The sequence below is a fragment of the Accipiter gentilis genome, chromosome 7 (assembly GCF_929443795.1).
Source record: "Accipiter gentilis chromosome 7, bAccGen1.1, whole genome shotgun sequence".
NCBI classification, from domain to species: domain Eukaryota; kingdom Metazoa; phylum Chordata; class Aves; order Accipitriformes; family Accipitridae; genus Astur; species Astur gentilis.
Genome location: NC_064886.1, coordinates 29,293,450 through 29,437,628, shown reverse-complemented (window position 1 = coordinate 29,437,628; position 144,179 = coordinate 29,293,450). Strand labels below are relative to the sequence as shown.

The window sequence follows — 144,179 nt, the reverse complement described above, 5'->3', positions numbered from 1 at the left end:
AGGTTATTGTGAAATTTGCTGAAAGCTACTCAGAAGGTTTCTAATTTTAAGAAAGGAGCATTAATATCTTAGAGGAGCAATGTAAAAATTGAGCCTACACAGTTAATTCTGCTGTTATAGGACAATTTAGAAGATTAAATTAATGTACAGCAGACTGTGTGAGCAATCTGTTGGATTAGACAGTTTCACAACTCATAGAGAGTTTAGAAATGTCCGTGAAAATGCACAAGTTCTTAAACTTTTTTATTAAATAAAGATAATAAAACCTGATCTAACCTGTGATGTTCCTTCAACTGTAAATGGACAAATACCAATGTGCTAGGATAATCTTTTCGTTACTTTCTGAATAGGCAACATTTTTCATGGTTTGTGTGTAATTAAAGATGAAACTTCTAGACTGCCCTCCCTCTGGGTATGTTTACATGGCATAATGAAATGTTGCATATAAATAACAAAGTTGGATCTAATTGTATGAACTGAGATATTAAGAGTAATGCTGCCATATTTACATACTGTTTCACATATGTTAATCCCTGTTTCTCAGCATCATTTATTTACGTGTATGGAGTATACTACACTTAATGCATTGTTTGTTGGTTGGTTTTTTTCTTTTTTCTTTTAAGCTACTTTATTTAGAATTGTCTTAGGATGTCATTTTATAGACTTGCAATATGTAGTGTGGAGCTGTATAGTATAAAAAAATCATAATTTACAGATAAATCTACTTAGAAATGTAGATCTGTGAGAAATACGCCATTAGGTGGCAAAAGGAAAAGCATACCCAGCAAAAAAGAAGGTGTGTAACATCAAAACATGTTCTTCTGACAATGCCAATAGTTTCTTGACCATTAAATTTAATATTTAGTCCTGTGAGCACCACAGAACTGTTTTCTCTATATTTGATTTGATAATCTTTAATATAATTTCTCCTTGCCTAGGCCAGCCTTTGGGAGATTTCAGTGATTCAGTGTTTTGGGTTGTCAGGCATATGTCTCAGAAATTGGTGGGAAAAGTATATTATTCAATGCATGCACAATGTCCTTAATAATACTATTACTTTTTAACAGAATTTAAAATATCTGTATAAACTGTAGTCTTGCTGCCACATTTAGAGGTAGGTCTTCCCAAAGGCATACTCCATTATCTCTTCAACTGAAGTAAATTTTGAGTCTGTCTCAGTTCCTGTTCTCACGCACACCTGGAGAATTCCACTCAGCTATAATTTAACTGGGAAAAAAAATCTCATATAATTATTGGAAAATCACGTTTTGTTCATTTTTATCTGTAATAGCTCTGTTGATGAAAGAAAAGTGACTATCAAAGTAAGAGGCTGCTTAAGAATGAAGCAATACAAAAGCTCATCAACAATAGAATTCAGTGATAGACCCTGAGGCAATTTCCAAGCTATTAGAACTGCCTGTGGAGAGTGCCAAGCTGCAGTAGTTACAAAAATATCTTTCACGATTTGATGTTTTTCTGGCCTCTCTCCTTATTTTAAGGAGATATTGCGTAGTTACTAAAAGGCAATAAACAGTATATTTAGCGTGAAATTTTAACTAAATATATTGTAACAACACTAACAATCAAGTAGTAATGCTACCATAGTGTGTTCATTTCTCTACACTAATTTTTAGTAGGTGTTCAAATTTTAAGCATAAATAGAAGTACAACTGAGGTGAAAAAAGGCTAAGATGGAAAAAATGCTTATTGCACATCAGTGGTTTATTATGATTTGAAATATTTGCAGACTGAAAGATTATTTAAAAAAACAAACAAACAAAACAAAACAAAAACAACAGAAGCACTAACCTGAGATTGCACAATGATGATGATGATGACAAAAATAACACAATTCTATTTATTATGAAGGAAGCAGTTCTAATTCCTTCTATGCAATGAAGCAAACTGAGATTCATTTTTTCTTATGCATTCTAAAAAACTGAGTTATGTTCACATATTCTAAACACCCATGTTTAGAACAGTTCCTTTTTTTTTTTTTTTTTTTTAACAGTACACAAAGAAAGTAATCAAATTTGGGGCATACTGTACTAAGTGTGATACAGATACAAAAAGAAAACAGTCTCTGCTTTGCCCTTAGTGAAATACTTCCCATCTCATTTTAAGAAGATACTACAAGTGAATTTAACAAGCTATAGAAGGGCATTAATGTGAAATGAAATACATATTCAATAACAACATGTCGTGGTGTAACCTCAGCCAGTAACTAAGCACCACACAGCTGCTCACTCACTTCCCCCAAACCCAGTGGCATGGGGGAGAAAACTGGAAAAAAAGAAAAAAAAAAAAAGAAAAAAAAAGTAAGACTCATAGGTTGAGATCAGAACAGTATAATAGAACAGAAAGGAAAAAATTAATAATTATAATAGTAATAAAATGACAATAATAATAAAAGAATTAGAATATACAAAACAAGTGATGTAAATGCAATTGCTTACCACCTGCCGACTGGTGCCCAGTTAGTTCCTGAGCGGCAATCTCTCCCAGCCCCATTCCCACCAGTTTATATACTGGGCATGACGTCCCATGGTATGGAATACCCCGTTGGCCCATTTGGGTCAGCTGCCCTGGCTGTGTCCCTTCCCAGCTTCCTGTACCCCTCCAGCCTTCTTGCTGGCCGGGCATGAGAAGCTGAAAAATCCTTGACTTAGTCTGAACATAATTGGCAACAACTGAAAACATCAGTGTGTTATCAACATTCTTCTCATACTGAACCCAAAAACAGAGCACTACCAGCTACTAGGAAGAAGATTAACTCTATCCCAGACAAAACCAGGACACAATGTCATATAGATTAGCTACATGTATAAGTTTGTGTTGTACAAGAGCTCTTTGCAAAGTACTGACCTCTACTGCTCTCCTTTTTGTTGCTGTGCCTTGGCATGCTTACAAAATGCTGTCTAAATATAAGTAGGATACAATGTGGCTCAAGAGAATTTAAGTCTTGAGCTATGTGTTATAAACAGTGGCTAGAATAAGAAAATTACAGGTAACAATGTAATTTAATAACTACATTGACCTGTAAATAATTTGTTTTACCTGGATGGTGTAAGGTAATGTCAAATATTTTGATGCAGCACTTATGGAAGGAGAGCTCAAAACAACAAATAATGCCACAAAGTCAGGAAGCTCACAAGGATATCTGTTGTAACTGCAAAGCAGAATAATGCACAGTTGAATAACAGCATATGTTTGGCATTTTCATTAGTTAAATTTTTAACCCTGAAATGAAAGCAAAAATGAACATTCAGTTTTATATAAAACATTTTTTAACATAAGCGGAAGTTTCATGTCAAATGCTGCAGTGCTGATTTTTAATCATAAGCTTCCTGAATGTTTTCACACAAAATACTGTGGAAGCACCATTTACTGAAGCAGGCGTGTTGGTTACAAACTTACAAAGAATCAGTTTAGATTGCCACATTTTTTTAAGGGAAGTGCTAAATTCTGAAGAGAATCTGGCAGGTCACGCGTTCTTACTACTATGCTCCCATGTGATGAAGATACTTGGATTGGTATGTGCTGCTTCGGGAATATATTTTCTAAAAGATGCTGTTTCCAGCAAAACCCTATCAGTTTGAGAAGCACTCTTCTTGGGCATACTTTTTCTTTTCTCTTTTTACTGAACGCAAATGCACATGTGAAAGGACTAATATTTAATATGGTAATAAACCTGTTGTTTACTAAGTCTGGCAGATTGGTGGGTAAACTTTACTTCAGTACACACGTTGGAAGATAAATTCTATGCAAGCATGGAAATTGAAGCTAAACTCTGTTCAAAAGTAGAAAAGAGAATTACGTATGTAACTTATTTCTGTCTCCATATACAGATGAGGCAAGAGGATAGCCAAGGAACTCTGGAGGTAAGTTGAAGAAGAATGATCCTGTCTTGCAGAAACTGTGATAGGCATCTATAAATTTCACTTATATTGACAAAAGTGTATGTGATATCTTCACTGTATTTGGATAGGATCCACAGTCCTCAAAGGGGCAGAGTATGTACAAATTTGAGATTTTACGAGTATAAAGGGACTACAACTAAATGTAATCATGCGGTGTAGGGCCCTTTCATTGTTCCTGAGAATCAAATATCTGCATGGATGTGAACTACCCTATTTAACATTTCTGTTGGACAGTGAGAGAGCCTCTGGTCTGCACGGCATTCCTTGAATATACTGATATCTCACTGTTTAGAAACCTGTTAGATCAATATGTTTTAATTAGCCTAATGAACCACTGGTTACCAGTTTAACCTGCAGTGCATTCTCTACTCCCTTATATGCTGGGTTCTGGACAAATCTTCTTACTCTCTTTGAGACAGCTTCCCTGAGGATACGTGTAGCAATACCTGTTGCTTTAAAAACCCACTAATAAGAGTCATTGAACCTTATCTCTTTAAAAGGGTTCTAGAGATTGCTTAAAAAAGGTAAAGTATGTGCTGTGTTTAAATATTGGCACAATGAGATTGGATTTAATGATGTTTGTTAAATTCTTTTGAGGGTCTGTAGTGGAAACTGGTAGCATTCCTGTGGCTGCTTATTTCTAAATATAAAAAGCTCTGGGATCTTTGCTGCTTGTGTAGCATGGTAACTTTGATGGAAACATTCTTTTATCACTCTGTCAAGGTTTTGTCAAACTCAGTGGGGATATCAGCCTACAGGATCCACAATCAGCTGAATTTAAAGGTAGTGTTGCCTATCTAAATTAGAGGAAAAATGAAACAATGTCAATTGTATTTGTCTTACTGGTTGATAGAGTCATCTTTTCTGTCATAAGCATGAATTATACTAAGACCTTGCACAGAGGAGACTATATGAGATAACAGTGGTGATCTGCTGATTTTCATTCTTGTTAGTTCATGGATAGTTCTCAGAAAAAAACTGCAACACAATAGAAACACAATGTACTAATTCTATGTGCCAGTAAAATCCCCAGGTGTAAACCACAGCTGATAATTTGGTAATGATACTGCCTCATGCAGGTGATTTGAACTGAAACTTTGCAATGCGTGTACAGTGACAGCTCTCAGATGCTTTGTGCTGTATAATTTTGCCTGAATGTCCCAAGAATGCAGAACTCTATATTCTTTCAGCCTCTGCTTTGCTTTTTCTCATCAACTGAGTTCTGCCTTCAAGTTGGAGAAAATGGAGACTATGGCTTTATCTCTTACTTTTAAAATATTTTGCACCCTCAGAAACCTACAAGAAAGTAGTCCCTCTATTTCTGGAGCAGGGCGACAATAATTTTATCTAAGTTTGGCATAGTAGTAAAAAGTTAGGACAGCCTTCTGGCTTGCAGTTTCAACAAATACCCATTTTAGGAGTCTAGCCTAGGACACCCTTAAAAGCCTATTTGAGGGAGTAGCTACCAGTATTTGAATTGGTTCCCTTCAGGTTATCTCAGGTCACTAGTCAGTTGAAAACTGTGGCCACACTTGCTATTTCTGTACCTACTTTCTCCTTAGGGTCCTCCCTGAAGGTTTTAGCATAGAAAAAAGTTACTAATACATTTTTTGTATTCAGAATCTCCTGACATGTTTCAGTGCTCATAATGCATTAGTAACAAAATAATGCAAGATCCTCAACCTTGCAAAATCTCTCTTACATTATTTTGTGTCCTTCCATTGATGATGTATTATCGATACTGAAGTATGACAAAACATACAAGAAAAACAATGAAAATGCTTTAATTGATAGTCAGAAGGGAAGAGAGGCTTGAAGAATAGCAATGCATCTAACAAAGTACATGCCCTTCAAAAAACCCCTGGGTTCTCTGGAGTCGTGGTTGAATGTGAGAAAATATCTTTGAATTTTCTAAATTCTTGCATTAGTGGATGCTCTCTGTCATGTGCTATAGCAGTGAATTTCCAGCCACTTCAATTTGCCATTCCTGCTAACCTGGCCTATTTCTGGAGCTTTGTTGCTAGCTGTAGGACTCTGGGTGAACAGGCAGCAGTGGTTATACTCTGCACAGATGAAGAGACTTGGCTACGTTTGCAAAAAAATGGTTTAACCAAAGCCTGAATGCAGCCATTTATACAAAAAGCAGAGAATAATTGACAGCTTGCCATGCTGGATGTGCTTGCTATTTGAGATACTTGGTTCTACAGTTCTCAGCTTCTGATAAGCCTTTACAAAATAATCTGCAGAATTGAAGTTTAAGAATAAAATACAAAAGCGTACATTATAAATTTCTTTAGGTCAAACAAAAACCATAATTCAAATCACTTAAAATATCTTGAAGGAATAGTACATCAACTTACTTGAAAAAAACAAAAATAATAGCTGTGATAGCAACTGCAATTAGCAGAAAAGGAGAAATGAGCTATTTTGACTAGAATAAAGAAGACTTGAAACTGCTGCAAAAAATTCTCAGCATGAAATGGAAGGCTCACATCCAATACATCCATATTATTAGAAAAAAAGGTTCATTAGCCTGCCAGTGGGATTTGTATCAAAGAAACTCATTGGACTCTAAGATCTGTGGATAAAGGGAAGGAGCAGAATCAGATGGTAGTCTTTGTCTTTTACTGTAGTTAGAGTTTATGTAGTAATGCATACAATATAATCTTGGCTAAGATTAAAATTATAGGAATAGCAAACAATTTTATTACAGCTTTTACAATATCAGCATTTATAAAGCAGCTTTTGAAAGTAAAATAAATTTCATAAAGTCTTTCTGTTGTTTTCATAAGTAAAGGAAAAAAAACCAAAACAAATGCATGAGAGTCAGGATATCAAGGATTTGATGATTTCATTGCAAAACCTACTGCCTCCACTCAGCTCTGATTTATACAGGAATAATAGCGACTTAAAGCAGATTAGAGGTGCTGTTATAGGCTTAGGTTACACAGAATGATAGTTTTTACTTAGAGACCTTGTCAGAGGGTTTTAGACATTTTGTGAAAACTAACCAATTGAGAGGGTCTTATAGGTAGTACTTGTCGTGGTTTAAGCCCAGCCAGCAACTAAGCACCACGCAGCTGCTCACTCACTCCCCCCCATCCAGTGGGATGGGGGAGAAAATCGGGGGGGGGGGGGGAAAGTAAAACTCCTGGGTTGAGATAAGAACGGTTTAATAGAACAGAAAAGAAGAAGCTGATAATGATAACACTAATAAAATGACAACAGTAGTAATAAAAGGATTGGAATGTACAAATGATGTGCAGGGCAATTGCTCAGCACCCGCCGACCGACACCCAGCCAGTCCCCGAGTGGCGATTCCCTGCCCCCCGCTTCCCAGTTCCTAAACTATATGTGACGTCCCATGGTATGGAATACACCATTGGCCAGTTTGGGTCAGGTGCCCTGGTTGTGTCCGGTGCCAACTTCTTGTGCCCTGGCTGGGCATGAGAAGCTGAAAAATCCTTGACTATAGTCTAAACAGTACTGAGCAACAACTGAAAACATCAGTGTTATCAACATTCTTCACACACTGAACTCAAAACATAGCACTGTACCAGCTACTAGGAAGACAGTTAACTCTATCCCAGCTGAAACCAGGACATACTTTTTGTAATATAATAGAAAATCTGATGCAAAAGACTGAGATTCATATAATCTGCTTCAGGTACCTATAATGTAGATCTCTGCATCCAAGCCTGTTATCTAAGCTCCCTTTACAATCAGTGGAAATAAGTACACGCTTGTAGAGGACTGTTCATCTGACATGTTTCAGGCATTTTCTCTCAGGATGGGATGAATCCTGATGGGATGAATGGGAATTTCACTTAAGTTGCTGGTTTTCTCCTCCAGTTGTTAAGGAAGTCTAGATAAATAAGTATTCTTTACTAACTGCAAAGAACAAGGTAGTTGCTTTACCTTATAAAATACATTATAAGATAATGTAGAAGGAGCCTTTAATGTTGCCTTTGTAAAATATAAACCCTTTAATGATGCTTAGTACTACCATGGTCACCATGCTGATTCCATAGACTAATAGATAAAAGTATGTTCTAGGATTGTCAGATACTTTCCAGCACAACAGTTTTTGTTTCGTTAGCCAAAATGTTGTAGTTCTCCTTTAAAAAATACAGAAACAGAACCATGATCTCAATCTTTGCTGATCTTCACTGATACAATGATAGATAGGAATGGACAAAGGCAGGGCAGCTGAAATAGAAGGCAGCTCTTCTACACTGCTTTATCTCTCCCCCCCTGCCCCCCTTCTTTTTTCTTTTTTTTTTTAAATTGGAAAACGAGTCTGAGGAAGACTGATGTTGTATAAAGTGGTTTGAGGACATCTTATGCATAGAAAAAGCCTTGGATCTATAGGTGTTATACAAGGCACTCTTGTATAACACAGAAGCCACATTTTTATTGTATTGAGTTATGAAACATTTGTAATATTTTTACTGATTTATTAGTTAAGTACTCTCTATAAATTTTTACAGTATTTAGTTTCACCATCTAAAACTGCATTTTGACCCAAATCATACTCCCTTCTTCTTTTAATACCTCACTTTGCATTTGAGGTAACTGTCAACTTTTTTTTTTATGCTTTCATACTTTTTTTTTAGGTGTCTGGGTAGCTTGGAAGTTTGTAGAATTTCCTCCACTAAACACAGTGAAGTTTTTTCACAGGCTGTATAAAGTTAAGTTACAGAGGATAATTGTCTTGAGTTTTTAAAGATGTGTTTGAGCTCCTTGTTATTGTAACTAGATTCAGATGGCTGTGATGTATTTCTTGTTGCTATGTCTCTTGCTCTAGAAAGAATATATTTAAAGTTCTATGTGCCCCCTATGCATCTGTCAAGTTATATAGATTGATGGAGTGGTTTGGGTTGGAAGGGACCTTTAAAGGTTATCTAGTCCACCCGCCCTGCAATGAGCAGGGACATCTTCAACTACATCAGGTTGCTCAGAGCCCCGTCCAACCTGACCTTGAATGTTTCCAGGGATGGGACATCTACCACCTCTCTGGGCAAACTGTTCCAGTGCTTTACCACCGTCATAAAAAAAAATTTCTTCCTTATATTTGTCTGAATCTACCCTCTTTCAGTTAAAAACCATTACCCCTTTTTCTATCGCAACAGGCCACACCAAAATGTCTGTCCCCATCTTTCTTATATACTCCCTTTAAGTATTGAAAGGCCACAATAAGGTCTCCCCAGAGCCTTCTCTTCCCCAGGCTAAACAACCCCAACTCTCTCAGCCTTTCCTCATAGGAGAGGTGTTCCATTCCTCTGATGATTTTTGTGGTCGTCCTCTGGACCCACTCCAACAGGTCCATGTCTTTCTTGTGTTGAGGACTCCAGAGCTGGACATGGTACTCCTGGTGGCGAGCAGAGGGGGAGAATTTCCTCCCTCAACCTGCTGGCCATGCTTCTTTTTATGCAGCCCAGGATATGATAGAAATACCTTGAGTTAAGAATTTTGCATAGTCAAAGCTTTAGGTGTTTTCTAAAACCCACACTTGTTAAATTCAAACTATTTACAGTAAAGATAGAAGTCAGAATTCTTAATTGGATTATTTGGAAAAAGGGGGGGAAATGTTGCAAAGTGCATGAAATATTTCTTAAAACTAGTGGTTTATAATGCTAATTTTGGTTTGATCAATGTAGTGACTATAGTAACAACACTGGTTATTGTGAAATGAGGTTGATGACAATAGAAGAGGGATGTGCAATTACTGAGATGGAGATAAGATTACTAAAAGGTTAATCTGTAGTAGGATTCAAGAAGAGCAGGGTTGTATGTCATAATTGTCTAATAGTCAATATATTATAAATATGCTAAATTTGACCTTTATTGCTCATATACTTCAGATATATTTACAACTATCCCTCTAAGAATCAGAAATCAACTAGAATATTACTTATATTCCTGTGCATGTACCTCTGAGCCTTGCTGTACCCAGGAACACAGCCACCAGTTACTGAAGGCTGAAGAGTCCACCATCAGCGTACAGAAGGAGTACCATGAAACACAAAGTGAAACCTAGAAATGGAAAATAAGACCACATTGAGGGAGTAGAAGTAATTTAACACATGAAATTTATTTAATGTGCTGGGTAGCTTCTCAGCAAAGACATTATTACTTAATCCTTACTTGTTTTTCATTCTTCATATATGTGGAGCTTCTGTTTACAAAAATGGGAATGGAGAGTTGTGCTGGTTTTGGCTGGGATAGAGTTAATTTTCTTCATAGTAGCTAGTATGGGGCTATGTTTTGCATTTGTGCTAAAAGCAGTGTTGATAATGCCAAGATGTTTTTGTTACTGCTGAGCAGTGCTTACACAAAGCCAAGGCCTTTGCTGCTTCTCACCCCACCCCACCAGTGAGTAGGCTGGGGATGCACAACAAGTTGGGAGGGAACACAGCTGGGACAGCTGACCCCAACTGACCAAAGGGATATTCCAGACTGTAGGACGTCATGCTCGGCATGAAGAAGAAGAAGAAGGAAGGGGGAAGAAGAAGGAAGGGAGGGATATTCGGAGTGATGGCATCTGTCTTCCCAAGTAACCCTTATGCATGATGGAGCCCTGCTTTCCTGGAGATGGCTGAACACCTGCCTGCTGATGGAAAGCGGTGAATGAATTCCTTGTTTTGCTTTGCTTGCGTAGGTGGCTTTTACTTTACCTATTAAACTGTCTTTATCTCAGCCCATGAGATAACTCACTTTTAGCCTTCTGATTCACTCCCCCATCCCACTGTGAGGGAGGTGAGTGAGCAGCTGTGTGGTGCTTAGTTGCTAGCTAGGGTTAAACCATGACAAAAGTATAATCTTTTTTACTTAGTGACATTAATGTAAATTCTGCCCAGATAAAATTTGAATAAGAACATCAAAACTTAGTTCATATACAGGGGGATATCTAGCTTGATGTTTATCAGAAGCATGCCAAAGGGCAGATTCATATTAAAGAAAATTATTCCTGTGCGTATGCATCTCATGCATGTTCTGTGACTTTTCATTAAATTAATGACTGAAAGAAGATGTTTTGTGTGTTTATAAAGAGGAACCACTGGACACTGCATAAAGAATCTGAACCTTTTAAAAAGAACTGGCATTCAAACAGTTAGCAAAAACACACTGGGCATAAATCGAACAAGGATTCTAAAAATTTATAATACACGTGTAAAAATTTCAGTGGATTTCAGTCCTTTCTTTAGAGATTGATCAACACAATAGAACTTTATTGATAAAGGTATAAAACAACAACAAAAATCTAATAATTCTAGATTGTAGTTGCCAGTAAACCTAATCTTGTTTTTTAAATAGCCTAGAAATGTCCCCACCGTATGTAAGTTCAGCTGACCAAGATGTTCCAGATTTTGATAAGTCTAAAATCCTAGCGAGAGCCAAGTGTTAGCTGCTTTATGTTCATGCCAGCTATACACAGTTCCTTTTTTTTTCCCTTTCAATGATTTTCTCTACTAAAGTATTTCTTGTTGAAGAGGAAAAAAAGCAATCCGCATTTTTAGTTTATAGATCTTTCAAAAGTTTATTAAGCTTTATTTTTTGGAAAATACATTCTTTAATGTAGTGCATTTGTCGCATTTCAGTAAAGTTAAAGCAGGGATATTTAGCTGAAACAAAGAATAACTCAGCTTGATACTGTGTACCTTAGTTTTGAATGAAAGGAGGAGAACTCCTGTTTCTCCTTTTCTTGAATAAGTTGGTTTATAGGAGCTGCAATGCAAATTTCTTTCTAGGACTAGATGTGGTCATTTTTGTCCTACTGTCAGCCAATGTTAAACATGTTTTAGTCCAATAACCAGACAAAAGAACCTTTGTGTTAGTTATTTCATGGGAACATTCTGTCAAATGTACTTATTCATATGCTTTTGCTAGATGCTGCTGTATGGCAAGTACTCCTTCCAGTTTTGTAGCAGTTATTGAATGACTAACAATTTGTGATAAATTATATGTACTTACTAAGAGTGATGAGTAGCTTTTAGGTCTGCATACAAAAGTGTATTGATATTCCATTTTCCCCTTCTCATCATTGACAGAACAAAATGTCAATAGAAAGAAATGCAAAACCCAAATTTTGTTCCATGAAAAAGTAGTTATAAATCCATTTCCCCTTCCCACCTTTTTTTTTTTTTTTTCCTGAATTGAACTAGGAGGGCAGAATTTTTATAGATTAAAAAGTGATTTATCATCTGTGAAATGTGTGTTCAAGGTATAAAGAAAATGGCTGTGGGATGATGGGAGTGAACTGAAGAGGATGAGTAGGAGGACCCAAGGGTGATGGTTCTTTGTACCATATGCAGTAAATCTGTAGAACTTGCTGTGGATGCTTTACATGGTTTCAAAGGTAGACTGAACAAGTTCATGAGGGGGAAATCTATTGAATATTACTAAATATTCAGAAATTACAATTAGTTCAGGAATTACATAATATGGCATTTAAATAGTTAAACTCAATCCCACTATCTGTGTCATTAATGGAAATGTTAAAATAGTATTCATCCTAGGTAAAGACTTGTACAGTGTTTTTGCCAAGGGAGGAGTGAAGCAGATGAAGTAGAAGTATGGTTCTGCCTGTCCATTGAGGCTGTAGGAATTTCAGAGTCCAGGATTGTGTTGGGTGCAAAGGAGGAATCAGGTCAAGCTAGTATAAAAGGTCAAAAGAAAACAGCTGTCAGCGAAGACAACTAGCTTAAGCCTTTGCTTAAATTGTTCTGGAATGATCACTGGGCAGAACCCACACAGGTGATGCAACTAGTAAATATTTTCTCTCATTTCTTGTTTTACCTTGTTGATACAAGATAATTAGTTAGCTTGCCAAACAAACATAAAAAAGGTTTTTTTTATTTAATGATTTGCCTTTCAAAACAGTTGGGTGCTTAGACATTTATATATCAGCTAATTGTTTTTTATGGCCAGTCCTTTTATTTCCTGAAAGGTACTTGCTCTTAACAAACAAACCAGGTTTCCAGTCCTTAAGGCCACGAAGAAAAGTCAAAATCAAAAGAAACAAATGTAAAGCCATGGAGGTTTGTCTTTTTTTGAGATAGGACGGACAGAACTCATAAGCTCTGTTCATCTCAATAGATACTAAGTGTGAAGTTAAAAATTACTTTTCAGTGTCAACATTGTCTTGTTACTGATCTTCGTAGTGGATTTGCCACCAAAATATGTCTCTCTACTCTCGAAAATGTAATCACTTTGTATTTACATATTATTCCCTTTTTTCTACCCCTAGTGCACCTACAGCAATCTTCAGATACATTGGTCATTTTCTATTCTATTTCTAAGAAGAAAGCAGTGTCCCTTTGATGCTTATTTGCTTATATAGTTTGAAGAATTTTTACTATTTTGTTAAAATATATATACATCTCTTATACCACAATATTCATAAGTGAAAAAAACCACCCCTCTGTTTACCTCCTGTAGTTGATGCATTACTGACAGTATTGTTTTTCTCCTTTAAGGCTGCTTTTATGCAGTGTTCAAAAATATGCATTCCAGCATGTGCATTAACTGCTGGTAGGGGATCATCCAACAAATAAGTATCTCTTTTGGCATAAGCAACATGCACAATGATGATCCTTTATTTCTGATCATCAGAAAGGTAGAGACCTCTTTCATCTAAGAGGAAGAGAGAACTACATAAGTTAGAGGACAGACACCTACACAAAACACAGTATTATAGAAAATAGCTCTTCATTCATAATTACAATTGATCCATGATTTACATTGAATGTGTTCTTAATCAGATGAGGATCTACTTATCTAATATAGTTTTAGCCTTCCATGGAGCAACACTATTGAATGACACACAACTTTTGTGAGGCTTGATTCTGTGACTCAGTCTTTGTTAGTGTTGCAGTTGCTGGCTTGCACACATTCATAAAAGAGCACTGTCACCTGTCTCCTGATCTTTGATAATTTTGATAATACTCTGGTTATGAGAAAGTATTCTCTCACAGAGATAGGCATAATGTGATAAACATGTCCCTGAACCTTAACAGAATTTGTAGCAAATTTAGACTTCAATTTCATGTCTTTCATTACTTCAGCTATCGCATCTTTTAAGTCCAAGAGTCACTGAAATGAAAATTTTTGACAGAACAAGACATAGCTCTTTAATGCAGTGAATTCTGAAAAAAGGAGTGTTGCTGTCTAAAGCTACTAAAGGGCTATCATAACAGGAGGGGAAAAAAAAAGGTAGTATGGAATCTTGTGTACAGTAGTAACTTGCATTTAAAATTTCTTCAAAGCATTCTACAAAATGGCTATTGCTCAGGCAAACTGCTACATATTTACTAAAATTCTGCATATTGTTCTTGACCTGTTTCAGCTGAATCGCATTAAGATTTAGTTTTCAGAATGGGTAAGTCTATCAGTACTTTTCAGAGATGATCATCAGGTGGTAAAAGGGGCAGAAACAAATTGGGTAGAAAAGTGGTTCATGATGTCAGCTGCCCCCCCAGGTTTAACATTTTTCTGGCTATAGTACAGCATTTGATCCCAAATCTTTCTGAAGAATTTAATCCTGTCTCTCCCAAATCTGAAATAAGAATTGCAGCTATCAGCTGTTTAACCACAATGCACACCTGAAGAAATTAGTATATGAGCTTCAATGGGGAGTCAAGGGGTATAAATTTATAAAGCTTCTGTTTAAATATATCTTTCTGATAGCTATTTCTCTAGCCAAGGAAGAGAAAAAGACTTCTCAGAACAGGTCAGGTCAGTGAGTAACTGATCTGTTATAAGCTGGCATGGAGATGTCTCCACTTCTGAAGTTTGGAAGTGGGTCATTCTCATTCCAAGATTTTTGAAAGAAGAAGATGAAATCTTAAGGTGAGCAAAGTGACTGTGTAACAAGGTGCTCCAATTGCATCGCTTTTGTGACTGATCACATTAGCATTTGCTCTGATTATTAGGAACAACTATATAATTTGAAATGCATGCCTCTGGAGTAGTTGAATTAGTTTAATCAGTTATAGTACAATTTTCTTCTGTAAAACTCTTCATCTGCATTTTGAATCCCTAAATGCAGATCAGGGATTAGCCACTTTAAAAAAATTTTTTACTAACTTCAAAACACTTGAGAATGTTTGTTCTTACATGCATGATCAGGAAAAAAAAAAAAAAAGGCAAAATTCAGTAGTTAATTCACCATTTGGAAATAACTGACTTAAACATTCAGTACAGATGCTTAGCAGTTGTAATATTGTATAGCTTTATTCAGTTTGCCCTTGCTGAGACACTGTCCCTTGTTAATGGACTATAAATGACTCATAGACAGTAACCACACTGAAATGGCAGAAGAGAATACCATCATTCTCCTTAGTCTGCTAACAAGTTTCTTGTTATAAAGACACTCAGTGAACTTCTCTATATTTCATTGTTTTACCATCTTGATTTCTTAATCTGATAGGATGTGGATGAACTTTATTGACAAGAGAATAGGAAAAGTATTACAAGATGGTAAAACTTGTAGCTTTTTATATGCAGTATTACCTCTAACAGGCATAGATACTGAATAGGTTATTTGAGGTTCTTAGAGGCAAACCCATATAAGGAAAATGTATCACAAGATGATGTGCACTTAGGAGAATACATGCAATACACAAAAGGCATGTTGAATCCTAAGGCCTACTAATATGGCAAGATGTCTGACAAGCTAGAGTCAGTTATGTCTGAAATAGGCTCTGATACAATTGAACATGTGCTGCTGTGCAGAATTTTTGAGAAATTTAAGTGTATAAAAGAAATCCTGGGATACAAAGTGAGTGACTTTGTTTAAAGCCTTTTCTTCTGGGTAACAGTTCTTAGGGTTAATTGTATTAATAAATTTGCTATAGGAAGATTGCTTCTACAATACAGTTTTGGGTTTTCTTCACTTAAAAAAATATAAGCGTTTTAAAATCTAGTCTTTCTCCTTTATTCTTTCTCCCTTTTTCTTAAATGGCAGTATAATTGCTTACATTTTAGTATGAATTGTAATACTTACTTCAGTCACATCTCCATGAGGAAGAATTTCCATACCTGACTCCAGGCTGCATACATTGAGTGCATAATTGTATCTGAAAATAAGAATTCAGCATTTCTTATTTTTCATCATCTGAATAAAATCTCATGCATTTTTATTAATTGTGGCATCTGTGCTCTGAAACAGTGCTTTAAACCATATGGATATATGACTAAAATTCAGTCCTTCATCTAGCTCACATGTCTTCTGTCTGTAAAATTGCAGCTTTTTCATGCTGTGAGACCTGTGGTATTCTCTTTAGTTCTTCTATGATATTTTGTTATGAGAAGAAATAAATTATTGCACTTCCTAGCTTACATTTTAGACAAGAAGCACTGGATCTATTTGAAATTTTGAGCACTTACAAACCAACAAGTTATGGTCTTGACATAAGATTTTACTGAGGATATACAATGCACGGGGTTTTTTCCTGTAATAGGCCAGTTTACCTTAACAATCAAGAGTACAAATTTACCAGATTGGTTATTTGCCTGTTCCATCACATTTTCACAGACACTGTTACCTTTGCTAGTTATCTTAAGCCAATATGGGTATGGTAGCCCATTCTACAAATGCCCCTTTATTTTGTTGCATATGGCATGCTCAATTTTTATTCCAAGGTGAATCCCTCTTCACTACTTTCTCTCATATTTTTAATTTTTTAAGTACATGTATATGAATATTCTGTTCTCTCTGTGTATATACTAGTTCTGCTTTATAAATTAATAACCTAAAAATGAGAAAAGTGTTAATATCATCCTTTCCTGCATATTCCCCATTATATACCTTTCTTTATCATTCCACTGAGTATTTGGCACTCAATCGCATTTCAGTGTAAGTGTTCACATTCACAAGTGAATACAAATTAATACAGACTGATCTTGTGACCAGAATTTTGAGGCATTATATTTACTCCTTAAGAACCATACATTCAATACTTGCTATCTTCCTATAATTTACGAGAAGTCAATTCCAACAAGACTGAGTTGCTCCTTATCTATCAACATTTCAAGATTAATGGGGAATATAATTTCAAGGTTATTAGGGAATTTGGAGTGAGTTTAGAAAAATGCATGAAAAGTTATTTGGAGAGTAAGGGAATAATTTATAAGAAAACATAAAGTGAGTTAAATACGCATGCCTTAGTTAAAGAAACACCTATGTTGTTCGTAAAGGTCTACAGATATTTAACAGATATAAACAGCAAGGTGAATGTGAGTGGAATTATTTGGAATTATTAAGGGGCTGTCAGTTATCTGACTAGAATAAGGAAATGAAGTGGGGTTTTTGGTTGGGTTTGTTTGTTTGTTTGTTTCAAATGTCATCTGAAAATTTTTGGGCCAGCATGTGTAACCTTTAGCATGCTCCAAGACCAGGGTCATGAAATAAAAATAAATCTCTGAAGAATCATGGCAGTTTGAGACTTTTATCACATTTCATCATCTATCATGGTTTTTAAGACAGAGTTTTGATTTTAAAATGGTTGGAATTATGAGTATAATTAGTTTAAGTGCTTGGAACGTTTGAATATGAATCAAGTGCGAAATAACATGTTAGGAAAAAACATGCATTGGGAAAGCATTAGCATAAATGAGTTTGGTGTTTTGTGGTTTTGGGGGTTTTTTGGGTTTTGGTTTTTTGTTGGGTTTTTTTTTGTACTCTAGGAATAAAATTGTAAAAAGCCCCCAGTGATTTAGAAAACTAAATTTAGAGGAATGGAACTGTGAAGAAAAATCTGTAGTACCTGAATCTCCAGATCTGTTACTGTTGGCTTTTCACATAGTAGGAGATTCTTTCCTACTGGTGCAGAGAACTTTTGTTGCTCTGGGATGGAGCAAAAAAATATTACCCTCTTGAGATAATTTCTGATACTTTGTTCTCTTTGCCTCTTATTAGGAGAGAAAACTCTGAAGAGCAACTTATAAAGATCCTTCCCAATAAAAGTGTTTTAGAAACTACAATAATGCATATTGTTTCTGTGAACTCTTGATATTGGAAAGAAAGCCACAATTGCAATTGTGTTTGCTACTTTGCAATCACAATTTTCTATGCCTTAGGTGGTTGTTGCAAAAGCTATTTCCCAATAGTACATTATGGTCAATTTAATGCATGTTAAAGTCTCATCCTTTATTTGCATACACTTAGCAGTTACTGAAATTGCTTCTTGTTTAAATTCAGTTGTGAATTTAGACATCTTCATCTGTAATCAAGCTGTAAAAATCTTGTTAAAACATTTCCTTAGTACTAAAATATCTGACAAAAAATTAACCTAAGTGGAGATAATTGAACATGAGTGTTACAAAGTAGAACTGTTACAAACCACGTGCCACACTTTTTAAAGTGATATTTGTTATCTCTTTTTATGTGGTTTTTTTCAAGCATATATGCTTCCTCATTCCCTACTGAATATTCATTTGTTCCTGTGACTTCTATTACATTTTATTTCTTATTATAGTGTTCTGTTGCTCACTAAGAACATTAGTCAGGTTTCCCTTTTTATACTCATCGCTGTATGCTAGCAAACGAACATGGGAAAAAAGCTTTTTTTTAAAAAAAAAACAACCTTGTTTAACAAAATAGCTCCATGTTAATAACGGTTTGAGTAGGAATATATATAAAATATATTAGATATATAGAGATTATATGATATATTAGAGTTATATATATACTTTACAAACATACAGAAAGAGTAGAACTTCTGAAATACAGAGTGATTCTTTGCACATTAAATTCTTCTATGTGTTTCAGAAATTCCTTAGGATTTTACCCTGCATCTTATTTTTAACTGAAGGGACTGTCTAGATAATTGATGTAACTGACTACAACAGCTTTTATGACCCAGATGACTTTGTTGTGAAGAACCTCATCGACATCATCTTTGTTGACATCCTAAAAATAGCTGACATGGGATTAATTGCTTTGACAGACCTGTGGGCATTTAATAAATAGTCTGGCAAATAATCATATTCAAATCATGTGATACAGCCTGTCTTTTAATACTGTGCAAAGTTTTGAGTCATAGAACAGGATTCCTTTGGTTTAGCTGATGTAGTCATTGTGGATCAAGTGGAAGCTTTAGAAATGCTGCAAAGTACATGTAAATGCTTAGGTGAGCAAAAGAACGTTTGATTAACAAAACGTGTTAGTGCCTCCTTTCTTAGTAAAAAATGAAGGAGATATATTCATATTAACTAACAGAGAAGTTCCATTCTACTGCAAGAAGCTTTATAAACTATTAATAAATGTCTTCTTTAAATGAAAAAAATTTAAGCATCAGAGTATAGCTTAATATCTTAATAAATTTTTTTTTTGCTCCTACATAAAACTTTTGCAGTGATGTGAGGCTAAAGAATTGTTTTCTTCTGACCATTGTACCCAATATCTGGCCCACATATTTTCTTCAAATTACCCACTCCAAAGTGGATGCGAAGAAGTGGATTTAAGTGGAAATCTGCTGGTTTACTCCTTACAGAATTGTCCCTAGTTGTAGTAGCTGAGTATTAAAACATTTTTCACTTCAGTAAGAAAAGGCCATTTATTTCTTGGAAAGGCGTTTTTGTTTAGATTCTTTCACATGGTGTAGGGAGGAATAGATCCATGAAAGGACTGGGAAGGAGAGCGATCACTGAACTCTGGGAAATGCAGGTACTGAAGTTTTGTTCCTGGCAGAGGAGGCATGCCATGGCTTTGCCTTTTCTTGCTCATTAATCAATAACACTGGCTGATGCTATCAAGCAACTAAGTTATGTTTGGTGCACGCTGTATCTTTCCAAGAAAACACCAGGCAGTTATCCTCTATCCACAATGCATATATTTTTGTGTGGTGTTTTTATGTAGTTGTAAGTTTGTGCTATGCATAATCATTCTTCTAAAACCTATAACGTCTAGTCATTAGGAGCAAATTTGCTGTTTGTACTTGGTGAAATAGATGTAGACAAAAGCATTAATTTTCAAGTAGAAATACTGGAGTAAGTTTAGAGAAGGGCTCCTATGGCACCATAAGCTAATAGTTGAAAAGGAGTTATTCCCGATTTAATTATTATTACTATGCATACAGAATGTTTGACAATAACTTGAATAAAAATGCTAAATGTCTTTTATAAAAGAATCACATGAAAACTTGTACAAGTACAATAAATATTAAATAAATTTTCCTTTTAATAAATTGAGAAAAAAGGGTTTAGAAGTTATATGTAGTAGAATGTTTTACTAATCTTTTATTTTCTAGCTTTTTTGAGTTATATTTCCTTGAACTTGAGCACTTTTCAAATCAGTATTAGCTCATCAAAGGAATGGAATATAAACCTGTGGTGGATTAACCCTGGCTGGATGCCAGGTGCCCACCAAAGCCATTCTATCACTCCCCACCTCCCCAGCTGGACAGGGGAGAGAAAATATAACAAAGGGCTCGCGGGTCAAGATAAGGACAGGGAGAGATCACTCCCAATTACTGTCATGGACAAAACAGACTCAACTTGGGGAAAATTAACTTCATTTATTACCAATCAACCACAGCAAGGTAATGAGAAATAAAACCTAAACTCAAAACACCTTCCCTCCACCCCTCTCTTCTTCCCAGGCACAGCTTCACTCCCAGATTGTCTACCTACCCCCCTGCCTCCAGCAGCGCAGGGGGACGGGGAATGGGGGTTATGGTCAGTTCATCATCACACATTGTCTCTGCCGCTCCTTCCTCCTCAGGGCAGGACTCCTCATACTCTTCCCCTGCTCCAGCGTGGGGTCCCTCCCATGGGCGACAGTCCTCCACGAACTTCTCCAATGTGGATTCTTCTCACAGGCTGCAGTTCTTCATGATCGGCTCCAGCATGGGTCCCTTCCATGGCATGCAGCCCTTCAGGCACAGACTGCTCCAGCGTGGGTCCCCCACAGGGTCACAAGTTCTGCCAGAAAACCTGCTCCAGTATGGGTCACAGCCTCCTTTGGGCATCCACCTGCTCCAGCGCGGGGTCCTCCCCGGGCTGCAGGTGGATATCTGCTCCACTGTGGACCTCCCTGGGCTGCAGGGGGACAGCCTGCCTCACCATGGTCTTCGCCACGGGCTGCAGGGGAATCTCTGCTCCGGCACCTGGAGCATCTCCTCCCCCTCCTTCTTCACTGACCTTGGTGTCTGCAGAGTTGTTTCTCTTACATGTTCTCACTCCTCTCTCCAGCTGCCATTTCTGTGTGCCCTGCAACTTTTTTTCCTTCTTAAGTCTGTTATCCCAGAGGCGCTACCACTGCTGCTGATGGGCTTGGCCTTGGCCAGCGGTGGATCCATCTTAGAGCCGGCTGGTGTTGGCTCTGTCAGGCACAGGGGAAGCTTCCAGCAACTTCTCACAGAAGCCACCCCTGTAACCTCCCCGCTTGCCAAAACCTCACCACACAAATCCAGTACAAAACCCTATACTTAGTTGCATACTGCTACTGATGTCTATAGCACATAATGTTTGAGTGCCTTCGAAGAGCTGCACATCAGATACTGTAGCAATATGAGAAGGAATCAGACCCTTTTTAGAATAATGAAAAAGTACTACTAGACTCTTTATGAAAACTGTGCTTTAACATTAAAAATTACTTTTAATTCCCACTTTTTGGTCACATAGAATACAGACATTCTGGATGACTGAAGTTCTCACTGGTCTTCAATCAGACTATTAAAAATTTATATTCTGTGTTGTCAGAAATCTTCCTTAGATTTGGACTAAAACACCAGGTTTCATACACGGCTTCCATATCATAAGATAAAAAATTACTTCTGTAATTTACAATGAGATATCACTTTATGGAAAATGTGGAGAAATAGATTTTTTTTTTGCTCAGGGCAGTCCTAAGCTCCTCTCTTTACATACAGTAAAGGTGGAAAGAACAGTCTTTAAGCCTTTTTAAATTTCTGAAAAGTTCTTCAATGAGTATGGAGCAAAAGTCATCAGGGTTTTTTTTGTTTTTGTTTTTCTTTTATTCAAGATAGGTAGTTAATTTCATCATACTGAAATTATTCCATAGTAGCAACGAAACCTGCTCTTCTCTTGATAATAGCAGCTTCCAATGGAACCGGTTGTGGGCAAAGAAGAGAGAATCCAGGAACAGTATATCCCTGCTTTTGAAGATCAGATCTGTGTACTAACATATGTGCAAACTATAAGATGCAAATGGGGAATGATGCTTTTGAAAAGGAAAGATAAGGAAAAAAGGTCTGCTGCTGTTATTCTTTGCCATCTTCTCCCTATTAGAGAAGCAGTGTCAAAACAGAGATGATGCAGAGACAAAGATACTCTCAGCATTTGCTTTCCACTATTCAATGTAGACTTAAGGAGACACTTAAGGTTAAGTGAGTTAGAGATTGAACAGTAGGGCCTTTGCATCAATTTAAATACATTGGGGATTTTTTTATATCTATTTGCTTATGGTGGTGTGATGTGGTGTAAAGCAGGCAGGCTGAGATGCACCATTTCTTTGTTGAAGACAAGTATTTTGTGTTCATATAGTTGAGGAAACTGGAGTATATACAATCTTCTGTAGTCTCTGTATTGTGGTCTCTGTTCACGTTTGAGAGGAGATAAGCATACAGATAAGAGAAACTTCTGTAGAGACAATGGTTTTGTATTTGGTGGTGTGAGGTTATGTTAATCTGTCAGATTCTAAGAGCATGAAAATACAGAAAATTAACTCAATTTTCATGTGAGGTTCATGGTTTCCTATAAAAATTCTGCAAATACATCTGTAGAAAAATGAAGGTCAATGATTAAAAACGAACGGTCACTGGAGGACATGTTGGGACAACGTATCCCATTGTGCTGTTACTTATTCATCGTAGGTGTGATATATTCATCTCCTGTGTTGTTGATTTTGCTATTGCATAAGAAAACCCTGAATTGTAGCTGAGGATTACATTCACAAAAAAGGATTGATAGTTTATTAATATTCATTCCTAGACCATATAGTTTACCTTTCCAAAACCAGACTGTATTTTAAGTGTTTAAAATATTTTCATTTTAAGTATTTATGTGGTAATAAAGTATAATAAGAATATTAGTAAAATCATTCACAAATACGACGTAGAACTTATAGGTATTAAAGCAGCAAATAGAATGCTAACTAAATGTGCTATGATATCCACAAAAAGTCTGTTCTTTAGCATTTCCATAGTACTTTGCCCAAAGAAGACTTTTTCAGGCCCAATGCTTGCAAGCTGTGCTTTTCAAAGGTGCTGAAATCTGTAAATAAATAAGTAAATGTCCCCGATTTAAAAAGTGAAATATTTGATGGATTTTTTTCCAATCCCCCAAATTTGTAAGACACTTGTGTGGGAAACTGCTTAAGTAATAAAATTCATCTTCTTGCACTGTTAATCAGTTTATTTGAAGACATCTTTAGACGTAACATACAAAGCCCATTTCCACAGAGCAACATCTCATGAAACAAATTTATTATGCAAAATGACTCCTCTAGGAATTTAGTAAAATGAAGCATTAATTGAGAAATGGTTTCATGAGGACAGTCGTGATTTTTGAGCTAAATGTCGACCACAGGGGAATAGGATGAAATCATTGGTTTTTTCACCCCTGGAGTGAAGTCACAGAGCGCTAATGTTAAGTTGAAATAAATGTCAGGTTCTAGCACTAGAAACTGAAGTTTCATGGGGTGTTTAATATCAAATGTAAAGCTCACTCATTTCTTTTGGACTTGATACTATAAAATTCTGAGCATTCTGATCCCACCCCATGGTGCTATGAATGTGAATTGAAGGTTATAAATAAATTTTACAGTATTCTTAAGTATTCATGCCAATTATGAGCAGGACATTTGGATTCAACTTACACAAAACCCATTTGCAGCTTCAGCTGGTTTTTGATTGGGATTGGGACTCTACACTAATTTGGCTGAAGAGACATGCAGATTGATGAATTTTGAGAATTTTTCACAGCCTTTTTCATTTTATGGGTACAGAATAGATCTTCTTGCGTAATGTTTAAGGAGGGATGCAGCAAACCTTTTTTATTTTGGCTTTTATGTTTGTTTCTCTGTTTTTCCGTATATTATACACAACTCCTACTTGTCTTTTTCTTTTATATGTTAAATACCTTATGTTCCTCCCACCTTTTTTATTTTATTATTTTCTGAGAATCGTGTACTAAGTTAAACAATGGGAACAGCACAAAACCTTTTGTAGCTAAGAGCTGTTTCTATATAGGGTGAAAGCCAAGAATATGTAGCAGATGAGAACAACCTTGCATCATTCATTGGATTAACAGCCAACCCAAGGGAAAACAGGAGATATTATTATGTATTCACCAAGTTCATTTTATGGTTGTCGGACTGACCTTACAAATGTTAACTGTAGAAAATTATGTGTTCTGAAGCATAAAAAGATCTTTTGACACTTCTAGACACAGAGATTACAATGCATTTTTTTAGGAGCATAAAAGACAACCCGAATACACCACTTACTAATTAATTATAAGGTAAGGTCACATTCATGGGCTAAGAATGAAGCCCTTCTTTCCAGTGAACACTGTCTGCTCTGTTTCTGTGCTGAAGGATACTCCCCTTCTTGAAGAAAACTGGCATTTGCTACACATAACCAGTATCCTCCTCATACTGCTACAGGGCGTGCACAGAGTATTAGGGCATATGTTCATATTACCTTTCAGCAATGCTGAGATGTCATATTCTGTGAGTTTAACTCAGCTCAGGTTGGGGCTAAACATTATCTTGACAACATATTGACCCAGTTAAAGAAACAAACTAAAGAAAGACACTGTTTCATAATAATGTAGCTAATGAAATTTCAACTGTCCTGTATGTTTCTGCGTTTCATTTTTCAGTTACAAACAGATGTGACTTACTTTGCTTTGATGTGGATAGGAATCAGTGTTTTAAACAGGGTTCATATTTCTGAAGAAGAGAGCTTTTATGTACTTACCAATCTGCCTCATGTGGTGCTGAATTGATTGTTATGCCAATATTCCATTTCCACAGTTTCTTATCCCTGTTCAGATTATTCTTTGGAGCAAAAATTTGAAAAGCTTTAACAATTTTTAAGTAACTATTTAAACCTGGTGGCAAAATCCCTGGGAACTTTTCAGTCATGACAGAATGTTATCATTGGAGATAAACATGGAAAGTGTTCCAGTTGAATATATGCATGTGTGCGTATATGTGTTACATCTGTGTATCTTTGTGCATATTGGGGAATTAGAAATCACAGTGATGGGAACATTTTTAGAGGGCAAATAAATAAGGCCAGTTTCAAAGCAACATTTTATTAGACTGATATTCAGTAACAATACACATTGCCAATGGTTAGTTCTTAATCACTGTCAATCATTACCAACACACGTTCAAAGTATTACTCCTTAACAATCTTGTAAACTAGCTGAGTGTAAAAAAAACCCATGGACCTGATACAGTGTGGTTAGCACTGACAGCTATAGTCCTTGATGGTCTTAGTTGAAGAAATCAAGTTGATGAGAATTGAGAGCTCTTCAACAAGGAAAGCTGGAACTGAAGGAGGCTTGCTTTTCCCCCCCCTGCAGTCTTTCCTCTGTCCTTAGTTTTTTATGCTTCTCACACCATCCTGTCATAGTTCTTTTTATTTTGAGGTCCTGGAGTTCTGGCTTTTGCCAGGCTGTTTCTTGCTTATTTTGCAGGATTACTCTGGTTTTATGAGACACTTTCTGCTTTTCCTGCAGGGTAATTTTGGTTTCCCTGGGCATCTTTCCTGTCTGCCCTACATGCTTTGTCTTTCATTCAGATTTTACTGCTTGCAGATGTTTTTCTCTACCCCATTTGTGCAGCTGTACCACAAATCTCTGTATGCCCCTTTGTAGTATGTATATATATATTTAAATATATATATGCTTAGCTTTGTTACAAAAATGCTTTTTCTTTGTTTTGTGATTCATATTGTTAAAATGTTACAAAATCCTTATATAGTCTCAGTGGTTAGGCTGTTTTAGTATTCGTAGGTCTAGGTTTAAGACAAATATTAATTATATGTTAGTTAGTCTTCTTCTGCTCTAGGGATGCATCAGGCCTCTGCCTTGGTTACAAAAGTCTCTCCATCATCACTTTTGTTTTCTCCCTGCTTAGAATATGCCATTATGACAGTACCACAATGATAAAAATTAGAAAAGCATGTAAAGGAGTATAAATGGTGTGCCTTCCCTTTGCATTTTGATCTTCAGTTCAATTTTTTTTTTTTAACTGAGCTATAATATACTTCTCATTACCATCACAGTTTTTCTTGAAAAATTGCTACTTGTGTTGTCCAACTGAGGATAGAGAAGCTTAAATTTAGGAACTTTTAATTTGAGAGACTTTAGTCTGTTTGTGTGGTTAACATTTCCAGTGATGATGTTGACAGTCCAATGTCTCATTGGTCTGATAAAAATGAAAAAAAACTTCTAAAAGTCTGCCTTTTGTTTCTTCTGTGTTTTGTTAATCTTTATAATTTGTTATTTGATATTTACTAGGCATAAAAAAAATGCTACACTCTCTTTTTGTCTTACTGCTCAGTTAGAATGTTCTTATTTCTTGTCTCTCTTATCTTTCCATGTGTTGCTATACCCACATCATGCCCCAAAATGTCACCTCAGTGTCTGAATTGCATAGATTTTAATTGGAATCAGTGGGATTTTTTCCCAGTAGTGCTTTAGAATTAAGCCCCCACTCTTTTATTTTGGTTGCATTATCTCATTTATTTATGCAGATTTCTTCATGTGATTTTTCTGCTCAAAAGTCTTCAAACTGTAACTAGAGTCAGCTTGTACCAAAGCTGTATTTTAACAGCTAAATTGTTTATCCATATAGGTATGTGTGTATATATACATGTATGTATGCACACGGATAGTTTTTATTTTTATAATATCTATCTACATGTACATGCACATATATTTACAAACACTGCAGAAATCTGTTTGTTTTCTACTTGCTTCCTAGTGTTCCTCTGTCACTATATTTCTGTTGTATTAAGTGCCATATCTTTTTCCTCTACAGAGTTTTAGATCGCAAGCATATTTGATCAAGGCACAATACAGCTCTTTCCAATCTTCATAAATATTAATTAAGTTAATTAAATATTAAATAAACTAGTAAGTCATAATTAAAATTAAATTATTAAATATTTATTGAAAGTGATCTAGTGTTGGTGACTTTGAGATCAGATCTCCAGAAATTATCTCCTAGTTAATGTTGTGCATTTATAATTGTTGTGATAATGGTCCAGCAGCCAATTATGTATTTCAGACTGCTATATTCATGTTCCAGTCACATCATTCTTTCTCCTTAAAATAGATTTGTTGAGCTATATTGAAATCACTGATAAAGTTTTAGCAGTAAATTTCCAGTTTGGGGCCAATGATTATAGTACAAGACCTGAGAAGTATGCTGATCAAAGTTGACACTTGCTCCACAGTTCAAAAGCTCCTGGCCTCGTAGCTTGGTCTTTGAGTAGTTTAGAACATAGTGAAAGAATGCTGTACTTTAAACCTAATCATCACTCCGAGGGGAAAAAAAAAAGAAAAAAAAGTATTACATATCTACACTTTTTACTGATTATGCTTTCTACTCTTGGAGTTCTCACAATGGAAAAGTCAATTCATGCTGGACATTTGCCATTTTGTTTGACTGGTGGATATTATGTTTTTAGCATATCTGAGCTTACAACTCTAACCTGTATTCAGTGTTCTAAAAAGGACTACTGTTTTTTCTCTGTTTTCTACTGAAAAAATCCTGAAGGCGTATCACCTGGTCTTGTATGTTCAATTAAATTGCCAGTATCTTGACAGTTCTATTACCTTACTAAATCATCATTAAAGCTAAACTTGTAGCATGTGTTAACATGAATTTAAAATACAACTTCACAAGTTTAAAAAAATAAATAGTGATATGCTATAGCTAGGTTCATTGCATTTGCTGCATGTTTTCTGTAACAGTATTTTCTATATCTTTTCTGCAAAAGATTGGTTACTGGGGGAATTTGAGCTGTAAACCAACTGGGGCAGAAGAAATTCCTCTTTCCAACTTCCAGCCTCCCACCCTGTCATAACTGTCAATCTGTTTTTTCTGTGGGGATCTCTTGTTCATCTTTTCAGTAAGGAAAAATGGCTGCTAATTGGGAGAAGGGAGAGCTTTCAATACTCCAAGGATTTTAAAGTTCCTCCCCTTGATTTCATACTATAGTAAGTTGCATTAGGAAGACTGGGCTCCAGTAGGAAGAGAGCTGCTATCAGATTGAGGGAAATGATCTTTTCCCTTTACTCAGCACTGGTGAGAGCACATCTGGAGTTCTGTGTCCTAGTTCTGGGCTCACCAGTACAAGACAGATGTGGACATAGTGGACTGAGTCAAGCAAATGGACACAAAAGTTATTAAGGTTTTGGAGCATCTGACATACTGAGGGGACGTGCTGACATTGTTCAGCCTGGAGAAAAGAAGGCTTGAGGGAGATGTTATCAATATGTATAAATACTTCTTGGAAGGATAGAAAAATGGAGCCAGACTCTTCATGGTGATATCACGTGAAAGGAGAAGCAGTGGGCAAAACTGAAATAAAAGAGATTCTGTTTAAGCAGAAGGAAAAAAAGGAAAAAAAATAATTACTGTGAGGTTGACCAAACACTGTAACAGGTTGCATAGAGAGGTTGCAGAGTCTCCATCCTTGGAGGTATTCAAAACCCAAATAGACATTGCAACCTCCTCTAGCTGACCCTGCTGTGAGCTGGAGGTTTGGGCTAGATGGTCTCCAGGAGTCCCTTCCAACCTCAGCTATTCTGTGATTATATATTTCATAGCATGTACATATTCATAGGTATTCATAGCACAGGAGTTGGTATTTTTAGTGCAAAATCGACACTAGTTTACTAGAACATGTAAATTATGATAGCATGGAAAAAGTTAGGCTATTAATTCCTATATTATTTACTTATTCCTCTGTTTATGCTGATTGATTTGAACTGTTTATAATTTTCACATATTTAACCAATTTTCAAATATTCAGGGAACCTGTCTTACATTATTTTCACTAAAACAGCATTCAGAAGAAAATTATAAAGAACTCTCATAGTTCCTAGAAGCATTAGAAGCATAGTGTCTGATATGAAATTCTCTGCCTCTTATCTTTTTCTTCCAAGTTTAAAGTATTAAAGTGTACCTGAAACCTAGAAATCCAGCGTGTCTGAAACCATTTATTTTTCATGGAACAGACTAGCTGTCACAGGCAAATTTGAACAAAGCACTTGACACAACAGGCTGAATACCGAATATACAATAAATGAAGGTGAGCTCTTTTTTGGTGAACCAGGTCTGAGACCTTCAAATACCAAAAAGTACTTGAATATCCTATCCTGAGTCCTCAATATCCCAAATAAAGCATATCTTAAAAGAAATAGGGAAAGTCTGCATTTTTTTCTGCATTAGTCTCCACAGGACCTGGTTTTATTAGACTTTATTTCTGGCCACATTTTTGTTCCCATACGAAAATTCTATTCCACTTGAAATTGTGGGGGCTGAGATAATAATCATCAGCCTAGCACAGCTACCTGTTTGAAAAAGCTGATATAACAAAAAATGAGGCTAAAAAGAGTCAGAACATGTAAATTTCTGTTAATTTTTAAATGGTGCTTTTGTAATTTATCTGCTGTCACTGTGTTTTGTCAGTTAATTTCCTATAGCTTAATATTTCCTGAAAAGCTAGCTTGCTGTTTCTTGCCTTCTTTTTTAATGTAGCAATTAAGAATTAAAAATAATTATCCCTTTAAATTACATCAAGGTATTTGCGTTTTAACAATTGTACTGTAAATGGTTTTAAAACTACTATGGAATTAAATTAGAAAGAAAGATGGTGAAATACTTATACTGCAAATAATACATGCGCCACCTACTGTTGGACATTTTAATTGCTCTTAAAACTGTATTAAACTACATTGTATAGGCTTAACATTTATTAACCTAGTATAGGTATTATTTATAAGTATTTATGTTTAAACAGATGAGGCTAAAGGAGAATGCTCTCTGCATTTGGAGTAAAGCAGTCAGGCTTTCCATCTGTTTCTACGTGGAAACTACTTGTAAAAAATTCAAATATAAATTGTACACATTTTGTGAAAAAACAACAGTTAGGTAGAAAAAAGAGATCTTAATTAGTGTCTAAATTAAAAGGAAGATAAGCAGAAGTCCATTATTGCACATTTTGTTTAGCAACGGACTCTTGGCTATCAGTAGCTAATTAGTTTGCATACAGATGCAGACCAAGCAAAGTACTCAGTGAGACTGTTCTCCTCACTGGGCTACCTCTTAGAGCTATGCTCATGGATTACTCCAGAATGTGCAGGTGAACAGCAATTTAATATTCCCTAGATTTAATTAATGGATAAGGACAAAAACATTGCTATCATTAATACTTGCATGCCAGAATTTAATCTAATGGGCTTCCTCTAATGCAATTGACAGGAAAATATGGTCCTCCCTTCCTTAATAGCATTATAAATAAACATTGAAAAAAACAGCTTCTTTCTTCTCCTGTTCTACATTTCCATAATTTAGGAGAAAATAGCTTATGTGAAAAGGAACCGACATTATATGTTTTTACTATATCAACATTAATGTTTTCTAGAGGTAACTAGATACATCAATACAGATTGTTTGCCTCTCTGGTAAAAGGGGGCATAAAAGTAAAGGAATGTGAGGAGAATGAAGTGGAGCAAAATTTCAAGATTTATGCAGAGGTGTGTGGGAAATAAAGCTTGCTTTTGCTTCTATTAATTTGTAGTCCATTTTGGCACTGGTTCAGGATTGTGTTTTTTCTTCCTAGCCTGAAGAATTAATCCCAAAATGGGTGATTGAATAGATAGAAGTAATTTTGGTAACACGACTTGCTGTCTTGGATGTTACTAGAGAAGCTGCTAACTAAATGGAAGACTCTTTACTCAGCACAGTTCTGTTAAGTGTACTGTACCCTTCACGTTTAATCACGAAGCTGAATAGTGCAATATATGCCCAACTTAAGAAATTGATGCATATCACAGTGACTTGGTTAATCTCATATTTGTAAATCACAGAAAATTCTCAGCTATTTAATGTATACTTTATAATGCCTAATGGTACTTTCTTTCTTTTCTACATGTCCTTATCTACAGCAGTTTTTTGCAAGACTCCCAGGAATTTTTGAGCACTGATAAACATTTTTAATTTTTATAATACATACTGAAAAAAAGTTTGCACGAAAGGAAGTTTTACAAAGAGGCAATAGATAAAAATAAATGTACCTATATCTGCCATGTTTTGTATATTCTTTATCATAGTATTCTACCAGAAGGCCAACTGGATAAAAATGTAAAAAGATAGATGCTGTTGTGCTTAGCTAATACAATCATTTCTGTGAAAAACAAGGTGTTTTTAACTTAATTTATGTACATTAGAGAAATCAGCATGAAGTAGCAGTGCTGTTGTACACGTGATGTTTCTGCTATGGAGATTCCAGAATTTCAGACAATGAGGTCAGTGGCTACCTGACCTGAATTTAGACAACCATATTGAAGAGGAAATTGGTTCTAGTATACAGTTTCCTGAAACGTCCTCAGGTCATACACAGTTACGATTACTTAGTGGCTTTAAATCATTGCAGCTGGAACAATATTTGTAATATTTGGCAGCTTAAAAATATTTTCAAACATGAAATTATGGATAACATTTTGGCTAATGTCTCCATTTATTTTGTATAGAGATCAAAACCAGTATTGAAGAGCTGCATGTTTGTGTAGCACAGATTCTACCAAATGGCAGCATGTAGATATGATAACAATGAATGACCAGTGTGAAAAGGATTATTTCAGTAATTCAGAGATAGGTAACTGCTTCAATTCAACTTTATTTTTGAAGGTTTTTGCCTCTGGAAAATTAAATAACGTAGCTAAAACTTGGTTGAATAACTCAAAGACGAGTAGGTCATGCTTCATGTAGGGAAGCATTATCCTGCAGATTTTAAAAGGATCAGGTAGGGAAACATGCTTCAGTTGATTGACCTACAGTGTTCAGTTAATATGCTATCAAACTGTTGAAAACAGAGAAGAATGACTAAATCTAGACCAGGCAGTCTGTTCAGAGTTCTTGTCTGAACAGATATGATAGAAAGTACATTATGTTGCAATATGAAGAGACGAAAATACAGAGGGAGAAACAGCAAAAATACCATGTGAGCCAAAGAAAAAAGGGAAGTAAATGATCAAAGCAAAATACAAGGAAGGACTGAACAAGTCTTAAATAAGGATTGCTAAACTTCTTCCTTGGAATTTGTAGGTGTTCAGCAGTACCTCTGCAACCAAATGATTAGGGTAAAAAAAAATCTGGGCAATAAATGTCAGTGGAGTAACACTTGAACAAAAATACTGCAAGAGAGGCTTAAGGAGTAATAATTAAAGTTGAATGAGATTTTATACTGAAATAAGGTTGCAAATCAAGAAAATACTATACTAGTAGTCTAACACAGTGAATTTCATGTAAACACCAAGTTAACATTGCTTTAGTATTGATGCAACCCCTGTGATACTGCACTAAATTAATTAAGTTAATAATATGGACTATGTATAAATAGTAGAAATCAAAAATGTTTTTGTTATGTGACTTGAGTTTGACAATAGGATTACACTGTGAACTTGGAAGCATTAGTAAAACAAGGACAGGCTAGCAGAACATGTAAAGTCAAGGCTGCCTTACCCTGTGCTGCTGCCCTGAAGAGCCAAACCAAGTTGTCCATCAGTAGAATAGAGGTTGTGCATTGACTTCCCTGCTTCCTATGAAAAACTAAATGTGCCCTAGTACATAGATAATCCCAGATTGTTAGAACAGTGCTTTGTAATTATAACTATTACATAATAATAATGTTACAATTAGGAGAGATGTAATCGCATTTTTTCTCATGTTCTTTAAAAGAAGCACGATTCCAAGGCTTACAAGATCTCTAGGAGCCTACCCCACAACCAATGGAGCCTGCTTTAGATTTAGCACTAAATAAGAGTAGAGAAATGGAGTATTAATAGTTTCTTTTTGCTCTAGAATTTAAACAGTCTTTTTTACTCACTTTTTGGTATAATCAAGATTAGAAGTTGCACATCTCTTTTTTTGTATTAAAAATCAATTAAAATGTTTTTAGATTAATGTTAAATCAGTTAAAAGAGAACATTTCCATTCTCATTATAGACATATAAAAATATAATACTCAGACTTCAGAATTGCTGAATTACCCCAATCCAAGACAGTGCAATAAGCAGGTGCTCAGAAAACAGCAGCAGAATTTGACAGTCAGTAAGAGGTGCAACACAAGGCACCTCTGTTTCCTATCTGTTCCTTCTCCTTTGATACTCTTTCCATGCTTGACTTAATATTTACTCTGTCTCTGTGCTTATTTCTCCTGATGATCGTTTCCCTTATCACCTGCCACTTTCCATTCTTTCTGCTTTTTTGCTGTGGATTATATTGTTCTCTTGCTCTCTAGCAGCGTAGTCAACTGCCACTTTCAGCTTGCAAGGAACTTACAACAGTGTTCCCTTCTATCCTGTTAAAGAAGCACTATCCCAATTACTGGAAGGAAAAGCCAGAGAGAACTTGATTTTTATGCTGAAAAAGCAGATTAGCTACATGACACAGCCAGACACCCTCTTTTGTGGTAGGACACATCAATTTGGGAAGATACAGTTCTTCAATCTATGCTGAACTCCTCCAGAGACAACACGTGCAAAAATACAGAAAAAAACCCTTTGTTAATAGCATCCTATAGCAATAGCATGAGATTGATTCCTTGTAGCTTATAAGAGAAGGTAGCAAACCATGGGTGAGAGCATGTATTTTAGCTGCTGTTCTGGGAGCCAGGGAGATATTCAGGTCTTCTTCCATAGTAGGATATTAAGTAGTTGCTAAGAAGCAAAGGCAAAACTCACATTCATCCCACAATTTAACTGCAATTTTGTCTACGTAATGATTTTGAAAACAGGACTGAGGACTCTGTCTCACAGTCTGTGTGGACTTTCTTTAAGGTCAAACCCCAGAATTACTCCAAAACATTAGCATACCATTTTTAGGTTGCATTCAGCAAATTTCATTTGAACGAGGGAAAAGAAAATGCTCCTGCTGGTAAGAGGAACTTAAAAATGTGATTCTGCAGCTCCTTCAAACTGTTGCTTCATTAAAACATGGACTACAAATATGACTGAGTTTGACTCAGGAGAGTTATTTACTTCAGTAAGCTGTGTTTCTCTTCTTTGGTGGCTACGATCTTGGTTTCGGGAGAAAATTTACTTCTCTTAGTTACAAGCCCAATTTTTTCCCCTTTGTGAGATTAAAAAAAAGGGCAAAGATTACAAAACCATACCAAAGATATATGAGACTCAAACCTGGCCCTTCAGCTCTCTCATTCAGTTTCATTATACTGAGGAAACATATTTTTATCTCTTACTAGCAGTTCCCATAAAAAGGCTGATTTGGCAGTATGCAGATCGAAGAAAGAAAAAAAAAAAATCATATTCCAGGTAGTATGACATTGTGTGCAGCAAAACTAAGTTTAAGTGAGATTCTCTTTCAATTCCTTACAGCTGTATCCTCATCTGAACGTTAATCAGCGCAGCTCTACTAATGGCATTTCTTTTAATTTCCCATGGATTTTCCTGTCGTTCGGCAGTTCCTCTGAGTCCTTATTATTTTATTGGTATGCAGCTGGTGTGAAAATCCTGCCTGGCTAGGCAAGACAAGCAAGAACTCTCTCTGCCCCATGCTATTCTAGCTCAAGTTTTAAATTTGAACAGTCAGTTTGAATTTCTTTTTCTGTGTACCTTCCCTGCCCTCTTCCTTGGAACACTCTTATGCTTTTGAATAAAAGATTAAGTCTTTAAGTTCAGTTGTTCTTGTGAGGTCTGTTAGCACTTACTTCTAAAATGCATTTTACAATTGCCATGGAAGAACCCTACATACAGCTTTAGAAATTTCTGGAGGGTCTCGCACTCTTTTAGTCAGTAATATGCTGCCAGCAATTCTTGGCATGCATTCCATGTGCTGCGCTTACATAACCAACTGGTAGCTTTTTAATCAAGCTGGATGTGAAAAAAACAAAGATTCTTTTGTGTGAAGAAAGAATGACTGAGGATACGTAATACAAAGCTTGCATTAAAACCCAGATTTTAAAATTTCCACTGCAACCTTACAGTAAGTAGAAAAAGTAGACATTAAAATAAATGAACTTTAAAATGCAGTTCAGTTATATTATGACATCCTTTGAATAGCTTTACATAAACTTTCTTCCTAGTTATGGTATTTCAAAGATTTCTGAGGTGTTCGTGATGCATGCCAAGATGGTAGAAAGCAGCAGAGTATACTGAGCGCTTAGGGAAGAGGAGATATTATTGAGGAAAATAACCTAACGAACAGACAACCTATGTAGTCCATCTTGTACACAGGGCATTGGCCATGCCTCCATATAATCCTTCACCTCAGAAGACTGCAAAATGTATGTTTTATCATCACATGTATTGTAAAATCCTGACAGGAAGTCCTTTATATTACACCAGTCTTCTGTACGCTTTATAGGATCTCTCATATTAACTGATGTATAGAAATACACCTTGAATCAATTCAAAGCATCCTTTCATAGCATCTTTAAGCTTAAATGCTTTGTTGGATTTGGAGCCCGATGTGTTTAAGAGAGGCTCTTAAATTTTCACACAGTGGAGAGAGAATTTGAAAAGAAAGGGGGCAAACTTCTTTTTCTCTTTCATTTACAGGCATAGCAGTTGAGACTGGAAAGAAATAGCTCCTAAAGAACGCCATTGCATCAAACAATCTGTAAGTATAAAATAGAACCAGTATGAGAAAGGGGAAGTCAGATGACAGATTGAGTGTCTTGTCTTATAAAATAGCTGAAGAAGGTGGATTGAGGGCTTGAGGACTCTAGGGAGTGCCAGTGAGGGGGCAGAAGAGAAGGGTATGCACATCTTGCTTAGGGGAAGAGAACTGAGTTTAGAGAGGCAGATGAAATCTTAACAGGCTAGGAGTTTATATCGCATGGAAACTTGTTCTTGATTTAGAACAGTGTTATTAATACTCAAAATGTCCCACTCTGTAGGCATTATGAATCTGTACCATTTTACAACTCGGTTTTGCGAACAAATTCAAACAGGTGCTGGGATTAACCTCCGTAGAACTTTTTATAGGTGTCGTGGTTTAACCCCAGCCAGCAACTAAGCACCAGCCAGCCACTCACTCACTTGCCCCCCACCCACTCGGATGGGGGAGGGAATCGGAAAAAAAAGTAAAACTCATGGATTGAGATAAGAACAATTTAATAGAACAGAAAAGAAGAGACTAATAAAGATAATGATAACACTAATAAAATGACAACAGTAATAATAAAAGGATTGGAATATGCAAGTGATGCACAATGCAATTGCTCACCACCCGCCAACCAACGCCCCATTAGTCCCTGAGCAGTGACCCTCCCACCCCCACTCCCCCCAGTTCCTATACTAGACGTGACATGACACGGTATGGAATACCCCGTTGGCCACTTTGGGTCAGCTGTCCTGGCTGTGTCCTCTCCCAACTTCTTGTGCCCCTCCAGCTGGCTGGGCATGAGAAGCTGAAAAATACTTGACTTTAGACTAAACATTACTTAGCAACAACTGAAGACATCAGCATTATCAACATTCTTCTCATACCTATCTCAAAAACATAGCACTGTACCAGCTACTAGGAAGACAACTAACTCTATCCCAGCTGAAACCAGGACAACAGGTTTGAAACTTCTACCACAACCTCCCAAGAAAGAAATGTATCTTCAGTATATGTAGATTGGCAGTTGCAAAAATTATTTGAACCTCTTTTGCTAAAATTAAAAAAGACAGGATCATTTCAGTCTGCCCTCAGATCATAAGCCTCCAGGTAAGGCTAATTCCATGTAAATAAAGCCTTCATTTTTTATGTAGCCAGAATCAAAGCATTTGTATTAGGGGAACTTCAAAGTCACCAAATTATTGTCTGGAATAGAAAGGCTAAAAAAAATTAGTAGTAATAATTGACATCTAGTAGGTAAAAAACCCAAATCTATCACATTGGGATTAATGAGAGCTAGTTAAGGATCTAGCAAATCTAAAACCTGTAGCACATCAAAGATGCACAGTCTTAGTTAATCCAATCAAAATGCAAAATGGTTTAAAATTCCTGTGCATCTGTAAGAATAACACTTGCTATAATTGTGTTTTCTCTCTTTGTATTAAATTACTTCCACTTAAAAGTGATGATAGTATTATTTCCAAACAATAACAGTGGTGCAAAATAATAGGACTGTACTTCAAATGAAAATAGGTAGACGTACAGCAAGTATATGATCTGTTTCAATTGAAAGTTTTTAGTACTTTACAATGTAAATTTCCAGAAGTATAAAGTAGATTAACAAGAAAAAAGAAGCTATCAGGTTTTTCAAAAGAAAACTAGTTAGCATGTATTACATTATCTGTCAAGTCTTCCCAGCCCTCATGTCCCAATAAATCTTGAAGCTCTTCAACATTTTGCAGAGTTGAAGATTTCAAAGGCATTACACTGATATGAATATGGGCAGAAGCAGTGGCCAGACAGCAGAGAGATCCTGTTGACTCTCCTACAGGGAAAAAGTAGGGAGAACTGAGCCCTTACGGTTGTATTTGACATCAAGCAGCTACTGAATTAGCCTGCTTGGCGCTCCAGTCGAGCTGCCCACTCTTGTGCTGTTTATTGCTTGGCTGTCTGGTGTCAAACAACCTAGAAAAGGATTGACAGAGGAATCCAGGAGTATGTGGTAGGAAGGCATAGGAATCTATACCTGCCTATTAAAACTCAAAGAATGATGATCCTGGAGAAAAGAAGCTGAATTTTGATACCACTGTTTCAAGCTTGAATTTTCATTTTGGATTTTCTGTAGAGTATATTTATTTCAAAATAATAAGTATTTCAATTTAAATATATTTTCATTTATAGTATAAATCATGACTATATGGTGCAAAACTTAAAAGATCATGTCAGTTTCAAGTAGTTAGCTTAGAATATTTTTTCCGTTGGCCATAAATCTTGAGGCAAATGCTTTTATATACAGTTGTACTGTAATTTCTTTATGTAATTAGTTTAAAGGTTAGGTCAAGTTAGGTTAATTTAGAGAATAATTTTATGCGATTTCCAGATACAGCATTAATATGAACTGAAATGTCTTCATTTATATGAAAGTCAGTCTAGTGTTTGTGAACGTTAACAGCAAGAATTGTTTATCTATCATCTTGGTCTTCAGTACAAAAATCACTATGATGTGGATTCCTAAGGCCTACAGTTGGGAATACTACACAGAATGAGGTGTATATATGATGCAAGAGAAATTATTAGATGTATTTGAAGTAGAGAATTCTGGATTAAGAATCCTGAGGGGTTTTTCATGATTGTTCTGATACACTGTATACTTGGGGTATGGTTCTTCAGCAACACCTATTAATCTCGGGTCTTCAGGGGGAGAGGAAAAAGTTATGTGAGTTTTACAGATATAAAATACACACAACTGTGAGTTGCATTATTTTTGGAGAAAGATGTCTTGCAGAAGATCATTATTGCAAAATTATTAGTATGATCTTGTCAACAAGTTCAGGAAGAGCATTGCTATCCTTTCAGTCTTTGAAGGACGTGAAATGAATAGGACCACTTGTGTGCTTAATGTGAAAGAGCTGGTTTTGTACCTGGCTGAACTGGGATCTAAAACAGTGCCCATCTGTTTTAGTCAATGAAAATTCTATAATGTCCAGTTCTTGTGTCAGTCCAGCTTCAGAGACTGAAAGCAGGAGATTCTGCAGGGCGCAGATTTATTAGGTGGGAATCACAGGTGCACTATACCTTCCGGTATAGTATTCGCTGTCTTGTACCATACCACATTGATACCCATCTCCATCAGTCAGGTTTGTGCTGCATCCATACCAAAGTATTAGTACTTGAGCTGTGTGAAGTGGTGCTATATCCAGGAGTACAAACTTCCGGCTTGATTTCATAAGAAGGCAATATTAAATGGAAACTCAAAGACGGTATTACCCTCTTTATATGATATTTTGCAAGACCAGTACTGGAATACTAGTTATAGGCTACCCACATTTTAAGGAGGATGAGATTTCATTAAAAAAAATAGAAATATGGCTAATAGAGAAGCTCAAAGTTAAGCTGTGACTTGATCATGGAGTATTGGTCGTGTTGACAGAGGAACGATTATCATAGTAGGCAACTCTTCAATCCATTTGATACAACAGAAACCAGAAATCTCTGGAAACTGAGATTACAAGCAGAGTGTAAATTTTAACAATGTAATCAACTATGGAAAAAGATACCTATAGAGGTGTTAGATTCTCTGTTACAGTCAGTCTTTAAATCAAGGCTGAATGCCTTTAAGAGATTCAGTGTAACTCGGATACTGTGGACTTGATGCAGAAGTTGCTGGTGAGAGTCAGAGGAGGTCAGACCATGTGGCAATTGTCTCTTCTGATCTTAAATCCTCCAAGTTGGAGGCACAGAATTCTCTTAATACAAGGCTGTTTCTCCATGTATCAAGAAATGTTCAGCTAGTCCAGAAAAAAGTTCTGAAAGGCTGTTGTTCAAATGTGATCTGGCTGTATTTAAGCAAAAAAAAAATCTGGGCAATCACGTACTATCTAGGCATAGTAATCAGGATGTGGCCCTATTGTATTGCACACTTAGTAAACGCAGTAAAGTACAGCCCTGGGTATTAAGAATTGTTCAGTAGAAATTGAACGGAATTTTAAGCAATCATTGAGGTTTTTGATACAGTTCCAGAATGAATTAAGAAACTGTTTTTAATGACCATAGGGACTAGTCATCTCTGAGGGAGGGAAAAAACAGTAGCCTGAAAAATAAACATGATAAGATTGGTAGATTCTTTTTAATGAAAAGACTCAGACGGAGAAAATTCATCAATAAATGTGATGAACATATGTTTAACCTTTAGGTTTGGTTTGTGTTCACATTCCAAACTAATATCGAGACGCTTAAACATTTGTGTGTTGAACATATGTTTACAGAGTAATTATATTTAACATCAGGAAGTTCGCAAAATACTTTCCATATTCCTGTGTTATGTGCCCTTTTGTATTAGTGTTTTCTAAATGTCATGTTGAATAGTATATTAAATCCCAGCTTCTTCCTAAGGTACCTGAGGTGGCTGCTTTAGAAGATACTTTTCTCAGCTGTAATAACTTCCTGCATTTAAATATATTGTTAGTATTTCCATATATCCTGTTACCTTGCATTTTCCAGTAGGCCAACAGATTACTTTATTAATAAACTGCATGATTAAGCAAGTTTTTTACTGTAGGTATACCTGTGCATTTCAAATTGTCAGTTTGTTGCTACTGAGATTTCCCCTCTGTACAGAACTACTTGTGTTCAAAACATATTGTGCAAGTCAGTGATTAACAAGAGATTGGCTAATGTAGTTCATTACATTATGCAATTTTGATATTGCACCTCTTTTCACCGGGGGGGGGGGGGGGGGGGGGGGGGGAGAAAGTTTCTAAAACCGGCTTGTTCATCTAAAGCCTCCCTAGGGCCTCAGTTCTCAGAGCCCTTTCACCTGGGCAGGCTTTTGCAGGACTGATCATAGTGAGCTATGGCCTTGGCTGATACCTCCAGGTCTGCTGAAAATAACTATATTGCAGTAAAAGTCCCACGGCATTTGGTGAGGTCCCAGGCTCTGTCTCTGCAGGTGGCCTGCCTGGCTTGGGCTGGGGAACAGGGAGCGTCAGTGAGTGCTTTGCTCTTGACAGCTCCCCAGCCCTCGGGGAAGGCCCTGACTTCGGGCCCCTGCCCTGCAGAAGAGATGTGGTATCCTGCATTTCCCCCCTTTGGTTTAGGGCTGCCTGGAGCACTGTGAAGAGCACCTGCACTAACCCGCGCTTGAAGAAACAGGGTCCTGAACCCTTCGGACATAAGCACAGGTGCAGGAGAGCAGATTATTGTGAAAACAAACAAAAAAGGGATTTCACTTAGTAACCATCCCCTTTAACAAATGATAAATTCGTTACCCGCTCCCTCTCCTACCTCAGACTCTATAGCACTTTTTCTTTTACAGAGAAATTAAAGCCTGCATAAATTCTAAGTGCCAGCCTGACACCTGGTGGTTGAGGCAGCCACAGCGGCACTCAGGGGAACTTCTCGGCCGACACCCGCAGCGGGCTCTGTCTTTTAGAAAGAGGGAAAAAAACAACCAACCAACCAAACAAACAAAAAACCCAAACCAAAACCGAGAGCGAAAGATTAAAAGTGAGCGAGCTAGAAGTTACTTTACTGTACAAGGCCCGGGGGGCCTGTGAGGCCAGGCCGCGGAAGCCCCCACCCCCACCCCCCCCCCCCAACCCGAGGGGGTGGCGGCGGCGTGTCACCCCCGGCGAAGGCCAGGCCGGGGTAGCGCCCTTGGCGGCGGCTCCCGTCGCTGCCCCGCGGCCCGGCAGGAGCCAGGTGCGGGTCGCAGCGCGGAGTGTCCCTTCCGGGCGCCCGTAGCGGGGCGGGGGCGAGCCGCGTGCCGAGGCCGCCCGGTGGCGCCGGTGTGTGGGCGGCGCGCCGGCGGAACGGAGCGGAGCGGAGCGGGCGGCCATGGCGTCGGGCAGCGCCATCCAGATCCCCAGCCGCCTCCCGCTGCTGCTCACCCATGAGGGCGTGCTGCTGCCCGGCTCGACCATGCGGACGAGCGTGGACTCGCCGCGCAACATGCAGCTGGTGCGCAGCCGGCTCCTGAAGGGCACCTCGCTGAGGAGCACCATCATCGGCGTCATCCCCAACACCAGCGACCCCACCTCCGACTGCGACGACCTGCCCTCCCTGCACAGGTGCGGCCCGGCCCGGCTCTCTCTGCCTGGAGGCCTCGGACGCCGCGCCCTGGCGCTCTCGTTCCGAGCTGCCGCCGTACGGCAGCGCGCTGAACCTGACCCTGCCTCCCCGGCCGGGGGACGGTGCTGCCCCGAGGCGAGCTCGCCATGTTGTCACCTCCGCGGGGGCGCTGGGGTCGCGGGCGTGGGCCGGGCCGGGCCGCGGGGGCGAGTCTTTTCTGCCCCGCCGCCGTCTGGGAAGGGCTTCTCCCTTCGGAGAAGGTTCTCTCGCTGCGCCGGACGAGCGGCCGTGGCGGGGGCCCGTGGTGTCGGGGACCGCCTGACTGACGTCTGGAAGAAAAGCCTGGAAAGGGAGACCGGGGTGGAAGAGGAAAATGGGGTCAAAGAACGCAGGCCAGGAGCATTAAGGCTGTCGCAGTTGTTAACGACAACATTTTTCACCCACTAAGTAGCATGGATAGTGACCTAGTTCACGTAAAATGAAAACAAATTGTATTTCTGTGGGATAAAGCATAAGTAAAACTAACATGCTGCAACCCTTGCTCTCAAAGCTTTATCACGTCAGTGGACTGACTAAGGTTTTGCAAGAAAATAACTTCTGTTTGATATCTGCTTAAACAGGTACACGTGATCCAAAAATGTTTGTTCAGTGAGGCCGACAGTTTCACTGAAGAGCTGTAAATTACAAACGCTCAATTTTCCAATGTGTCCAGATTAAGCTGAAATGTCAGGGTTCCTGTCCACGGCGAAATCCATGAAATTATTTATGAAAAAATTATATATGTTTCTAAATCAGGTGACTTACATTATCTTAGTTTTTCAGCTCATTCATTTTCAGGTTTTACAGTTTGGTTTTGCAATCTGCGTTACAAAGAAAACTGTATAATTTGGTTGCCTTTCATGGTAAGAAACTATGACCCAGAAGGCTTGATTGCTTCTTGATAAGGGAGGGGCATGCAAAAATGTTCTGTGGAAGGTGACAAATAATATGAAGATTTGATCTGTTTTTAGGATTGGCACTGCTGCCTTGGCAGTTCAGGTGGTTGGTAGCAACTGGCCCAAGCCACATTATACGTTGCTGGTTACGGGCCTCTGCCGATTCCAGATCCTGCAGCTGCTGAAAGAGAAGCCGTATCCTGTTGCTGAAGTTGAACAGTTAGATCGACTTGAGCAGTTTACTAATCAGCACAAGTCTGAGGAGGAACTTGGAGAATTGTCAGAACAATTCTACAAGTATGCAGTGCAGGTAAATTGTTTTAATTCCTGTGTATCGTATATCAATGTATTTATGCATATATTTGGGGGTTTTGGTTTCCTATCTGCCCTTCTCTTTCTGTAGTTCTTATATTTTTCAGTGACTGGTAGAGTTTCAGTACTTCTGCTACAAAATATTTTTGTTACAGCTTAAAGTTCGTGTGGAGTTCCAGGGTGTCTATACAGCTCACTGTAGGACGAGTCTGTGTATGTTAGTGCTATGATAAGTTGGTATTATTTCATATGTAGCAATACTATAAATACACTCTAGTAAAAGAAGTACTTTTGATTCATTTTTTCCTAGGATTTTATATATATATACACAATGGGTTGGGTTTTTGTGAGGGTTTGGTTTTTTAAAATTTTTGAAGGGGGGAAAAAACCCCTCTAGAGCCTTGATTATAAAACATGTCCCCAGGTATAATGAATTTGAGTTTAAAGGATGTACAGAAAAAGAGTCATCGTAGTGTTAAGATAACTGAGAAAGTTTTTAATCAGGGTGTGTGTGGGAAAGTAAGAGGTTTAGGCATTGAAAAAAGTGCTGCAAACAATGATGGTATTTTTTAACTTCTTAAACAAGCAGAAAGCCCAAAGTCTTGATTGACCTATGCTGAGTTAGTGCCTCTTCTGTGAACTTTTTTTTAAATTTATTTCAGTAGCTTTTTGGCAAAGTACCTAGACAGATTTCATACTGAAAATGCAATCCTTTTTAGGTCAGATACTCTTTTAAACAACTTAAAAAGAAACATAGCAGCCATGAGTATTGTTCATTTTGTGTTCCTTACAGTTGGTTGAGATGCTGGATATGTCTGTTCCTGCAGTCGCAAAGCTGAGACGTCTTTTGGACAATCTGCCTAGAGAAGCTTTGCCAGATATACTGACTTCTATCATCCGTACATCCAATCAAGAGAAGCTTCAGGTCTTTCATTCTTAAACTTTTTTAAGGGGAATTAGGCATTTGCTAATTTTTTTACAGTTAATCACTTTTAGGTAATTTTGAAATTGCTTACACTTGAGACTGCACAGCAGTAATGTTGCACCAGAAGGTATTTGTGTTACAACTGAGTATGAATAGTTGTAAAAAGTTTTTGTAGTGTTGTTTAAAGTGTTTATATATCTATATGTCAGAACTCACCTAATAGGTTAATTAGTTAGCATTGGAAACTGTTCATTTTACTAAACAATAAGTACAAGGGAAGGACTTCCCCTTCTCATGGTAAAGATGATAAATCTTTCTTCAAACTGTGTTGAAATCTTGCTTAGTTGTCACAGTTGACAGATCGTTATATGTCTTTTAGTACCAACAGCTTCAGAACCAGGGTTTTTTTTTAATCTTTTTAAAAACATCTTGAAGTGTGGGCTTTTTTAAATATTGAGATACTGGTTAAATTTGCATCATATGTCAAAATAACTTTCTGTAAAAATGATGCCTATGGCTTGATGCTTACTAGTCTGATTTCTATATTTGCTTGCTGTGTTCAGAAGTTTTGTTGTTCCTTTTCTTTTGCCACTGCCAGTGCTGCATGTTCAACCTTGAATTGAAAGCATAACTTAGGTTCTTTCAAAGAGAACAAATAGAAATTAACGCAGTAATTTGAAGTGAAGGTGTGTACTGCAGCTGAATATCCTGCTGGAGGAAGGTACATTAGTCATTAAATTTACCATGTCCTTTTTTTTATTAGAAGTGCTAAAGAAAAGAGCAGCTAGTGGAAGCTATGGAAATACTGAAGAGTCAAATTCTACCCATTTCCACATATCAGCTTCATTAAACATGAAAATGGAATAGTGTATAAAATTTTAAAAGCCAAACAAAATTAAAAAATGCAAACCAAACAAAAAACCCCTTAAAACATAAAGTGATTACTTTTTTTTCTGGGTTAACCAAGGAGATCATGCTGTAACTTTTAGAGGGCTAGCCCTTTCCTGAGACTCAGTAATTGAAAAAATAGAATACTCATAGATGCTTGCCACAGAAAACGCCACTGAAATATTAAGACATTTTAAAAACAGACAGGATAAAAGAGGAGGTTTTTTTATTTTGGAGTGCTTTCTGGTGTTGGCATCCAGAGCCTTGAGGCTAGATTTTGTGTGCTGTATTCTCATTGCTTTTCTTGCTACCTTTTTTTTCCTAAACCATCTATTCTGTACCTCTGGTCAAAAGACAGTAACAGTACCCTCTGTGTTACCCTCCCCCAAACTAATGATCCATCAGCGTGAACTTGTTGGCTGCGTATAACTCCTTGCTTTTAGATTTTAGATGCTGTTAGGCTGGAAGAACGGTTCAAGATGACTATACCATTGCTTGTTAGACAGATTGAAGGCCTGAAGCTGCTTCAGAAAACAAGAAAGCCCAAACAGGATGATGATAAAAGGGTATGGACCTTTAAATGTGGGATACTTAAACATCCTAAATAAGTATAAAATGCACTTTTAAATAGGCTAATGAACATGCAAAATTTTAGTCTGTGCAAAGTTTTAATCTATAGCCATAACGTTTCACGGTCAGTCTGGAGTTGCAGAGAACACACAAGCTGGCAACTTTGGCTGTTCAGATACCTAAAAGAGAAAATATTATTTTTAAACGGCATAGTCTTTATATTTATTTATTTAATTATTAATCTGAGCACTTTCTGACATTGAATAAATGCTCAGGTTCCCTTAAAGAGTCATTTGATGCCCAGTTTACATGCATGGTATGCACACACTGAGTTTTGGCCTGTGCAGTGAAAGGTGTACCTTTTACTAATGGCATTGCAGATGAATGATAGCTTCTGAAATACAGATAAAGAATGTGTGTTGTAAAATGTAGCTTGCTAAACTAGGGCAGCTTAGACTTTTGCTGCATCTAACTATACTTATACAGTTCAGTAAACAGGAAGTAACCGAGAAATTAAAAAAGGTAAGAGAGAAGACTTATGCATTTTGTAAAGATTAGGCTTATTCTGCTTAATATGACGGGCTACAATGCCCAAAAAAATCACAAATAACTCTTTTCAGTTTTGTTCTTGTCTTCTGTTATCTGCTACTTTAGGGTAGATGATAAATGCACTTAGGAAATACATACAGTAAAATAAGAACTGTAACTTTTTGAAGTAGTACCAACAACACTTTGCGAAGTTATTTATTGGATTAATATCTTCTGAATTTTTCTTTGAAAGAGGCGCTCTCAGCACCTTGCCTGTTTTTGTCATGGTTTCCATTCAAAGCCAAAGTACACACCTTATTTAAAAAACAAAACCTGATACTATTCTCTGGGTCTGTTTTCCATTTTATAGGTTGTAACTATTCGTCCTAATAGAAGAATCAATCACATTCCAAGCACTACCGAAGATGAGGAAGAAGAAGAAGATAATGATGATGTTGTCATGCTGGAAAAAAAGATTAGAACATCCAGTATGTCAGAACAAGCTCTTAAAGTTTGTCTTAAGGAAATAAAAAGGTAGGAGACTTTCAAATGGTGATTTCTTCTTACTTTATTTTTTAAAACAAATCTTGCATTAACCTTTTCTTATTTGATGATATGTTTGTGTTGATTGTGTTTTGGAAATGATTTTTAAAAATTTAGTAGAGTGCTGTTTTTTGCTTATACATTTCATCCTTTTGGAACATCAGAGGTGATGACAAAGAAATAGGAAGTCTTCTAGATATGGTTTATATATTAATATAGCATTAAGCTGTAAGCTCTAAGCCTCCATGTTATGAAGTTAAGATACAAAAAAAAAAAACCTAAATAACACTGCAGTTGTTAATAATAAATGAATAAACTGACCCAGTTATTGAGTCTTTTTTCCCCTCTGTTTTTCTATGGTGAGAGGGTAGCTGAGCTATCCATGGTTAGCAACTTCTTTTTCAGTGAGGATGCATATATCATGGTGCATGGGTGCATGCATTTTGTAGGCATAGGGAACTGACTCTTTTCCATTTGTTTGTATCCTATAAATTAGCTATTATTATGCAAAGGCAATCTCCTAATTGATGGAGTAATCAATTAGGAGTAAAAGAGCTTGCTCTTTTATTATTATGGTTGTCAGAAAGTAAGAGAGTATGCTGATGACCTCAAGTTAGCTAAATATCTACATAGAATCATAGAATCATTTTGGTTGGAAAAGACCTTCATGATCATCGAGTCCAACCATCATCCATGCCCACTAAACCATGTTCTGAAGTGCCTTGTCTACGTGTTTTCTGAATACCTCTGGGGATGATGACTCACTCACTTCCCTGGGCAGCCTGTTCCAATGTCTGACAACCCTCTCAGTAAAGGAATTTTTCCTAATATCCAACCTAAACCTCCCTTGCTGCAACTTGAGGCCATTTCCTTTTGTCCTGTCTCTAGCCACCTGACAGAAGAGACCAGCACCCACCTCACTACAACGTCCTTTCAGGTAGTTGTAAAGAGCGATAAGGTCTCCCCTCAGCCTCCTCTTCTCCAGACTAACCAGCCCCAGTTCCCTCAGCCGCTCTTCAGAATACTTATGCTCCAGGCCCCTCACCAGCTTTGTTGCCCTTCTCTGGACACGCTCCAACACCTTGATGTCTTTCCTGTAGTGAGGGGCCCAAAACTGAACACAGTACTTGAGGTGCGGCCTCACCAGTGCCAAATACAGGGGAACAATCACCTCCCTGCTCCTGCTGGCCACACTATTTCTGATGCAGGCTAGGATGCCGTTGGCCTTCTTGGCCACCTGGGCACACTGCTGGCTCGTATTCAGCTGGCTGTCAACCAGCATGGCCACACCTTTCTCTGCCAGGCAGCTTTCCAGCCACTCTTCCCCAAGCCTGCAGCGCTGCATGGGGTTGTTGTGACTGAAGTGCAGGACCCGGCACTTGGCCTTGTTGAACTTCATGCAATTGGCCTTGGCCGATCAATCCAGCCTGTCCAGATCTCTCTGTAGAGCCTTCCTAATCTCGAGCAGATAGGTGCAGGTGAATCCTACTTTGCAGTTAATTCCTGGTTAGCCTTATGAATTCTGTGCATATATTTCCAGATTAAAGAAGATGCCTCAGTCTATGCCGGAATATGCTTTGACAAGAAATTACTTGGAACTGATGGTAGAGTTGCCATGGAACAAGAGTACAAAAGGTAAACCCTTCTGGGTTTTTTTGTCACTTGTGCAGACATTTTAGGATGAGTAACCATCATATAAACACTGTGTACTTAGTTTTGTCTTGCAAATGTTTGTGTCATTGTCTGGTTGTAAAAAAGTCATTAATAGTTACTGGAGTCTTACGGTCTACCTGGCTTAAAGTAAGACCTGTATACTGAGTAGCCTATGTAGCTCAGTTGTCCATCTAAGAATGTGAATTTTAAAAGCATTAGGAATATCTACACTGAAGAATGAAGGTGATATTACTTACCATCTGTGCTAGCATGTATCTGAAATAATACAGAAAAATGCATCTAATTACTTTTATATGTGAGACAAAAAACTTTTGTACATTTATGTAGCATTAATCTTGCTGAAGAAGGTTCTGGTATGTCTTAAGTTAATCAAGTTTGGTAAGGAACAAAAGGATGAAAAAGCACAATTGTCATTAATTTTAATAATTACAACTTCAGATACAATAGAAAAACTGAGTATCATGTCAGCTTTGTACCATGGTTTTCAAAAGTTGTGAGTAGAGAGCGATACGGTTTTCAAAAGTTGTGAGTAGAGAGTGATACTATTAATATGGGAACAGTATGCAAAAATGGAGAGTGTAGAAAACCAAACATGGCTTTTTCTACTGACCAACACAAGTGGATTAATTGGGCAAAATGACTTTCCAGAAGGTGCACTGCTGGAGAAAAGTATTTTAATTCCTTCTATCAGCTACTGAAGAATGAGGCTTTTGAATGGCATTTAAAACAATCTGATTTTAAAAATAAAATTAACATACCACACAAACAGAAACATGTCTATCTTTTGCCTTCTCAGTATGCATGGTGATGAATTTTTGGCTGTTTTGAACTAGAGCCTTGGCTGTTTACAAATCTTGTAAATATTTTCTTTAATCATTAAATTGTAAAAAGATCTGCCTACAGATCTTTGCAGATCTCTATGGTTTGTTCAAAGAATCCCAACATGAGTTAAGTATTTGTTGACTCTCATGTCCTAGCAGAATGGTTTTTTTTGGTGAAAGTTGCTCTTTAATCTTGTAAAATTATGCCATGTCACATGTAGTTCAAAGTTTTTACTTTAAGCAAAGTTGTAAAGTTTGTATTCATATTCATGTGAGTGATGCTTTGGACTCTATAGCTTCAGTGAATAAAAATATACATGAGTATAAAAATAGAAAATCCAATAGAAAATTATGATCATTACTGAATTTTTTGTTTGGTAGTTTATTACAGAAATTTACTTGGTTGATGATGAGAATTTAACTACAACTGTTTGTACTTAACATATGCACACTCACCAGTATAAGGGGTCTGCATCTGGAATGCATAGAATTTGAAGTGTAGGTGGGTGGAGAATTGATAGGCTTCACTGCTTCCTGCCTGCTCTCTTTATGCTGTAGAGCAAAGGAGAATACAGCTGCTTTGTGCCAGAAATTCCTGCTCTGTGCAAAGCATTAGTTACTGTCAGTTGGTGAGGCCTGACCATTTATCTCAAAATATGGTAATTGTAAAAAAAAAAAAAAAAAAAAGATTTTTCCACACCTAGTTTCACATGGGTATTTTTTACAGTGCCAAATCACTTTGTGTTGCATAGCAAGTAAAGCCTGCCCTTAAAGCCAGTAAGATCTTGCTCTGTTTGCGAGGTAGTTATAGACTCTTGTCATAAGTAGATGTTGAAGATACAGGGATGAATTTGTCTTTAGAGAAGACCTTACAGGATAGGACTTATTCCTGTGAGAAAGCAAATACTGAAAAATTTGCTTATCATTGAATTGCTGTTCTAGAATAGACACTAAGTTCATCTGAAATAGATTTCAATGTGACACAGTGAAAAGGTGCGTTTTTAAATTTTTCATTATCAGTACTATGATCCGTGTAATTTATGTCTAATTTCCTTATTAAAGGAGAATTATACCTTTGTTTTAGGAAAACATTGTGTGAAATATGTGTGTGTGTCAGGGGGATTGCATTGATGAACATGTTTGAGAATGAGTTTTTCTCTTGTATTGTAGAATAAATTCTTTCATTTTTTTAAAGGTAAATGTGCTAATATCTTTTCTGTTGTCAATGATTGATAGATCGCCTTGAAATTCGTGCAGCTCGAATTCTTTTGGATAATGATCATTATGCTATGGAGAAGTTGAAGAAGAGAGTTTTGGAGTACTTAGCTGTCCGACAGCTTAAAAACAACCTCAAGGGACCCATTCTTTGTTTTGTTGGGCCCCCAGGAGTTGGTAAAACTAGTGTTGGAAGATCAATTGCAAAGACTTTGGGTCGAGAATTCCACAGAATTGCTTTAGGAGGAGTCTGTGATCAGTCTGATATTCGAGGCCACAGGTAACTACTTCTTCCTTTCCTAACTGCAATTTTTTTCTTCTGTTTGTTACAGAATGTATTGATTATTTTCATTGTTTAGCTAATACAGAGAAATTTTGCTTATTTCAAACAATAGTAGTTATTAATTGATTTTTCTTGGTATTCAGTGGTATTCAGGAGAGAATTTTAGTACTGGGAATGGGTGTTTAGTGTTGAGATACAGCCTTTATTCTTTTCTCCTGCTGCTACCCTTTATTGTCATACAGGACAGTGGAACTTAATCTTTAGTCATCTGGGCACTTTGAAGTAAAATTCAGTAGAAAGTCTAATGCAAACTCTTAAATGTTGGATCTGATTTTTCTACTTTTTAGGAGGGAGGTAAAGATTTAGTTACACAAAATAGTCTGTGAATAGCAATGCATTACTTTATAACCATTTTTGTTGCTAAAACAGGAGGAGAAACTGAGAGTAATACTTAAAAGTTGCTAGAGGATAGCAGCTGGGTTACTTGGTATCTCAAACTTATTAGTGTACTATTTTCCCATTTCAAAAGGAAGTTTATACAAGGATGCCTAAGCTGGAAGATTTCAAATGAGATTTTTTGGGTGACTTTCCTTAGGACTTTTTTTGATCTTGCATTACTTTATGTATCTAATTCTTAGTCTTTTAAACCATTTGTTCATATTAGTCTATACCCCATTCCTTGCAACTGGAAGCATAATGAATGGGTAATGTATATAAGTAACTGCCAAACATCAGTGCAGCACTCTTGGTCCCTTTAAACGTATTTTATGCTTATTGCATACAGTATAGGAAATTTGGAATAATGAATTTATTAGTGTTCTAAAGATCTGTAAAACTACTTGGGTTTTGTTTCTTTTAAAGTCATATTATTGAATACAATTTCTCCTTACAACAGTAGGTAAATTATTGTGGATTAAAGCTGTCAGTTATTTCTTTGATGCCATGTAGCAGTTTATTTTGCCCAATGGCTATGCTGCTACTTTCAATCATCAAATACACCATCATTCTTTCTTCAATTCCAGGTTATTTTGTAATTTCTTCTTGTTTTCAAGGCATGAAAAGGACCTTGGTATTCTTACCACTTCCCTAGGTAATTGTAATGAAAACTTAAAAGTAATGCCTTAATTAAAGTTCATTTTGTAGTATCAGGCTTCAAACTTCTGACTGTGTAAGCTAGTTGAGTGTGTGAATACAGTAGAATGTGGAAGCTCACAGCCCTAGCTGGAGGGAATGTGGAGACTCACTGGGAAATCTTGTGCTTAACATATTCATAAACTTATAGTAATCTGGAATATAATGTATTTCTAGGAATCTGTAATATAATATACTGCTGATCACTTCTTAGACCAGAAAATGAGACATGAAAAAGTAACAAAACGGTGATTTTTGTACTTGATGATAACTTGAAAATTCAGAGTTGTTTCATAAACCTTTAGTTCAGCACCCTTGCTAAAATGAGCAACGTGTTTATTCCTGTGCACATTCTTCTGTGGCAAATTTGCAGGAGGTTTGTTTTCCAAAGTGTTTGACACTTACGTAGAGTTCGTAGCTTGAAAGAACATTTATAAGTTTTTTTTCTTAGTGTAGTCAATATACCCAGCAGCCACTGGGGGTTTGTAGATACATTTGTTTTTCCGCATTGGTTTTTATTGCATAGCAGCACTCTGTGCATGTGTGTGTGATTGTTTTGCAAACCTTTGTAATAGCTGGCCTTTTTACCCATTTACTTACTAATGGAAAGTGAAACTTTGTCCTCCTCCATCACTATTTATTGTTCCTGTAATCACTGTTTAATAAGTAAGAATTCTGATGTTTCAGACTATTTACAGCATGGATCCTAAAAACAATTTAAAATGTTATTCAACATGTTGCTATTCAAACTGAAACCACTAGAGGCTGTTGAATACTAAGTGTCATAGACATAAGTAACTTCCAGGGCAGAGCAGGACTGAAGCCTTTCTAACAGGGAAACCACGTCTGTGAAATTGACGTTATGAATAAAACTGTCATCAACTCTTACTCAAGTGCCAGTAATTCCTTACTGTTTTCCCTTCTTTTGTTTGGTTTGTTTGGCTTTCTATCTTGTACTTAGACCTAATAAAGAATAAAGACAGCTAGAGTCATGTGATACTGAGGCCTTTTAAAACTTTTAAATTCGGGGGTTTGTGGCTGTCACTGTAGTATTTTTGAGGGCATTATTAAATTATTAATGCATGTTAGAAGATAACCATTATAAATTTCATATTAAAAAAATTAACTTGAAATTAGCTGATGGGAAGTATTTGATAAGACAGTTTGTTTTTCATCACAAAGGAAAATACTATCTAGAATTAGCAAGAGTATCATTTGGTTACTCTTCAACAAACAAGAGTATAGTTTAAAAACAAACTTTAGAGCAGTTAGTATGAGAAGTCCCTTGTAACAGACTGCTTTTGCAAGTTTTTGATAGGTAAAATCAAGACCAACTGTTGCATATTGATTTTTTAATTCTGCTTCACTTTTTTTTTTCCTGCTTTTCTGCTTCTCAGAATAAGATTTAACCAAATTAAAAACTACAGCTCTTCTGTGGCCCTCTCTCTGTAATGTACTTTTGAATTAATAAATCCTTCAAGTTATTCCCAGTCAAGTGAATCTATGTTGTGCATCTGGTGGCAGTGATAGAGAGGAATTACAGAGGTGGTCTAAAAGTAGAGGAGACATAGGCTGCTGTTCTCTTGAGTTTTACTGTTAGGTAGGCTGATTTTCTAATATGACATGTTAGGACCCATTCTTTCTCTCCTAAAAGCTCCTTATTAGGCTTTAAGGCTTAAGTTAATGATTCCATTAACATTGCAGAAGAATGATACTATATGTACCTACTAATGTACTAAACATTTTAATGAATGTACTAAATACACTAGAACGTTACAAAAGAGACTGTGGTTCAGTTTCACTTTCAAGCAAATATTGTCTGAAATAGTACTCAGTTTGGCCTCTTATTACTGTTGTAAGTGAAAAATGCAGACTGATAGATTCAGCAAGCAAAATATGTTAGGTGGCAGCAGGGTGGGGAGTGGTGTTTCAGTAAGTGTGCTGTTCTGTGTGATGTGTAACTAGGGCAACTGGAAACACCCAGTTTTTGCCATTTTAGTGTGGATCATGTGCCTGCAGCTGCTCTTTGTGAGTCCTTTTTTGATTGGGTGAAGAGTAGCAACTACTGTTCTGCATTCCCAAAATGAAATCATCATCTTGGTACAAAAACAGAACTGCTTTATCAGACATCCTCCAGCTGTTGTTTGCATTTACCACTCATCTATACTATGTGTTAAAGTTTGCTGGTTTACATTTGTTGTTAACTTTTATTAAAAAAAAAATAAAATTTAAATAACCAAACCACCCTGAAGGACGACTTAGAACTTTTCTCCAAGGAGCTTGCTGCATTTAAGAGCTCCTCATTACTGATACTTTGTTTTATACAGGAACTATATGATCTTCTCTGTTGCATGTGTGTGTGGTCTTCTATTTTTAAAAAGGAAAGATATAATTGTGCCATTTATTTATAGTGGTGCTGGTGAGATCACTGTGAAGCTCTTTTTTTCTCCCTCTCACCTCTATGTGAAGCACCCTTTCTTATATTACCATTGTTTTTCAGTTTCTAGAAGTTTGGATAGTTTACTTCTGGCTTAGGCCTGTGCTGAAGACTTGTTCAGGTGCATCTGTGTGAGAAAAGGTGTGATTCCTCACCAGTACAGAAGCTCACAGCACATGCCTTGTTGCACTAGAAAAAAACAAACCTCTAACAGTATCACCTTTGAGAGGAATAGCTTTGTTATACAACTACAAAGCATAGATATATTTGTAAAGCACTTGAGTAGACACAACATCTGTCCTTGCAAAAAAAGTAAGCTGTGACCTTGTGCAACTAAGTTCAGAAATAGTTTATTTGGTGGCATTAACTTTGTTATCTTTTCCTACCTCTGCAGTTAGACCACCACTGTAGTTAAAAAGAATTTAAAAATTTTTGTCTTTAGAACAGTATGAAGTGAGTCATGTTTTTATCAATAATAACTAGTACTGCTTTAAGGGTTTAGATTCATATACATTCTCAGTTTACATTAGGAGAGCTGACAAGGTTAGATTTCCCACCTGTCTTTCTTGCATTTTCTAGGATACATAGCTCCTAATGATGTGCTGTACAATGCTAGTGGTTTGGTTTTTTTAAAGGTACCTTTTCACTGATTTAAAAATAAATAAAAATATTACTGAATTACAGACCTTCTGTGGCATGAGCTCTTAAGGTGTTTTTTTTTTTAATTGTTACTATGCAAGTGAGATAACCAGGAAACTTGATCTGTACTTCCTGTTCTGAATGGAAAACAGCTGACTCTCTGGGTTTAATGCATAGAGAGAAACAGTGCATCAAAAAATGAGCAAAGCTCCATTATATCATCAAAAAATGCTAATGTAGAATATTGTTCTTTCTCCTTTCAACCCTAGCTAAAATAATGAAAATAAAGAATAACATTGCATTCAGTGGCTACTGTTCACAAACAGCAGTATTCAGTTTTACAAGTTACAAGGCAAAGGTTAATGTCCAGACAGATAATGGTCATATCTGCTTGTAATTTCAGTATATTCTAGTGGTGTTATAAGTAAATATCTGCAGGGTCTGTCTTACCAAGGACTCGTGTTGAGATGCGTTTCATAATAATCATTTAGAAATGAAAACAAGCTACCTATGTATTTTTAAGGTAGAATGCTATGCTATTGTTCTTTGTCATCCTACATATGACATTTGCATTAGCATTCTTTACTTGCCTTGGAGATCTTGAGTCTTTGATTAGTGAAATAGGTACTGGTCCATCTCTAATAAATGAAGATACATCACAGATTTAGTGTTACACATAGGAAGAATGACTAGATACCTAGGTATTTGTTATCCTAAAATGTATAGTCCAAGTTTCTATTTCGTGATACCTGATCACATTATGTAAATAAATTTAAGCATGCTTTTATTTGAAATTTTGTACATCAGTTAAACATTTATATTTATATTGCAGTTAGTTGTTTAGATTTACCATGTCTAGAGATGATTGAAAATACAAATAAGAAGATGACAGTATGAGAGAGGAAAAGCAAGAATAGTCGATTGTCAGGTAGTGAAATGAAGAGCAGAACGTTTCTAGCCACCATGCACTTTTCTCATCTGTTAACCCTAATTCTGTGGAGACTGAGTATTTTGTGGAACTGCTCCGTATTTTCAACAATAGTTCTTTCATTTTGACCTTTGAGTTTCTTGAAGAACTCTTGGATTGTACAGGGAGCCATTTCATCCTTTTCGTAATATTGTATCCATTTCAGTTGGACTGTGGTTTCTCTTTAAGTTTTTGTATACAGTAGTTCATGACCCAAGGCTTACTTTGGACAGGGTGCATTATAAAAAAAATTAAATTAATGATTTTCTGTCACTGTTAGAATGTTTTTCTTATTGCTTGCTTTAGAAGCCACTTAATTTTTATACTCTTAAAACTGTATTTCTCCAAGTTATTGATCTCACTTGACTTGTCATAAGTTGTCTTGAGTATATTTGCTTTTTTCTGCTTTTTCTTCACCACAGGTCTTGATACATTGTACTTCAGCCTACCTAGTGTATGGTTTATTTTAAAATGTTAAGAAACTTGATTGTGTACAACAGTTAAGTCTTACTGAAAGATGCTGTATCTGTGAGAATCTTCCACAAGTGTAAATGTGTCACTAAATACCCAAATCTACTTGAATCTAAAATGACTGTGACTTGAAATCTATTTTCAGGGTTGTTTGAGGGGGAAGAAAACGTATTTAAATCTATTAATAACAACAGCTTTTTTTTATCTCAAGAAAGAAAAATCTCTTCCTGTTTTGTTGTTTTGGGGTTAAGTGCTTCTATTTGGGAAAAACTCCAAAAAAGTTTTTGAAAGTGGTGTGTGTGTGTGTGCATGGGTATAAACAAACAGATTTATTATTCAGAAAATGTTTTGGTACCTAACACTATCCTTTGACCTGTATTGTTGCAGGGAGATGTTGTAGGGAGAGAAAAAGTGATTATTCATAGTGCTTTCCCTTGACTAGAGAAACCCAGTTTACCTTCATTTAGTTTATAAATCAAAGCTGTTTCTTAAAACTAGAGGGAACATAGCTATTTCAAAATTTTATAGAATTTAAAAGGATCAGATAAAACTTTGTGGATATAAAACCACAAGCATGCATTAAAAAAGTATAACATCTTTAAGCATGCACTTGAGAATAATGTACCAAGCAAGAAAGAAGAATGGTTAATGTTTACCTAATTATGTTATCCTGTTACTGACATAAATAGAATATTGAAAACAGTCAGGCTGCATTGTCTCTGAAGCATATAAAATTATTTACTAGTGCAGTAAGCATCTTTTGTTAAAAAAAACCAACACAAAACAACAACAACAAAACCACCACTAACAAACAATGAAACAAACGAAACCTAAAACCACAAACAAAAAAAGTAACAGCAAAAACCCCCAGAGAAACCCCCAAATTGCTACAATGATTAATTTGGTTGCACTGGTAAATGATTCACTTCTGTGAACTTCAGTTCTACTTCAGTCTTGTAAATTTTCTGATTGCATTTTATAGAATCCTTTCATTCTTTTGGTAAGGTTGACTGTGTGCAGATGAGGAATGAAGCTGCATGCTAGTATAGCTCCCCCATGCAGATCCTTGATCTGTAGTAGATGTTATACAGCACAATCCTCAGTGGAAAGGAATCCACTCACTGCAGAGTAAGACTCTACACAAAAGCAGTGAGGTGATAAACTATTGCATGCTGACTGCTCCGGTCTTCAGCAGCTGTCTCATGAAGGTGGTCACAGACAAACTGAAATTCTGTTGCATTTCTGGCTATTCAGAAGATCTTAAAAACTTTTATTTTTGCTCAGATCTAGAATTAAATACAGTAACTACAATTTGTTCCCTCAGTTAAATATTACATGGAACCAACACCATTGCTGTGTGGTTTGAGTTGTTTTTTTTTAATATTTAAAGTATTCTGTAGTATCTTTTGAAATTACTCCCATGGTATTTTTGGTTTCGTCTTTCTAAATGTCATCCTGTTTATTTTGGACTGTATTGAAACAGATCATATGGCAAAGCAGGCCTGTGCTGCATATCTGCTTCGTGAGGGTCATGAGATAGGTACTGTAATTCAGCACTTTATGTATCTCTTTCTTCTTGAGTGACCAGCATTTCATACTCTTAATTTTAGTATTTTGTTTAGCTATGGCACAAGCAGAAAAGGCTGTGATAAATGCAGCAAACAAGGGATATATATGCATATAAAATGTAGTTGGTCTGTGCATTGTGAAAAAAAGGTTTTACCACCTTTGCTGAATAATTTCAGACTCATAACTTTTTTGCTCCATTGCACTGTTCTAGTTTTTTATTTTATGTTGAAATGACAGAAGAAATACAATTATTTTTTGTGAATATTAATTAAAGCATGCTGTATGTACAGGGGACAGTTCAGCATATTTGGAATTTTGCACTAATTTGTAACATGCTGTGTGAACTGTGTTGTGATGACAAAACCCCAGTATCATTATTATTAAAAAGTTAGTATTAATGAGGTTCCCAAATCTACTTCTGCATGTTCATACAGTACAAGGATGCTTGTACTGAATCATGTAAAATGCCTGCAAGCCATAAAGTTTGGATATACTTTAATGCATATGTTTATCTTTCCAGACCAACTAGTGCACCATGGAAGTGGAATTTTCATCTGCTGTTACATTTGCTTATATTAGTTCAGATGTATATTCCATATTTTTATCAACTAGTTCCAAAAAGTTTTCCAAAAAAGCAAGAATTGTTATAATGCTGTTTATTCTTTTATTTTCCTTTAAGTTTTATTTTTGATGTTTCTATTCCCGTTACATGCTTCTGGCCCCTCTTTCCCCATATACATTTACTTCTCACAGGCGCACCTATGTTGGCAGTATGCCTGGGAGAATAATCAATGGACTGAAGACTGTTGGAGTTAACAATCCAGTATTCCTGTTAGATGAAGTTGATAAACTGGGGAAGAGCTTGCAGGGGGATCCTGCAGCAGCCTTGCTTGAGGTAAGGGAAGTTAAATTACAAGCATTGTTTCATTTGTAATTAAAAAGAATTAAAATACTGGACTCGGAAAGGAGGATTCACTGGACAAAAGATAGCATGACAGTGTCAGCTTTTTTATTCAAATACCAGCTACTATGTTTTGACATTGTTGGATTTCTGTCAATTGTGCACAATGCAAATGGTGTTATATAGTTTGCTAAGCAAGATATCTTTAATGTCAGTGATCTGTACTTAAACACAAGGATGTGTTTTGTGCTAAGTGTTTTGTATATTTGAAGACTGTTCAAGCCTTGAACGTTACGTATTTGAGGGACTTCAAGACAATGATTTTTAATGAGCAAATGCTGTTAGCTATAAGAAAGAACTGTAGAGTAGCCAGACAGTAGCTGGACTTTTTCATGTTTTCCCTTTCTTTCTTAGAACAATTTTAATATATTTTTGAAGCTTTTGATGGTACAAGCTTATATTGGAGCTAAGCATTTTACCTAGCATGTAAGATGAACTAATTGCATTGTTGTTTTAGCAGCAATTCTTTAATTAGTGTTGTAATTAACTTTCTGAACTTAAGTTTTTCATTTAAGTCACAGATCCCCACTCCTTTCTGATTATGATGTGGTGAGTGTTTGCTTTCCATGACAGTCCGCTATTAAGTGTGTTTTTTCTGAAATTCTGGGACTCTGACCAAGATATAAACTAATCTAATTTTGAAGTATGTGGTGTAGTTATTTTATGACAAAGAATTTAGAGATGTTAAATTTGGCTTGCTTAAAGACACAAGTAAAATCTAGGAGATACAAGTAAGGACTTTGAATGAGATACTGTTGGAATATTTTGTAAATCCATCAACTGTTGAGATGTTACTGAATGTGCCTTGCAGGTTTCATGGGTCAGAGGAGTATGTAGCAGAGAGCAGTAACGAGTTGCCAGAACCTTCTTTCTGTCTTCTTTTTTCCTGGAGTATGATATATGATGATATCTGAGTACAATTCCTTCTTCCACTGACTTGCTTATTCAGTGGTTTTATTCTAGCAGTTTGCTGGAGAGAGGAAGGAACGTCTCCTCAGCTATGGGGAAGAGACAAAGAGCTTTGCTGTTCCCCAGCATCTTAGTGCAGCAGGCTATGTACATCTTCCTGGGCTAGCACTGATGATGACAGGAGGGAATGAGGAAGGTAGTGGCACAGCACGTGAAACGCTTGAGGCTGTCCAGAGCAGGTGTAGCACTAGTGCACTTAATGGTTTTGGTATTGTGCACACTTAGAATGTCCTTACGCTGCTGTATTTTTACACTATCTACTTCTCTTTTACGTTCTCTCTGGCTGTAGGGGCTACCATCCTATCACTGTTTCAGCTGAAATGCTTCTGTGATTGTTCTTTACCTGTTTCAGTCAAAAGGAGTTGGGTTAGTAAAAGATATTTATCCAAATTTTTTGAGCTAGCCTGGCTCACTTTCACTGAAATGATTTAGGGCATAATCCTAGAAGCACTTCAGTTGTCAGACTTAAGGCGTGGTAACTTCTGTAGCTTGGCGGTTGTAGGTGGGGATGAAAGTAGTTCTGGTAATATTTGCCTACAGTCATTCTAATGACTCTTTTTGACTGACAATGCTTAATACAGTGATTTGAATATGAAAAATGCTACTTTAATTAGGGTGTCATAAGCTCATCTGTATGCTGTATGATTTTCTGCAAATGAAATGTCAATTGACATCCTACAAATGTCATTATTTTCTTCCTGCTAGATAGTTTCAAATTACTGTTTTGACAAGGCCAACTAGTTCTTTGAAAATCATCATATGAACAGGCTATGGTTTGAGAGCTCTGTTTTGATCTTTGCATGTTAACATGAACCAGTAATAATTTAAATGTGCTAGAAAATACCATGGCTTCACTTTTGTAGCTTTTAAAAATGACAGTTATGGTCCTTTACCTGTGTATTTCTCAAGTGTGTAGTACACATTTCAAGGGTGCATGAAAAGCCTCTAAGTGCAAGGAAAACAAGCAGGGGAGTGTAACAAATACTCAAAGGTGTTTTCTTTGTACTTTTCACTTGCGGGACTTTATTTACTCTTTACTGTTAATGGTAATGAGCTCTTGTCTCTGAGTTTGCTGATATTTCTTCTGTCATTTCTCCTTTAGATATTGAACTAAGCTGGCCTCAATCTAGTCAATGCATGGATAAAAAAATATCTGAAAATCAAATTTTGGTAGCTAGCTGACTGTTGTTTGCTAGGCAGTCAAAATCAGTAATGAAGCAATGATTTGGCATTCCTTGGAAAGAGAATAACTCTTCTTGGAAGTGTTCCAATCATGAATCCAGATCTGTACATTAATATTATTAATTTTATTCAACCTTTGCTGTTTCTTTTAATATATTTTTTATTCCCTGTCTTGCAGTAGAGAATTGGCATTTCTGTTCTTCTATCATGTCAAGTGTGTGAGGGCAAATGAAATGAATTTTTTTTTTAATTATTTATGTTTGAATTTTTGATACTTTGTTGCTGCTTTGGGGTGTTTCTGTTTTCCGTATTTTAAAACCTCATTCTCAGTGATATTCAACTCGGCTCCTGCCATGGATTTTTCCAGCTGAGGCTTGTCAGGTTAGCTTCCAACTGTCTGCTTGGGCTGCAGTCTATATGTAAGTCGTAGCTAATTGACCATTAGTTGCATCTGGAGAAGTAATTGCTCTTTTAACGATGTCTGGGCTGCTCTCATGTGAGATCTGTATATCCCTCTACTGCTGTCTAAACATGCTGAAGCAGGTGCTTTACCTCTTCTAATGGAGAACTCATGCCTGGATATAACAGCTTAATTTTCATCTGCTTTTTGTGGTTTATGGTCCATCTGGAATGGGTAAAGGTGGCTGTTATGTAGGAGAACAAACAATAGTAAGTGGTCATCTAACTGGTACATTTGTTTTTCAGACTGCTGCTTCTTGTTTGGTGAGTGCCATCATTAAGTATAAAAGGCACATTCTTTTTTCCTTAATGTGTAGGTGTGTTAAATTCTCAATGACTGTCTTATAGTATATTCAAGGGTATATTCAAGGAGAAAATTGCCATACCCTGTAAGGTTGGAAGCAAAGCTTGATGTTTTATAGTTGCCAAATATGTGTTTAGTTCTAGTGCTTCTGCAGAGTTGTTCCTTAAGCAAAACAGAATGTCTTCCTATTTCCAGTTACTGTTCATCAACAAGGGAATGTTTTAGTCTAAATTTAGATGACCTCTGTTTAAAACAAGAAAACAGAAATGGATCCAAGTGCCTGATAAGTGAGTATTTGTATGCAGGGAAATTAGACCAGGAGCATATCCAGCCAATTAAATGTTCATGGAACTTATTCTGGATTTTGTGGTAATAAAAAGCTGGTACAGAGAAGCCTTTGTATACATGTGAACTGTCAGCCATAAATTAACCAAGATGTTTTGTTCACTGAATGTTCTTTTTGTACTTAATATTTTTGTATTAGTTGAATATCTTTGAAAACTTTTGAACTTGAACTTTAGCACAGATACCTAGCTGAAGAACAGTTCTATTTGCTTTGGAAAAAATCTGTTTTAAATGTATAGGAGTGGTATTGGTTTATGTCTTATTCTAAGAAATAGTTACCGTGACGAAGAATTATTACTCCAGAGAAACTCTAGCCCTTGTAGAAAATCTCAGATAATTCGCCTTTTTAGATATAATCTGAGTTGGTTTTGATTAGTTTCTTTTACCTTTATTGGATAGTATTGTTTGTGCATGAGTACAGCATCAATATTTTGTATATCTTTCTAAATAATATTATAATCACCAGTTTAGCACTTTAATAGTATTTGTAAGGATTTCTAGTTGCAGACTAGAAGGAGAGAGAGATAAACATGCACGTAGATAACTGTTATAAAAAACCAACTTGGTCTGTCAGAATACATTGTTTTTCAACATTCTTGGAAGCAGTAGAAAATTCTTCAGCTAATAGACTGGAATTTTGTGAAAATACTGTGTTACCAGTGTAAAATAAAAAAAAAGCGGGGGGGGGGGGGCGCAGTTGAATTAGAATTTACTGTTTAAATCAGTTTTGAAAAATTTGCAAGAGTAGACTTTGAATGTGAGACTAATATTTGGTATAGATCTTTCTTTGAAGACAGTTTGTAGATGCTGAGCTTGGATACACTGCTTATTGTTGTATCCCCCTACATTTTAAGGCTAGATTGTAGGACTAGTTAAGAGACATCTATAACTGATTGAATTATGCATGTGTACTTGGCTAGTCAGGATACTTCAAGGCTTTTGCATTCATCAGTAAAGAAGGGAGTAAATGACAGCATCTGCCTGCTGAAGAGGGTAAGAAAAGCAGCTTTTGAATAGCTTATAGCCAGTGAACAATAGCATTCACTGAGTTCCAACCTTAGTCTTAGAATTTAGACATATCCTTCAGTATGTTTTAAGATTTCACCTTTAAGGGGAACATATAACTTGTATTTTATTACAGTCGCAATACATTTCCAAATATTAGTCTTAAATCTGTGCAGTACTTCAAAATAAAATCAGAAATTGTTCTGTTTTTAAAAAAGTTCTGCTATGTTTCTGGCATTCTGTAAAAAAAAAGTATTTTGCTAGTTTGTTGTGATCATAAAACATTTCTGTTCTAAAGATTTTTAACTTTTCAAAGACTGAACAGTATTTAATAGTAATGAAAATTCAGAATTGTTTCTTTCATAACCAGCTAGGAAATGCTCAAATTCAGTTTTTTAGAATTATCAACATTGTTCTTGGCTATAATTCAAGTTGCTAAGACAAGGGGTGCATTCCTTTGGGTATAGGCAGATAAATTATTTTGACAGCAGTGTGCTGTTTCTCGAGAGATGCATAGGTCCCATTATTTGTAACATGAGAATTATTCATGTTGGTGTAGCATTGATAATTCTTCATTTGAGAAGGAAAATTGTGGCAGTACTTTAAGGGGGGGTGGAATGAAGGTGGTTCATAGGTGGTGATATAGAAGACAAGTGTAGATTGCTATATACAATGAACTTCCAATTTTCAGCACTGTTAAAAAAACTACAAGACAGCACCTTAGTACACTTGTGATCCATGTATATAGAATATTTATCACCTAATGCACAAAACCAGCTTATTCAAGTAATAGCTTAAATATATGCAAGTGTTGCATTAGTGCACGTAAGTAGTACTAAAAGCAATAGGAAGACAATACTATTATTTAAGCCATAGTTCTACTTGTGCAGTAAAATTTTGAGGTTGGTCAGGCTGTGTGTTGTTATTGAAGAATAACAGTGCTTGTTTAATTTTGTTTCTGTGGTTTTATCACAAAATTTGGGAAAAAAATAAAAATGCAAAGATTGTGTTAGGAAAGCCAGGGCTCACCTAGAGTCAAGACTTACGTGGGATATCATGGGCAATAAGAAGAGCTTCTGCTGCTACATTGGTAGTAAAAGGCTAGACAAAGCTGAGTGAGTGGGGAAGGTGATATAGTAACAGCAGATAAGGCTGAGATAATTTATGTTCTTCCCCTTGGTATTCATAGTGAGATCTCTTAGGTTGGTGTGCTTAGAGTAAGAAGAGCTACCAGGAGCAAATGAGGACTGGAGTCAGGGATTACTTGAGATAATTCTACCCATGGGACCACATGGGCTGCTTTTCCAAGGGTGCTGAGAGTCCTTGAAAGGCCACTCTCTACCATTGAGTAGGTCACGGAGATAGCTTACAGGAGGTACTTGATGACTGGAGAAATGCTGCAGCCATCTTTAGAAAACAGTAAAAAGAACTAACAGGGAAATGACTTTTTTTTTTTTTTTTTTGCACGTGGTGTGGAATGTAGTTATGGTAATCGGAGCAAGGCAAGATACCAAGGGTCAGGCTTTAGTAATGTTCATCACATATTTTATGAATGTAAAGTCAGATTTGACAGATGCAAATGGGATATAATAAAAATGTGCATATTTTATTTACCTCTAATAAAGCAACTGCATCAATTTTGTGTTCACTCTTGTTAAGGTCTTGGATCCAGAACAAAATCATGGTTTCACTGATCACTACTTAAATGTAGCCTTTGATCTGTCCCAAGTCCTTTTTATAGCTACAGCCAACACTACAGCTACTATCCCACCTGCTCTGCTGGACAGAATGGAAATCATTCAAGTTCCAGGTAACAAGTGTTTTCACTAAAGTGGCTATTGCAAGTCCTTAAACAACATTAGGGTGTTTTTCCTGAAACGAAAAGCAGTTCCTTAAGGTAAGCATGCCAGGAATCTAGACTGAATGGCCAGGATCGTTAAAAGAGACTAGTCAGGATGTCTTCATTATGGCCTCTGTCATAAGAATGAAATTTAGCATTGCATTTAGGAAAATTCAGTTCCAAGTATATGGATATATGTTCTGTAACAATATTTTAACTAGTTGTTGTGTTTGTATTCTAACTGGCTGTTGGCTGATGCATCTTTTGAAGATTCCAGTGAATAAAGGGATCTTTGAAACGCTAAAATTCTATTCTTTTTCACATGAAGTTACGAATAACCACAAAGTATCATACTAACAGCCTTTTAAATTATAGCTGGGGTTTTTTGTTAAATTCAATCAGGTACAATTATAAATTGTAAGAAATTTCATTATATTGTAGTGTATAAGCAAAAAATTAGTAAACATGTTTTTTCTTTTGAAGGATACACACAAGAAGAAAAAATTGAAATTGCACATAGACACTTGATTCCTAAACAGCTTGAACAACATGGCCTGACTCCACAGCAAATACAGATTCCACAAGTAACCACTTTGGACATAATTACCAGGTAAATCTGTTATTCATTGTTTTAAATTTAAATAACTTCTTTTTCTGGTAACTAGTAAATCGTTTACAAAGTGGTAACACAAAACATTTCTTAAGATCTATTGTCATTACTAGCTTCAGAATTCCAACAATTGGTAATTCATGGAATTGCTCTTTCCTGAGCTCTGTCTGGCTCTGCTGTCTAAACCAAATCATCCTTCCTTCTCTAGAGAATTCCTTGCTCTGGCTCTCAGAGTGTGGCTCACCATCAGTTGTGTTGACACAATTGGCAAGGCACTATGAATAAACAGAAACACTTGAAGCTAGTATTGCTGCAGTGTTCAGTGTGGGAAGCCATGGTCTTGGCAGCAGACAACCTTTATTTTAAAGAATGAAGTTTTGTTTCTGTCATTTTCACAGAAAAAATGGAAATCACCATTTTGTTTCTTGTGACTTGAGGGGCCACATTTGTCTAAAAATTGGAAATAGGTTGAAAAAAATTAAATAGCTTATATTAATTAGAACTACTTTTTTGTTGGATGTGAGAGCAAAGATATTGATCAGAACATCTTTTGGACTTGAAACTAGTTCATTTCCAATGCAAAAAGTGTATCAGTATTCAATGAATTGAAGTATTTTATTGTCTGGTGTTTCTTTTTAATTCATAGACTATAAGAAAATACTCTTTTAAGTGAACTATATTTTGAGTTCTAAAATAGTTCTTTTAATTTTTATGCATCTAAGAAGAGCTCAGTGCTATTGGAGCATTGTTTAGCATTTCACTAAGGTTTGACACCAGGTGTTGGTCGTGTCTTCTTCCCACTCAGTAGTTTGTCTTTTTTTACAATTTTACCAGCAAACGACAATTATTTTGATAAAAGCACATGACTTTTTTTTCCTGTTTATTAGAGTAGCCCAAGGTCTCACTGCCTTTCACATCTCATTTTATTTGGATGTATTTTTAAAAATAAAGTGTGTTTACATTCAAAAGAAATCTGTCTTACACAGAATATCCACCAATAAAACAATTGTCTCTATGCTAGATACACTAGAGAGGCAGGAGTCCGCTCTCTGGATCGGAAGCTGGGAGCTATTTGCAGAGCAGTGGCAGTGAAAGTGGCAGAAGGACAGCACAAAGAAACAAAGCCAGATCGTGCTGAAGTGGATGAAGAAGGTGTGTATCTTTTGCATGTTTTATTAAAAGGGAAACTTCTAACGTAGTCACTAGGAAGCTGATTTATCAACCTTTTCTCCTTTTTTATGCTTCTTTAAGGGCTCTGTTTTTAAAAGCTTTGCAAATAGAGTGACATTCTTAATTATGCATGATTCAAGTCATGCTGAATTATGGCTTGGGACGTAAGTAGAGTAATTTCAGCCTGACAAGTTGGTAATTCAGAAGTACAATGGATCTGTTTCGTATCTTAGGTATGCAGTTATGATTTTTTATGTCTTCCTAGGCTTTTTTAATGCAAATATTTCACTTTTTTTTTCTTCAATAAAACACTAAGCATGGGTTTAGTTATTGTATTTAAAGTGCTTCTTTAGCTGTGCTGTGCATGCTCTGCCAGTTCAGAACTCAATCCAGTTATTTTGTTGTACTCTAAAATAAATGTCTGCTTGAAGAGCTTTGAAATTAGAAAGGTTTAGGGACTCTTTTTATGTGCCTGTTAAGACTGCACTTATTCTAAGTCTCTTGAAGCTTTGGTAACTTGTAAGTAAGTCTGTTCTTGTTTCCCATATGTACAGACAATAGTGATTTATCGTTCCCAGTCATCCAACAGACTGAATGAAAACTAAACATAAAATTCTCAAATAGCAAAAATACTCAGGTAAATCCTTCACCAGTAAAAGTAGGCCTCTTTCTAGTTTTGAGATACAAGGTGGAGAAGGAAGAAGTCAGGCCCATAATCCAGTTCATGTGCAACATGCAACTGCTGACTGCTCCCTTTTTCATCCCCAAATTAATGTTCTCTTTAATAAAAATGAACATCCATACTGTGTTTGGTGAAACATACCATGCAAAGCATAGACAATTGTGCTTTTACTCCAGCCAGTTGCTGATGGAGGATCTCACTGTACACAGCAGTTTTCTGTTGAAGGCTTCAGAGTGCTCATTGCAGCACTAGATGTCTGCAGGAGCCTGCAGTTCAAGGTAGATGAAAAACGTGAAAGGACAGAATCCGAACCTGAAGTTGAACTTCTAAAATGTGCATAGTCCTTAGTCTCAATAAAATCTAGCAAGTAGGGTGTTGTGTGTTTTGTTTGGTTGGTTTTTAAAGACTGCTATGAGTCCAGCTGACATTTTCTGACAAGAAATACTGCCAGTCCGTCAGAGAACTGTGGCCAGAGGACACCAGAAAGCAGAAACTGCAGAATGGCTGCTTACTTTTGCTCCAGAATACTCACAAACTTAAAATACTAAACAGACCCCCGTGGGTTTGATGTGAAAGATTCCACAACTAAGCTGATGTGGAAAAAACCTTTAACATCTGTACAGCTAGAATAGTTCTGGACTGATTTAGAGGAAGACAAATAAGGAGACTTCTTATCTGTTCTTTTAAAACAAGGCAGCTTACAAGTCTGAATGGTGGCCTCCCCCCCCCCCCCCCCCCTTTCAGAGAGTAAATCCTGGGGAAGGAAATATAACCAATATTTGTACTAACAGTGGTACTAATTAGAAGAGTATATGAAGAAGAGTTTTACCCGTAGTAAAACCTTTTGTAATTTGTCTCTGGAAATCTGTTTATTGACAGTCTTTCAGCTTTACCTTGCCTTTTTTCCCTAAGTCGGTATTTCCCTTCTGAATCTTCTTTTACCTTGTTGAGTTTTCTAAGATCATCATGATGTCTGTGGAAACTGTAATATCAGAAGATTGAATTTGGTCTACAAATCAGTGTTTAAGTGTATTCAGCTCAATTTCCTCCTAATGTTTGGCTTAATGAGAGTGAACTCTCACAGTAGCAGTGGCTGTGCATGCATAAATGACTGTGCAGTTTAAATTGTCCCATCTACATTAAAAGGAAGAGCTTTTAAGACATATTTATTAATGCTTTCCATTTATATTATGTGCATATTGTCTCCCTTCTCTCCTCTGTGCTGGATTTTGCTGAAGTCCAACACTGAGTTTGTCGATACTCCTGTGATACCTGAACTTGCTCTTGAACCACAACACTGAACCTTTGGGCTGTGGTGGCCAGGGTTACTAGCATCTTTTACAGTATTTCTTTGCACTGAAGAGTAGATGTGTCCAAAATGGGCTTAAAAGGTCTAATGTGATTGCTGAATAAAAAAAGTGTCATTCTGCTCTTCAAGCCTTCTGATAAAATAAACAAAATTAGGTTCAGAGCACAACTCCTGATACTATAAGAAGAAACATTTTACTGCTAAAGCAAAGAACAAAAAGGAACTGTATTAGGTATCTCAATCCAGTGGAGAGAGGTATTTACAATGTTAAAATTAGCACTGTACTTGCAACTTAGGTATTTACACTGTTAAAATTATACACTGTTAAAATTAGTACTGGACTTGCAAGTTACCAAAGCTAAGTGAAAACAGCAAGTTAAGTGCTTCAAAAGAGGGCAAAAGCTAGCTTTTTTGGTTGACACACGATTTGGAGTAAGTCCAGGAGAAATGAGCTGTGAAGAGTTGCCTTTGTACTTCTGGAATTGAAACTGTCCATAAGAAAAAGCTGTATTGACAAAAGGGAGTCCAAGGGACAGGTGGCTCTGTAGTTAAACTTTGGTATTACGAAGACATGTATAGAATGGTGCAGTCTGCAAAATGTGTTTTACTTTGTACTAATTGTGCTTATACCCTGCTGTATTTTTAGCAGAATATGTCACTTGTTGGGAATGTATGAGTAGGACACTTTTAAAAAATATTTTTGTTTAGTTTTCCTTCAGTCTGTTGGAAACAACCAAGTATTTAAAAGAAAATTCAGAAAGACCCCAAATACTTGCAAGTTGATGCAAATAATGGGATTTGTAGCCTAAATTTATTTCTTTGGAACTTTTTTTCCTGTTGATTAGTGGACATTTGTGCAGTTGTGCATAGTGGTAATGAATTTTTATTTCATATAATGAATGACTCTGGAAGAATAGTTAATCAAGTATTGTCTCTTAATAGTTTCATTTAGAATTATTTCTTGATTTATTTTTTTTTTGTTCATCTGTATAAAGAGACCTATAATTCATTTTTGCTTTACACATTTGTCAGTTACTGATGTGTGATTGAGACTACAGTTAGTGCGTTCACATGTCATGAGTTGTCAATGTCAGAGCAAGCTACAGGCTTAACTTGTAGATTCTAACTTGCTAAAGCATAATTTGTGTATGATTCGTAGCATATCAAAATAGTAATGTGGTGCCTATTGTGTTTACTCAGCTGAGAGCATTCTGGCTTGTGGGTTTGTAAAAAAACTTGAAAGACATTAAGTGGTAGAACCACAAAATTTCCATCATTATACTGATTAAATCAGGTTATTAAATCAAAGTGGAGCATCTGTTTTAAAGGCTTTGTAAATATCAGGCTTTTGACACTGTTTGATAGGCTGTAAGAATGGAGTATACCTGCCATAGCAGAACTGGTGCTAGGAGATATGCTGTCAAGCCATATTTAGCACTTTCCAAAAATGCATGACTGAAATACACTGGCAGCTTTGTATTGCCTTCCTCAATCCTTTGACTTCTGAGCTTTAAGCTGAAGTTGGCAAGTGGAGGAGTGTTAGTTTGCATCAGTCGTTGAATTTGTACAGTGAACTTCAGCAAAAGCAAATGGACTCATTTTTCAGACCTTTCCAGGGAGTCATCCTTGTGTACAGTAACACTATCTGATATTTTACTGAAACAGTACCTAAGATTTATGTGACACTCATCTAGTCTTTGACACTAGAAGAAATTCTAGGAGTCACGAAAATATGTGAAACTCTCCTTCCTATTTTAGTGCAACTGCCTTGAGAATACAATGCAGCAACTGTGCACTAAGGCATCATATCATGATACAACAGTTGAAACCCAGAGTGAAAAATGATCTGTCTGATTCAGACTTGAAAGGAGATTTAGGACAGGTAATATTTAATAACTAAAAGTGATTAAATGAGGGGTCTATCTATGTTGAAACCAAGGCTTTGAAATATTTCCATAACCCAGGAATACAATACAGTTTATTCTACTCCTTGTGAATGAAACACTTGGTTTTGAGTTTAAATGCAAGTTTGACTGAAGTGGTCAATGTGAACTGAAACATATAGTCTTGATTCTTCCTCCCTCAACTTGGGCATAATGCATTTTATTCACAAAACATTATTATGCATGGGGGATTTTGTTTGGTTTTTAGTATGTATAAGGGCCTTAATATAGCTGGGCTAACATCACTGCTTTTGCAGAAAGTGACCTGTTCTGCATTCTAGCCAAAACTCGGCACTTCCAGCAGCATGGGATCTCCCATAGCACTGGGAAATGAGTTTATGAAATCTGATCGTCGTAAATCCCACGATGGTATGACTATAGGCACTCAAGTTTGAGCTCAGCTGTGCCAGCATTAGTATACTTACCAGCTCTACAGACTGTAATATGTGGTTCTTTCTAAAAATTGCTTGGAATGTCTTCTGTCTTAGGCCAAAAAGGCATACATGTTATGAAAAGTTGGGTTTATATACAAACTATTTTTTTACCATGTTAATTTATCTAAATATTCCTGCATGAAAACCTCAAATTCAAGTGCTTCAAGTTGTTATTCATGTTGTTATTCTAGATCACGACTGATGGAATGTAATTATTTTGAGATAAATTTTCTGATCCTGTGGGGAAGAATGCACATAGCATTAAATTTAAGTATACAAGTAAATGTTAGTAGGATTGGGGTCCCAGGAGGGAGTTCCTTTCCAAAAGAAAATCTTCTAGAAATAATGCTTCCCAAGTATGTAGTGCATAAGAGTTAAGTTGGACAATGGAAAGTTGCTTTTAAGGCATAGTTTCACGTCATGCCTGGCTTTGAATGTGGACCATTGTCAACAAGGGCAATCCCATCCTTTCCTACCTAAAGGTAGTTTTGTGGAGTTTATTAGTTTGGAGGGACTAAAAGAATTCTGGGTCGGTCTGTCATGTGCTGAAGCATCTGCTAGTAAATCAGCTGAGAAAAAAGAACATGCTGTTTTCCCTTTAATTGCCCACAAACTTGAAACATTTTCTTTCATGCTTACAGTCTTTCTTATATCTTTTCATAGCAATTCAGCAAATCAAAATATGTTATGTTAAAAGCTGTTCAAAAACTTTAGGTTTCTATTATATTCTTCTACCTTGGCCAGTAAGTATGGCTAGAAATCTTTGGGTTTAAGACTTTGTGATGGGTTAGCCCCGGCTGAATGCCAGGTGCCCACCAAAGCCATTCTATCACTCCCCCCTCTTCAGCTGGACAGAGGAGAGAAAAATATAACAAAGAGCTTGCAGGTCGAGATAAGGACAGGAGAGATCATTCACCAATTACTGTCACGGGCAAAACAGACTCAGTTTGGGGAAAATTAACTCAATTTATTACAAATCAACCAGAGTAAGGTAATGAGAAATAAACCCAAATCTCAGAACACCTTCCCTCCACCCCTCCCTTCTTCCTGGGCACAACTTCACTCCCGGATTTCTCTACCAAACTCCCCCAGCGGCACAGGGGGATGGGGATGGGGTTTACGGTCACCACACGTTATTTTCTGCCGCTTCATCCTCCTCAGGGGGAGGGCTCATCACACTCTTCCCCTGCTCCAGCATGGGGTCCCACCCATGGGAGACAGTCCTCCACGAACTTCTCCAACGTGGGTCATTCCCACGGGCTGCAGTTCTTCACGAACTGCTTCAGCATGGGTCCTTTCCACGGTGTGCAGTCCTTCAGGAGCACACTGCTCCAGCGTGGGTCCCCCACAGGGTCACAAGTCCTGCTAGAAAACCTGCTCCGTGGGCTCCTTTCTCCACAGATCCGCAGGTCCTGCCAGGGGCCTGCTCCAGTGCGGGGTTCCCATGGGGTCATAGCCTCCTTCAGGAACCCACCTGCTCCGGCGTGGGGTCCTCCACGAGCTGCAGGTGGATATCTGCTCCACCGTGGACCTCCCTGGGCTGCAGGGGGACAGCCTGCCTCACCATGGTCTTCGCCACGGGCTGCAGGGGAATCTCTGCTCTGGCGCCTGGAGCATCTCCTCCCCCCCGCTTCTTCACTGACCTTGGTGTCTGCAGGGTTGTTTCTCTTACATGTTCTCACTCACTCCGGCAGCTGTTTCTCTTTGTCCCAACTTTTTTTCCCTTCTTAAAAATGTTATCACAGAGGCATTACCACTATTGCTGATTGGCTTGGCCTTGGCCAGCGGTGGGTCTGTCTTGGAGCTGGCTGGCATTGGCTCTCTCGAACACAGGGGAAGCTTCCAGCAGCTTCTTACAGAAGCCACCCCTGTAACCCCCCCACCACCACCACCACCCCCACCCCCCCCCGCTACCAAAACCTTGCCACACAAAGCCAATACAGACTTACATATTACTAGTGCTTAATTTAAATATGTTTTATGAGGAGCTGAGAATTGCTACATGTTGAGGAAGTTTTAGGTTCTTCTATTTGCTCATTTCCATTATAACTCTAGAGGAAAGTAGCAGTCTTAAATTCTTAAATCTTTGTGCCATGGAATTCCTTTTTAGATTAAATCCTGAATTATATATAGTAGTTCATTGTCAGTATGTCATCTTAGGAGTCCATTTTCTTGCAAATCCTAGTATTTACATGCAAGATTTTGCTTGGGGAACTTGCAAAGGCAGATTCTTGAGGAACGTTGTCGTGATCTTTGCTGAGTAGCTGCAGATTCTGCTGTGAAAATTTTACAAACATAATCTTTTTTTGGTTGGTTGATTGCTTTTTGGATTTTTTTGGTTGTTGTTCTGGGGGAGGGGTGTTTGTTGGTTTGGGGTTTTTTTGGGTGGGGTTTTTTTTCTTAGGTTTTCCAATTTTTACATGTTAAAACAACTCAGTACCATGCTGCTTTTGTTTAAGCAGTAATGTAATAGTAGATCAGCAGGTGGTTCCTCCAGTGCAGCGTTGAGCTCTGTTAAGGGCACTTTTTTGAATTTTTAGCTTATTTCTCCAACTTACCTCAGAAGGAAAGATGACTAAGCTGTTGTCCTAACCAAAAGTTCTGCTTCTGGAAACTTGAATTTAACTGTCTTGTTTTAGACAAATGTGTCATTTAACTTGTGCTTTGGTTTATGGCTATTCATGTGGGATAGGTAGGGAACATTTATTTGTCATCATTAATGGAAATCTTAATTACTTGCATCTTTCTAGATTCTTCATAGTCAGCACTTCCATAACGGTAGTGAAAGATGATGGTTTTCTTCCTTCAAAGAAAAAGTTAGTGTTTGTGATTATATTTTTGGACCATCACTGTATGCTTTTATAGAAAATTAGATAATGTCAGAATTTAGGTTAATATTTTTAGAAAAAGTCTGGAGTTTGTTATAGTTACAGATTACAAAATGGGGTCTACTAATTAGATTATATAAACTCAAAGAAAGAGTTTCTGATTCTTTTAATAGGGCAGGTGGCCTCAAAAATTACCTACTGATTTGTTTACGAGAAGTCTGTCTCCTTCAGCTGTATACACAGAACTAGGTGAAATAAGAGCAAGCAGAAATGGAAAATTTTCTTGGGTGGTAAAATCTTGGTATAGAACAAAACCAGTTGTTTCTAAACTCAGTTTTCTTTTAAAATATGAATTGTCATATCAAATTACTCGGGTTTTGAAGATCTGTAGTGTTGAAATTGCAGTCTGAGTTGCAAGAATAGCATGCAGGTTATGTTTCCTAGACCTCCTAGTATTTATGCATTTGAATTTATTATGTACAGAAATAGTAGTTCAACAACAATATGGAAACATGCTGGAACAACAGGGAGGCCATCTAACTAAGGCAGTGTTTACAGTAAAGGAATGGGATTTATGTATAGAGCAATGAGTTATACAATGGAAAGATTAGTGGCTGTTGGATAATAAGTATTAGATTTGAATCCTGAATGAAAGCTGAGTTGGTGTTATAATAATAGTGACGTAGAATGTTTTCCTTGATACTGTATGAAGGCATTAGTATTAATTGCACTGCAAAAAAATTAACTGTAAAAAGGCCTTTATATATCAGGATTAATAAAAGGATAGTTTGTATCTTGTGAAAGGAGACATTCTCTCTTCATCCATTCTGAGAATTACTTTTGCAGCACAGAACACCTCTTAATGTTATATTAAATAGATTAGATCAGTGATTTGTGTTTTCCTATGATTGTTTAAATTCCTGGATCTTCAATTATTGTGCATGCATTAATATGCAAAGGAAGACACTTTCTTTGTTGAAAGTAAAAAAGATTTCAAAGAAAGGAAGCAACAGCGTGTAATTTCACAAAATATGGTGCAGAAGTCTTGAAGCTCAGTATACATTCCTACATAATATAGACTATTGCTTTAAATGTATCGTAGGCTTGTGGTTTTGGGGTGGGAAGAAATATCTTCACTATATGTATGTGTACAATGCTTTTCTTAATGGCAGCCTCAGGGCAGGGAGGCACTGCCATAAAACTGCCACAGAATCTTGGAAACATCTGGATTGTTCAAGTGTTTTTCATTTCTCTGATATATGTTTCACTAAAATATTGCTTAGGGCTCTTGAGAAAATAGTAATGAGCCTTTCGCATCTGGATCAAATTCTGTGGGGAAATGACTCCCTGCTTATATTCTCCTTCTGTATACAGTCGCTTAAGTAAATGTGCACTGTAGGCCCAGTACAAATGATGTTGAGCTTATTCATGCAAACGACCGGCTGTGTAGTCTGGTTTAAAACAATTTTGGGGCTTTGATATTTATATGGTCACCATTACAGTTCACTTTTGTATAGAAAACACATTTGTAGAGAAAGCAAATTTAAAGGAACTTCTGCTAAGGAAACAATTGTATAGGTAAGAAATACAATCATACTATAAATGGAGGAAGGAAAGAGCACACTTTTGAATCCATAACTATTGCTTTAATTATGTGGTCCCTTCCTGATGATGCTTGAGTATATTACATTCAAAAGTGCCAGGCTAATTGGGTTTTATGGCCCTTTCTGAAGAGTACATCACACCTGTAGGTATTTCTGAAAATGCCTAATAATTTGCTCTTCAAGGGAATTTTTGCTGCTAGTGGTTATTGGTCAAGACCCCTTAGAAATATCTCATCCAGCGAAGAAAAGAGCAGAGCCCTGTGTAAGTATATTTCAAGACAAAAGCCATAGGTGAAGTTGTTATACTGAAATTGAGTTTTTTTCCAGTAAGCAAGGACTGTATATGCTGTGTTCTGAACTGGCTGTTGAACAATGAAGGATGTCAATTTTGTGATTTAAGCAACCTGATCTAGTGAAAGATGTCCCTGCCTATGGTGGGCAGGTTGCACTAGGTGATCTTTAAAGGTCCCTTCCAGCCCAAACCATTCTATGATTCTATGACTGAGTAAAGCCATAATAGTTGTAAGGGACAAAAAATCAAAGTAAAAAGTGTAATGTCAGTATGTGCTGCATAGGCTGCAATAAAGGTGAGCTGTGGTATGTTGGGGTAGTGGTTCCATCTGACAGCCTGAAACGACACGGCACACCAGGGCTGGATGAGTCAAGCTTCCAGTGGAGCTGGTTTCCATATGATCTACACGTAACAGCTTCTGTACCTGGTCAGCTGGTGTTGAGGTTATGTGTGTGAGGATTGGGCTGTGGAGAGGGAGGCAGAGTTACAGAGCAGTAGGTTACACCATCCTTGTTGGATGCTGTGAAATGAGATGTTATTGAATGTAATGTAGGCTAGCTATAAGTAATGCAGCCATGTGGCAAAGCAATGTATGTAAATCTGGCCAAAATGCTCCTACTTTATTTGACAGAACTTAATTATTAGTGTCTGGAGTTAAGCATTTAAATCTTTGCAGAAAGAGACCACAGAGAGCACAGTTGTAAATGTATGTAAAAAGAAGAGTAGTTACTGAACTTTCAGTATTTCCACATTCGGTTCTATATTCTATATTACACTACATTAAACATGATCATCTCCTACAAATACTGGGTTTATGCACAAATCAGATGAACAGTGCAAAGTCCTAAATGAACTTAATGTGTTTTCCTATTTGACCTAGTTTAAAATGCATTTGAGTTGCATCTCTGTCAGTGCTCTAGATTTAATATTATCTTTGCTGAACAGTTAGAACATGTTTAGGCTTAATAATTGAATTTGATGCCACATTATCTTTAATTTGTCAAGATTTTTGTGAAAGATGGTTTAAGCACACTTTCCTTAACTTTCTGAGCATTTCTTTGAATATTTTTGTCTGTCATGAGACTCTTCTTCTCTCTCATGACATTCCTGCGTCAAGAAAGACTGCTACAAATCCTAAATTAAGATTTTCTTCTCTTAGATTGCAAAGAGCATGTCACAGAAGACACAAAAACAGAATCCATCAGTGACACAGCTGACCTGGCTCTGCCACCTGAAATGCCGATTTTAATTGATTTCCATGCTTTAAAAGATATCCTGGGGCCACCCATGTATGAAACGGAGGTAACATCCTCATTTATTTCTGCTTGACTGCTGTTTCTGTCTGGTTTGACTAGTTGTCTATTTTATTGCTATTGACTGAGTTTATATAATATTAACTTTTTGAAAAATGTATTAGTAACAGAACTGTGTTTCATCGTGTTCCACCAAGTGTTTTTTCATCTAACGAAGTTTTTGGTTTATTTTGTTTTAATTCAGGGTACATAAATAACATAATGGCATGACTTTCTGTTAGCAAAGATGCCTACAGCAGTGCTTAAGAATGTGGTGGTGTTTTTTCAGTTCATAACAACTTTGCTTTTGTTTGGGGGATGTTTGGTGGCCTTGGGAAAGAAGCCAAAAGTAGAACCCAGGAATCCTGTCTCTGAGGCAGCTATGTTAAGGACTGTCCCACATACCTCCTTAAAGCCAGTCAGCATTTTTGGGTATTAAAACTACTTCAGTTTGCACCAGAAGCTCTCAGACATTCTTTAGATTAATGTGACTCTTAGCTATTAAAAATGTTTTATCATCAGTCATGCACCTCCAGCTTCCTGGTACCAGTTCTGTTCCTCAAGTAGGCATATTCCAGAATTTTTTCTTTCCCCCATCTGTATTTTGCTGCATTCTATGAAAATGCCATCAATTGAAGTAGTTTGTTAGTTTGGGATTTTCTTTTCACTATTTACATTGCAGTTATTCTCTGCTTTACTTCACGTCCAGGTGAACTGATCAAGTGTAAGTAGTATATATAACACTATGACAGGAAACCAGTTGCTGATGGAACACTAAGTTTTTTTTGTCTTTATCCTGGAGAAAAGATCAGTAAACCAGTAAGTTATGGAGAAAATAGAAATTAAGAGAAAACTTCCAGAAGAGACAAAATTCAAACTTCTAAGAACTTCCCTGTGATAGTTCTTATCTCCTAGATGAGAGAACCAGACTCCAGTGGGATTTGGAGGACAAAAAGGGGACAATATATGCAAGGGAAGCGGGAGAAAATGAATGATTGTTAAGGAATGAGTCAGTTTTTAGACCTGAGCTGATGTGTTTGGATATGAAGATTTTATCATGGAAGAGATTCTTAATGAAGAGACAGAAATGAGGATACAAGTTGAAAGAAGACAGCACTATTGATTGTGTTAGAGGATGATGATGGTAACAGTGGAAGTTGAGGGGAATGGGAGGTAAAGAAGGTCAAGTGATCAATAGACCAGTACACTATGGCTCTTTTGGCTGAGGTTTTTTCACATTGGTCATTTGTGTTCTGATTTTATTTCTTTTTACTTTCAGAAATTAGAAGAGGTTGCTCTTTAGGCAAATGACTTTATTGTAAGCAGCTTACATTCTTTCTTTTCATCCCTCAGAAGCCGCTATACCCAATAATAAAATCACACAAGACCGTTCAAGGCCATTTTAATTAAGAAGGTAGTGTGGATATACTTTAGCTTGATTTGGAATGACTGTAGCCATCAGACAATTTGTAATACTGCTATGGAGTCTAGTCTGCTACTAGTCTATCTTTTTCTCACTACCTGACTTTTAGAAACAATTACTGAAAAATAGCATGTGGGTATTTTTCAGAGAAATAATGTTCTATCTGAACTTTCATTTTGAAGTATGTTATATACTTCAGACATCTGGTCTTTGGAGCTAAAGCGCTGCAGGATCATTTGGCTTTTTAGTGCTTAAATAGCAGATGCACAGGAAGCCATTGCAGTAAATTGAACTTAATATTCAAGCCAGTATGCTGATTTCTACAAGTGATGTTTATTAGTTTCATAAAGGTGCTAAAAAATAAATTGAATTTTGTAAATTTGTACAAAAGTTCTGGTCACTTGCAACTCCTAGCAGTCAGTCAAGAGTAGAATTAATTCTAACAAATATAAACTTATCACACTTTTTAAAAATCAGATTGTAGGCCAAGAAATGTGCTAATATGTGACTTTCCTTAGATGTTCTGCCTAGTTTTGAACTTTTTCTGAAGTTGATTATTCATTTAAATTTGGTAGTATGGCTGTGTTGTCAAATAATTTCTGCTGTTTTGTCCTTTTTCTATAGGAGTAAGTAGTGCAAGTAAAATTTCTGAAGTGTGGTTCTTAATTCCAAATATACAAATACATGAGTGCTGGCTTGGTTTTTTTTTTTCACATGAGCAATTGCTATGAATATGCATATAAGCATGTCATGGATCTGCTAGCCTGTATAAGCTGCAATAAGACTGACTGAAGCTTTTGACTTGTGTATCAAAGGTTTTTTAAATGTTTCCTTATTTAGCAGACAAATTAAGTAGTGCATAAATAGACCTAGAGATGAATCCATACAGCATCAATTCCCTGAGCAGCTCAGGATTTATTTTCATGTACTGTTTGCTGTATTTATTAATGAGTAAATATTTTTCAGTACATACTTTATGATTTTTTCAATGTAAATTGCTCAGATAGCCACATAACTCCTGTTTCAATGAGTTTTGCCAACTAACCTATTCCTTTGAATTTTCTCAAGTGCCCCCAAGATTCTTTCAAATGAAGCTCCTGTCTCAATGACGGGCGTTTCAGATTGGCTACTGGTGTTTTTTCTGGTTTTGTAGTCTGCAGTGTGTGTCTTTCTCTATAGCTAGCCTTTAAAGCTTTATCTTTGACCTTCATTTTGCCATTTATATTTAGTTGAAATAAAGATACAGTGGAGGCAGCCACCATGTCAGTACTTGGATGAGACTGAGCAAATAGAACAGAAAACATGACATGACTTAATTGATCTGTTATCCTTCAGGGAGTACCTTAAAAGAAATGATTCATCTTTCACCTTTTCAGTGCATTGCTTGTATATTTTCTGCAGAGGTCTCCCAGCAGAAAGGCATGACAGAATACTCAGCTCATACTGGTAGGATTAATTCATTTATCACAAATAAATAATCTTACATGTCACCCTACAGAACAAATGCTGGAATAAATCACATAGTAAGGCTTTGGAAGAATAATCTTGACAGTAGTTTAAAATGTAAAAGATTTAATGAAATGTTTCAGCACAGCATGCTTTTGGGGGAAAGGGTTCATAACATATCCAGAGTGTTTATAATGAAGTATTTCTCATTTGACTTGAATTTTAGCACTTTTTTTTTCTTTCTTTCTTACAACACTTAATTCTGCTCAGTTAACAAAACATTATTGGCACCACAGAAAGGCCCATCAGAATTAGTCTGTATCCTCATAATGTGAATGAAGCTGAAGTGACAGAAGCTCCAGGTCAGTGAAATTGCCTATTCTAGGAAATGAAAGTGCAGATGCCATAAAAGAATAGCTCTATTTCATGGGACATACACAATTCTAATTAAGAAACAAACTAGGTTATCTTTTAGAAGTAAAACCTGTACAAAACAACGATTTAGATAGGCATTTTTATCTAAGAAATATCAGTCTTGTGGTGATATTTCTGGGAAATCCTCCTCCCTTAAAGGGAAGCTGCTGTTACATATTTTGCCTGCAGTAGTTTGCTAGGGAATGAATCAGGAGAGTAGACTAGAAAAAAGGTTTGTAGTCAGGTTGGGAGAACCTATGGAAGGATAACAAAGATGCTAAAGGCCAGCAAGTAATTTAGGTACTGGTTCTCATCTTCCCATTATAAATCAGTGACTTACTGGCTTTTTGTCAATTACACTGAATTATAAAGTAACTCCAAAACTGCAAACTTATGGATCATGTCTCTTTTCCTTTATCTTAGAATAACCTTAAATATTTTAAAATAACTGACTGAGCTAAATGTTAAGACTTTAATTTTGCAGTGTCCGGGCAGCTAAAATGTATCTGACAATATGTTCATCTACTCAGATTACAGCTAAATTGTAGCTGGGGTGGTCTCATCTACAAAAATTTTCAAAACCACAACTGTTTATGTAGGTCAGTGACCACTTCTTCTGTCATCTGACAGAAATGACCAGTCATCAGCTGACTCTAATGGTCATTTTTGATTGAAGTTGTTTAAAAAGTATAAGTAAGGATTATTTTTTTTAACTTAAATTCCTCTGATAAAAAGTATAAGTAAGGATTTTTTTTCTTTTCCTCTGACTTTTTGTGAGAAGAAATTATTCAGAGGTGCCAGGAGTGATTGAGTCTTGTGGAACTCACTCTAACACTTCATAGGTATGTTTAATGTAATATAACATACTTTCCTGTAAGTACTGTATGGTTGTATGGCGTTTTGTGCGTGTGTGTTTTTGGGGATTTTCAAGGGTCTTTTCTGAAGACAGTTATCAAAGCTGTCAGGGTGTTTTCTATACATATGCCTGTCAACATGCATCAGTTAATATTCAGGTGAGGAGATTGCAGTAGAGGTAGTACAGTCTCTAGCAGTACAGCAGGAGAAGGTGCTGGCCTCTTGAGTCTACCCGTTAGTGCAAAGAATGATGGTTGAAAGGTGATTAACACTTACTACACACCTAGTTTCTCTTACAAGATCTCAACTTACTTGTGAAAGTAGGAAGAGGTATCTGTCTAGTCTGAGGATAGATGGAGTTTGTACTGAGGTGAGAGAAATGATGAGTGATTAGAACCTTTTGGGTTTTGATCTTTAGTCATGTTCACTATTTTCTGCCCCTGAGCTCTCAAACAGTGGAATTAAGTCTATAAACTGTTTAAAACTGATACACAGTTAGAGCCAGTGCTAACATCCAGTCCAAAAAAAAAAAAAGGGAAAAGAAAAACCCCCAAACCAACAAACCTTGTTGATGGCTACTTTCGGATGGAAGAATGTATGGACAGTTACTTTTGTTCATTATACCTGATATGTTTGAAACCATGACAGGTTGCCAAAATACATGATTGTCTCAACTATCAAGGAGAATGCTTCAATGTGTTGTTGGTTTTCAGTGCAACCAGGATGAATTGATTTTGTTAATCTGAGTTACTAAGCAATTACTAAGCTAAGTCACTGTAACTATTAAGATACAGGGAATGGATGAAAATGCTTGATAAGATGAGGTATTTTGAGACCATAAAAGTGAAGCACTCTATTATGTACAATTTTCTTCAATGCTAGAAAAAGAGACTGCTATTCTAATTAAATTATGCTAATAAAAGCAAATGGCATGATGTCGTTCAAAATATGTAGATAACTGAGAACCACAACAGAACCAAGGAGAGTGGATGTGTGGCTTCCTTCACTTTAGTGTGGGATAAGTGTAGTTACTAACTTACCAGTTGTCAGCTAGATCCAGGAGTGTAACACCAAGTCCCACTGGCCTCTGCTGCTTGTCTCTCTTGTCAGCTGGAGTATTGTTTGCGCCAGGAGCTCCTGGGTCAGCATAGCTTTGCTATAGTCAGAGTTGGCACTACTTGCACCGTGCCTCTGCGGTGTGCTAATTTCCCTCAAACCAAGAAACAGTGATCCTGAGACAGGGTCACATTTCAAATTTTAGTCATCAAACTTAGAAGACAGTGCTTGATAGTTCAGTATAGCATTTAGCAAAGCATATAATACAAAATCAGAACTTGTAACAAGAAGCATGTATGTTTAATTTCATTTTCTAGGACTTGAAATGCTCTTTCTTTATTGCTTCACCAATTCGCTTAGATGACAGGAACAACTTGCTCATGCATCTGAGTTGTCTACAGCTACAAGTAGCACAACTTGTGTGTTTGTGAATGAGCGCTTCTTTTAAAAAAAATGTGCATCTCTTGGCTAGTAACCAGAGGTACCAGCTGTAGAGTGAATAGTTGTTCACTCTTATTGCATAAAGGAAGCTGTTTTCTATTTGCAAAACAGGAAAGGGTAACTGAGCATTAAGAATTTTATGGTCTTGATTTTGATTCTGTTTTTATGATGGGGATAGATTTTGGCCCAATACTGAAGTGTTAATGTTTGGCTCCTATTTAGAGAGTTCTTGTTTTGATAATCTTATGGAAAGCTATATTGTTCTACTTAGGTAATTTACTGCTGCTGTTTCACTTTAAAAACTTCAGGCCCGTGTACTACTTGGGGAGTTGCAGCAGCATTTCTAGTGGGCTAACAGAGAGGCATTTTACTAAGGGACTAGAATATGTAATGACTTACTGTCTTTGGAGCTCGCAAATCGAAGTATTTCTTAATACAGCCAGCTCACACCAGGGCCATACAAGTATTTCTGCCTCCGGACCTAAGGTACATGGCTGTAAAGGAGTCTTTACAGATTTCTCTGATCTTGCAGCTGGGCTGATGGTTAAAAGCAAGTCAACTTTGTGTATACCAAGCTTTGCCTTTCCAGTGTCTGTTCAAAGTCTGATTAGTTTACTTCTCTGCTAACTCTTGGAAGGAAGCAAAATGAAAGCATTAAGATTATGGTGAGTTGTGCAGTGCAGAATTTTAATATAAGTACAAATGCAGATTTCAGAATTGGAATTCTTTTACTATGGTTCTGTTATGAGGCTCCTTTGACTTGATTTCTGTCCAATAAATGAAACATTTTTTTAAATCCTCTAAACAATTTAATGAAGATTTCATCCCTTTCAGGAAGGAATCAAATTAGCTTTCAATTCTGCATTTCAGTAAGAAGCAAAATTACTTTAAAATGGGCCTATTGCTTTATTTTACAAAGGAGTATTTGTCTTTTGCTCTAGTCACTGTCCGACACAGTAAAAATTCATCCAGTTTCTTTTCTGCCTTGTAATAAATACACAACTTAGTAGTTCAGAATATGCTGAATACCTGTATGAACTTTCGTCAGGGTTTCTTCACCTCCTTGAAGCTCAGGAAAACAAAAGGACTTTCTGTATATTCTAAAAGAATCTCTCAGACAAAGGGGAAAAAAAATCGAAACTTGGAACTTTCATGGAAAGTATCCTGCCTCCCTTCTCTTAACACAGGAGACAGGATTGAGAGACCTCCGTTACTCTCATCAGTAACTAGGCATAGGCAGACTTTTAGATAACTAAGGTCATACTCTTGTGTGGAGTAGAGCTTGCTTAACTACTTGCAATTACTAATGGGAGGTAGTCAGATTTCCCATTCTCTTTCATATCTAGCCTGCTATCAGGCTCATGTTTTCATTATTCAAAATTATTCATCAACATTTGCAATGAACAAAATCAGTGTGTTGTCTTGACAGTAGCTTGGGCAATGCAGCCACCTTTAAAAAGGCTTTTAGATAACATTCGGGAGCAAAACTGGCTTTTTCATATCAGTAACAGAGTCATGGCAAATATACCTCTAGCAGATGGCTTAAGTCATATAAGCATTCAGTCAGGATTGACTAAATACTTGAAGTCCTTTGAAGAGAAAGATTCTCATTGAACTTTTGGGGGTGTGAAAGGCTTCAAGAATGACATAAAACCAGATTTTTGCCATTGCCCTAAGCTAAGCAGCCACATACAGCTGCTATTCTGTAATTAATGCTTACACATAAGGCAGAAATACTGCTGCATTAAAAAAAAAGGATCAGACACTTGGGCTTAACTTTTGTGTTTTAATGGGTACAGTTGTTTTGAAGGCAACTATCAAACTGGTTTTGCAATAGTTTTGTTACAAGCGTTTCCTAAACTGTTTCCTGTGTTGTTTTCCTTCAGGTGTCTGAACGCTTAAGTCAGCCAGGAGTAGCCATAGGCTTGGCTTGGACTCCCTTAGGGGGAGAGATCATGTTTGTAGAAGCTAGTCGCATGGATGGAGAAGGCCAGCTTACTTTGACTGGTCAACTCGGAGATGTTATGAAGGAGTCGGCGCATCTTGCAATTAGCTGGTTGCGCAGCAATGCAAAGAGATACCAGCTAACCAATGGTAAGTTGGGAAAAAATGGCAATGTCTAGCTGTATTGCATTGTAGAGATTATATGCATCCATTAGCCTCTTATTGCAGGGATGCCCATAAAGGAAGCATTAATATTGCATGGAAATTAAACGTCCCAAAATGTGGTATTTTTCAGTAATTCAGCAGATTGTAACATTGCTGAGTAATAGTGAAGTTACTCGTATTCATTGTGGAAATGTATTAAGTGTTGCCTTAACAGAGAAAGGGTTTTCCAGCAGTCAGTGCTACACTGAAGATGAAATCAGCTCTAGAGTTCCGTTTTGTACTACTTTTCCCGATTCCTGCCAAGCTGAGGTGTTAGTGGCCTGGGAAACAGGTGGGTCTAGGCAGAACATGAGTTGTCACTGTGGATTCTCCCACTCTGGCCAGTCCCTCCCTGCAATAACCTGGAAGGCTGTGGACAGCCTCTGAAGATGCTTCTCCTTACTTGTGACAGACACTGCCTCTTACTCATTTTTACATTCAAGCTTTCCAGCAGTACTATTGTGACATAGATATAGATACACAAGTCCGTAGTCTTCCTCTAAAACGAAGACACCGTTTCTGTTAAAAGTAGGTTTTTGTAGTCTTAAGTTTTAATATTTTGAGCATTAGTTGTGTTTGTATGGCTGCTGTTGAACTGCAGTGCAATAGGACTTCTAGCCAGGAAACTTTTAACTCTTTTTGGTTTTGTTTGAACCTCCCAAGAGTTCTGGAAATGTGCTTTCTAGTTTGATCATCTGCTGAATAGTCATATAATTGTCCAGTCATTATTTTTTATGGAAGTTCAGATAGGTTAAAATATGAAATGCTGCTGGCATTGACTGTATACACATCTACCTCTCTAGTTTACACTCTTATGTCCTACAGGTTAAGTAAGGTGAAAAGATGTAAATGAGGGATTTACTTTACAATATTGGCTAATGCTGGGTTTCTGTGGAGTGCCGATTTTGTGGTGTGTTCTTTGCCAATTGACATTTATGGTTTATGACATAAAAATCCCTAAAAATTCTATGTAGGAATTCCTTGGTTTCTACATTAGTCCCTACTCTGAATTTCCCAACACACACGAATGCCAAGCTCATTGGTTAACTTGTTATGGTTTTGTCTAGGCATCTGGATGTAGGAAGGCTTGCTGGGTTTTCTTTTTGTTTGTTGTTCTAGGGCCTCTGCAATATAGTGTTGTTTTTTCAGCCTACTGTTAAAAATAGTGTTAAGACTTTTAGTTCTCTGGTGGGCTTTTAGAATAAAGACCAGGAACAAAATGGGTTTAGATTTTTCACATTCAAACCGTTCTTTTTTTCCTTAAGCTTCTGGAAGTTTTGATCTCCTTGACAACACTGACATCCATCTGCACTTCCCAGCTGGAGCTGTCACAAAAGATGGACCATCTGCTGGTGTTACCATAGTAACCTGCCTTGCTTCACTCTTCAGTGGGCGGCTGGTGTGTTCAGATGTAGCCATGACAGGAGAAATTACACTAAGAGGCCTTGTTCTTCCAGTAAGCATCATTTGAGAAAAAAAGCTAAGTTGTATTAATTCTCCCTATTCTGGATATAAAATCTGCTTATAGCCATTTACAAAAGCAAAGTCTTGCTGGATCATTCCTTAGCAGCAATCCAGTCTCTTCTGGTGCAGTTGTAAGAAGCTGATGGAAGCCAGCCTGTTGTAGTACTTTACCACTCATCTGTCTGCTTTGCATTTTATGTTAAAGCTAGCCTTGACACTGTTTTCAGGGAAAGCACATTAAAATGACTAGTTAGAAAGGAAACCTAGAAATCTTAAAATTCAAGATGGTTCCAAAATATGTATTGCAATTTCTAAACATGCTTCCTCAAACTATTCCTGCAGAAGTACCGCCACTTTCTTTGAAAAGTTGTTTCTTAAAGTTCTTACAGTAACTGCATACAGGTTACTCTTGAAACCATCTCTATGTATGTACTTTAGATTCTTCTTAAATTTTGTTCCTTGTATATAGTTAGCTGAATGGTGTTGCCATAAACCTTTTTCAAAGCATGAGGGCAAAGGGAAGTATTCAAACAGATACAGTTTTAGTTTTAAGTATCAAATGGAGCCTGGCCTAAGTGATTAAGCAGCTGTGGGAGTTACCGTCTCATACCAACTGATGGATAAAGGAAGGATGAAGCTAGAAAACAGTACTTTGTTCCATGCAGTAAACCAGAGATAACATGGCCAGGTAGCAGACTGGAATGATCTCTGAAATAGCATTCTGGTAACACTTAGACAAGATTGCCTGTTGTTCAAGGCTCTAGTGAAAAATAAACTCTGCATTAACTCTGATCTGGTGCAAGTTTGCTTAGCTTCCCAAATAAATTGCCTTTATTGCACCAGTGACCAGATTTTGCCTACTGTTTTAAGGTAGGTGCAAAAATTAGGTATCTGTAAATACTAAACCAGGTTTACCTTCTCTCTGAATGTTGTCTGGAATCTTACTATTACTAGTAACTTAAATCATAGGAGCATGCCATTAACTGCATCTGCTGCCTGAAAGCAAGCACTGGGGTAAGTAAGTACGTAGCATTGTCCGGACTAGAGTGATCACCATGAGGATTTACGGTTCACTACTACCTTGTTTTATAGCAGCCTCAGTTTTGCCCTTTGTGCTATAACACAAGGCTTTCCTTTCCTCTAAAGCATCGTAAAATTACAAGTTTCTTCTGTAAGATGGTCTTTAAGTAGAATTAGAAAAGAGTTCAAGGGGAAGAAGCTACAGCTGTGTCTAAAAGAAAAACCAATTTAAACCCCCTCTTTACAGCTCATTACAAACTAACTCAAACAGGTGTCTTATTGAAGTGATGCCTGTTTTTCTAGCACAAAGACATCTTTGCAGTTTTGGAGCATGGGTTTGCTTTTCTGTGCATTTTCTGTTGTATAACTCAAGTAACTTATCATGTGGCATTGCATCCTTAAGACTATTTCCCCCCTAAGCCCAATACTGCCTTTATCTTGAAAATCTTCTGTGCTAATATAGGTGCAGGATTTCAGCATGCCATATGAAAAAATTGAGTTAGGGCCATTTTTCTTAAGAACAAAATAAATCCTGAAAAGTAATGACTTTTCCACTATTGATATTCTTGTACCTGCATTCCTAGATTAATTTTTAAGTTTTTGATTTTTTTTTTCCCTCTTGCTATAACTGTTATAGAAGGGGTACTGTAGCATATTAACATATTTCCCTCATTAAGCATATAATGAGCTAAAACTACTGTTGCATTTTTAATTGCTTTCCTAAATGATTGGGGGGAGGGGAGATCTTTTCATTAACATTTAACTCCTGATGTGATTTGTTAGAATAATTGCTTTATTAGATTAGTGTCATGGGTTTTTTAGATATATTTCTTCTCTGTATTAGGTTGGGGGAATTAAAGACAAAGTCCTGGCAGCACACCGAGCTGGACTGAAGAGAATTATCATTCCTCGAAGAAATGAAAAAGATCTTGAAGAAATTGCAGTGAATGTACGGCAAGATTTGACTTTCGTTATGGCAAGCTGTCTAGATGAAGTTCTTAATGCAGCTTTTGATGGAGGATTTGCAGTTAAGCCCAGAGTCGAGCGTTTGAATAGTAAACTTTAAGCAGACAGGCTGAGATTACTTCTGTATCAAATTTAATAGAGGTCAATAACAATCAGCTATATATGTATCAAGTATAACTATGAGCTAAACCTGATTGTTTAAATGGGGGTGTAAATGCAATCAAAATAAAAATACTACTTCTGCAGTTAACAACCTGAAACCGCATTTGCTGCTTTCTACTATCATCAGCAAAGAATCGTGAAAAAAATACTCATTTCCTCATAGATTCAAGCATAAGAAAGCTGGAGCTGTTGAGAATTCCTTAGCTTATCTGGCATATATGTCTATAAATGTCAGCAGCTGATTACATCTTTAAAGAGGACACACCCAGAAACAGGGTAGAATATGCAATTCTGGGAGCTATATTCAGAGAACACAAACTGCAGCAAATGCAGCACAGCAGGAGAGTCTAATAGATGGGGTTGTTACCAAAAAGCAAACTGATTTAGCACAAGGGTTTACTTATTTAGGAAGTAATATTCACTATGCTAAGGAGCAGTAGCATCAGAGGAAAAATAAGGTTTCTGAAATCTAAAAAATATGCTTAAGGGATTTGAATAGAAGCAATATGGTCTAAATGAAGTAAGTCAGTCCTTTCTGCGCTCAGTTCTAGTTTGTAGCAAGGTCAATGCAGACATCATTTTTCAAACCTAAATACAGGAAGCCATTCCAGAAGAATTGAAATGTACCAATTCTTGTGTAGGAAGGGAGATAACGCACTAACGTTCACACATGCAGTTATACTTACAGCACCAGAAGTAGGTGGAGCAAACCCCGACACTTTATGAAAAAGCCTGGTAACATTTTGGAGGGACAAAGTACATGACCTTCATTCTTACCTGATATAAATCAACTTGATTCTGGGATGCCTACGTTTGGAGTTTAGCCTATAAAAATTAAATCCATTTAAACCATGCCAAGAAAATGCTGGATCATTAAACTGCATTAGGTGCTGCAATACTGTGAGTAACTTAAGGTTTAAGAGTCTTGTCAGTGTTCCATCTCAGTTGATAGCTTTGTCTCTCATCTTCCCTTGAATGTCAGTGAAGATAGAAGTTTAAACTTATGTAAGATCCTTGACTTTCACTGTTTTATAGTAGGGTTGACTACAAGAGAAAACCCGGTATGTTACACTCTCTTCTTGCTCGTTAATTCTGAAACAAACTCAGGTATGCTTATGAAATGCAAATTGTAGCAGTGACAAAAGCCTATTATAGAAACAGCCTATAAATCAAACAATAGTTTGTTTTGCTTTCATGGCCATAGATTGAAAGCTGATTTGCCTGGAACATAATAGCACTGATAGTAATAAATTCCCTGGGTATTTCTGCATCTGATGTACAAAAGATTTTACAACTCTCACAGAAGACTTCATCTAATAAAATGATAAAAATAACCCCCCCTTTTGTTTCACTATTTTAAGAATTCTACTCTTAGTCATTCCCTAGCCAAGTTCCAAGGGTAAGAAGCAACAAACACAGAGTCTCAGAATACTTTCTGCCTTACAAAATACTTGAACGCAAAAAGTGCAAAGAAACTAGACAATCAGTAAAACACCAGAAAGGTACAGTAACTAATGTGCTGCTTTGCCTTTAATCAAAACCAGTAGGGGGGGGGGGGGAATTCTTTACCAAACTTAATGCAGATCAAATAACAATCCTGCACTACTTTGCACTAGTGAGAAAACAGACATGCATGGAATGCCAGTGCAGTCTGTTTATACACGTAGAAAAAAAATGCAGTTTTTGGAAAGAAAGAGGGCAAGTACCATAAAAAAAAAAAGTTTCCACAGCAATTTCACTACAGAAGAACAGGGAGTTGCTCCCAAGAAAAGTTAAGCAATGACTTTGTCTGCCACAGCACTCCAATTTGTAAGTCTTGTCCCCATTGGACTTTATCTGAAAGGTGAGGGTTTTAATGCCACTCTGAAGCTATTAATGGGCATTTACTTACAGCTGTTCATGTTCCTGCTTGCCGAGCTGACTCGTTATGTTACTTTGTTGAGATTATTTAAATAAAACTTAAGCATTACCCATTATAGCGGATAGTATAGACACACTTTAGTGCCTTTTCTTTTGCTTTCACTGAACACTGTCAAGAAAAATAACAATCTGTGCAAGCAGCAAACCAGAACAGTAAAGACCTTTTAAAGTAATTTCAATATACTAGGGATTACTCTGCTCTGCAAGTGACAGTTAAATGGACCTGATATTAAACATGTGTCCCTCAGAATAGACCATAAGATAGCTAAAGCTTATCAAAGGTAAAAAGAAAGCAGTGATGGCTCCTTTCCTCTAGCCACACTATAAATTGTTACAGATAATAACTATCCCACTAGTGCAATTCATGCTTTAATCATAGCAGCTTTGAAAAGATACTGGATAATACAACAGTATAGGCAGCAATACAAAACAGTTCACCTGCTTTAATTTTAAAGCACTACTGCGAACAAGAACTAGCAAAATATGTCAAAACAGAACCCAAATATTAACATCCACATTTGGCAAACATTTTCCTTTTAAGGCTTGGGTTTTTTTTAAAGGGCAATGAAAAACACTGGTGGTAGCACTAGTAGACAAATGCAAGATCTACTGTATTTCACTTCATCTGTTAAAGACAAATTTGAATACTCTTGCCCAATACAGCGAAGTAAAATAGTGCTAAAATAAATAGCCAGTGTTAAGACAATGCCAGACTTTAATACACCATTTGTTTTAGATAAGGTAGTAAACTGTACAGATGTCTAGAGCGTAGTTGACTTACCGGATCCTCAAACTCTTTCGAGGAGAGCCACTGAATTAGGCTTCTAATACTTTTGAGGATCTGAACCTAAGTACAATCTGTTTAATCATTCCATCTGATGATGAACATCAAATGTTTTACATGGATTTTTTTTTCCCCCACACCAAATGGAATAGTACTAGTTTACATCACAGTGTCAGCGTACATTAGTTATGCTATAGCATTTGTCATCTGTAAAACATGAAAAAAACCTGACCATACCATTAACTTCTAAAGCTCACTACAAATGCAATTTTTGAAGTCCCCTTCAAAAGAACAGTTGTGATCTTCAGCCCATTCTAGCCTAACTAAAATCACTGCAGCTCAGTGCCACAAGATTTGAAGATTCACAGTTCTTTTGAGGACACAGGTTGAACCATTCCAAGCACAAGCAGCAGCAGAGAACGGTCTTACACAACCCATGTGCTAATGCAGCCCTGTTACTCCCTAAGCCTAAGTCTCAGACTGCAGAGGGTTCTTACAGGCTTTCAGCTAGATTTTCTTCGCACAACTGGAGATCTGAAAATCAGATAACCTTGGCAGGCAAACTTCAGTCCAAGCCAGCCAGTCACGAGTAAGCAAGTGAGATGGTTAGTCAGTGTATTCCTCTAAAAATATCTGAAGTATTTAGCCAAGTTTCTGTCAAAGACCAGAAGACAAACCTGAGGTAGACAAGCTTAATTAGGTGAGAATAATTACTGAATTTAGAAGACTGCAAACAATTGGTTGTGTATTCGTAAGAAGAAAAAAAAAGCTAGATTGCAGGATTTTTTTGAAGCTTTTATCTAGTGTCACAAGGTACCAATACATGTTTTAAATTATATCTGTGCACAGTTTGAACAGCCTAAATACCAAAGTTTAAGGAGTGAAACTTTTACTACATGAAGCCAACTATTTCTGTAGTACTTTATTAATCCAGCCTGATGGATTTTATGTTCCTTACCTGTAGAACTACTTACCTCATCATGCACCAAAATAATAAGAACAAGAGTTGTCTTAAAAGATCAACTTCTGATAAGAAAGTTAAGACAGTGCACAGTAAATAAACTGTATTTTAATGTGTTACAAAAGTAGTTAATAGCCAGACTACGTCCCCAAACAGATGTCCACTACTACTCGGTTTGACAAAGATTTCTTTCAAATAGCTTTAGATGAAACAGCTTTTCATCTTACTCTTTTTTTCTGTCTCTATGTCTATGTTTTATAACACAAATACCATATACATTCGTGGTTAAATTTTTCACATACAGGCAGTCTGCATAAAGCCCCATATCCTTCAAAAGCCTTTATGGCTGGTGAATCACACCTGTAAGAGATTATTTGCATTGTCATATGTATCATGTCACTAAAATATACAAAAATCAGTTCAAGACAGTTACTTTAGTAACAACCAAAAGACAAGACACTGAGCAAGAGTATCAATGTGTCAAACTTTGAGCTAAAGCAAAAAGCAAAAGGTAGGGTTTTTTTAATTGCCAGGTATTCTTTTAATGTCAAATATAAAAAGACTGAAAACATCTCATTCGGACTGCCTTTTTTAAAAAAAAAAAAAAAACAACCAACAAATGGTCTGGTTTTATCATTACAAATACTGTGTAAGACAATACCTTCTTTGTACTGCAAAACCAACAAATACATGGATGCAATCAAGTTTCTAAGCATCTCTAAATTTGAAACGTGAATTTTTTTATTTTTTTTTAAATTCGGAAAATTCTCAATAATTGTTCATTTTTGTTAGAAGATAACTCAAAGTACAACAACATCTAGACCTGTTTTTAAAGGAGCTTTCTTTCCTGATACATCTTTGAACATAAGTAACTCCTTTCGAGTTCAGTACATTCACAAAATAGCTCAATTAAGAACAGTATCACCAATGAATTGACTACTGGAAAGAGACAAAATTTACCAAACATACAGAAATATAAGTTTTACCATAGCAATTATGCATATCAAAATATGACACCTGTAATTAATTTTAAAAAGATACAAAAAAGAGAAAAACCTGAATTACAGAAAAGAAAGTCATATTTATTTAATGAAAAACTAGAAGTTAATAAAAATTAGCAAATACACAAAAAATATACACAAACAGCAGCAATACTATGTAGTGACTTACAAAGGGGGGGGGGGGGGAGGGCGCGCAGGGCGGGGGGGGCAGGGGCAGGGAGGGAAGCAGCGGCCAGAGACCAATTCTGCTCAACATGGCTTGTCAGTCAAAGGGGGGAGGAAAAAAACACAAACAAAAACACGAAACAGTATCCTTTTCAACAGTACAATCAATCTACAAACAAGTTTTTAGAATTATTTTACAACATTTCCTGTAGAATCAATTCTTAATACAAAAGATGCCCGTTTTGGGTGTATATATATTTTCAGTGGTTTACTGTTGACTTATTTTAAATATATTAGTGTTACTACATGCAACTGCTTCCTGTAATTTAACAGCCTTTCCTCTTATTTACCTTCATATATGCCTACCCTCCATCTACCAAACAATTTGTCTGACAGTCAAAGATGGTTACCCTAGTTTCTGCTAAATTAAATGCAATGGTTTTAAACACTGGCCTGAAGAGGTTTGATTGCCATTTCAACACATGGATATAGTTACATTGATGCCTAAATTGCCATTTTCTGCAAAGAGCTGTGCAATGCTGGTGTCAAAGACTAGACAGTCACTATTCATAATGGCTGTTGCAATTCCCTCATGAATAGATCGAGGAGTTGCTTCCCAAGTCAATCGCCGCCTATGACCATTTAACTCAAGTCGATAAGCAAAGTTTTCTGCTTGCTTGCGTGTTCCTATCAGCTGTACAATTGCAAAGAACTGCTGGTGACCATCATATTTTTCCTGTTTCTCCAATACTAACATGAAATGAAAGCCAAAACAAGACTGCATCATAACCCAGTCAACAGCACCAGGAAGATTAATGTCTGTAGCAAGGAACACTATATCTTCTCCCTGAAGTGTTGTAATTGACTTATGTTGATGCATCAGATGTGGCATTACAGCATCCAGAGAACCTTGCCATTTACATGAAGCACCAGGACATGGACAGGAATAAGGCCTAAACTCACACAACTCCTCATGGTCTGCTTTTTCTGTGTGTGGCAAAGTTATCTCACATCCAGAAGAGGCATATTTACATGGGAATAGTACAGAATTGGCAACTTTCTCCATAGCCAGGTTACGAATGGAGCCCAGCGGGCCTCGGCAAGTTGGACAGCACGTAAGTTTGGGGCGACAGTTGCTACAAACAAGATGGCCACTCTGACACTGAAGAATTGGTGGCAGCACATAGTCAAAACACACAGGACACTCAAAGAGACTAGCCAAGTCATTATTGGAAGCTGTAGTGCCAGTCAGTGCAGGCACCCTCTGTGATGGCGTACACTTTGAAGTACCTGTAGGTAGTGCTGTAGCAGTCTGACGGCTCATTTCTGTAACAGAAGAGAGAAAAAAGAATGAGTATCTAAACACATTTTATTTTCCTCTGCAGACAGTATTTCTTGATTTACAAAGAAGCTTCAAAAGAAAATAGATACAAATGAAAGCCAAAAAAACATGTAAGGCAAACTGTGGCTACGTTACATGTAGAGTATCAGTTGTGCTGCATACAATGCAGACACTTGTATGACATAAAAATTTAACAAGTGAAGAAGTTCTGCTAATTTTTCTGAAGTGGAATTTACCTACTGGAAGCTGTAAAGACTGTAGCTAGTAAAGACATGCTAAAAAACCCGAAGCTGTAAAGACATGCTGAAAATGAAACTGAAATCCTCGAAGTTTGTTGTTCTTGTTTTTGTTTTTTAATACCGCATTTACGAAATACTCCACCCGGATCGCTTTTGTGTAACAACTAGGAGCACTATGGAACAATTCTGGCTGAATTTTAACTTGCTACGTATGTAGTGAGATGAGAAACCAGCCATTTTTAATGAAAAAATTAACTTCTGGATATGACCTTCTCAGTAACCACAGTTACTATATATTTCTAAAAAAAAAACCAACTGCAAAACAGTAGCAAGGAAAAACATAGCTAAGGAGATTACTACACTGCTTTTGTTCCCAGGAGAGGACAGTGACTGACTCTTCATTTTCATTACTCTGTTACTAAGGCCCATACCTTGTAAAGCACATCCATTGCTTCAGCTTCCTGAACTAAACCATTTGTGAAGATAACAGGAAAGAAAACCAAAGCAATTATTTTATTGAATTTCCCAAATAAGACAAGAAATTCAAAAGATTAAATTTGAGAATTAATTGTAACATATGAAGTACTCAAACATTTCCAGTAACTTGAAAAGGCACTGTAGATGAAGTTTTACATTCAGTGGAGTTTACACTGAAGTTCTGTTCTTTCAAATGCCCCAGATAAAAGTTAACAGCAGTCTGACCAAACAGCTTGCTCAAACATTCAACAGATGCAGTAAATGTGCCATATTACTTAACATGTTATGGATGCTACACTTCTTTCTGCACCCCCTAACTCTCCTCCTTCTTGTACAAAAGGAATTTACTAGTCCTACCAGAAAAAATAAACATTCCATTTTGAAAAAATTAACCTTACCTTTGTAGGTTAAGGAAAGTTAAGTAAAATGCTATTCAAAATTGGCTTCCATTACACACTGAAATTCTCAACCACCTTAAGTATTTCTCTGCAAGTACACCAGCTCTGTATCTGTCACGTATGTATAAAGCTCTCAAAATAAACCTCATCTTTAATCTCCTTGCTATCTGACATGGGAATATTAGGCAATAGGCAAGCTTCCCATATTTAGCATCATTTCACCCACAAACTTACTCATAATTGGACTAGATACCTCAAAGCAGCATAGTGTGTGTGCTTTTGCAAGACACGCACTGTTCAGGGCAAGAAGTGAAGGAACAAAGAGGGATTCCAATATATAAAATAACTTATCCCTTGATATTCAAAAAGTAATCATAAGTAAGCAACTCCAAATTCTTCTACAGAAGCCCTTCTCTCCAGTCCAGAGCTAGAAAAACATGAGTGTCTAAGATTCAGTATTCATTCATTGATTTTGTAAGTCTCGCATGCCCAGTAACAGCATCATCTCGCCCCTCCGAGGTCTCTCTTCCTTCATCTCAGGCTTTTTGGACTAGAAATAATCCAGTTCCCATCTTCAGAAAAAAAACCCATACAGTGATTTTCAATGCTGGGCCTCAACTGATACTGTAGAGATACGACGCAAACAATTTTATCTTTTGGCCTTATTTTCCTACTGTAAGGCATTCCAGCTTGAATGAAAAGTTTAAGATATCTGTGACAAATCAAATAAATACATGTTCTGGGGAAGTGATGCCACAGCAGCTTATTGTGAGGGGATTCAAATGATAAGGCCTTTGTGACAACTGAGCACTGCTGCTATTTTTCCCCAACATCCATAGGTGGGAGGCTGATGATGGCACACTGCAGTTCTACGCTCTAGAACAAGTTATACACAGAGAATAACTGTACACAGAACAGATTCTGATCACGGTATTCGCTTGGAAAGAGCTTAGAAATCACATGCGCGTTCATATGTAAAATTCTAAAAGTGTTTCCCTTCCAATATTGTAAACAGGCACATTTCAGAAAAGTTTGTGTGTGCTTCATCTTACCTGAACCTATGTGTCCTGATCCAGGGATCCCCAGTAACCCACAGATAAGGCTGGTGAAAGCCACTGTGTTAGACCAGTTCCCTAGGCAGTCTGACGAGCTCAGTGAGCTCTGGTTTCTTTAATTACACCTCTCAGAGCCCATTCAACAGTTAAAACTCCGCAAAAAGACCTTATGCACAGACGTACTTCCCAGTTAAGCTTTCTAAGCTATGGAAGTACTAGAGCAAAGAACCGTATAGCCCCTATTATATCACCGTTTCTGTATGAGACCAGCCTTCACACACACCTTCCCCAACCAAAGACCATCCAAATGAGCAGGGAAGGAAAACGAGCAGGAATCTGTGAACCAGACCACTGAGACTAGCATGCAAGGAAGAAACTGGATAAAGCTATAAACTGTAATTTACCAAGCCTAAATAAACCTGTCCAAAGCCTTCATTTTCAGCACCCTTGTTAACACAAAGACTAATAAATACATCATGACGGAAAAGTCAGAGAAGTTCATTTTTCATAGCTATCTTAAAAACTACAAGTTAATCACAAGTGTTAACAGTGCAATACATTTAACCCACCGAACTGTCAAAATCATACTAATACAAACCAAGTAAAAGCAACTACAGAACTGGAAATAAAGTTTCAAGATTATTTTTTTTAATTACAAAAACTTTACTACAGGTAAAAAGCCCTACAGGCAGTATTTGCTATCTTTTGTGTTTGTTATCTTTGTTTGCACACACTGGGAGTAAGTCTCTAAGCAACACTGACAAACGTAAGGCAGACTAGGTGTCATTTTCCAAAGTGTTAGTTCCTACAACACAGATTATTCAAAAGGCTGTACAAATCTGAAAAAGTTTAACCAACCAAGAGTGAAAAGGGAAAACCGTATTTTAAGATTTCCTAGTTCCAGGTCAAGAAAACCTCTGTCCCTGATGACATCAGAACGCACAGGCCTGTTGATGAACCTATTCTCAACACCGTCCCGGGGAAGGGCGAAATACACGCTCACGCTCCGTCACGACCTCCCGAGGGAGGGACGCGACCTCGCAGCTCCCTACAAAACCGGCTTAAAATACCGCGCAGAAGGCGATTTAAAAGTCACTCGCTACCTTTCCCCTTGCTGGTGTTACTTCCCGGCAAGCACGCACACAAGGCTCCCTTCCACGACTGGCGAAAGCTGGCGGCAGGTCTCCCCGTCATAGGGAGCGAAGGAGCTCATGGCGTGTCCGCGCACAAGAGAGGGGCTCTTCGGGGCAGCGGCCCCTCCCGGGCGCTGCCCCCGGCGAACGCCCCGCGATCGCCGGCGGGAGCCCGCGCCGCTCCGCGCGTTGTCGTTACGGCTTCGGGTCCGACTCCCCCCACCCCCCCATTTACGGCCGCGCACACTCCGCATCCACCGGCTACGTCGACGCTCCGGCCCGGCGCCCCCACAAAATGGTTCCCCAAACCTCCCCCGCCGCGCCGGGCCGGGCCGGGCCGGGCCGGCTCCTCCCCGCCGGCGCTGCCCCGCGCCCGGCTGCCGGCCAGCGGCGGAGGCGGCGCGGCCGAGCGGTCGGCTGCCGCGGCCCGGGCCCCGGGCCCCGCTCCCGGCCGGGCGCAAGCCCCGCCCGGGGGCCGCGCAGGGGAGGAGGGCGCGGCGGCCCCGCTGGGGCGCGGCCATCCGCGCTGGAGGGGTGGGCCGGGGGGGACCCGGCGGCGGAACCGGGGCACCGCTCTCTGCTGACCGACAGCGCCTCTCCCCCGCGAGAGCCGCCCCGCAGAGCGCGTTCCGGCCTCGAGCCACCGCCCCGCCTCCGCCCCTCCTGGCGCGGCGGGACGGGAGCTCGCCCGCCCGCCCGCCCGCCCGGCTCCCCGGGCGTGTGCCACCGCAAAGCCGTGCCAACGACAGCGGTAGGTGCTTTACACGTGTCACGACCGGGGCTGTGTCAGGGGCTTACGGACTGACGGAGCTGATCATCTTCCCTAAGCAGCTGTTTTTAAAAGCTTACGGATCCCATTCAAAACTCTTCTAACCCATGGATTTCGCTTCCTCTCCCTGCTGTTTCAAGGGTACTGCTCAAATTAGCGTTTTCCACTGCGGATCTGTAAGGTACCCGTTCCAACAGGAATCTTCTCCTTTCGTGTAACGATTATTCAATTAAGGAAAAGCATCATAATCTCATGGAAAAGACAAGACACCAACAGATTCAGAACAATGTGGCACATTCGAATTTCCACATGGACTACTAAAAAACTTAGAGCAGCTTAAGGATAAAGGAAATTAGTTGGAAACTAAGCCAACACGCTTGCATGATGCACCCGCTGGGCTTGGAAAAGCTTAGGCATTATGGAATACAGATCTGATGATGCTAAGTACATGGAAGTACGAGGTTCACCAGAGGCGACAGAAGAACACACTAATTGTTCGGGTCGCGTAAGAAGGAAGACTACAGGACCCGAGTAAAGAAAATTATCTTTAAAAATGCTTTCCTACTACTTGAAATGCAAGGCCGGTTCAAGGAAGGCTCTGGAAGCTTTTATCAGCACTGTAACACGTGCAAATAACACCCGCTTACTATTAACAAAAACTACTAACTCGATGGAAGGCACGCCGTGCGCATTAGCATATTAGTAGGTTGCACGCCCCAAATGTGCAACCTACAACATCCCCTCCCCACCAGTGAAAAGTCAAGCAAAATGGAGAAGCTGAAGAAAACCAGCGCAGAAATAAATGGCTTTTGAGAAACTTAAGTGCGTGTTCTGAAGTGTCTGAAATGTGCCCTGGGCCTTCTCTCCTGCAGCAAACCACCTGTCCCCAAAACAAAACCACGAGCCCTTTGACACATTAGCTAATGCTGTACGCTCTTTCCTATGCTGCGATATAATGTACAATGCCTGAAGAGAGAGAGAAAGCCTTTGAAACCCCAGATGGGTAAAAAAAAAAAAATTACAGCGAGAATGGGAAGACGCAATCAATTCACTGTTTAAAAAGCTCAGCTGAGGCGCAGACATAAGGAAAGCAATTTCAAGACAAGTTCAAATAGACTAAGTACCCCACATGCCACGGAATTAACAGCAGTATATAGGAATAGATTTATACCCTTTCAGCTTCTCATCTTTCAAAGGTGTTAGCTTCAGACACCATTCTAGAAATCACATCTCCTGCATTTCACTAAAATATGGGACATCTTCAACAAATTCAAGCTAACACCATCCACTTCTCCAAAATCTTCACTCGTATCAAATAGATTAGACTGGGGTTTAGCATTTGAATTTGCTTTTGAGAGGGTAACTGAATATTAGTTTTGGAAAAAAACCACAAAACTTCTGTATAGTCACCTTAGTGGCTGGAAGGGGGGAAAAAAAAATCTCATATAATGCTGAAGAGTGATGCAAGGACAGAAAAAAATGCCTTATCACAAATTTATATGTGTGATGCAAAAAAATCTTCCTTCAATCACATTTCAGAACTAACTGAATTCAGAGACTTCCATTCAAAATGTATTCTTAATGCACTACAGCCATCAACAAAGTAATACAAAACCTTTCAACTTTTTCAACTGTACAATCATATTTGAAAATGAGACTTTTTTTAAAAAAAATACCCTGTTACAGAACACTGGAAATAAGAACATTTCATGACAGTGTTGGAAGCTGTGAAAAACACTGACAGGTGGAAGTTGTGAAAAACACTGACAGGTTACTTTTTTCAAGATGCAAAATAAGCCAAAGAATGTCAAAACCCAAAAGCTAAATGAACTGTTGGACATACTCATTAAACAGGTGTAACTAAGAACTTAAAAGAAGACACAGAAAAATTAGCCAATATCATCGGATAGTTGTACAATTCAATATTGATAACTTCAATAAAATATTATAAACAGTATTTTGTAAAATATTATAAACAGGAAATTGAAAATATTAAAGAGTCACCAATATTTCTTTGGCGGCAGAAGGGACGGTTTCGTGACTGCAGCAGAAAAAAAGAAGTGTGTGTGTGTGTATTCAGAAAGGGGGGGGTGGGGGGTGGGGCGTGTCTACACCCATATACAAGTATACGCGAAGTACCTAATGCCATGCCAAGAAACTGGAAGTGGTACTGACACAGAAGTCCCAAGTGAATATTATCTTGAGAATGAAGGTAATTAAAAAGCACGCTTTGTTCCAATTAAAAAGGGGCACCAGTGTATTTTAAGTAGGGAACTTTCTCGCAATTTTTAAAGTAGCATTAGGTTAATTTTGTATTAAAAATTCTTAAGATACCATATTTTGGTACCATAGCTGCTCAGTTATGAGAAGTCTTAAACTGCTGAGGACAAGACGTATAGCATTATGGAAAAGCCAGTTTTTCAACTACGTGTACTTACTATTTCAGAAAATAACTGTCCAAGGAATCTACTTTTCCTCTGTCCCCTCTTGCACTCATAATCGCCAACGTACAGCAAAACAGAAGGGAAAAAGGTTTTAGCAGGCTCTAATGAAAATACTGTATAATGCCCTCACCACCACCAAAACCACACTTCAGCAATCAAACATATATAAAACATTGTGTTATGCACAAGTGTCTTGGAGAACAGCTTGTGAATATTTTTTTTAATTCTTTTTAATTTCTATTTAAATTTTAAAAGACATTTTAGGGCCCAAGGTTCTTCCATTTTGAAGTCTATCAATATATCTCTCACAGCTCTTGGGAGATGTTACAGATCACAAACGCCTAGCATGGTTAATATCAAGTGCACGCCTGCTCCTGCAAATCTGACAACATTGGACACAGAAATGTACATCCCTGCTCTGTAGGTATACAGCCTCTGTACCTACTGGCCTACCTCAAAACTTTTAGAAGACAGTTCATGACATAAATTATTAATCAACTATGTAACACAATTTAGTCTCTATACACTCTGTTTTTGATTCATGAATTATGAATTTTTTTCAACCCTTCCAGACACTGTTTTCTTTAGTGCCCTTAACTATATGCTATTCATTATTTCAGACACCTCAGGGCTTCTCTTTTCCTGCATAATAACCAAAAGCTGAAGCAATCCAATATAACAGAGTATTATAAAACAAGACAAAAAAATTTTACAAAAATAAGGCAAGTCTCACAATTTCCATTTCCAAAACGTCATCTGACCAGTTCATCTCCTCTTCATACAAAATTACAACAATTTCCACTACCTTGTAGAGGCCCAGCCTGCCTGAAATCGCAGGGTTTTTTCTTGCACCTCGAGACACTCCCTCCCAGTCCCTCTTCCCAATCATCAGGAAAGGAAATCCCAGTGGATTTATATAATCATGGAATCAGTCATCCTCTTCGTGGCTACCTCTGCAGTGAACCACCAGACCTTAATGCTCTGTGTTTCTGATGCTATCATATATGTTCTCTTGGGCACAATATGATCACCAATTGAGTCATTGCTAGTGGGCAATCCAGATCTTCTCCAAATTCAATGCATATTATGTGGCAGATGCAGATACAAAGAGCATATGTAAACACAAACAATATTATTATGCCCATCAAATTATAGTGACCTGTTTCTAACCCAATACAAAAACTTGAGCCTTGGCTAGTGCTGTTTGACTACTGCTTCACCACTGTCATTAAATATTTCTCCTGCCTATCTATGCCAGAATATTAAACGTCAACACAGGAGGTGTTTTCTTCTAGCTACCAAAGATTTTCTTTCCAACAACTTTATAATGTAAAATTAAGAAGGAACAGTGTCCTACAGAAAATATAGAACAACCACATAAAAATCATATTAGCAAGCAACCACTACCATTACTATAGCATTCATTTTTTAAATGCAACAAAGAACTTCCAATTCTAAAAAGTGAATAACCTGTACTCTAGCCAACTGGAGTTTTCCATATTCTAGAGAATCAAGATCCAAGTTAGCATGGAATATCGGAGACTACACTGCTATGATACTCCAGTCTTGCAAAGAAAGACAAGCTGAGGAACAAATTTCAGAGAAAAAAACAACTGATAAAACACCAAATTTCATTCTAGAATGAAAACTAGAAATGTCTGATCAATAGCAAAAACCCATGTTTGGACCACTCACTCTGTACTATATAAATCAGAGAACATCCCAGCTTTCACATGTTTTATAATTATACGTAGGCATTAAGTAAGACAGACGGGTTTCTTGTGTACATTGAGATCATCAACAAATTATAAAGCAAAATAGGATGCTTACCTCCCCCATTCCTTTGAGCTTGAAAGTACAGAAAGCAGGACAGAAAGCAAAAGCTAGGGGAACTATAAAGGAAATTCCTGAAAATTCAAGCTATACTAAAAACAATTTATCAAATGCCACTGCTAGAAAAAGAAAATGCAGCAATACTTTAAATAAACTGGTATAAGCAACAATAGCAATAATTATTGATATGTGGTAATCTGTTGTAATAAAAGAAAGTTAAGCTGCAAACTATCTAGTGAAACAACCTTTTCCGTTATATACAGTTAAACAAAAATACAGAGAAAAAGAATCATTCTTTAAATACAAATCAAAACCAAACACCTGCATTAAAAAATCATGGACCGCTTCCAAACTGGACTTTACCTTATTTTTCCTTTTTAAAAACAAGCAAATAACTCATTTTGCTGACACTGCCAAACACGACAGAGGTGTGAAGATGGTGATACAGAAATACTGCTCAAAGCTGTATATTGCACATTCTTGCAGTGTACCTGAAGTGGTGCTCGGTGACAAAAGCCTTCTCTTTTCTCTGTTTGCTAGCTCTGTATCCTCAATGCCAGTATCAGTAGTCAGTCAATGGCCAGAGCCTTCCTTGACATAGGACACCTGAACCTACAGAATGATAAACTATGGTATGAACTCTAAAACATAGCAGCTGTCCCACAATAGCCTTCTCGTATACCAAACTGAACATGCCTTTCTGCAGCCTGCCATAGTTTGAGCACAGTAAAGCTAACTGAGATAAAGCAGAAGTACAGGTTTCAAAATAAAGATGGCAGAAACCACAGAATCTAACAAAATAAAGAAAAACTTCATATGAAAATACAGACAACTCTATGCAAACAATAAACAGGGAAAACATTTTATTTTTTAGTAGTATCTAGTTTCCTTTCGCTGTGTACAGAGCACACTGAACTGAGCTGCATCAGAATCATCTTCCAACAATAATTCAGTCCAGTAATTTCTATGAACACAGGTAGTTTCCTCTTAAAAAGTTCCAGACATAGCACGTTGCAATAAAAAGTAAGGCAGGCATACAGGAGGATCAGCTACAAAGTGAATTAGTAACAGCAACAGAAAAAAAAGCAAGTTATTTTTCATGCTGGAACATACACTACCATTCAGAAGTATCTAAAGCAGGAAGCACTGAATTCTGTACTACAAGATATCATAGATGGGCTCTGTATAGAATTACACTCTATTAGTTAAAAAAAAAAAAAAAAAAGGGGAGGGGGGGGGCGGGGGGGGAACCCCCCTCTGTAAATGTTAACAGCAAATCCTACCGAGTGTGAGAATTTGGGGGCTGTGTTTCTTTCCTCAGTCTGATTTTGCAAAAACTATATTCTTCACTGCATACTGTAATTGCCACACAATATTGCATCACCATTCCTGTGCCTGTGGCAGACACAGGGAAGAGGGTGTGGCATGGAAGTGCCTACCTTAATTCAGTAAGGCTAAGCTAAAAGAAATACCCGTACTTTGATGTGTCTTCATATACCAAGTCTTTCTGTGATAACTATTCCAATTCAAATTCAAGACTTATTTTATGCTCAATATTTTTCCTGCATAACTAAATAGTACTAGGGAGCAGACCATGAAAATAACCAGACCTGATCAACAGGGACCTGGCCTATAAAAGAGACTGATCACAACATTCAAAGCTGCTCTGTAGGAGGAGTCAGGACAGGATTACGTACGTTGACAATTTTTATAAAGATCTCTCCATCTCATGCATTGCCTAGGTTCATACACATTTCCATCTCAAATAATGTATTATTCTTGTGATCCTTAATTTGTTCTGTATTCCTGTGTACGGTCCTGATGACAGCGGAGCCCTGTGAAGAATGGCACTCTGACCTGTGGAGGGCAAACATGTAGGGGAGGGCTTGAAGAACTGAGATACTGATTCCAGAGTACAATCTTGGTGCCCCAAGGTATGTCAAACATGAAATCTATACATAAGTACATCCAGCATCACGGAGCAGAGTACTGACACTCAAAGCCTAACTTTTAACTTATCAGAAATTACTAATTTTTCAGAACTTCTAGTACTAACCTATGCTGAATCTCTAGTCATTTTGAGGGAGAGTTTTTCAAGGGTTTTTTTTGTTGTGTGTGGTTTGGTTTTTTTAATCCAGATATTTAATCTTCAGAAGCAAGAACGCTTAGAAGAATGTCAGATATTATAATGTCTATCTCACACACACACACACAACACAAAGACAGTAAAACGCAGAACATTTGAACTGTAAAGGATCAAGTCCATTATTTTTTAAATGGAAATTTCTGCATTCTGGAAGTAAGATTTTCTTACTATGGATACTTAATGCAAAAGGAAAGCTATGAAAATCTAAGATGGGACACAAGTTTTTGTATTTGGTGATATACTGCAGGTAGAAAATAAAGAGCACTGAAATTATTTATATTGTAACAAATATAAGACCTTAGTAAAGGAAGTGCAAAAACACCGTGGCATTTCCACACTTCTGATGGTTCCAAACTTTTCAGTACTTCATTTCTTTAAACTCCCATCTCCTATGTCTTGTGTTTCTACCACCCATTCTTTGATGTACGTGTGCCTCCATTAAAACCAATACTTAAGTGACTTAAGTTTCCTGCTCATCAGTTCTGAATCAACTGTTTCTGCAGTAACATTGCACAAGGATTCAACTGCCACCATTAAAAATCTTTTTTTAAATCGTTATTACAATGTTACTCAAATTCTCAAACTTAGCTACTGACAAGTCTACCATGGTCACACTCCTGCACAGAGCTACAGCTCTCCTGCTTTTCATGAAAACATCAGTTTTTAGAATATGGCTTTATCTCACAAATAAGAGCACTCTTCCTGCAAGTATTATCAACCTTAGGCATATCAAACAGAAATGGGTCGAACTGCTGACTCCACAGACCACCATGTTACATGAAAAGATTGAGCATTCCTTGAAACCTGGAAGAAAAAAAAAAAAAAAAAAAGGACTAGAGCAGGAGTCTGTGGCATGGGAGAACTGGGTTTAGTTCCCGCTCTGTCACAAGTTTCTGAGTCACCACAGGAAAGTACTTCCTTGCCTTTTACAGGTTTTAAAATACCCTAAGTAGCTACAAGTCTCAGACACTAATGCAAAAGGGAATGAATTAACCTGATAAGGATACTAAATTAACTCTGTAGACCCTATTCAAATTTACTTCAGGTTAGTAATAACGAAATAGCATTATACACTAAAGGACACTATGTTACATTATTTAACATCACAGTTTTTACAGCCAGCCATAGTCAAACTTCAATCACTGTTTGCTTTCCAACTCCTGCTCACATATGGATAACTGCCCTCTGTTCATTCCAGTATTTTGTACATCAGAGACAAATTAGGGAGACATTGGCAACACCCTTCTCACTAATTCTGTTGTACCTAATCTGAAGGCCTCCCTTCTCACTAATTCTGTTGTACCTAATCTGAAGGCCTCCTTCTAAGACATCAACTCCATACTGACATTTTATGGAAAGCAAATAAAGTAACCGTTCTTTAGACGGATCCTTGTACCACTAAAAAAAATTCCCTCAGCTTTCTTTGTGAAGATCCTGCTGACCAGCTTTTGAAGGAAGTGATTGAAATTCAGCAGAAAAAGAGCTCTCAGGCAAGATAATTATATGTTCTTTTATTGCCATTAAATTCTGATCAGGTATATCTCAAATGCTAAGTAAAATGCAGCCACTATTTCACTTATTTGTATTGCTTGGGAAGTGCTTCATATCGGAAGTCAGGCCTGAGCCTGCATCAGAAAATAAAACACAAGATATTATAAATGGTTTGGAAATGACAGGATTAGATGTATCTTTTTGTTACTTCATGCTCTCTTTATCAGCACTTTCTAAATTCAACACCTATCACTATGTCTTTCTCTGCAAAATATCGTCCTCTCTTCTGTTATGTAGTTAAATCGAAACTTGAATCTATGTTGCAGTGATGAATCTCAAACATCAAATCCTAACAATGACTCATTATCTAGAGAGTAACTGTAAACTTCAGTACTTCTCAGTCTTTTTCTTTTACAGGAGTGTTACAAAAATGTATTAGGTTGGAAGATCAAGCATTCAAAAATCAGGAAATAAAAAAAATTAAAGTTTCACAGGCAACCCTATGTCTACTTCCTCATATGCATATTAAGGAACAGCCTTCATGAAATAATCTTTTTCCCCACACTAAACTCCTTGAGTAATTGAGCACCTGGAGATCCATGGAAGATTTGTGATTGTACAAGGAACAACAACTTTTCCTTAAAAGGAACACCTGATATTAAAAATAAAGCTATTTAGGGCAGCAGCTGGTTTTAGTATGCATAAAAGTGCTCTTAAAATCACTGCTTTACAGGTGCTGTTTTAGAATAATGTCCATCTGAACTTGTATTATGGAATGCATACTTTTTATTTGTAAAATTTCCTTTCTAATGATTATACTTGACCTAGCACAAAGCCAGACTAAAATTTTGTAGTACACCATCCACATCTGCCAGCCAAATTATTCCCCAGTCACACCTGTGCAACCAGTCTTCAAATTACACCCTTAGCATACTTGCATAATCACACAGATATCAGCCATGTAGAGATGAACCCTGCACAAATTAACTCTCAACTGCGTTGACACCTTCATGCACAAAAAAGGGGAAAAAAATTCCATGAATGAAAGTCATTTTGTGACTCTAATGATTTTTATATATATATAAAATACATATATATGTGCATATATATTTCAAAATAAACAGTCATTCAGAAATCAGATTAGTTGAGCAGAGCATTTTCACAACTTTTACAGAACTGCACATGCACATAAGAAGGAGGAAAGGAACAAGACTTAAGGCTCATATGTAGGCAAAAGTGAACAAGTTTACATGAATTTAAAAGCTAGCTTTAGTTAAACATGCCAAGTTTATCTTGTGCACCTTAGAGTGGGGTTATATATGTGTCAACACACAAATGCATATCAAAGCATGTTTCAAACATTATTTCCAAAACAATATTAGGTAATTCAAGAAGATTAAAATATCTGATCATAAGACTGTAGCAAATTCTGAGTCCTCTGTCTGGTCAAAATATGACAGGAGGTAGTGAGGTTTCAAAAAATTTGAGGACAGGATTAAGGTCTTGGTTCCAAGCTGATACACAGAGTTATAGCCATTGTCTTTCAAAAAGAACGTAGCAACATTACATGTTTTAAAGGTTCTTACATATTTTAATAGCACGTTTAAGAACTGCTCAATCACAGTATTTCTTAAGAGCTTTCAGATACCATTACAAACAACTGAAGAAAAAGTTTCATCTATAGCACAAAGAACAATCCACCAGGTACAGGCTCCACTACTCCAGGCACGCACACACAGTATGTCAGAGTGCAATTCCACCTTTTCTACAACAAACAAAAAGCAAGCTGCCACCAAAATGAATGGTTGTGCTGCCTGCCTTTTACCCATTAGTTTTCTCTCCCTTTAAGGTAACGTATTCAGCAAGATCAGTCTTGCACAACTACAAGAGTGCTTACACTGGCACACCAGGAAGACACCAAAAACAAGTTGGCAATGGAAGGCGAGACCATTCTTTCTTAGCTGTAAGCCTGCAGTTACACTAATCCCGAGCACATCCACAATGACAGAGGATGACATCTCTTGCAGCAGCACTGGCTCCTACATTACCATGCAGCAAGCTACTCTGGGAAGTGAACCAGATAATAGTTACCCATTCCTCACGTGATTTGTTTTCAGCTAAACTTGGGACTAAAACTGACCCATTTCACATTCACATTGGTGACAGCAACACTGCAAGTTATCACTGGCAGCCTGAACAGAAACTGTCTTCAGCTACTGCAGAACCATACCCTGGATGTGCGACAGCTTGTGCAGTACTGCATCTTATATTATTTCTTCTTCCCTAACACCGATGTGTTAAGAGCAACTAACCACATATTTTAGAAATAATGCTAACTGACTTTTAGAAAAATTATGGGGAAAAACTAACTTCTAAAAACCCCTTCAAACTAGTAGCTACATCACATTTCAGCATAAAGCAACATGTACTAAGACTTACAAAACAGAACTTAGAAACCTCATGTTTCAGTTGTCATGCCCTTGGAAAATACAGAAGACATAGAACCTTCCCTCATGAAAGATCTGTAACACAGACTAAACAGAAACAACAAAGATAAGCCTTTTAAGACACCTACATTTCTAAGCTAGACACCAGTTCTAGCAATTTTTACATAAAGGAATTTATTTTCAAGCTTCCCCTCCTCTAATTTAACACTAAGTTGTTTTAAAATACTCCTACTCCAGTTAAAACCTCTTCAACCTTTTGACAATCCATACAATAGCAAAATTTAACATACAATTTTCCTTCATATATGGTTTTCCTTTGACATATTTCATTTGAACACGTATTTGAAAATAACTCTTAAAAAGTACGGCATTCTAAATGCTCCTCCTTGACAGCATTCAGAAAACCAAACACAAACACTGAAAAACCACTGTCGTCTTTCATCAAAGACTAAATGCATTTTTGCTCCGTTTAGTACCATATGCAAGAACTGTAGGAAAGGACTTTAAAACATTAACTTAAAGACTTCATGCCACACAAACCAAAGTTCAAAGAACTGCTGTTTCACTTTAAAGGAGCTGATGACTAATTCTTTAAGCAGCAGAAGTTATCACTACACTCTCCTTGTTTTTCCTCATGTCTCAGCAAGGTCATCAATTGTTACAAGAGAAGATAAAAACCTGTTTCTAGTTAAGGCAAACAAAAAAGGAAATGGTCAACAACTCTCTGTAGATGAATTTGCTGCTCTTTTTACATCAATTTCCCTGTAAGAATATATCCACAGTAATTTTTTTAGAATGCATTTCCAGATACAAAAGGACAAATACAGTCTTCACCATTCAAATAGTATTTTACTTCCCCACTGAAAACACAGCCAACCTCAGCTTCCATATTCGGCTTCTACAAAGAGACACAAGTCAAAATCAGAAGTGCACCATTTGGTTAACTGTAATTATCTAGCACTTTATCTGATTAAAGTACTGTGGAATTAGTAACCAAATCTCTCATTATTCCTGTGATAACACAAAGAATCACCATTTTATAGACTAACTCAAACAGGCATATATTTAAAATAGTTGTCCTGGGCATTACAGAAACATAGTACATAGTCTGGATTAGAAACAGAAAATATATACATATATGAAGTGTGGCATAAAAGTTAAAGAGTATTAATGGGCCATTAAAGCTAGTTTTTGTCTTCTTTCTTTACCTAGTATAGTTAACAGCTGAACACACTATAGCATGATATAAAAAAACCGCAAGTTTGGAAGATTTTTGTTACATGCAATTAAATGCTAATAGGAAAAACTCAGGTAAACCTGCAGTAACATCTCACAGTAACACCACAGTATTTACGCATCTCTCTCCACTTCTAGTCCATGATGTGACACCGTACACAGAAGACATACACCAAAATTGCATTTTTATCATGACTTTGTACCTTTAAGACACAAACAGTACATACACTTTGAAAAGGAGTAAATTGCTTACAATAAATTTTCTCATTAACAAAACAAAACATTTTATTAAGATAACAGTATGTCTCTATGTTCTGTATTTTTGTTAAGAATCAAAAGGGTATCTCTTACTATTCTTTTTTAATCACAACTAGTTTGCACTTTTCTCAGTGATGATTTTCCTTCAAAAACCAAAGCAACAAAAAAGAACAAAAAATCCAGTAGAAATTATCTCCTGCATCTACGATGTTTGTGACATTTAAGACTGTAAAGTTCAGAGAAGAGATCCTAAACTTTGGACCCTAAGTGATGGTCGAGATGAACCAGAGCTTGCCAGCATCCTTACTTCACTGCTACTGTTCTCTGCAGCAGGTAGCACTTAATAGTACCAACCAGGGATTCAGGTAACTACAATCAGCAGCTGGAAACACAATTTTCACTTTGGCTTTCTGCAGACTGGGTACATGTATCACAACTGCAGAACTGAGTTCCTTATATGTGACCAGAATTTCAGATACCATTGATTTACCTTGACTATTCTGGTTCAGCTTACACAATCATTAGAGCAAAACCTACACTGATAATCTATTTGGCAAAACTCAGTCCAACTTCTAAGCTGACAGTTACAAGACTACAAACGCCATCACAAGCAGAAATATAAAGCAAAGCGCTTCTAACTTAAGAACATCGTGTTTCTCATAGGAGTTGCATGTTCCAGCACGTTTCACATGAAGACCAGAGTTCATAAAACTGTCCTACTTGATTTCTTTGAGTTTTCAGACCAAAAAGAGTTGCTGCTTACATGAACATGCTCATGCTCCCCCCTCTTCCACACGAGAGGCAGGTATCTCTGACATTCGAGCAGTAGCTCTTTCTCAATTCACACTAAGCAGACAGCAGCAACTATACTGAAACCTAAATATGCAAAGTACTTGTGTTATTTAAAATATTTACTTTCCTTAGGTCACACCTACTTAGCTGGAGCCACTGAATTTCTGAGCTAACTCCTCTAGCACAGTGTAATTAGACTACAGCATTAAAACCTTACCAACAGAAACGACAGGTTAATGGGCAAGACACTTTGTCATGACATGCGCTTTCAGGACCAAAATGATCATCATTTCATCAGTTTCAGAATTCCTGGGTCACAACAGATTCCTAAAAATGTACCACTAGTGGATGACTTATCCTTGTGCTTTCCTGCTGTGAAAAGTGCTAAAGCTATTTAAGAACATTAGTTTCCACTGAAGCAAATGCAACTATCATTTCCAGCGCTCAATTTTTACATCAATGTTGCAGTGTAGAACAAATGATAAAAGTAGAACTAATTGATTTATTCTTTAGGTATACTCCCCAATGTTATTTTCCACAACGGACAACTAGTCCAGAGATCCAAGTTTTATCCTAAAACCCTCTGTATTAATCCACCTGTATTCCAATACCTCAAAACTTCCTGAAGACCAGCTTGAATAACTCAGGGTCGAGAAGAGCCCCTTCCATTTTTCCTCCCCCTCTGGAATGCAGCGTACTAGCCTCAGAGTTTAGAAGGGAGATAAACAGACAACTGTAAAACTATGTCCCACGTGTGGAATACCCCATGTCCTTGTCCAATTAGCTGTGAGCTTCCTAACATCCATTCACCTGCCACGTTAAACAAATTAAGTCTACTTTATCTATTTATTTAGCATATGAGTAAACTGCTTATTACAGAGGAAAGGTAGTATTCACCCAGACTGGCTGAAATAGAGACCGACGAGGGAATATTGGAGAAATACTCTATGCTTTCAGTTACAAATGAAACGTGAGCTTAGAGCAAGTGTGCCACCAGTTCACCACTGGAAAAGAAACTTGGTTCTTCTCCTGAACAAATACTTAAGACCGCCTTGCCTTTCCCTACAAACCCTATTGTTTCCTGCCCTTTGAAAACCGCGGTGAAGGGGAAAGAACGACGGTCTCCAGGTTTCTAATTTCGCAGGGGTACCCGTGGGATGAGCTGGAATCTCCCCGCTCTGCGCTCCCACCGGATGGGAGACGAGGGAGACAGCAGCCTCCCCAGGAAGCGTCACAGAGGGGCACCCAGCGGCCCATTTACTCCGGCAACCTGTTTCCCGCGGCGGCTGGGCCCGCCGGGGCGCACGCGGAGAGGGGCGCCGCTGGGGGAGTGGGGGTGGGGGGGAGTGGGGGGGAGCAGCAGGCCGCCCCCGCCGCCCCCCGCCGCCGCGGCCCAGCTGACCTTCGCCGCGCCGGCAAGCCGGCGCCGGGCCCCGCTCCGCTCCCGAGAGGACAAAGCGCACCGCGCGGCGCGGCCGAGGCCGAGGCCACAAAGGGGCAGCCCCTCGGCCGAGGCGGCGCAGGCCCACGCGCGGCGGGCCCTCCGCAGCGGCCGGGCCGGGCCGGGCCGCCGCCTCAGCCTGGCGCACAATAGCCCGGCAGAAGGGCTCGGAGGCGGCCGCCGCCGCGGGGCCGCTTCCTTCCTCCTTCCCTCGGGATCCGCAGGCCCGGCCGGGGAGGAGACGGGCCCGCCGCGCCTCGCTCCCTCGGGCCAGGCTGCCGCGGCCCCCGTCGCGAAGCCCGGCCGCCGGCAGGAAACCGGACGCCCAGGCTGCGCTTAGGCCGCGGCGGGGCCTTGTCCCGGACGACTCCTCTGCGGCCGCCGCGGCCGCGCCGGGGCCTGCCGCGGGCGGCGGGGCGGCAGCCCCGCGCAGGGGCCCGGCGGGGAGAGGGCCCCGCCGGGCGAGCCGCTCTCGCCCCTCCGAGGCCGCTCGGCCTCCCTCCGCGACGCGCTCACCTGTGGGCGCTGGTGCTGGGCGGGACCCCGCTGAGGCGGCCTGGCTCCCCGGATCGTGCGGGCTGCGGGGCGACTGGCTGCGCCGCTCTCGCCGAGACGCTCGGTGCCCGGCGCGACCGCCCGAACCGACCGCGCGCTCCCTCCCTCTCACTGCCGGCCGAGGAGACACCGCCACGGGGGCGCGCCAGCTGCGGCGGAGCTCTCCTGCCTGCCAGGCGCGCTCCCGAGGCGGGCGGGCGGCAGCGCGCGGCCGGCAGCGCCCCCGCGCACGCGCACCCGGCAGCGGCGCGCGGGGCCGAGCTGCCCCGCGCCCGGCGCGGCGCGGCGCGGGCCGGCGGCTCTGGGGAACAAAGGCCGCGCCGCGCCGCGGGCAGCCCGCGCGGCCGGCGTCCGGCCGCCGGCGGCCCTGGGGCCCCCGCCATGCTTTCGGCCGCTCCCCGGGTCCGGGGACAGGCCGTCTGCTTACCTGCGCCGCCGCCGAGCCCCCGCCAGGGTCGCCCGGCTCCCCCGCGGCCCCGAGAGCGCGCGAGCCCGGGGCGGCGCCGCGTCCTGGGGCAGGGAGAAGGCCGCAGGCCCGGCCTGCGCCCGCCTGCGCCCGGCGCGTCGTGGCGGCGGCGCCGGCCCCGGCCCCGATCCCGGCGCCGGCGCCGGCCCCTTCCAGGTCAGCGGGAGCGGTCCTGCGGTGGAGGCGAGCGTTTTGGCACACCAGCATTTGCGGGGCCAGGCCCTCGGAGGCCCGAGTGGGGTCCGTCGCTAGGGCTATCGGTTCTATTTTAAAAAATTTAAAAAGCCCTCGGGAGTGGCCTTTCTTACAGAGGCCGGTAACGTCCGGCACAGGAGCTTTCCGGTGATTTTAAGGGACTGCTGACAACAAACCCCTCCTCCAGTCTCCTCTTCTTCAAAGGCTTCGCGTAATTCAGGTTAGGCCCCTGTCCAGCAGCGCCCTAAACACATGTGAAACTTCCAGCACATAAACTGCATGAAATTAATGTAATTGCTAGTGTGCTTACACATGCTTTGTTGGATTAGGACCCTGCTCATCTACTGAAGCTATTCAGAGGTTTGCCAGAGGAGAGCCACTGTTTATTTTGCTTTCGGTAAAATATTTAAAAATACGTATTTGCTACCTTACTTCAATTTTTGAATGGCTGAAGCGTTTTCTTGGCTAGTTTAATCGGTTATCCAGATGATTCTCAATATCCTCCTCATTCCTTTTGATGACCAGAAAGCACTTCTTTTTGTATAACGTTTTTGTGTTGAATCTGTCAAGTCTGCTATTATTCAGAGATTTTGGGGGATTACTTTTAAGGCAGCTTCTCAAAAACATTATCGCTGTAGTGATGCAGTACAATACGTACCAAACCCACTATTTAAGAATCCTCCCAAAGTATAGAGAATTATTTATTGTCAAAGGATGACAGCTATAGGAGTGTAACTTATTTGTACATAATTTTTCCTTGCACACCTCGTAGCTATGCAGTGGTTATTGAGCCTTTTCCTTTAAGTATTCACAAGGAGTGATACACGTGGCAATGACTGCCAACCTATAGCTGGGTTGACTGATTGAATACTTGCAGAAATACATTATGATTAAGTATTATTTTTGACCCGGACAGGAAGGACACAATCCTGAAGCAACATGTTACCAATATTAGAGGGGTTTTTCCACCTTTGATTTTAGTACAAAGTAGGGCCAATCATTTGATGTTATTTTTAAACATATGGAAGTCTGTTCAGTAGTGGAAACTTCAAAAAAGGTAGTCTCCTGTAGACAAGAAGGAAAAAAAGCTTCTATAATAGTGGCAGTTAGTATTTTTAGATAGGAGAACCAGAATGCTTATCAGTTCCAGTAGTCTGTGTGGTTTTGTAAAAAGTATCTCTGTGGCTAAGGCTTTGATCCTGCAAACACACACTAACTTTTTGCCAAAAAAAGGCAAGTTGACAGTCTCGCAGTCCAATATCCAATACACTGCTAGTTGGTCAGTATTACTAAGCATTTGCCTTTCACTGATTAGAAACTAGTTCCTTGAGCCGTGAAAGTAATTAATCCTAGTTTCTAATGGATTTTTCTCTTCCCTCTCTCCTTACCACAGAACCTCCCACTTCACTCCCATGTTCCTGCTAGCCTCACCTCTGAAATTACTCCAGCTTGTCCATGTGCCTTAACCCTTTGTAGCACCCCAGCGTGCTCATGCCTGTAACTGACAGCTGCCCTAGAGGGAGCATCCAATGCAGCTGCTTCCCAGCTGTGTGCATACACCCACTGCTCCATCACCCAGTTCACACCTGGGAGCTCTCCAGCTGGCAGTCCAAAGAGTTCCCATTTCCCTCCTTCCCTCACATAAGACCACTTATCTCAGTTTTCCTCCACTATCCATCATCACACTTCTCAAAAAAGTTATGGGAACTTCAGTGTCTTTGAGACACATTCCTCCCTCAAACTGGGGGGAAATTAGCCCGCAGGTTCAAAAGCTAGTATAGAGGGCTGACTGGAATAGACCCCATAGCAAGGTCGCTCAAGCTTCATTACTGTAGGAAATGAAGGTTAAAAGGTCTCGAAGACACATTAAGAGGTCATGTAATCCATCTTCCTTCTCCAAGGTAGAGTCAGCTATGCCTTCCTTATTCCTGACAGATGCTTGTCTAAACAGGTCGTAAAAATCCTCCTGCAGTAGTAGAAATTTTTAAACCATCCTCTGAAACCTACTCCAGTGTTTGTCTGTCCTTAACCATTACATTGTTTCTCCCCATGATATATAACCTAAATCTCCCATTGTAATTTTAGCCCATTCTTGAAGCACTTCAGTGAACACAGGAACATTTTTTTCCCTTCTCTGTTTTTGCAGACTTTAATCTTCAGTAAATTACATCAGTTCCTTTCCATCTATAGGTCACCACTGCAAGGCCTCTGATCATTCTTGTCTTTTTCTCTCTGCATACTCTGCAACAGCTCCTTTTATTCTTTTTTGACTATAGTTCTAGGACTGGACACAGCACTCCAAACTTTCAAAAGGAAAAACTAAAGTTTCAGAAGGCAAATAAATAGAACCCAAAAGTTAGTATTTAAAATAATAAATATTTAATTTTGAAGTTAATGTTACATTAGACTGGTTGGATTGGATGGTCCTGATGTACCGGTTGACTTGACTAGATATACTCATAGAAACTATATGTTATAGTCTATTATTAAATTATAGTGCAGCTATTGTATAAAGTCTTCAAACACTTAAAAGACAGACAGCCTGAAAAACTATCAGACTGATATTCTGTATTTTGTAATTATCATAATTGACTAATTTAACTGATCTCAGTTATTTTATAAAGAAACATTTTCCATTTTTGTTTTTGTTTGAATTCCATGCATTTGATTTATTTACCACTTACGTCCTTTTCAGGATTTATAAACTCAAATTGAAATAAGAGGTGGAAGACAGGTTTCATAGGAAGATTAGGAAGACAGAAGGATTTTTAATTTAGCAATGGACACAGTGTTGGGGAGACAAACAAAAAGAATCTTTTTAAAGTGAAAAAGGTACTAAATTATTTTTAAAATGTTATTCTGGGTGGGAAAAGGTGCCTTGTTACCCTTTAAATCATATAAACAAATTATATTACAGAAGCATTTTCAGAACTGGAGATTTTAGGCAATACCAAATCTACTAACTCTTCAGAAGCACTATAAAAGTTAATACAAGACTTGCCTTCTTCCCCAGCTTCATCCCTCCTGATAACAGCCAGCATCTGACATTTTGTAGATATCCTAGCATACAGGAATCATAGGATTAGGTTGCACATATTTTTTCTTTATGTAGCAATTATTTAGAAAATACATTTTAATAAACTATCAACCAATTGTAGGCTATCTAGCAAATCTGATAGGTCATGCAGCTCCACAGAAATATTTATGATCAGCGTATTTCTAGACAATTATTACCTTGTGATTTTAGGAGGGAAGCAAGCAGCTGTCTGCCAACATGGGTGAAGTAATTCATCTAAATTCTGTTTTAGAAAACAAGCTCTCATTTTCAAGACAGAAGTAGTACACTATTAGCAACAGAAAGAGCTAGCACATGCACTGTCCTGAGGATCCATATGAATCCAAGGAGAGGCTTAAGACCATCAGATTGTTTTGCAAAAATCCATAACTAATCATTAGATAAAATATAATTCCAGTCAGCTCTGACCTGTTTTAGATTCCAACTAACTAAATTTAAAAACCTTTAAAACTAACGAAAATCTCCTGAATCATCCAGTTCTTACTATGTAAATATGTGGTCTTCATTTAACTCCTGAGTAAAAAATGAGATGTGTAATTATATAACATTTAACATGGTGTAACATCAGAAAAATTCTGTGGACATGTAGCACATGATACTATAAAGAAATAAATTAATAACTATTTGGCAATTCAGTAAGTCAATTACAAGATGAAAAACTGATTTTAAAATAGTGTGAAACATACATAATAACTTTTCAAGCTTTGAAATTTGCACGTCTGTAAGGTTGAACAAGATAAGAAGGCATTTTTGAGGGTTTTCTTTTGGCAAGGTTTTTGTGAGGTTATGCCTGGGTGGAAGAAATTAGTCTTACACCATGCCCTGAAGAACAACATAACTGGACAGTGATGGGTAATTAGAAACAATGCCAATTAATAAGTCATCCAGGTTTTTTTCTTTTTTCTTTTTCTTTTTTTTTTCTTGAAGTCAGAAACTCTTACCAGATCTGAATTATTCTGACAGATAATCTGTATACACAAATAATCAGGTGCCTAAACATTATATATAAAGTTCTGAACCAAACTCAACACATCTTTAGTTTAATACAGAAGCAAACAGCAAACAGTGTATGCAAACATCTGTAGCTGGCACAAATAAGTTAGTTTTCTAAGAGGTATACAAACATAGTCCCATACCAGGCATATTATAGGTAGTTCCTATCTGAACTCCTACAGTTTGTTTCATTATATTGTTACTCATGGTTCAGGCAAACAGCCAACATTTCGAGCCTTCCTAAAATGTTTCAATCAGGAGGAGACCTGTATAGGATTAAGGTATGTCTTTGGCATAAGCCTATTTATTTTTTAAATAGTTGCCTTGAACATATTGGAGGGAAAAGGAGAGTGGCACCACTTTCCTTGCTTTTGTGAAATACCTCTGACAGAGGCTCATGTCTGCTCTACAAGTTTTCTGATGAGAAAACAAATACTAATCCCATTTCTATACTTGCAACCAATCTCCTGAGGCACATGATTAACACCTTGCTCAGATCCTGCCACATCTACCAGTTCCTACTTTTCTAGCTCTCTCAGTACACATGAATGTTTCATTGTTCCCCTGTTCAGTCTTAACTTATTGACTGTACTCAGGCCCGTGACTGAGCACAGTCACAAACATTTGCCAGAAAAAGAGCATTTTGAGAACACCTCCAAAGAACATGGTCATGCTTCCACCCCTTTTTTCCTCTCTTCCTCCTCTATGCATACGGAGACAAAAAGTCTCCTGGTTTTCATTTTCTGCATGAATCAGTAAGAATGAGCGCACTACTGTGGGGAAGCTTGGACAAAGAAGCAAGGTTTGTATTCAGCTTTAAATGAAGGGTGATTGGGGAGTTTTGATTTTTCCTCGTTAGTAATTTTTCAGCAGAGTTCTGGTGGTCACCAAGACATAAATGCAGCAAGATCAGATCATACAGTACAGTAAGGGTCCACTTTATTCACATTTATGTTTAAAATGCATTTAAAAATCATTATCATTGTCAACAAAGTCTTGTCACCAGAAATACATCAGCAAATTACGTACTGACTAAATATAACACCTTACTTTAGGTATTCTAGAAACAGTACAAAGTAATGATATTTATTATCAGGTATCCTTTGTCATGCAACATTCCTGTTAATTTTGCTGGGACTTAGTCTGAGCAGACACCACAGAGTGTAATGAGGATTATAAAATGAGAGGGGGCACCTCACTGAAGAAGCTGTCGGCCACAAAGAAATCTGATTACATGCATTATCCCTGACACTTCTGATTTACCAGAGAAGAGGGAAAATTACAAAAGACAACATTCTGTTTTTCATACCTGAGCACAGAGAAAGCTTGAGGCATTATAATGTTCTTTGATACGAATGCCTATTTCATATTGCACATGTCTTTTTTCCTTCCTACTGTAATATCATTTACTGTTGTAGCACCTCTTGTTTCCAAGCCCTCCCCTAGACTGCTGGTGCTGCACAGGAAAGCTTTTGAGTCACAGGCTTCTTTTTATTCAGTGAGGTCATTATAACAGTGTTATAGCTAGTCTCAAGAGAAAAAAAAGAAATTAAAACACAACCTGGTTTGCAACAGGATAATTCAAAGAATATATGACAAGACTAGGTTCGCCATCCCAGTTAGCATGGTGACACTGACCATCAATAATGTCACCATAATTTTACCTACTAAAAATGCTGGGGTTTTAATTCCTATTATTGTTTGTCAGTTTGTTTTGGGGGTGGTGGGTTTGTGGTTTTTTTTTCATTTCTCTCAGTTGTGTGGAGAAGACAACTCCCTGGCTAAGGTGAAAGACTCTCTTTTTTAAAATAATTAGACTTGATTCATTAAAGATTAAGCATATACACCAAAGTAAGCCCAAAATTAAATGTAAAATCTCTTAGGTAGTTATAAATAAATCCGTACTTGTTTTGATTATTTTGCACATTCGCTTAAAATGAAAAGCTCTTGGGAAGATCACACGTTTAGAGAGCTGCCTGAGAGAAAATTTATAGCTTGTCAGCTGCATAAAGTTATCATCTTCCAAAGTATTTTTGGGTGACATGTTAACAACATTCAATAAGATGTTAAACAGAAATCCTTTGCAAGCTGTGCCTGTGTTCACTGTGATACTGCTAAAAAGTTTATTTCTCTAAATGAAAGAAAACAAGCACATCATTTGAACATCTGCACAGTGAAATACACATCCTTTTCCATAAATTATGGAGCAAATCCTGCCCTGGCTGGCCCAGTGAGGGTAAGGAGAAATGTTGCATAGCGCATCCGATACCACAGGGATCCTGCAGACAGGATTGGATTCCAACAGGCACACCCCAGGGAGGCACTTCAAGACATGATAAAATACTATAACCCTGTCTGTCTGCATGGCCTTATTTACAGTATTAGGGAAACCTGCCATATCACCACCATCTTATTTTAAATAATATGCCATTCAAGCATATCAAGCAGAGGCCTGCCACAGTCTCGATATTGCTATTTCTTAACATATTATTGTAACACATGCTTCCTTAAAAATTTATGAAAAGAGTGCTAATGGAACAAATCCTTGGTTTGTTCAGAACATAAGCTCTAGAACATGGAAATTTCCTGCTGCAGAACCATTCTTGCTTTTGGGCATCCTACACATTTAGAAAACTTGGGTGGGTGGTAGAGAAAGCTACTGCCATAGCAATAAAATCAATCACCTCTGTATGTACCCTAAACTACACTATTCGGGGACCAATTTCAAATCAGTTGACTCCAATAGTTTTAACAAACTTGTCTGTCCCTTTAGTCATCATCACATTACAGACAGTAATTTTCACAATCAATAATTTTCCATGAGCTTCCAATAAATGGTCCTTAGAAGCATATTACAATGGGAAGCCCTGGAATGTGACCTATCCTGGTAACTAACCAAAGCAGAATCTTCCCCAGCTGCACATCAAAGCAGCTGTAAAACTGCTTTTAGCAAGGAATTAGAGTTCATTCAAAAAATCCAACTCATTTACCCTATCAAAATTCTCCTCATTGTTGACTGTAGAGTTCCTATAGTGCTGCATCCAAAGGTTTGGGGTTTTGTTGTGGAGGTTTTTTTGAGGCAGAGATAAATTTCAGTGTATTCCTGGAAAACAGGAAAGAACTTCTTGATTCCAACTACTAAATCTGCCACCCCTTCTCATTTCCAATTTAATTTTGACAATTTAGTTTCCTTTTACAATGACTGCTCTCTCTTGAAAAGTTTTATTTCACTATTCAGATTCAACTTTTTGAATTGTGCATTGAGTTTTTCAGGGTTGCATATCTTCCTCTTTCTCCTTAGTTAGGAAGTCCATGAGGAAACTACTTTAAGCCATGGCCACTTAACTTTTTTCTTCCTTTTTTAACTGGTGTTTACCATAAGCTCCCAATTTTATTGTCACCTTCCTGATTGCTGTCTAACAATTAGACATTGAAAAGCAAAAGGGTATCTGGAGTTTCTATCAAAGAGAAAGTACCCCTTGGGAATGAAAAACAACCCATGGCTGCTGCATCTCCTGAATTCTAATGGAAATGAATTTAAACTAGAGGATAGACACTGGGGCTTATTAGTGGCAGAGGCCTTCTGAAGTGTGTACATGCTTATCATAAATCCTCACAAACTGTTTTAAATTTCATTTATCTTTGTAGCTTTCTAGTTCTGTAACTTCGTTATAACATGGCACTTAATGAAACCATAACAAAATCCTTCTACTATGCAAAACCTTTTTCAGCGTGACTTTATATAGTACAAACTGACAACCAACACAAATAAGAACTGGGTGGTGGGGGGACATCTGTTTATGTCAGTACTGCTAAATACATGGTCTCGGCAGCCTAAGCTTGCATATATCAAACCTGTAACCATATTTAAAGTACTATACCCAAAACCTGCTTACCTCCAAATAGGATGGTGAAAACACTCTACAGATTATAAATACAAGTTAAGTAGGGAGGTTATAAGTTGCAATCTCTTGTGCTGATGGAGGAAAAAAGCAAGCAAAAATTCTTGATCCAAGTGAGGCACTTTTTTAAGCCATTCCCATTTTATCATGTTTTTACCTTGAGTTTAGGACTGCAGTTGCAATGAAACTGAGATGTAAATATTGTGATCTAACTTAAGAATGTTAAAACACTACACAACTAACTAATTTCAGCCAGTAGGCTAAGAGGTGCTGGTTTCTCTGCCTTTCAGTTCAGTTGCTGTATGCATTTTTTTTTGGTGCACCAGCAGAGATTAGCTTAGACCAAGTGCTATAACTACATGCTATTACCCATACAGACAAGTTACAAGGCTAATGGAAAAATATCATTTACTGTTTTGGAGATCTGACAGATGTTATTTCCTATGTGAAAAGGATTATATTATCCATAACATAAACCATGAGTAATGTACGCATTGTACTGTTTTAGTAATCTACCAAGGTTCACCTAGACAAACATAATCTGGGAATACCCTTATACATCTCCTTTTGTACATATTTAATACAAAGACTACCAACCTTCCATAGTCTAGGATACCCTGAATTCAGACAATTAACAAGAAAAGCAAAATAGGACCTGAAATCCTGTGTCTCTATTCCCAAAAGATGGAATGTCACATCCATGAGGGAAGATGGAATAGTCCTGGGGGAAGATGGAATAGTCACATTGTAATTTTTCCTTGTCTTCATGTATGCATAAGAAGAAGACTGATACGTTTGATTTGCTATCCTTCCAGTACCTACAAGAAGACTAGGAAAAATCCAACTCTTCATGACTGTAATTCATGGAGTAACCCTCCTGAACAGCCAGGACATTACAATGCTGATGGACAACTTCTCATCCTTTTGATGTCACAAAAGTTAACTAAAAGCAAGACCTATGGCTAAGGCACACATACACAGCCCACTAACAGTTGGCTCAGTTTCTGTGATGGAAGACTGCATTTAGTACTTTCTTTTATTACAAACTGCAACTGACCACCTCTTCAAATTACAATATACTGAAGTGTATTAGGTAAAAATAAGTCAGTTGGATTTTCAGAGACCTTGGTTTCATCATAGATGCCTTTACATAGCCTTAATAGTATCAAGTCCAGTTTTACATCAGGCTACTTTATACAGGTAATGCTTCTTTTATTAAATGCACCCATGCCTATAAATCCTAATCATATGCCAGGGCTTCAGTATGCCAGTTGTTCAATGAACATAAAATTAGCAGTACACTTCCTGCCTCACAGAAAGTTTTGTATAAAATGGGAGAGAGAAAATAGAACACGGACAAAAGAAAGTGGCAAGACAATAAAAGCTAGCAATATAGGAAGTAGTTACAAGTATGTTGACATCCTGATATTTATTCTGTTTTGTAGGCATGACCAAAAAAAAAAGGGGGTGGGGGGGTGTTGCTGGTATTTGAATGAAAATAACAGTTTTGCCAGTGTGGAAAAACCCTCTTCCGAAGCATGAGGAGCGTCATAGAAAAATGTGAGTATCTGAATTGAGTAATTCACTAAAAAGGCACAGATCCTACTGTGCTGAGGTTATTGGAGGAAGGATTTAACCATTTCATACCATTCAGAGGTGATAGTAAAGGAGAGGCTGTGAATGTGAATGGATCTAAGGAGGAGGATGGTTTGTTTGCTTGATGCAATAGGCAAACCAGAAGCATATGACCCCAGAAAGGGATCATATTCTCAAACTCACTGTCTAGAAAAAAACCAAACATTTTAGCAAGATAGACATCAGCAGAGAGAGGTACCGTAATACATTCATTTACTATGAAGCACAGCTACAGAATCTTAGAAATAGAGATTTATCTTTTCCTGGCTGACATACTGTATTTGTTGAGTAGTGAATTATGGTACTGAGAATCAATCCTCACAATGTGGTTTTGGAAAGCATTTCACATTTGCCAGCTACATGTTTAAACAGAAGAATCCCCTGGCATCACCACCAGCTTACACACAGATTCACTTACACACACTCCATTTTTCATGAGGTGCGCACATCAGCCATATAACATTACTTACAGAGAAGCCTTACTGGTTTTTCTCCACTGTTTTTTAGTAAGACAAGGCCTCTGTTTCCTCTGGGTCCTACCATTTCCTCTTCATTACTTTATATCCTGAGGCACAGAAGAGCATCTGCTGCCTTTCATTGTATTCCTCTGCTGGCTGTAAGGAGCAATTTTCATGCTTGGTGTGCGCAAGACCTTCATTAGGAGAGATCCATTTTAGCCAGAAGACCTCTCTCTGGTTTGGGAAAAGATTAGGTTATTTTTTCTGTTATTTCTCTGGCCTCATGAAGAAACTGTGTTAGGCCTTCCCCATTTGCTGAAATTCTAGCCTGAGTTTCATCTTCCAAAGAAGCAGATCTTCATATGCTTATGCTTCTGTATAAACAGACTTACATATATGAACTAACACAGGATTGATTCCAGCATATAAAAAGCCTTGGAATTCCCATGATATTAGAATTGTGTGAATCGCAGGAAACATTGGTACCCCATTTGTGCCATGGGAGCACAGCTCTTAACTGTCTACACAGCACACACAGAGAAAGATTCAGGGGCCAAGCATGAATAGCTGAGCTATAGCCAAATGGATCTCCCAGGCTAAGCCATACATTGCATTTAAATTAATATTTCTGTCCCTCTGGTGATGGTGCAGTAGTGAAGAAAAAAAGCTGTATGGATACTCTGCATCCTACTTCCAGTTTCATGGAGAGAATGGAAACTGCTGTCATAATTCTGCACGTATCTGCCAACATTCTGAGCTATAATTCATGGAAAATCTCCCACAGGTTTCAATAGTTGGTAGATAAGGGCTGAAAGTGTTAAGCTATTTTACAATTTTCATCAGTAGTTTTAGGCATTAATCCTGTTTGATCTCCATCAACACAGATGCAATTTGTCAGGCATCAGATCTTCAGGAAGCTCCCCTGGTACTTGTTGATAGTTCTCAGGAAACATTCTATTTTATTATATTCCTTTACTGAAACATGGGCAAGAGAACTGCTTTAAAGTTTTTCCATTTTCAGGAGAATTTCTAACAAAACCTGTGTTAGAATCTCTGCGGCTTTAGTGATTTGAGCCTAACAGGCAAACTAATTGCTCAGGTATTTGAATCTCTCAACTGGAAAGAGACTGCTACCTGTAATTTAATTTATTAACTGTGCACATACCCTTAATTCTCTACAGGAATACGTACAGGATAAGAATAGGAATAATATATCTTAAAGCCATACATTTAAGTGTCTATGAATTAACTCCCTCAGTTACTGCATAATCCATCATATTTTGCTTCTCTTATCTTGTACATATTATCAAACAGCTGACTAGACAAAAAGGAAATGAGGAAAACTTATGAAGAAATAGAAAGGACCACTGACATGTCCTGGTTTCAGCTGGGATAGAGTTAATTGTCTTCCTAGTAGCTGGTATAGTGCTATGTTTTGGGTTCAGTGTGAGAAGAATGTTGATAACACACCGATGTTTTCAGTTGTTGCTAAGCAGTGTTTAGACTAAGTCAAGGATTTTTCAGCTTCTCATGCCCAACCAGCAAGAAGGCTGGAGGGGCACAAGAAGCTGGGAGGGGACACAGCCACGGCAGCTGACCCAAGCGGGCCAAAGGGATATTCCATACCATGTGACATCATGTCTAATATATAAGCTGGGGGGAATCACCACTCAAGAACTAACTGGGCATTGATTGGCAGGTGGTGAGCAATTGCATTGTGCATCACTTGTATATTCCAATCCTTTTTTAATTATTATTATTATTGTCATTTTATTATTGTTGTTATTATCATTATTAGTTTCTTCTTTTCTGTTCTATTAAACTGTTCTTATTTCAACCCATGATTTTTATTTTTTTTCTGATTCTCTCTGCCATCCCACTGGGTTGGGGGGGAGTGAGTGAGCAGCTGCATGGTGCTTAGTTGCTGGCTGTGGTTAAACCATGACACACATGTGTCTGGATATGCATAGCAGGAAATTAAAATCATCATGAACATCCAGGTTTTCACTTTACCCTACTAACCTTTTAATGGGGATTTTGCAGGCAAGTTCCAATTTGGAGAATAGTGTGTAAGAATCTACACAGTGAGAAGGGACTTTCTAACCTAGAGCAAGACATTGTACAGGACAGAATATAAAGAGAGCATGTATGGTCTAAGACCTCTGTTCAAGGTGGTGCAAATCTGCATTAGATTTATCACTTGAGAAATACAGAACAGTGGTAGTGTCTGTACCTCTTGCCTAGAGCATAATTTAAATAGGAAAGTAATACTCTTTTTGAAAACACAATTGAAGAACTTACAAATTATTAAGTAATAAGGTTTTGGACTTCATATAACCTGAGTGTGGTCTCCTTCCAGTGACCACAATCTAATTTCATCCACAGTAAGGTCTGAAATAATTTCATTACTAGAGAGGTAGCATATACTGCACATCTGTAAATTGATCATGAGGGATGGAGGGAATGTTTTCATATAGCTCACACAGGAAGACGAGACTATGATAAATGTAATCACTTGCCACGCTACTGAATAGTGTTCTCCAGTTTAACAGATGAGAGATTTCTGGCTACATTGTGCATACAGCCCCTACGAATGGAACAGCTCACAGTACAAATTAGTAACTTCTTGGGTAGGAACTTGGTGATGTTTGAAAGAACATGTTTATCATACTAACAAATTCCTCCCACACACAATAGCCACAACATAAATCTTCAAATGTAATTCAGAGTTTAAATGTACAGGAACAAAAGGCATACGCTCTTAAGCTTTCAAAGGAACATGGAGGCAGTACCCATCAAGACAAAGACTTTGTGAGCATTATTTTACTTGCTATCATCTTATTTTAACTCTCTGTTGATTTGTTATAATCATCATCTTTCTCTCTCTGTGTCATCAGTCAAGTTACAAGTGAACACGTTCACATCCTGTAATTAATATATCACTCTATAGTGGAACTTTATGAGGTTGCCAATCCTTGTATTACAATTTCTAACACAAGAAGATGCCTACAGGTGAGCTTTATCTGTCCATCTGTCATAAAAATCTCTGAATCACATCTCACAATTCTGATTCCCCCCCAAAATACAACTTATATTTCTTCCGTATTTTTCCAGCATTCTTTTTACAAGGGTTCAAAATTTAAGCCAGGATAGATTCAAGTATGCCATGCAAGAACACCTAATCTCTCAGCATCATACAAAGCAGAAATATTCAGCTGTGTTACGATAACCTTTCCCATTATTTCCCACAGAAAGTATGAGTGTTTGTTTAAACTAAATATAACCATATCAAATGCATATTTCTTCATTTTATATATGTCAGACTGAAGAATATTTAAAGCATGTTTTATTGGTATTATTAAGATAAAAGGTATTTTCCTTTTAACGTGTATTTCATGTACTTTGACATGATCTGGGAAACTAACCAGAATAAAAGAACTAAGTAGATTTATTTACGCAGCGATATGCTGCCAACAAGTGTTGGATATGAAGGCCAGAAGTCAAGTTCCAATCTTCTGAGTCAAATCCACAACAGAAAACAATGTCACCACTTCACATTTTCTGGAAACATTGCCTGTCTTTTTTGCTATCCATTTGTCAGCACTCCATCAGCTTCTGCCACATCATAATAAATTGTCAGCTACTTCAGATTATTCACTATTATTAACATAAGATCTTGCACTATTTAGCTAGATATTTTTGAAGCCTCGTTAGCAAAGATTACATCATTAGTGAAGATGTACTCCTGGCAAGGCTCAGTCTGTTAGAAAGAAAGGCTGAGAAGTTATACCATGTAGAAATTTTGCAAGTTATATTAGCTATACTTCCACACATAGTAGAACTGTGTTTATATTAGGTATTTTGTTGGTATGAGAAGAAAACATAATTACTAACAAACATTCACTCTGCAAGCAGTGAAACCAATCAAGTCCAGCCTCCTGTCTGAAATTTGAGCAGTTGTGGCACCTGATCACTTACTGTCACAAATACAGTAAGAAAACAACCCCCTACCTTCATAACTTTGGTAGAACCTGGACAGCGGTGTGAAAGCTGACTACTTGAAAAGCAGCTGGAAAAGGGCAGAATCTCATAAACCTCATTTAACTGGAAAGCCAAGCAGAGTAAATATCAGGTCCTAATCTAGATTATTACACCATCAAGATATTGTAGTGTGGATCAGGATTTAAGAAGAGCAATAATATTTAGAAATCTGCATACTAAATTAGCATTAAATGCTTTCTAGCAAGTATGAAAGCAATATCATTTAAAAGTTAGTGATGAGCTAGAATATATTAACATAAAATGCCTCAAGAAAATATACTCAGTATATTCTGCTCATATCACCAACTGCAGATAGCTGTATAACGTGATACACACAGGATAAAAATAAGAGAGAACTATGAAAATGCCTGCTATCTTTAACACACTGCACTTCTACAGTCCACTACAGAGAAAGCTTAAAGCCTAGAGTTTACTTAGATTTATTTTTCAGAGATTCTAGGTGCTCCTAAGAGGACCTCCAGATGCTGTCAGGACACCTTTAATTTATCTTGAAATGTGTAAGCCAACTGTGCTTCAATTGCTGCTAAATGTTTTCCACCATTCTTCCCCTGCTGGCATTACACTGCCTTCGCAGAACCTGAGCTTAGCACACTGCAGCCATTAAACTTATCTTGACCCATGCAAGGGGTCAGAAGAACTGAATACACAGGCTATTTTAATTTCTTTATAGTCAGCTTGTGAAAAAGGTCAGTATGCAGAGCATGGGTGGGTCAAAGCCCATTGACACAGACAGCAATGTTACGTAGGTGCACAGGGATGGAAGTTTGCACTGGAAGTTGCAATTCCAGTTTGTGTATCAGAGAAAGGTCACACACAGAAGAAGTCCCTGCCATTGGTTTGGTTGATCCGGAGAAATAAATTGATTAAAAGATGGTGGAACCATATCTATTTTCTTTCAAGAAAGTTTTGCATTCAAGAGCAACATAGTGTAGTAACAGAGATAATCTGGGCATTGGAATCACTCTTAGGTGAGCATGGCCACATACCCCAAGCTGCATCCTGCTTTAAGCTAAATTCTATCCCAGGTCACAGCAAAAGCTCTGTCCATCTCATTTACCATCTTGTCTGAATAGATCCTACTCTATATATCTTACCTTCAGAACCTTAACATTTTTATTTCAGCCACACCCTTTCTCCTTGGCATATGTTCAAAGAAATATTAGTAAAGTTTGCTTAAAAGAAGGGTTATTTATATGATGCCTAATAAGTGGTATATAACATTGCATAGAGTTATATACTATGATTAGCCTCTGTAGTAGCATATGCTTTCTAAAGCACATATATGTAATTTTTGACAAGGTATCTAATTTTGACAAGGTATCTAAAATTAATCTTTGTATCCTATTATGTGCAGAAATAAAAACATTAAAAGTGAAGTCTACCAAAACACGCTTTCTCAACAATTGATAGATCTCTCTTTATTTCTCTTTTTGCAGAAGAGCAGAGTATGCCCTGCCCTTTCTAGTATATGCATTTATTAATATTGCCTCTTGAACTCCCATACTCAGGAGGGAGTTTCCCAAAGGAAGGCCTTCCAGATAGTGTTCTGTGTCAACCTGTGACCCTGAAGCAAACTAGCTGACATACCAGTATCTTCCAAGGGTGATATGTCTATTCCCCTGATACATGAGCACCTTGAACTCAATGTTATGTAGGCCACATTGCAGGGATGACTAGATCATGATGCAATTCTGCTGATTTAGTAGGATTGCATGGAGGTGTATTTGGTTTGTGGAACTCCACAATGTTTTCATCTCTATTTTGAAAGTGTACTGGAGAAAGACAAAATCTCCCAGACTGCCTGATTAGCTCCATTTCTTTTTTCCCCACTTCTAGTACTCTGACAGATGTTAGTTTTAAAAAACAAAAAACTGCAGCATGCCACGTAGATATTCCTTCGAAGGCAGGCATTCAGCTCTGTTTCTTGCACTCTAATTTTAATACTATTGTCATCTTCTAAATACCAGCTATACTCTGAAATGATGACCCTTTTCTCCTCTTTCTTCTTCTATCCCCATATTGACTTCCTAACTTACATAGATAAGGACAGAGTACAATCACAGTACAGATGTTAGAATCTAACCTTTTATATATACAACACTTAGAGATAACTTCAATATAATAATAAAGTTATCTCCTAAGGAATTCAGTAGCACTCTTGCAGTCCCACCAAGGTTAGTGAAGATGTAGGAAAACAACATTTGACCCATAATAAAAATGTCCCCACTATGCGTAAACAAACTTTCTTCCAAGAGCCACTAAGTTGTCTTCAAATAATCTTTTTTTTTTTTTAAACAGTGAAATGTAGGCTCCCAATTACTCAGTTCCCGTTTCCAGATTTAATATCCTGTGTTAGCAAAACAGTTTTGAAAATGTTATCCTAATCTAATAAAAAATAAATAAAAATAATTTTTGAGTTGATAAATCTCACTCTTTAAATGCAGCGCCAGTACTTATTACAACACTAAGTCTTTTTTTTTTTTTTTTTTTTTTTTTTAATTTTTAGATCCATGGCAATTACACATATGTTTTTGTGGATGATCCTTAGAAGTTCATTAAACATTTTATACTTTCAGTTTTCAGTAAAAGCATTTTTGTAGGATTTGCTGATTCTCCAGAAGGCTTGCAGATACTGTCCAAAACTTTCCCAACTGCCGAGTGGTAGAAAAGATGAAGAAAACAATTATACGGGAGAAGAGTTAAAAGGAGTGATTTATAGGAAGAAAGTAGGAGCCATTAATCTTTAATTTCAGAAAGCTCTAGCTATAATGGTATAGACTCTTGCAAAGCTTTCTCCTTTTAGCCTGAGTTGTAAACATACCAAGAACTGCAGTCAATGGGGAAGTACTACCATTACCCCAGCTTTGCTTCTCACAGCAGTAGTGGGGGTAACTGGTTTTTACTGGACAGTGGATAAAACTAGGAGCACAGAGTTCAGAATGTAGAATTTTATTTCCTTTTTATTCACTTTCATTTTTTGAATTAAGTCTCTGCTGCAGCAGCAGCAGCTAAAAACATTGTTGAGATTAAATTTAGGAAAAAAGTGTGTATGGGCATATTTATATTCATGAGACACTTTCGTTAGGTAATATGAAACAGTTGAATGTAGGAATTTATGCGAGGCACACATTCCTATCGTCAGTGGTTAAAGACTCAAATCTCATTGGGGCTTTCCTCCACTGAATTCAAAACACTGCCACTGATGACCCCACTGTTCCTTACCATGGACCAAAAGTCACGTACAAATAGGGTTTTAACATGCTCTGTTGGCTAGGTCAAACCCTTTACAAAAGCATTATGGTTTTAGCCTGTCATTTTTTCCTGTATTATTTGTCCAATTTCTATTAATGATGCATGAGTATAGAGAAAAAAGGAGAGGACAAGGAAGTGTGATCCATTGGTGGTATACCTGGAGTCCCCCACTTTCAGAGAAACTATAAAAATAATTAAGCTTTTTATATGAAAGACATACTGCCCTATTCTTGTGGCAAACCCAGCATCAAATGTAGCAGCTTTGTTCAATTGTAGAAATATGGAATAACTTAAGTCCAACCCCCTGCCCAAAGCAGGTATATGTAATTATAATTTCCTGTGTTCCAGTTTGCATCCATTGTCTCTCATCCCTTCTTCAGGTTCAAATAACCCAGTTCTCTCAGCCTCTCCTTGTGTATCATGTACTTCAACCCCATGGTTGTCTTAGCAGCTTTATGCTGATATAACTCTAACATGTCAGTGTCTTTTTGGTACTGGAGAGCCATTAAAAGGTTTCTGGCGCTCATGTACCAGACACATGCATCTCAGTTAAATGACTGTGAAAGGTTTGAAATTCTTTCAAAAGTAGCAGTAGAATATTTTACAAGTGGATCATAAACTGTCATACTTTTGCATTTTATCTCCTCCATCTTGCACAGAGCTTTTACACACTACAATATACATGATTTAATATATATCAATACAAGAAGCTGTCAAACTTCTGTTTTCTAAAGTTTTTCTGCTGGAATTAGGAGCTGGAAACTAGGACACTTCCTGCGTAAGCTTTACCTTCACTCACAGTAAAAAGAAATATTAACAAGGACATCAGGACTTTGAAAAGTGTCATAGCTTTGCTGTCCTAGATTTAAAAAGGAAATAGCAAAGCAGTGTCTGCTACACTGAGACTGACACCTGGGAGCCAGAGGGAAAGCAGATGAAAAGCAACCTTTTTTTTTTTTTTTGTTAATGACAGCACAGGTTTCTAAATTTAAACTTCCAAATAGAGAGATCTTGCAAAGATCTTAAAGTGATACCTTATCCCTCTTTTAGAAACAATGATTATTTTTTTTAAAGTGCTATTCATATGTAGAAAAATAGCGGCACAGGGATTATGTCACCTCAAAAATACGTAAAAGAATAATCAAGGATTCTGTGCTTCAAAAAGAAAGGTGGTGCAAACACCAGCCTTCTCTTGGTTAATATTGACAAAAGCCCAGTGAAACAAACTTTCTCTTGCTCATGCTATACCTCACAAAGCCCAGTTCCAATGGGGCATGTGCAAACAGAGGGAGCAGAGGCAAAGCAACAACCTCACGCAGACTAGTATGCTGGAGCAAGCACCGCTTCCGTTTAAGAAAACACTGCATAGATACCTGCATAATACTGCATGCACCTGCATCCGTCTAATACTAGCAGAATGCCTCACATTTTCTCCAGTTGCTTTCCTGAAACACTCAGAGGATCTCCATAGCTCCAACAGACAGCCAGGTCACATGCAATAAATAAATCAGGAGCCTGCTAAAACATGCACTCAGCCAATAATATAGCTTTCAAACAGTTTTGGTTTTTGTTTGTTTTTTTTTTTTAAACCAATGGACACCTAGAGGCAAAATGGGGATTAAAGACCCCTAAATCCCATATTAAATTGCTGACCAGATTACTCAGATAACATTAGCCTGCATTGTAGGCACAAAATCTTTGACCTCATTTAAGCTATTGCAAAAACAGACACACAAAGATGGCAGTGAAAAACATATTTAAAATTAGACAAGACATATCTCAAGACATTGAGATATTCAGACATTATGTGCTAAATGCTGTTTTATTCACTGTCAGGGAGGGAGTGCTGGAATGAGGAAGTTCCATAAAAACTGAAAATGACAGTGGCTTGTGTAGTGAGAAGGAAGTGAGAACTAAGCCAGCTAGCTCCTCAGTCTGTCTGTAGGCAAAAAATTCTTTGTTTGTTTTGCACGATTCTCCAAAGAGTTTAACCCCAAATGGGTAAGATTATCAGCCCCTGGGAGTTAGCCGAGGCTACTAGTTAAGAGTGACAAGAGTTAGAGACCTCCTGCAAACTCCTTGCATAAAAAGCTACAGCTTGCATGGAAGCATCTGACCTTTGTTGAAAGTCATACCAGTGTAAACAGAAGTGTTGTCTTTCCATAACAAGTACTTGCATAACTAGGGCAATCCCCTGAACAGATGAATTCAAGTACCTTTACAAAATACAGGGAAGCAAGACTAAAGATGGAAACAACCTGACTCACAAAGAATCTCTGTCCATTTATTCTGCTTTCATTTATACTTAAGGAAATAATCAGAAAGGTTGTCACTTCCACTGTTCGTGTAGTGGTTCAAGAACATCAGCCAGCTCTCTTGTTTTTCTTTCTCACCAAAAGAGGATTTGATTTTTTATTTTTTTTTTAATTGTGGTATTGCCAGTCAGCCTGTCACATTCAAATCTCATTCATTGTAGCAGTTGGTGGTGTTTTCTTTAGCTCATATTTGGTGCTTGTTTGCATTCTCATTTTCCACCCTTACCTTTTGTGAAATAAGATGTTAGTGGCATATCTACTATTTCAGACTTTCACTATGGATGCTAATTGATACAATTGGTGGAGCTTTTATATAATACAATAATGGGAAAATTATTGAAAAAAGGGCTTTCATCTAGAACACTTTAAGATGCCTTGGAGGAAAAAAAAAACCCCACGACTCTGCAATTCAATAAGAGAAAAACATTATAATCTATGCATAAAACTTGACAATAAATTACTTTTATCTCTGAAATATTGTCAGTGTCAATTAGTGTATTAATAGTTTTTTGAAAGACAATGTAAAACCTGAAACTCCATAATGACCCAACTAGTAAAAACAACCAAAAGGAGAGCACAGGGAGGGAGGTTTTTTGGTTGGTTTGGTTTTGTTGTGGGGTTTTTGTTTGTTTGGGGGCGTTTAGTTTTTTTAAGAGCTACTAATAGAGAAAGAATGTAACATTTTGAGCTGTCCTATTCTTATTTTTTAACTAAAGATCTGAGGGGTGCAAAGGTATCTGTCTTCTTGACACAATACTGTTAAAAAAGATCTGTGGTCTTGCCCAGCTCACCACACCACACTTTAGAACCTTACTCCATTATACTTCTGAATAACCTGAAAAAGGCTTAGAAATAAAAATACTGGAATTAATTCAAAAGAGTCATAGGAGGAAATGGGCAGGGAAGGATCTGTTCCTTGTCAATAAAACATTTAGGAAGAGACAAAGTAAATACAGCACAATCTCAATCATTTAGATGCCAAGAAAAAGGATCAACTATGTTTGAAACAAGTGATTTATTATGGTTTATATAGTACATGTTTGCACCCACATAACCCTACAGGGATCTGGATACCAATGTCACATGGACTTTCACCTACTACAAACTGGGAAGGAAGCCAAGAACAACCTTTCCACTGGCCTTTGGCGGCTATGTTTTCTATCAAGCCAAAGAAAATTGCAGAGGGACACTCAAAAACTGAATGTATTTCTATGCTTCAAAAATCCGGACTGATTATTTTTGTAAACAAAATACCAAAGAAAAAACCCTCATAAGATCCATGACAAGCAACAGTCATATAGTTGATGCACACAGAATGGATCCTCTATCTATGGTCTGCACACCCGTGTTGCTATACCATACAATTTTAAAAGATATTTTTAAAAACCTAATATGGAGCCTCTTGCATTAATATTTACTGTTTGATTTCTGAGCATTATTATTTTTATATTTTCTCTTTCCTGCCAGTTAGTAAATATTCTACAGTTTCCCCTACATTGGAACTTTTTAAGTGAAAGTGAGACAGCACATCTGAGCAAATATGTCAAAAGTTGGCCTGATTCACCAGCTGACTCTGAAGAATTGCTCCGGCCTTCTGAGATAGTTAGGGTGTAGGGTCTTAGGATCACACCTATAGCATTTACTGTTTAGAATGATTGTGAAATGTATACTCCTTCAAATTATTTAAACAAATGTATATAGATGTAACAGAGAACATAAAGGCTGTCTGTTCCCTTATGAATGGGCAGCCAGAGTAGAAGCAAAATATCGTGATGATCATCATGATGGCAATGGACATTTATGTTTTGGCAACTGATTCATGGTCCAAACATGAAGTCCCAATAACTAGGGGAAGTAGGATAGAGCATGCAGGATTTGTGCCCAATCTGCTGTGTGTCTAAGTCTAAGCAGCTGCATAATACTAACTGCGCACCTTACGAGAATGTAACAGTGCTTAATTAAACCTTAGGTAACACTTTCCACAATCAGAAAACTTTACAAAATTCATCTTTATAACCTGTAAGATATTGGCATATCATAATTTTACAAATTGAAATGCAATTCTTTGATTTCCTTGACACACAGGATTACAAAATTGTAAGGAATCAGGATAGAAAATTGACCATAGTGGTTTATGCTCAAAGCCAGAGAAGCTTAATATGGGCTGGAGTGCACATGTTCAGCTAGACCTCTCCCCACCTCTGTATTCCCCAAAAGGTTTTTATTAGGTATGGGAACAGCTTCCCCTGTTGTTTATAAATTCCAAAGTGAACATGACTTGACCATGCAACTTAAATTCAGTCAAGAAGGCCCATCACTTTGAAGTTACAGCTACATTTAAGGAATTAAATTTGTTCACTAACTAATCAACAATATCAATGTCTTCATAGTTACTAATGCTCACAGACAAAAACATAAATATCATGATCATCAAGGGATATTTTCTTCATGGATTCATGACAGTGTTGCTAGTTCATGTACTAAGTATGACAAAGGGAGATGGTTGGTACTTCTCTGATTTGGTCATAAAGGTCCAAATTCATTTACTCTTGGAGAAAATAAATTGGAAGTTTGCCAAAGGGTAGCAAAGCAGCTTTATCATATTTCTATTATGACATCAAATGACAAACAACAAAAATCAATTCAGAGTGAAAACTTCCACTATGCAGGATTAGAAATTATTTTACTGCTACATCATTGCAAAGCAATTCCTGAAATGTTTTTGTACACCTCTGTTACAAATCCTATGATTATTACACTGCAGCAGCATTCTGCATGTGAACTTGAATTTAATTTTCTATTTTTTCTTAAGATACTTAATATTAAAGGGCACTTACTGGGTCTCAATTAGTTGGATTGATGGTAAATTTTATCTCAGAGGAGTAATGCAAACGAAGTATTCAAACCTCCAGACACCTATTGCAGTGCATTGGAGAGAGGCCAGTTTTCACTCACAATGTTCTTTGACTAAATTGAATCCAGATGTTTACATGGAATGAAATATTAAGAAATGTCTCCCAAGGGCAGCCAATCATTATTGAGTGCTTTAATAACCCAAACCAAAATTTCTTTAAGGTGACAACTAGCCTTTAGCCAGAAAAATACCTTTTTTTTTTTTTTTTTTTTTTTTAATAATGCAGGATGTATTATCCTAATTTAATTCCAGCTTGTCATCAACAAAATACTTATCTGGGATAATTCTGAAAAAGCTGTACAACAAACCATTTGTGAAAGCAGTAATAACTTAGTTCTACACATATGGTTCCAATTTTGTTCTTCTTTTTTTTCCTCTCTAAACATAAGTTACTTTTTGTAGTTTTATATTCGTAATACGAATCAGGTATCTTTGAGACATCTAGACATAAAAGAAAAGCTGTATTTACATTTTAAAACTGCTTCAATAGCCCACCATTTTGTCCCTATAACAATCTAGTACTATTCAACAGTATTCCAGTTCTTGAAGACTAAATTAATAGACAGGCTATTATTTAACAAGAATTTCCTGGAAAGACATTGCATCTTTACATTTCGTGGGAAAATTACTTCACACTGTCTAAACAAAGGTATAGTTTCTTTGTGTCTGCAGCTTGTACACATACAAATCTAAATTCTAGATTTCATGGAAGTCAGTGTGAAGTTGACCCGTGAAGACTCAATAGCATGTCAAGAAGCTAACATTCATCATCAGTATGTTCAAGCATACAGCAAGGTAGTGCAACATTCTCATTTACATTTCAACTTCCTTCTTGAGAAGTGTGGCCTAATTTGCTTTATTAGGAACTTGCAATGTGCAAGAAGTAAAGTTATGGTCCATTTTTGTACTAAAAAGTATTTTGATAATTAAAAATGTACACTAAATTTTCTTCTTTTTTTATATATTTATTTTTCTTTCACTTTCTTATATACGCTTACCAACTTGTATCCACCCTGGTCCAAATACAAGCCAGGTTCCTGTTCTTGAAGATTAAGGATGCCCATTCCTCTCACAAGCAGAAGTCTTATCCTGAAGTGCGACTAAGTGTTTAGTCAGGAAGACTCCTTCATTACTAAGACTCTCCAGGCATAAATTTCTTTCTCCCTCAAAACTACCCTCTGACAAAGTCTGTCCCCCTTCCCTGTCCCAGCTGTTGCAACCATTTTGCATGCAAGGAATCTCTAGCCTCCTGATTTACCAGACATATTTACCACATCATAGTGGTAAAATAAGGCTGTATCATAAGTAGAAACATGTCTCAGGGACTTCAAGAGAAAGTATTTCTTTGTGACCAGGAAAACTGTTTACATTACATGTCTGTTAAAGTGCAATATATGGATAGAAAAGCTGAAATTGTATGTAAGGCATAGGTATTTCTAGAGCATCTTGGTACATCTTGAGGAATTACTACTAAGATCAAAGAATGCTCAACATCGTCAGATACACTGGAGAGTTTAACCATCCTATTTCCATCTCTTGTTTTAGGGAAGTATAAAATATCTGGGACACATTAAAAGCTTTCAGTGCGTTTGTCATATGACGAGACAATGGAACATGCAAAAATGCATCAGCTAAGACTCTTAAGCACTATTCACCGAGAAATACCACACTAGACATGCAAAGACCAAGCCAACACAAACACAGATGGTGAAGCCCTTTTCAGACCCTATCTTGTGTCAAAGGCAAGAGAAGGTATCAAATGAATTCTGCAACCTAAAAGCATGCAAGGAATCCAAATTCCTCGATCTGCTTTGCAACAACAGTTAAGCACACTGAAACAGACAACGATGCTAGTAGATTTTCTGGTCTGGCTTTTTGGTTTGCTACTGAGGACTTTTCAGAACTGTACCAGGGTAACAGGCTGACAAGCCTGCTTGCCCAGAGATATACTCATGGCTACTACTTTCTCTTCTATACTTGAATTTCGTATCAGTTACTGAAATGAGATACCAAGCATCTCAATAAAAATGTAGTCCAGTGTTATAGTGACATATGGAAGAGATGTCACAGTGGATTCTTCTCTCCTCTACATAGACTGGGTGGTGTTGCTGAAAATATTCCATAACTATACCACTTGGAGAACAAGATTTAGGCCTATTTTTTATTTTGAAGACAGACTCTGGATACTTACTAGCTGACCGAAAAGCAGTAGCTTCCAGGAACTAGAACTAGTACTCAGACACTACAGAGAGAACTGTAGTCCACAAGTCTATAAAAACTGGATTACAGTTCACTCCTTCCAGGCCCCTCTCCTCCCTTGAGAATCCTACCCTATTAGTTTAAGGGGGTTATGCACTCAGGTTCCCAATGTGTTTCCATGGGAGCTTCTAGTTCTTTTAGACCTGTTGCAAAACTGGACTCAGAGACAGATAGTACCACTCCTTTTTAAATTGCAGCTATTCCCTGCTTCCCAATTATTAAATCTTGTTTCAAATGCCATACCTTTTAAATAAAGTAACAAGATCTGTCCTATCAATTTTTTCTTCATAGTTTCACATTGTAATGCAATCAAAAGAAGGGTGCTTAGAGAACAAGGTGTCCATGCCAAACCTTGGTGTTTAATTAATCTTCATTCATATTTAGTTCCAGAAAATTATTTATAGCATCTTTGAAACATTTCACTTTGGAACTTAGATAATGGCCTGAGAGTTGCAAAGGAGTAGGATACTGACTATATTTATGGTCTGCAAGTGGTACAGAATAAAAGTAACAGGTTTGTAGCATAAACATACCTGCACTTTCACATATGAAAAATTTCTACAGCTACTCAGAACTGAAAAAATATAATAAATAATAATAAGGGCAAAGCAGGCAACTTCTGACTTTGCTAGTAATGACTCTCATATCTATTTGAAGGCAAAAAGTAGTTGAAATTAAAATATTCACCAATGATCTGACTTCTCTGTTTTTGCTGAGTCATGTCATACAACATTTATATCTTCTGTTGATTCTGGATTTGTCTATATTTATGCAGGTGCTTTGGTGGGAAAAAGAGCTCAATCTTTTTAGGCCAAAATATCTTATCCTGACCATTAGTTCATGGTACTTTTAATCTTGATAGAGCCAAGTAAAGAGAGCTCATGATTTAGCTTTTCAATACAGGCAAGCACTTGTAGTCCTTAAACAGAAAAAGCACAACAAATGGTCAAGTAATTTTAAATTAATGTATAAGGAAGAGAGAGTAAACAAAATTCCTAACCACTTCAGATGTTCTCAGTCCCTCAAAACAAAACAATCTACAAAATTTTCTCTGTTCATACCTTTCTTCTCTCTCTAGCTTCTTTTTATTTCTCTTTTAGGATCTACATAATCCCTTCTTCCCCTCTTGGGCTCTGTGGCTACATACATAGAATTAAATAAGATTAGCCAGAACCTAGTCTCTGACCCGAAGGACAAGTGGTACACAGCCCTGCCCTGCACTACCCCACAGCCATGCCTTTACACTGCATTGGGAAGCATTTGTTGGCAGGCCAGAAGTGCCAATTAAACAGCATGGGCGACTAAGGGCCAGTACGTGAATCTGTGCCCTAGTATGGCTTAGTTTGCTAGTACAGACTAGCAAATAACTCTTATTTCTGCCCTGTAGCCTATCTTTTCCTTTCATATTTTAGGATATTTGCAGTTAGACCAGACATCCTCCTTCTGTGATGGAATTTTACTTCTGTGAAATGCCTGGGAAAAGTCATAGCACCACTCAAAAAGCAACAGTTGGTAGCTTCCTACTTAGATTGTATTTGAAATCGTGCTTGTATCCGTAAACTTCTACATTCCCTTTAGCTGGAGCTCTTTTGGGGTTATTGTTTTGCCTAGTACTTCTTGGAGAGTATATTTTCCAGCTGTCATTAAGGAAAAATATCTGGGGGTTCAACCATCTAGCAGTGTTTTCATTACTACACAGAAGCCAGGAAAGGAAAGCAAAGAAGCTATCAAGAAAGAGATGGCAGATTTGGGCATACACTTGCACGCAATTTAAATACAAAATGCTGATACCACCAGAAAAATCAGACTCACCACTCAGAGGGATCCTTAGCCTTAGATGAAAATGAAGAATATCAAATTGATTCAGCTGTAAAACTCAAAGTTCTGATTTCTACAATGGTTTGCAGTCATTGCTGGGCCAGATCCTGAAACAACTGAACAGCTATGATCTGCTTAGGACCTATCAGTGTATCTGCTTATGCTTTCACCTACCATTATAGTGTCTGAATAATTTCTATATGCAAATTATTAAAGTCCAAAGCATATTTCATAAAATCTTTGTCATGTCTTTTTCTTGTGAAATCAAATGTTTGAGACCTTTACTTGAAAGATATAATTATTTTTTTTTTTTTTTTGTCAAAAAAATTATTTATTGCTGCCTGGGTTTTCTTGGGCTGACACTGGTATCCAGATTATATACACAATTCCAACAGTAAGAAGACTTTTTCCATGAAGATTTTGCAGAAGTTCCCAAAGATGATCAGTGCCTGGGCTTAATCTGCCCTGGAAGCATGTTTCTAAGCCAGACCCACTTAAATGAAAAAAACTTTATCCAGGGCTTTGTGATCTACATTGTCCCATGGGATCACAGCTGTTGTCTTAGCATTTCAGAACTGAAATTTCATCTTCAGTGTAGCTGTGGTTTGATCTATTAACTAGTGTGTCTTGTCACTAACTTAATGAAAAGACCTTGGAAGACAATATGTTATGTAAATTTAATCTGTGTAATAGCAGCATTATTTAGCCAAACATTACCACTGGAGAAATCCATATTTCACTAATACTGCCACAATATATGACATTCTGAACTTTGTTTAGAAACAACCTGAACAGCCCCATCAGTTATGTAAGATGAGTTAGAGACATGATAATGAACAATTCAAGCACAGGACTGATGACAGGAGACACATCTAGAGAATATGTTTAGTGTGTACAGTCCTCTTGAAGAAGGAAGTTATGCTGGTAAATAGGAACCACACAAGAGGCAAACTTCCTGTCTGTAATAGTATAGCTCTCACAAGGGAGGAATCAATGTCACAAGGAGTTTGAACTTAATAAAGTATGTTAAACAGAAGAGGAAACAACAAGTTCAGGTGCAAATACCTCTACACAGTGCTTCACAGCCTAAACAAAGAATGTTGCTTTAAGGTCTATACAAGTCTCTAAGCAAATCACTGGAACTTATCTGCAGTTATCCCAGATGGTCCTTCTTGGCTTGACACCACAGTAGCTGCCTCAGTGACAGGAGCAATAAAACTCAGTCATTGTGTTAAGATAACTAGGCAGCTAAGGGAGTATATTCACCATTTGAGGATTCCCTGGAGAATTTCAATGAGCCAGTTAAATGTCAGGTATTATCAGTGTTTAAAAAAGATCAGCACATCCTCTTGCAGATGTGCTGGGACAAGTGTAGGGGCTTCCTGGGAGACAAAGGAAATGGAACTCCTCCTAGAACCCCAAACAAATGAGTAAGAGCTGGCTCCAGAAAAAGCCTTATTTTCAGAATATGCATCTTTATTAGTGGTCCTTTATAAATAAAGCCTCATAACCAGAAACAAAGACTCATTCAGTACAAGAATAGCTCAAGAAACGCACTCTAGAACTACTACATTCAGAGAAGCAGCAAAAATCCTCCTAAACTTTGACCAATAAACAACATCCTATTTGCCTAAACAAAGCACTTGAAATGGGTATAAAAATATTACTTAGCATTAGTTTTTAATTTCTGTGACTTCTGACTTTCCTCAGATCCTCCTTTTCTGCCTGTTACCATTTTTCATTGCATTAATTTCATGTTAAGTCATAAGCTCTTCTAAGGCATGTTCTGTTCCTATCACACACTATTTAGCTCCCAGTAGGATACTATGGATAAATTCTGGTATAGTCTAGAAACTCACCAGAATCTCACCACATAGTGATCACATGAGTATTCCCTAGACATGAACAGACTGGTAATAAATGTCAACTTTATCCAACCATCTTGTAAGAATTTGAGAGCCAAATTCAAATCAATATTGGCCTTTACAAAATTTCATAGGGACAAATTTAGGCAATTCTTATGTATCATTCAAATAAGCTAGGGGTTACTCAAATGAGTAGTGCTTAAAGAAAACAGTGTAAATGCATATTGAGGGAGAACTAATACCTAATATCGAGATTATATGGTAGAAGAAAAAACTTTGATTTTGAAAGATGAAAGTTCTGAAATGTTTAGAAATAACAGAATTATCATCTTGTATTTGCTACCACCTCATCATTTAATACGTTTTGTTTTGAATTTCAAAACTTAAAAAGCTAAACTGAGGCTACTTCATTATTAAAACCAAACCTGAATTTGCCCAAGTGAAAGTTTTACAATTTAATCCATAAAGAATTGTCTTTATGTATGAAAAATGTTCTGTGAAGAACAACTTGTTTGGTAGCATAAGGGAAAAAAAATTCCCTGTGAATTAAATACATCTTGGGAAAATTCTCTCAAAGGCTCCCTAACTGAACTTGCTTAGGCTCACAAGTGTTTTTTTAAATAGCACGTGAACATTTGAAAGCCAACAGGAACAAGGTGTCTCTAAGTTTTACTACTTAAGAATTAGCAACAAATACCTATTTAAAACAAAGTTTGTTTCTGATTTAGAAGTTGAGTACTGTGTTCCATTTTGGGCCCCTCACTAGAAGAAAGACATTGAGGTGCTGAAGCGTGTCCAGAGAAGGGCAACAAAGCTGGTGAGGGGCCTGGAGCATAAGTCTTCTGAGGAGCGGCTGAGGGAACTGGAGCTGTTTAGTCTGGAGAAAAGGAGGCTGAGGGGAGACCTTATCGCTCTTTACAACTACCTGAAAGGATGTTGTAGTGAGGTGGGTGCTGGTCTCTTCTGTCAGGTGGCTGGAGATAGGATAAGAGGAAATGGCCTCAAATTGCAGCAGGGGAGGTTCAGACTGGATATTAGGAAAAATTTCTTTACTGAGAGGGTTGTCAGACATTGGAACAGGCTGCCCAGGGAAGTGGTTGAGTCACCATCCCTGATGGTATTCAAAAAGTGTGTAGACAAGGCATTTCAGGACATGGTTTAGTGGGCATGGGTGACAGTTGGACTCAATGATCTTGAAGGTCTTTTCCAACCTAAACAATTGGAAGTTGTTGGTTTTTTTTAAATGGTGCTTTTACAAAAGCAAACCAAAACAAAACTTGGTTTCTTGTTCAACCACTTTCAGAAAGTCTGCAGAGCCAACATAGGAAAGTTTCTAAGTATTAGAGAAGGTGTTTTTAATCCCTTTAATGCGGTAGCAGTAATTGCCGTTAGGGTTCTCTTCAAATCAGCAATGTGCTAACACACTGCTCTGCCAGATAGCTGTGAAGTGTACACTTCCTTCTCCCAGGGCCTCAATTATTGCTTCCTCCAGTGGCCACAATAATCCATTCAGATTTTCATTAGAGACTGTTGCAGAGTGGGATCCTCTTCTACAGACAGTGCCATATGGAACCAAAACGCTAACACTAAGTTAAGCGAGTCCTTTGGAACCTTCAGTGATTGCTTCAAAACATGCAAGATAGTAACTACTGCAACCCACAAAAGCTTAAACATTTAAGTGTAAATTTAAGTGTAAATTCAGCAACATTTTCTCATACCTAAAA

At 37.7% G+C, this 144,179-nt stretch overlaps 2 protein-coding genes across 8 annotated transcripts; one reads left to right on the top strand and one right to left on the bottom strand.

Moving 5' to 3' along the window:
• The first annotated feature begins 41,544 nt into the window (after positions 1-41,544).
• Positions 41,545-89,910, top strand: LONP2 (lon peptidase 2, peroxisomal). Its single transcript, XM_049805250.1, has 15 exons — positions 41,545-41,825; positions 42,837-43,071; positions 43,867-43,998; positions 45,330-45,452; positions 46,355-46,518; positions 48,068-48,162; positions 50,259-50,517; positions 58,488-58,629; positions 64,619-64,769; positions 65,283-65,409; positions 66,431-66,561; positions 76,831-76,973; positions 84,485-84,692; positions 86,012-86,202; positions 88,075-89,910. Exons 1-15 carry the CDS (start codon positions 41,593-41,595, stop codon positions 88,294-88,296), a joined length of 2,556 nt encoding a protein of 851 aa, XP_049661207.1. The 5' UTR covers positions 41,545-41,592; the 3' UTR covers positions 88,297-89,910.
• A 139-nt stretch (positions 89,911-90,049) lies between these two features.
• On the bottom strand, positions 90,050-113,693 carry SIAH1 (siah E3 ubiquitin protein ligase 1). Of its 7 annotated transcripts, none has more exons than XM_049805265.1 (2): positions 113,673-113,693; positions 90,050-94,515 (listed from the first exon to the last, which is right to left on the bottom strand). In XM_049805265.1, the coding sequence occupies exon 2, from the start codon at positions 94,511-94,513 to the stop codon at positions 93,665-93,667; it is 849 nt and encodes a 282-aa protein (XP_049661222.1). In that variant the 5' UTR covers positions 94,514-94,515; positions 113,673-113,693; the 3' UTR covers positions 90,050-93,664. The 7 variants fall into 7 exon arrangements, with proteins under 7 accessions (XP_049661222.1, XP_049661216.1, XP_049661220.1 ...); XM_049805259.1 differs by lacking the exon at positions 113,673-113,693 and adding an exon at positions 113,207-113,434; XM_049805263.1 differs by lacking the exon at positions 113,673-113,693 and adding an exon at positions 108,956-109,289.
• Between the last annotated feature and the right edge of the window lie 30,486 nt (positions 113,694-144,179).

Excerpts from the sequence above, each read along its gene's own strand:
- LONP2 (XM_049805250.1), top strand. The coding sequence starts at position 41,593 with ATGGCGTCGGGCAGCGCCATCCAGATCCCCAGCCGCCTCCCGCTGCTG. Across the intron at positions 50,518-58,487 it reads TCTGATATTCGAGGCCACAG|GCGCACCTATGTTGGCAGTA; the intron begins GTAACTACTTCT and ends TACTTCTCACAG. Across the intron at positions 84,693-86,011 it reads GAGATACCAGCTAACCAATG|CTTCTGGAAGTTTTGATCTC; the intron begins GTAAGTTGGGAA and ends TTTTTCCTTAAG.
- SIAH1 (XM_049805258.1), bottom strand. The coding sequence starts at position 97,894 with ATGACGGGGAGACCTGCCGCCAGCTTTCGCCAGTCGTGGAAGGGAGCC. Across the intron at positions 94,516-97,803 it reads TAACACCAGCAAGGGGAAAG|AAATGAGCCGTCAGACTGCT; the intron begins GTAGCGAGTGAC and ends CTTCTGTTACAG.